Source organism: Macaca fascicularis, chromosome 11 (genome assembly GCF_037993035.2).
Source record: "Macaca fascicularis isolate 582-1 chromosome 11, T2T-MFA8v1.1".
NCBI lineage: Eukaryota > Metazoa > Chordata > Mammalia > Primates > Cercopithecidae > Macaca > Macaca fascicularis.
In genome coordinates this window covers 11,133,640-11,270,000 of record NC_088385.1, presented here as the reverse complement: position 1 = coordinate 11,270,000, position 136,361 = coordinate 11,133,640, and the positions used below count along the sequence as shown (strand labels likewise).

Genomic DNA, 136,361 nt, shown 5'->3' with positions numbered 1-136,361 from the left:
AAAGGAACTGCTCCAATTTGATCTTTAGTTCGTGGTGAGTTGTGGAGAGAGGGAAGTAAGGTTAGATCTCAGATTTGTAATGAGGCCCCTGGACTGTAAGCTTCACAAATGTTTCTGTTTGTTTGTTTGTTTTTCCATCCCACTTAGGTGGGAGAGGATGGCTAGAGTGGTCTGAATTGGATATTTCTCTTCTCCCATGTGGAAGGCTAGAGCCCACTAGAGTTGTATAATGCTTCTTCTAGGTCAGTTAGACTCTTAATAATGCCCCAGCAATTTAGGTCCTGGTTTACTATTTTCTTCTGAGGGCAGTTTCTTTCTTTTTAAGAAGAACACAGTGTACAATAAGAAAAAACAAGAAGAAGAAGAACGCAGTGCTCTGGCATGTTTTAAAACTATTCCTTTCTTTCTCCACCTATTGGAAGCATGAGAGGGTTTTTCTCTAGTATTTTCTGTGAGAACCTACTCAAGTTCCTGGAGGTAAATCTCACAAAATTGTAGGATCCTCATATGACTGGGTCCTGCTGGAGTTTTTAACTCTTAAAGTTGCCTGCACTGGGCCTCCAGCACCTCATCAATTATAGTCTGGCTTTTCCTCTCCCAACTCTGGCTCTCATGATAGTTTCTCTTCCTGAATCCCTGTATTTTCCCATCTGCCTCTTCAAACCGGGATGCAGCCATTTGCTGTTTCTTCACTGCTCTTGCATATCCTAGAAGAGTTGTTGATTTGTCAGTCTGTTCAACTTGTTCTTGTATTTAATCTGAAGTGGCAACTTCCAAGCTCCTTATAGGCAGAACTGGAGACTGCAAGTTTTTTCTCATTATGGTTTTGACTTAAATTTTCCAGATATTAGTGAAGTTGAGCAACTTTTTATATTCTTGTTGGCCACTTACATGTTATCTTTCAAGAAATGTCTATTCAATTTCTTTGCCCATTTTTTAATCAGGCTATTTGATTTTTGCTTATGAGTTATAAGAGTTCTTTGTATATTCTGGATATTAATCTCTTAGCAAATTTTAGAAATGAAAATCTTTTCTTCTATTCCACAGATTGCCTTTTCACTCGTTTTTTTTAGACGGAGTCTCACTCTGTCACCCAGGTCGGATTGCAATGGTGCCATCTTGGCTCACTGCAACCTCTGCTTCCCGTGTGCAAGCGATTCTCCTGCCTCAGCCTCCCAAGTAGCTGGAATTCCAAGGACATGCCACCACACCTGGCTCGTGTTTTGTATCTTTAGTAAAGATGGGGTTTCACCATGTTGGCCAGGCTGGTCTCGAACTCCTGACTTCAGGTGATCCGCCCACCTTGGCCTCCCAATGTGCTGGGATTACAGGCATGAGCCACTGCATCTGGCCTCTTTTCACTCTGTTGATTGTGTCCTTTGTTGCACAAAAGTTTTTAAGATTCATGTAGTCTCATTTATCTATTTTTGCTTTTATTGCCTGTGTTTTTAGTATCATACCCAATAAATCATTGTCAAGTCCAGTGTCATGAAGCTTTCCCTATATGTTTTCTTATAGGAATTTTATAAATTTAGGTTTTATGTTTAGGTCATTAATATATTTTGATTTAATGGTGTAAAATAAAGGCCCAACTTCATTCTTTTGCATGTAGAGATCCAGTTTTTTCAATACCAGTTGTTGAAGACACTGTTTTTCCCCACTGAGTGGTCTTGGTATCCTTGTCAAGGATCATTTGACCACATGCATGAAAATTTAATTTATAGGCTGTGTATTCTATTCAATTGGTCTATTTGTCTGTTTTTATGCCAGTACCGCACTACTTTGATTATCATAGATTTGTAATATGTTTTGAAATCAGGAAAAGTCTAATGTCCTCCAACTTGGTTCTTTTTCAAAATTGTTTTGACTATTCAGAGTACTTTGATATACCAAATGAATTTCAGGATTTATTTTTTTATTTCTCCAAAAGATCCCGTAAGGATTTTGATAAGGATTGCATTGACTCTGTAGGTCACTTTGGACATTAGAACAATGTAACAATCTTAAGTTATCTAATCCGTGAACACAGGATATCTTTCATTTATTAGTATCTGCTTTAATTTCATTCAGCAGCGTTTTATGGTTTTTGGTGTACAAGCTTCTCATCTCCTTGGTTAGGTTTATTCCTAAACTTTTTATTGTTTCGAGTGAAATTGTAAATGGGTTTGTTTTCTTAATTTCCTTTTTGGATTGTTCATTATTCATGTGTAGAAATGCAACTGATTTCTGTGTGTTGGTTTTGTACCTTGTAACTTTGCTTAATTCATTTATTAGTTCTAACAGATTTTATTGTGTATGGAATCATTAGAGTTTTCTATGTATACGATTTTGTCCTCTGTAAACAGAGATTATTTACTTCTTTTCCAATATGGATGCCTTTTATTTGTTTTTCTTGCTTAATTGTTCTGGGTATAATTTTCAGTTCTATGTTGAATAGAAGTAGTAAGAGTGGGCATCTTTGCCTTGTTTCTGATACTAGAGAAAAAGCTTTTAGTCTTTTATCCTTGTGTATGATGTTATCTGTGGGCGCTTTATAAATGGTCTTAATTGTGTTCATGGAATGGCCTTCTCTTCCCATTTTATTAAGTGTTTTAACAGGAAAGAGTGTTTAATCTTGTCAAATGATATTTCTCCACTGATTGGGATAATCGTGGTTTTTGTCCTTTATTCTGTTAATGTGTTATATACGTTACATTGTTTTGTTCTTTTCTTTTTTCTCTCTCTTTCTTTCCTTTCTTCCTTCCTTCCTTCCTTTCTCTCTCTCCTTCCTTTCTTTCTTTCTCTTTCTTTCTTTCTCTTTCTTTCTTTCTTTTTCTTTCTTTCTTTTCTTTCTTTCTTTCTTTCTTTCTTTCTTTCTTTCTTTCTTTCTTTCTTTCTCTCTCTCTCTCTTTCTCTCTTTCTCTCTTTCTTTCTTTCTTTCTTTCTTTCTTTCTTTCTTTCTTTCTTTCTCTCTCTCTCTCTCTCTCTCTCTCTCTCTCTCTCTTTCTTTCTTTCTTTCTTTCTTTCTTTCTTTCTTTCTTTCTTTCTTTCTTTCTTTCTTTCTTTCTTTCTTTCGAGACAGGGTCTCACTCTGTCACCCAGGCTGGAGTGGAATGGTGCTATCTTGACTCACTGCAGCCTCAGTCTCCTGAGCTCAAGCAATCCTCTCACCTCAGGCTCCCAAGTAACTGGGACTACAAGTATGTGCCACCACACCTGGCTAGTTTTTATATTTTTTTTATAGAGGTGAGGTTTTGCTGTGTTGCCCAGGCTGGTCTCGAACTCTTGAGCTCAAGCGATCTACCCACCTCCACCTCACAAAGGGCTGGGATTACAGGCATGAGTCATTGCACCCATAGATGGATTTTCATATGCTAAACTATCCTTGCATTCCTGAGTAAATCCCATTGGTTATCATATATGATTCTCTTAATATACTATTGAATTTGGTTTGCTAGTATTTCGTTGAGGATTTTTGCATTCAAATTCATCAGAGATATTGGTCTGTAGTTTTCTTTTCTTGCAGTGTCTTTGCCTAGCTTTGGTATTAGGGCAATTTTGACCTGCTATAAGGAATTTAGAAGCATTCTATCCTCTTGAATTCTATGAAGGAGTTTCAGGGAAACTGGTGTTAATTCTTTTGTAAATGTTTAGTAGAATTCTCCAGTGAAGCCACCTGGGATTTCTTTTTAGGGGGATTTTTGATTACTAATTCAATCTTCATACTAGTTATTGATCTTTTCAGATTTTTTATATCTACATGATTCAGTCTTGCTAGCTTGTATGTTTCTAGGAATTTGTACATTTCTTTTAGGTTATCCAATTTGTTGGCATGCAATTGTTCACAGTATTCTCATGATCTTTTTTTATTTCTGTGGTATCAATTGTAATATCTCTTTTTTCATTTCTGATTTTATTTATTTGCTTCTTCTCTTTTTTTAATCTAGCTAAGGGTTTATCAATTTTGTTGGTTTTTTGTCCATTATTTTTAGTTTTTATTTTGTTTATCACTGCTCTAATCTTTATTATTTCCCTTCTGCTAAATTTGAGTTTAGTTTGTTCTTATTTTTTGGTTTCCTAAGGTGCAAAGTTAGATCATTGATTGAGATATTTCTTCTTTTTTAGCTTACACATTTACAACTATAAAATTTCTTTATCATTGCTTTTGCTGCATCCCACAAGTTTTGGTATGTTGTGTTTTCAGTCTCATTTGTCCCAATGTATTTCCTAATTTCCATTGTGACTTGTTTTGTGACTCCATTGGTCATTTAAGAGTTGTTTAATTTCTAAGTATTTGTAGATTTTTCAGTTTCTCTTGTGTTAGTGATTTCTAGTTCACTGTATGGTGATTGGAAACGATACTTTCTATGATTTCAATGTTTTTGAATTTGTTAAGATGTGTTTTGTGACCTAACATGTGATGTATCCTGGAAAATGCTCCATGTGCACTCAAAATGAATGTATACCCTGGTGCTGTTGGTTGGAATGTTCTGTATGTGTCTATTGGGTCCAGTTGGTTTACAGTGTTGTTCAAGTCTTCTATTTCCTTATTAATGTTCTGTCTGGTTCTTCTATCAACTATTAAATGTAACTTATTGAAGTCTTCTACTACAATTGTGTTTCTGTGTTTTTCTCCTTTCAATTCTTTCAAAGCTTGATTTATATATTTAAGAGCTATTAGGTTTTGTGCATAAGTATTCATAATAGTAATATATTCATGGTGAATTGAATGTTTTTCATTATAGGATATCCTTCTTTGTCTCCTGTAAGTTTTTCATTTAAAGTCTCTTTGTTTGATATTATGTAGCCACTCTTGCTCTATTTTGGTTATTATTTGACCAGAATCTGATTTTTTCCATTTTTTCACTTTTAGCCTATATATGTCCTGATATTAAGACTTACTTTGTAATTTTCTTAATGGCTTTTTGTTAAAAAATAAAACACTTCACAAACTTGCATGTCATCGTTGCTCAAGGGTCACACAAATCTTCTCTGTCTTGTTCCAACTTTAGTTTGTGTACTGCTGAAGCAAGCACTGTCAATTTTTTTTGCGTGTCTTCTGACTTTTTTATCTCTCATTTTCTCTGCCTTCCTTTGTATTACATTGATTTTTTGGAGTGACATACTTTTATTCTTTTTGCATTTTCTTTTTTCCTGTATTCCATAGATATTTTCTTTTTGGTCGCCATGGTAATTATGTAAAGCATCTTAAAGTTATAATAGTCTATTTTAAACTGTTAACAACTTCAATCATATACAAACATTGTACTACATTGCAGCTTTGCCCCCCCAACACTTTATGTTATTGATGTCACAAGTTACATATTTATCTACTGTGTACCAGTTAACATGCAATTGTACCTATTTGTTGTACAGTTTTATCATTTAAAATCTATGCACCAAAATTAAGATAATACAGGTTACTCTACTTGCCCATGAATTTACCTTTGATTCTTCTTTTTGATCAAGTCTGCCATTGAACCTCTAATAAGCTTTTCAGTTCAGTTATTGTATTTTTCACTCCATAATTTCTATTTGGTTCTTTGTTATAGTGTTTCGTATATTTGTTAATAATCTCATTGTGTTGATGCACTATTTTTCTTATCTCCTTTGGTGGCATATCTGTCCCCTTGTTTAGTTTATTGAGTGTATTTATGACAATTTAAAAAATTCTTTGTCAAGCAGCTCTTAGATCTGTGTTGCTTTCGTTTTAGGACAGGTTTTATTTTGGTCTTTTGATTGGACCAATCTGTTTCTCTGTTTCTTTGTATGCCTTGTGAGATATAGATATAGATATCTATATAGAGATATCTATATCTGTCTATATCTATATCTATATCTGTATCTATATACACACACACACACACACATATACATTTTTTCTGGGTTTTGGGCTTTTGAAAAAACAACCACCTCTCTTAGCTTTACCAATCAACTCAGTTTGAGGTTCTGGGACCTTTGAAACCTTTTCTCATGTCTTACTTTTCTTGGTGTTGTCCTATAAAACTGCAACTCTAACATGCTGCTAGCCTTTGCTTTCAGTGCCTTCCACACTCTACTACCCGTCCCACCAGCACTGTGAGTCAGGGGAGACAGAAACCAGTTCCTCAGGCAGCCCTCAGACAAGCCCCAGCATGAGATGCATGGTCCACTTTTTCGTTTCCATCAGGAGAGAGAATCCCTTGTATGGGGTGGTTCCTCCCAGTTGCTTCACAATATAATGCATAAAGGTGGGACATGAATGGGCATGTCAAATGTCACAAATTTTTTCTATCCTTTTTTTGGGGGGGGAATCCTTTCTTGGTTTTATAATGGGCTGGTGCTTCAGCTTCTCTAGTAGTCTCTAGTGTTGCCACAGCAATAAGCCTGTGGGGAAGGCAGTCCCGTAATTTCCTATTCTGCTGTCTTGCTAATGTCATCCCTTCCTTTTTTCATTTTTAAGCCTAAAGTAGATTCTCTTAGCTCATGATTAACATTTGCTCACTTTTGTATCTTTACCTTCTTGCACAAAATTATCCTCTTAATCACTTCTTTTTGTGGTCACCTTCTGGCCTCCATTGTGGCTCTTCATTTTCAACAGTTACATTGTTTTTTTTTAACTGTATTTTCCTGTCCATCCCAATGCCCACTGCTAACCTGGCAAAGTTCAATGTCAAAAATAGGTAATCTAGTCAACAACTTGTCTTTATTGTTCCTTGAGCTGCTCAGTTATTACCTCTACTATTACTACATTATAAATCTTAGGATTACGTATAATCATTAATTCTTTGAATTTTTTAGGTTTCATATTATATTGTGTGTGTATGTGTGTGTGTGTGTTTTGTCAATTCTCTCTCTCTCACTATCTATATTTTCTAGTGATAAGATATTCATAAATTCTGATATGCTTTGCTGTAAAGTGTAATTTGCATAATTACATCATCAAGTGGATTCACTAGCATAAATAGAAAAAAATTATAGATCTGAATTTTCATGAGGGTTTTATATATGTGTGTGTATATATAGAGAGAGATAGAACATATATATTTATAGGCACATTATAATAATATGTAATATATATTACATATGTATATAAAATATATACACACATTAATAATTATATAACAAGGATCTGTTGTGATAGAAGAAAATTGTGCAGGTGATTGGTTGTTGCTCTGCATACTCTGTAACAAGCAAGATGATCCATCAACACGTTTCATGCCATGTATGGACAAGTGAAGACTCTTCTTTGGTTGATATTTCTAGCTAGTTTATACTTTTGCACTTTATAGGCTTTTGCAAGCATCTGTTTGAAGAGAACAGCTTACTGCAAATCAGTTATTTTTGGTACGGCCATTGTGGCTTCCTAGTAGACACAGTTATGATTCAGAACTTGAAGTTATACTTGAGTGCACTAAAACACTATCTTAATCCCCTAATTAGATCAGACTTCTAGTCACTCTATTGACCTTTCTAAGATACTCCCACTCTTTACATTTACTTGATGAATGTTTCTTTAAATGTGGTCCATGAACCACCTGAAATAATTTTTAGCACATTCTCCATTCTAGCTAACTGTACTTTGGGAAGAAAAAGGGGTTTATTGTCGCAAGAATCTGCATTATTAACAAGTTTTCAAGTTATTCTTATATATACTATAGTTTGAGATCTTTATACGCACTAAAGCTTTATATACTAAAGCTCGAGAATAATTCTATAAATATATCGAATTATTCCATGCAGATGACCCAGGATACACTTTCATAATTGTGGCAGACTCTGTGTATCCTAAAAATTTAGATAAGATGTATGGCAGAACCAAATACACTAGTACCAATAAAAAGACTGTTAGTTACCAAATAGTCAGATAGTTAAGAACATTTTAACTGACTCACTAAAGAGTGGATTGTGAAAGTCACACACACATCTCACTTCATAATTATCAGTGAGTTTTAAGAAATAAGTGTGTGCTCTCATGATAGACATATAATGAAAATTTTCTTCGATGGATAAACACTTTCTGTCTTCAGGGTTCAAACCCAGAAGACTGTTTCCATTGTCAAGTAATTTGAGCACCTGGTTTAATTCTGCTCCAATAATAGAAAGTGACTTTTAGGAAATCTCAGAGTTTGCTGTTTTTTTTTTTAACTTGTAATGTGAAAATGTCAGACTTGGAGACACTTAAAGTCTTTTTTAAAATATTTTATTTATTTATTTATTTATTTATTTATTTATGTATTTATTTATTTATTATACTTCAAGTTCTAGGGTACATGTGCACAACGTGCAGGTTTGTTACCTATGTATACATGTGGCATGTTGGTGTGCTGCACCCATCAACTCGTCACTTACATTAGGTATATCTCCTAATGCTATCCCTCCCTCATCCCCCCACCCCACGACAGGCCCCGGTGTGTGGTGGTCCCCACCCTGTGTCCAAGTGTTCTCATTTTTCAATTCCCACCTATGAGTGAGAACATGCACTATTTGGTTTTCTGCCCTTGCAATAGTTTGCTCAGAATGATGGTTTCCAGCTTCATCCATGTCCCTACTAAGGACATGAACTCATCCTTTTTTATGGCTGCATAGTATTCCATGCTGTATATGTGCCGCATTTTCCAAATCCAGTCTATCACTGATGGACATTTGGGTTGGTTCCAAGTCTTTGCTATTCTGAATAGTGCCACAATAAACATACGTGTGCATGTGACTTTATAGCAGCATGATTTATAATCCTTTGGGTGTATGCCCAGTAATGGGATGGCTGGGTCAAATGGTATTTTTAGTTCTAGATCCTTGAGGAATCACCACACTATCTTCCACAATGGTTGAACTAGTTTACAGTCCCACCAACAGTGTAAAAGCATTCCTATTTCTCCACATTGTCTCTAGCACCTGTTGTTTCCTGACTTTTTAATGATCACCATTCTAACTGGTGTGACTTGGTATCTCATTGTGGTTTTGATTTGCATTTCTCTGATGGCCTGTGATGATGAGCATTTTTTCATGGGTCTGTTGGCTACATAAATGTCTTCTTTTGCGAAGTGTCTGTTCATATCCTTTGCCCACTTTTGGATGGGGTTGTTTGATTTTTTCTTGTAAATTTGTTTAAGTTCTTTGTAGATTCTGGATATTAGCCCTTTGTCAGATGGGCTGTAAAAAGTTTCTCCCATTCTGTGGTTTGCCTGTTCACTCTGGTGGTAGTTTCTTTTGCTGTGCAGAAGCTCTTTAGTTTAATTAGATCCCATTTGTCAATTTTGGCTTTTGTTGCCATTGCTTTTGGTGTTTTAGTCATGAAGTCTTTGCCCATGCCTATGTCCTGAATGGTATTGCCTAGATGTTCTTCTAGGGTTTTTATGGTTTTAGGTCTAACATTTATCTAACATTTAAGTCTTTAATTCATCTTGAATTAATTTTTGTATAAGGTGTAAGGAAGAGATCTAGTTTCAGCTTTCTACATACGGCTAGCCAATTTTCCCAGCACCATTTGTTAAATAAGGAATCCTTTCCCCATTTCTTGTTTTTGTCAGGTTTGTCAAAGATCAGATGGTTGTAGATGTGTGATATTATTCCTGAGGGCTTTGTTCTGTTCCATTGGTCTATATCTCTGTTTTGGTACCAGTACCATGCAGTTTTGGTTACTGTAGCCTTATAATATAGTTTGAAGTCAGGTAGTGTGATGTCTCCTGCTTTGTTCTTTTGTCTTAGGATTGTCTTGGTAATGAGGGTTCTTTTTTGGTTCCATATGAACTTTAGGGTGGTTTTTTCCAATTCTGTGAAGAAAGTCATTGGTAGCTTGATGGGGATGGCATTGAATCTATAAATTACCTTGGGCAGTATGGCCATTTTCATGATATTGATTCTTCCAATCCATGAGCATGGAATGCTCTTCCATTTGTTTGTGTCCTTTTTTATTTCGTTGAGCAGTGGTTTGCATTTCTCCTTGAAGAGGTCCTTCACATCCCTTGTAAGTTGGATTCCTAGGTATTTTATTCTCCTTGAAGCAATTGTGAATGGGAGTTCTCTCATGATTTGGCTCTCTGTTTATCTATTATTGGTGTAGAGGAATGCTTGTGATTTTTGCACATTGATTTTGTATCCTGAGACTTTGCTGCAGTTGCTTATCAGCTTAAAGAGATTTTGGGCTGAGATGATGGGGTTTTCTAAACATACATCTGCAAACCAGTACAATTTGACTTTCTCTTTTCTTAATCGAATACTCTTTATTTCTTTCTCCTGCCTGATTGCCCTGGCCAGAACTTCCAACACTATGTTGAATAGGAGTGGTGAGAGAGGACATCCCTGTCTTGTGCCAGTTTTCAAAGGGAATGCTTCCAGTTTTTGATTTTGGCTGTGGGTCTGTCATAACCAGCTCTTATTATTTTGAGTTACGGCCCATCAATACCTAGTTTATTGAGAGTTTCTAGCATGAAGGGCTGTTGAATTTTGTGAAAGGCCTTTTCTTCATCTATTGAGATAAACATGTGGTTTTTATCTTTGGTTCTGTTTATATGATGGATTACATTGATTGATTTGCATATGTTGAACCAGGCTTGCATCCCAGGGATGAAGCCCACTTGATCATGGTGAATAAGCTTTTTGATGTGCTGCTGGATTCCATTTGCCAGTATTTTATTGAGGATTTTTACATTGATATTCATCAGGTATATTGGTCTAAAATTCTCTTTTTTTGTTGTGTCTCTGCCAGGCTTTGGTATCAGGAAGATGCTGGCCTCCTAAAATGAGTTAGGGAGGATTCCCTCTTTTTCTGTTGATTGGAACAGTTTCAAAAGGAATGGTACCAGCTCCTATTTGTACCTCTGGTAGAAAGTGGCTGTGAATCCGTCTGGTCCTGGAATTTTTTTGGTAGGTAGGCTATTAATTATTGCCTCAATTTCAGAGCCTGTTATTGGTCTATTCAGGGATTCAACTTCTTCTTGATTTAGTCTTGGGAGGGTGTATGTGTTAGGGAATGTAACCATTTCTTCTACATTTTCTAGTTAATTTGTGCAGAGGTATTTATAGCATTCTGTGATGGTAGTTTGTATTTCTGTGGGCTTAGTGGTGATATCCTCTTTATCATTTTTTATTGTGTCTATTTGATTCTTCTCTCTTTTCTTCTTTATTAGTCTTGCTAGTGGTCTATCTATTTTGTTGATCTTTTCAAAAAACCAGCTCCTTGATTCATTGATTTTTTTGAGGGGTTTTTCGTGTCTCTATCTCCAGTTCTGCTCTGATCTTAACGTTTCTTGTCCTCTGCTAACTTTTTAATGTGTTTGCTCTTGCTTCTCTGGTTCTTTCAATTGTGATGTTAGGGTGTCAATTTTAGATCTTTCCTGCTTTCTCTTGTGGGCATTTAGTGCTATAAAGTTCCCTCTACACACTGCTTTAAATGTGTCCCAGAGATTCTGGTATGTTGTGTCTTTGTTTTCATTGGTTTCCAAGAACATCTTTATTTCTGCCTTCATTTCGTTATGCACCCAGTAGTCACTCAGGAGTAGGTTGTTCAGTTTCCATGTAGTTGAGTGGTTTTGAGTAAGTTTCTTAATCCTGAGTTCTAGCTTAATTGCTCTGTGGTCTGAGAGACAGTTTGTTATGATTTCTGTTCTTTTACATTTGCTGAGGAGTACTTTACTTCCAATCACGTGGTCAATTTTGGAATAAGTGCGACGTGCTGAGCAGAATGTATATTCTGTTGATTTGGGGTGGAGAGTTCTGTAGATGTCTATTAGGTCTGCTTGGTGCACAACTGAGTTCAATTCCTGGATATCCCTGTTAACCTTCTGTCTCGTTGGTCTGTCTAATGTTGACAGTGGGGTGTTAAAATCTCCCATTATTATTGTATGGGAGTCTAAGTCTCTTTGCAGGTCTTTAAGCGTTTGCTTTATGAATCTGGGTGCTCCTGTATTGGGTACACATATATTTAGGATAGTTAACTCTTCTTGTTGAATTGATCCTTTTCCATTATGTAATGGCCTTCTTTGTCTCTTTTGATCTTTGTTGGTTTAAAGTCTGTTTTATCAGAGACTAGGATTGCAAGCCCTCCTTTTTTTTGTTTTCCATTTCCTTGGTATATCTTCCTCCATCCCTTTATTTTGAGCCTATGTGTGTCTCTGCACGTGAGATGGGTCTTCTGAATATAGCACACTGATGGGTCTTGATTCTTTATCCAATTTGCCAGTCTGTGTCTTTTAATTGGAGCATTCAGCCAATTTACATTTAAGGTTAATATTGTTATGTGTGAATTTGATCCTATCATTATGATGTTAGCTGGTTATTTTGCTCGTTAGTTGATGCAGTTTCTTCCTAGCATCAATGGGCTTTACAATTTGGCATGTTTTTGCAGTGGCTGGTACCACTTGTTCCTTTCCGTGTTTAGTATTTTCTTCAGGAGCTCTTATAAGGCAGGTCTGGTGGTGACAAAACCTCTCAGCATTTGTTTGTCTGTAAAGGATTTTATGTCTCCTTCACTTATGAAGCTTAGTTTGGCCGGATATGAAATTCTGGGTTCATATGAAATTCTTTTCATTAAGAATGTTGAATATTGGCCTCCACTCTCTTCTGGCTTGTAGAGTTTCTGCCATGAGATCTGCTGTTAGTCTGATGGGCTTCCCTTTGTGGGTAACCCAACCTTTCTTTCTTGTTGCCGTTAACATTTTTTCCTTCATTTCAGCTTTGGTGAATCAGACAGTTACGTGTCTTGGAGTTGCTCTTCTCAAGGAATATCTTTGTGGCATTCTCTGTATTTCCTAAATTTGAATGTTGGCCTGCCTTGCTAGGTCAGGGAAGTTCTCCTGGATAGTGTCCTGAAGAGTGTTTTTCAACTTAGTTCCATTCTCCCTGTCACTTTCAGGTACACCAATCAGACATAGATTTGGTCTTTTCACATAGTCCCATATTTCTTGGAGGCTTTGTTCATTTCTCTTTACTCTTTTTTCTCTAAACTTCTCTTTTGGCTTCATTTCATTCATTTGATCTTCAATCACTGTTACCCTTTCTTCCACTTGATCAAATCGGCTACTGAAGCTTGTGCATGCATCGTGTAGTTCTCGTACCATGGTTTTCAGCTCCATCGGGTCATTTAATGTCTTCTTTACACTGTTTATTCTAGTTAGCCATTCGTCTAAACTTTTTTCAAGGTTTTAGCTTCTTTGAGATTGGTTCGAATATCCTCCTTTAGCTCAGAGAAGTTTCTTATTACCAATCGTCTGAAGACTTCTTCTCTCAATTCGTCAAAGTCATTCTCCATCCAGCTTTGTTCCGTTGCTTGTGAGGAGATGCATTCCTTTGGAGGAGAAGAGGCACTCTCATTTTTAGAATTTTCAGCTTTTCTGCTCTGGTTTCTCTCCATCTTTGTGGTTTTATCTACCTTTGGTCTTTGATGATAGTGATGTACAGATGGGGTTTTGGTGTGGATGTCCTTTCTGTTTGTTAGTTTTCCTTCTAACATTCAGGACCCTCAGTTGCAGGTCTATTGCAGTTTGCTCGGGGTCCACTCCAAACCTCACCAGCTGAGGCTGCAGAATAGCAGGCAAATGTTGCTGCCTAATCCTTCCTCTGGAAGCTTTGTCTCATAGGGGCACCCGGCTGTATGAGGTGTCAGTCGGCCGCTAGTGGGAGATGTCTCCCAGTTAGGCCACTTGGGGGTCAGGGACCCACTAGAGGAGGCAGTCTGTTTGTTCTCAGATCTCATGCTCCATGCTGGGAGAATCACTACTCTCTTCAAAGCTGTCAGACAGGGACATTTAAGTCTGCAGAAGTTTCTGCTGCCTTTTGTTCAGCTATGCCCTGCCCCCAGAGGTGGAGTCTACAGAGGCAGGCAGGCCTCCTTGCTCTGCAGTGGGCTCCACCCAGTTCGAGTTCCTGGCAGCTGTGTTTACCTACTCAAGCCTCAGCCATGGCAGACACCCCTCCCTCAGCCTCGCTGCCACCTTGCAGTTTGATCTCAGGCTACTGTGCTAGCAGTCAGCGAGGCTCCGTGGGCATGGGAACCTCTGAGCCAAGTGCAGGATATAATCTCCTGGTGTGCCATTTGCTAAGACCATTGGAAAAGTGCAGTATTAGGGTGGGAGTGTCCTGATTTTCCAGGTACCATCTGTCATGGCTTCCCTTGGCTAGGAAAGGGAATTCCCTGACCCCTTGTGCTTCCCAGGTGAGGGGATGCCCCACCCGGCTCTGTGGACTGCATCCGCTGTCTGACAAGCCCCAGTGAGCTGAACCCAGTGCCTCAGTTGGAAATGCAGAAATCAGCTGTCTTCTGCATCACTCACGCTGGGAGCTCTAGACTGGAGCTGTTCTTATTCGGCCATCTTGGAACCTCCCCGCAACTGTCCTCCCTAATCTTTTAGTATGCAGATGGGTTCTCTACCTGGCCTGTGCCTTGTTGCCTGTTCCTTTACTCTACATATGATGACAAGAAAAGAAGATGGAGCCTCCATGTTGAACATGCCTGGCCCTCAGGTAGCTCTTTTCTATTGTCACAGTGGCTGGCATTCATCTGTACAAGCTTCCAGCTTGCTCATCTATGTCTGCATCTTGATTTCTCAGGCTGCTCTTCATTAGAAAAGATTTTTTTGGCTGCTTTTTGTTAAAATGGAAAATTCTGCCTATGATTCTGTTGTCCTTACTATCTGCCTAAATAATTTATTTCTGGCCGGGCGCAGTGGCTCAAGCCTGTAATCCCAGCACTTTGGGAGGCCGAGACGGGTGGATCACGAGGTCAGGAGATCAAGACCATCCTGGCTAACACGGTGAAACCCCCTCTCTACTAAAAAATACAAAAAACTAGCCGGGCGAGGTGGCGGGCGCCTGTAGTCCCAGCTAATGTAGTCCCAGCTACTCGGGAAGCTGAGGCAGGAGAATGGCGTGAACCCGGGAGGCGGAGCTTGCAGTGAGCTGAGATCCGGCCACTGCACTCCAGCCTGGGCAACAGAGTGAGACTCCATCTCAAAAATAATAATAATAATAATAACAATAATAATTTCTTTCTATGTCCTGTATCACTGGCTTTCCCCTACCTACCAAGTTGTTGTTAAAAACTGCTCTCTGAATGCTCTAAGAGACTGATTTGAGTTTTGAATAAAACTCTAGACTCCCACACAGCTGGCTCTGCATGAGTTACTCTTTCTCTATTGCAATTTCCCTGTCTTGATAAATTGGCTCTGTCTAAGCATTGGGCAAGGTGAACCTGTTGGGTGGTTACATTCTCACTGTTGTAATTTTTCAAAGGTGATTTCAGTCATGCCACCATCAGTGTAGGCCTCACCTGGGAGATTGTTAGAAATGTAGAATCCTGGACCCAGTGAATATGAATCTGCAGTTTTAAAAGATCTCCAGGTAATTCACAGATGCATTAAAGTTTTAGAACTACTGCTATAAGTGACATGGCTTCTTGATAAGTTATTTTCTGATTTTCAATCTGAAGTCCCCTGGGCTGCCTACCTGGATGTGTGGATAGGGGTTGAGGAAAGAGATGAACATTGGTGTTTCTCTTCAACAGTTTGAATTTGATGTTTGTTTGCACATTTCAATGTATTTGTATATTTTTAAAAATGGAGAAGTTATTCCCAGAGTGAAATTTTGTATTCACCTGGAAAATACATTTCAACTATCTGAGTTAATTTACCAACAGTTCCCAGAAGAGGGCGCTGCAATGCCTTTCTTTTTTTGTCCGTACCCGTGTGTACTGATGTCAGAAAGTAATTGGTAAAATGTTTAAATCCACCTTATTTCATTGGATGTACCAATACTTGTACTTGCTAAGTAGCTATTCTTTTCTTTACTTTGTAGATGAGTAGAGAGGAAGACTGAACTGTTTCCCAACTCCCAAATTCAGGCTTCTTTCAAAATCTACAGTACCACTGGGGACTGTTACACCAGGACACACAGAGGCGAAGAACTAAAGCAAAATACTGTTTGCTTCACAGTTTTGCCTAAGACTGGGCTTAATTCTTAAAAAGGTAGCTCTGCTCTTAGTTGAGCGGTCTGGCTAAACTCAAGTAGATTAAACCAATGTTTATTGTGTTGCTTTGCTAAGAGCCTTTTAGCTGCTTTCAACACAAAATGTTATCCATATTGCTTAGACTTTGCAAACGTAAATAAAATATTCTGTTATGTGTTTTGCAAGAATTTTGAGGGTGAGTTAATGTCAAGGTACCTCTGAACAATATTTTATACATGTATAGAATGAACAGGACTTCCTTGATGTTCCCCTCAACTTTACTAAACTTTAGACAGATTTCTTCCAGACTTATTGCTCCTTTACTTCTCTTTTCTTAGATTGTTTACTTTAGAAAACTTCCCGCTATAAATTCTTTCTCTTCTTATTTGAGATTTAAATTTTTCTCAAGCCTTTTATCACTTTTGCAACCCAGAAATAGCTTTCTCAAAGACCTGGGAGCCATTTCTTTGAAAAATAATCATCAAGAAAAACAGTTCCCTTATCTTCCCATCTCTGTGGGAGGGTAGTACTCTAACTTCCATATGTGCCAGTTAGCAAATACAGATGGTCTAATCATGTTGACCCACATTCCCCACTAACATTCTCCAGAACTTTTTCACTAGCATACTCCCGCCTTCGCAAACTCTCCTGTCTTTTGTTCAACAGATTTGAATACAGTCTCTCTTTCCTATTGGAACAAGCTTGACACCTATTGCAGCAATTTTGAATAAAGTCTTCTTTGCCTATTTAACTTTGTCCAATGCAATTTTTCTTTGAGAATAGCCTATTGAGATGCAAATACAGTAAGTTATTGTATTAGCTACTTGCATACTACTGGCATTCTTTATGGCTCATTATTAGAAAATAATAAGTGTAATTGAGGAATATGGATATTTTCCCTCTACACCTGAAACCACTGAAAAGTAATCCTATAGACAAAGTAGCCCCTGTTCAATGTTTTTCCCTTATATCTTCCTAAAATACATTATTCTACTGTTCTTCCTACTTCAAGGACCACAGTGTCTCATTTGCTGACTTTTCCTGTGTTTTCCTCTAACTGTGAAATTAAGATTTTATTCTTGGCTCACTTCACTTCTCTATTTACACAGGTACAGACATGTAGATTAACAGATCTCATTGTCACTTCCACAGTTACCCTTCTGCAAACCTGTTCCACCTAGCAGTCAGAGTTATCTTCGAAAATATAAAAATGTAAAAGTATCTTTTCTCTGCTTGAAGTCCTTCAATAGCTCTTTATTGCAGTTAGAGAAAAAATGATACTCAAATCCTTCTCACTGTTTTACAAGGTCCAGTACAATCTAGCGTCTTTATATGCCCTCAACCTCAACCTTCACCACTCATCCTTCTTCACTTCTGCCTCCACTGCCATGTTGATCATATTAGATCCACAAGAACTTCTTTCCATTCCTAGCACATGCCAGGTTCTCCTTCCTTAGGCCCTTTGCTCCTGCTGTTCCCAAGGGAAGGAATGCTCATTCCTCAGATCTATTTTGGTTATGACAGCTGAAAGCTTTTCCCCAAAGATCTGGAACAAAACATGGATGGCTACTCTCATCACTCTTATTCAACATAGTACTAGAAGCCCAGCCCAAGCAATTAGACAAGAAGAAAAAAATACAAAATAAATCTAAATTTTCTGTATTTCTAAATGTAGAAAGGAGGAAGTCAAATGTTCCTGTCTTCTGAAGACACAATCTTATATATAGAAAACTGGAAAGTCCACCAAAAACTCTCAGAAGGGATATAAGCACTTAGTAAATTTGCAAAATACAAAATTAAGACAGAAAAAATCTGTAATATTTATATACACACACAATATACTAGCTGAAAGCAAAATCAAGAAGGCAATCCCATCTGCAATAGCTACACACACAAAAAATCTAGGAATAAATTTAACCGAGGAAGTGAAAAATCTCTATGTTGTAGGAAAATCCAGGTTCTTGTCACATGACTAAGATAATTTAGGCATGAGGACGCATTGTAGGGTGAGTAGGGCAGAGTTTATTGGTTGAAAAAGAAAAAAAAATGGGAAACAGGGACTCTCAGCAAAGTGACAGTCCTGCTACGAAGTTTCCTGCTTTGCAGATTGACTCCTTTGCTACCACCCAGGAACAGGAGAGACTAGGCTCCTCCCCCTTGTAAAAAGCGCTAACGTCCCAGGGCTCCACCCCATCCTCCCAGTGCACAGGACGGCCAGAGGTTCTCAGGAGACCCTTTCTGAGGTGGCTATCTCATTCCCCACTCTGAAGTATATCTAACTGCCCTTAGAATAAGGATAAGGATAAAGGAAAAGACCAATCTTAACTGCTTCCTGCCGACGGGGGCGCTGTTTTGGGGAAAATGGCAGTCAGATCTCCCTCAAAGGCCTCTCTAAGGGTCCCTGGCAGAAGGTGCCATTGTCTGAGGCTCCAGTTGCATGACTGGAGTTTGATTGCCTGAAGGAGAGAAGAGACAAGCCAGGTTAATAGGAAACATGTATCAAAACGAAACAAGGGGGTGTGTGAAGACAGCTCAAAAATCCTGAGGCCTTTTACCAGTTTGCACCGGGAGACGGAGGGGGTGGGGGACAAAAGCTGAACTGGTAAGGAAACTTACTTTTTTGCGGGCCTGTCATGCTTCTGGGCCCCCTTCCCCTGAGCCCAATCCTAAGCCAACCAATCTAAGGTTTGGGAAATTAACTCTTCCCAGTTTGGAGGATGCATCTGAGGGGAGTGTCCCATAGTATGGAGACACAATTACTTCTCATTAAAGGGAGGACAGAGGAGGAAAAAGGAAAAAAGGAAGGTGTTTTTTCAAAGGAGTCCCAGGGGTTCAAGAGGCATTTGAAAGGGATACAGACTGAAGATGAATGGCTACTCATCTAGAAAGAGGGGAGTCAGTGCCTCTGATTCCTTTGTCTTCCTAGCAAATACACAGGATACATGAGGGAGGAAGAATGAGGTGTTCCTCTTTCTTTCCTCCATCCTTGTATCCCTGAGACTTGGTGACCATGACCAGTGGCCACGGGTGTTAAAGTGACTTTCACCCATGTTAACAGGGGGGCCTAAGAGGTGGGAGTATCCATTCTTACCCATGTATGCTCTATCTCCCCTTCTGTCAGTAGCCTTTGAATTCCCTAGACCTCATTTATGCCATGGATACTAGTCTAGCCTTTATCCACGAAACTGGAAGCTTGGCTTAATCAGCAGGAATCAGCCACACTCACCTGCATTATGCCTTTTAAGTTCCGTTATCATCTGTCTCTGGATCCCTCAGACCCAGTTTTCTTTCCTAGGGCTTTGACTCAAAGCTTGGAATTGAGTTTGGGACAAAAATGTGTCTTGGAGTGGGTTGCATGGGTTCCTTATCATAAACCAAATGCTAAGGTGAAGCTGTGGAATTGGGTCTTCTTCCAACAAGGGAGAGAAAGGGATGTCTAGTGACATGCCTAGAAAACTGGTGGCTATAGTTATGCTTCCTAAGATTTGGGTGCATGGTGCTTGGCTTTGATTAGCTCCCTCGGTCTTGCTCCCCCACTGCCCCCTCAAAAAATAACTACAACAACAACAAAAAAAACCCTGGTTGATGAGCAACCTATTTATTCCCATCACCTGGCAGGATTTGCAGGATTATTGCTCAGAACTAGAATACTGATCCAGATTTCTACATGACGCATCCCGTTTGTTCTTTCTGAGCTGCACACAGAGATCACTGGTTAGTTCACAGGAACAAGCAGGGTTAGTCTGAAAATGTAGGCAAAAACTGAAAAACAACTAATGAGTTTAGAATTTTAAGACAAATTTATGATAAATTTTGAAACATAATTACTCTCTCTCCAGTCCTTGTTTTTGTTAAAAACACAAATCACGATAGGACTGAGTTGTTTCCAAAATAGAATTTAGTCTTATACTTGGCCTGATTATTTGCATGAAGTGCAGCAAAAATAATCATTTCTACATAGGCCTTTTAGATTGGCTTTGATGGAATGCTGTTCCACAAGTAATCTCAAATAAAATACTTTAAAGCCAAACCCAGACATGGATTTGTATCTTCAAATACCTGTGAGTTGGGTAATCTCTTGCCTTAAGGTTCCAAGATAAACTTGGAGCTCCAGGGCCTGTTAGAAAGTGACGTTCTTTACTGATCATAGATTATGAACCTTGTACAGGAACTGCATAGACAAGGCTATATGAAATCAGTTTCCCCAAGGGCCTTTTTTTTTTTCTTCCTTGAGACAGACTCTTGCTCTTGTTGCCCAGGCTGGAGTGCAATGGCGCAATCTTGGTTCACCGCAACCGCTGCCTCCCGGCTTCAAGCGATTCTCCTACCTCAGCCTCCTGAGTAGCTAGGATTACAGGCATGCACCACCATGCATGGCAAATTTTGTATTTTTAGTGGAGATGGGGTTTCTCCATGTTTGTCAGGCTGGTCTCGAACTCCTGACCTCAGGTGATCTACCTACCTTGGCCTCCCAGAGTGCTGGGATTACAGGCGTGAGCCATCGCATCTGGCCTTCCCCAGTGGACTTTTATTGGCTCTGCAAGTTGAGCTTGACTCCTTAAAGAGAAGCATACCCATCCAATCAAAGCCTTGGTAAAACAGCCAGTTTTTTCAATTGCATCCTGTTGCAAAAGAAAATGGATTTTTATTTCACTGATGCAAACAAGTATATTGCCATAAGTTAAGAATACTCACAGATAGTTTCCAGATTCTACAGGAACCAGGCAGAGAGAAGCAAACATGGTCCAAATTTTGCTCACAGGCATATACCCTACTCAATTGTTAAAGGCTATGAATAGTTCAAAATATGTTTTCTTGACTCTAAAAAACAAAACAAGGATCAGAAATATCCAAGCAAAAGTGTAAAAGGTTGCTTCATTTTTTTGAGTTCACTCAGTTAACTCTTATTTTGCTTGATATTCATGAACATTTTAGCTCTTCATGAGTTCTGTATATTTTTCCTTTATTCCAATGTCACAATTCCCAAAGGTATCAGAAACCTGTATCTGAGAGCACTTCTAAAAGTTCTATAGCTTATTATAAACCATCTTATGAAAAAGATTAAAACAAGACAACAATTGTCTGTGAATAACAATATGTCCAGGGTAGTTACAGTTAGAAACACAGTTGACAAAGTTTGGTTATCTCTGTGGTTTACAATAACTTAACATAACAACCTTAATTATGATTGATAGCATATACTTTAGACATTAGACTTTTAAAAATTCCATACAATTTTTGGACGTATACTAGTATTTTTCACCAAAATATGACCTAAAGAAGATTGACTACCATTCTGGCAATCCCATGTACCTAAACATGTCACATAATCCTGTTTACCTTTCTTTTCTGAGCGCTTCAGGGGCCCTCTGAAGTATCTGAAAAGCCAGGTATCAGGAAAGACAATTTTGAAACTGAAGTTTGATTTTAGAAAGCCTGTTAAATATATTAGAGGCTTGAAATACTTGCTGTTATGAAATAGAATTCTGGATTACCATAAGCTATTTATTTTGCTGAAATAATGACTAAGAATTTTTTTAAAAGAAAAAACCTCGTATAACCCTTTTATACAAATTTTGCTGAAGAGCAGATTAGTGCCTTAAGGATACCTTGCTCTGCTTTTATTTCAATGCTCAATTTACAGAAAAATTATATAATAATTTTTGAATTTATTCAATATGTTCACACAGATAATTTTTTGCAAGATTAACTTTTATAATCGTTCCACCAGTTGTTTGAACTTTTAGCTTTATCTTATCTGATTTAAAACAAATCTTCGGCCGGGCGCGGTGGCTCAAGCCTGTAATCCCAGCACTTTGGGAGGCCGAGACGGGCGGATCACGAGGTCAGGAGATCGAGACCATCCTGGCTAACACGGTGAAACCCCATCTCTATTAAGAAATACAAAAAAAAAAAAAAATCTAGCCGGGCGAGGTGGCGGGCGCCTGTAGTCCCAGCTACTCGGGAGGCTGAGGCTGGGGAATGGCGTAAACCCGGGAGGCGGAGCTTGTAGTGAGCTGAGATCCGGCCACTGCACTCCAGCCTGGGTGACAGAGAGAGACTCCGTCTCAAAAAAATAAAAATAAAAATAAAAATAAAACAAATCTTCAACCCTTGGCAGGAATTTACATTTTTATGATTTCTTATAAACTTTTATTAAAACACATTTCACTGTTCTTACACACCTTGCATGTAAATCTATTTCCAATAGTCTCAATTGCATGCCATAATGGTAACTTTTAGCAATTTTTAACTTTAACGTAAAACCTGGTAAGTTGTTTTGATTATGTGCTAGGTGCAGCCAAGGTTTGACTCCTTCGAGCATAATTAAGGGCGTGTTTAGTTCCATATGTCCCCAGGCCTTACCAATTGTGAAGTCAGCAAATTGAAAAGTTCTCAAAAACCAAAAAAGCAGTTTATGACCTTAAAATATTTAGCCAACCTAGTATCTGACCTGCATAATGTGGTCCACCTATTTACATTCTGATGACATCTGCTTTTTACCAATAATCGTTAAGGCTGTTTTTATTTCTCCAAGATCAAAGTTACATGAACTGAAAGGTACCACAGCTTTTTATCTTCTCTTTTATAAAATATTTGATCCAAGTGCTTGTCTTCCTTTAGACAAAATTAATTAGAACTCTTTTTTTGGTATGAACATCACACACACAACACATATATAATTACACAGACAGGTAAAAGATAATCCAGTCCCCATAAGATCTTTCATTTGCCAATCTCCTAACTGGCTTATTGGCCTCTGGGTGTTTTTAATTTATGGGGTCCATGAGAAAAACAGAGGTCTCGCCCCTCTCATGCACACATTAAAAGTGGCAAAGCAAAATGCAGAAAAAATAATTCAGTTGACCAAGAAAAACCTTTTTCCAGCAAAAAAAGGTCCAAGAAAAGGGAAACCTAAAGGCCTTTTAAATATGACCCTAACTCGGATATCCACTTTTAATTAAGCTGAGCACTCCTTAAGAAAATCCTCTTAACTCCCTTATTATCTGAACTTAGCCACACCAAGTGGCAGTATTTCTGACTTTCAAACTCTGCTAAATGCTCAGAGAAAGGGAAATCCAAGGCAGTTCGTGGAGAGAAATGGAATCAACAAATAGCAAAAGGTCACGCAGATATGAAACCAGACAAGACTCATTCCCTAAGCCAGGATTGAATCCAAGCTACACAGAGGCTACACAAAAACCTTGCCAAGTGGTTACAGGCTTTGCTCCCCAGGATGTTAAACAAGATGGAGGTCCTCAGCAAATTTGCTATGGACCATACAGAAAGACATGCAAAGCAGACCAGATTGGCTACAGCTTAAGATCAACCTCACAAATCATCTCTCACAATTAAAACTCTACAGAGAACCCTCTGCTCAGTCCTGCAGCTGCCCACTGCCCTCCTACTGTCCACCATGGCCCTGCTGCACTCCGTCCGCGTCCTCTCCGGGATCGCCCGCCACCTTCCACCTGGGCCTCGCTGCTGCGGCCTCAGCCAGAGACAGTTCCTGATGGACCCATGTAGAAATGGGACCTCCAGATATCTTTCTGGGAGTCATTGAAGCCTTTAAGAGGGACAGCAATAGCAAAAAGATGAATCTGGGAGTTGATGCCTACCGGGATGATAACGGAAAACCTTATGTGCTGCCTAGCGTCCGCAAGGCAAAGGTCCAGATTACCACAAAAAGTTTGGACAGGGAATACCTGCCCACTGGGGGCCTGGCTGAATTTTGCAAGGCATCTGCTGAACTAGCCCTCGTGAGAACAGCGAAGTCTTGAAAAGTGGCCGGTTTGTCACTGGAACTGGAGCCTTAAGGATTGGAGCCAGTTTTCTGCAAAGATTTTTTAAGGTCATCTGAGAGGTCTTTCTGCCCAAACCAAGCTGGGAAAATCACACACCCGTCTTCAGGGACACTGGCATGCAGCTACAAGGTTATCAGTTTTATGACCCCAAGACTTGCGGTTTTGACTTCACAGGTGCTGTGAAGGACCTCTCAAAAATACCAGAGCAAAATGTTCTTCTTCTGCATGCCTGCACCCACAATTCCACAGGAGTGGACCCACATCCAGAACAGTGGAAGGAAATGCCAACATTGGTAAAGAAGAGGAATCTCTTTGCGTTCTTTGACATGGCCTACCAAGGCTTTACCGGTGGTGATGGTGATAAGGATGCCTGGACTGTGTGCCACTTCATCAAACAGGGCATTAATGTTTGTCTCTGCTGATCATATGCCAAGAACATGGGCTTATATGGTGAGTGTGTAGGAGCCTTCACTGTGATATGTGAAGATGAGGTGAAACCAAAAGGGTAGAGTCACAGTTGAAGATCTTGATCCGTCCCATGTATTCCAACCGTCCCCACAATGGGCCCAGATTGCTTCTACCATTCTTAACACCCCTGATTTGTGAAAACAATGGTTGCAAGAAGTGAAAGGCATGGCCGACTACATCATTAGCATGCGGACTCACCTGGTCTCCAACCTCAAGAAGGAGAGTTCCACCCACAACTGGCCACACATCACTGCCCAAATTGGCATGTTTTGTTTCACAGGGCTAAAGCCTGAACAGGTGGAGCAGCTGACCAAAGAGTTCTCCATCTATATGACAAAGGACGGCCGCATCTCTGTGGCAGGGGTCACCTCTGGCAATGTGGGCTACCTTGCTCATACCATTCACCAGGTCACCAAGTAATGTACCTGGTGCAAGGAAACAGATAGCCTTTCTATCTTCAGCCTCTGCTATTGGGAGCTTCACACAGAGGATGAGAGAGGTTGGATGGTGGTGAATGGATCATTTCCTTAAACCACAGTGTGTAACACTCAGCGATTGAGTGTTTATCGGAAAAGAACATGTAGTGACACAGGGCAGAGGGATCCGTGGCTGGCATCTGGAACATTGTGGCTCTAAACCAAACTCCCCACTGTCCTTTTATCTCCAACTTTTCTCAAAGAGTTTACATGTACAAGAAAGTCATCACACCAAAAAACCTGTCATTTATGCCACTGCAATATTTCAGAAGCTTTAACTGAAGCGTCATACAGTGTCAGGTTCCTCATGAGAAATAGCCACATTAGAGGCTTTGAGGGAAGACCTAGGTCTGTCATGAACACTTGGCCTCATGTCTGTCCTCCCATCATGGAGCAGCCTTGTCAATAGACTGCACTGCGGAAATTACGTTTTATGAAAACCAATGAGTCTGCTGCCACTACAGCAAGGAAAATAATGCAGTTTAAGTAAGAATGCTCTCTTTTCTCCCTTGCCATTGCTGTTCTTTTCCTTATTTACAAAGATTTTTAACTAATGCAGATTTTTATCTCATTCTACTGCTTGAATGACCATCAACCCCATCCTATTGGGATTTTTTTAAGAATCAACATAATTTTCTGCTGATGTCATACCCTCGCCTTTCTCAGCAAAGAATAATGGAGAGTAGGTAACTGTACTTTATCTCAGCATCCTCTTGAATGATTGTGTAGTCTTCTCTGGTTGTGATGTTGTCTCTGCCCAGTTGTACCTCCTCTGTTGAATGTGGTTGTGCAGTCACTCGTCTCACCCCCTGAGTCCAGTGGCACGAGGTGGTACCAGGAAAGAGGATATTCTAGGCTTTGTGTGCTGCCAGCTGGGTTCAGGCTTCACCCCCTGGAAACCATGTAGACTTATTGCAGCCTAGAGATTTGTGGAACTTCGAACTTGAGGGAGATGATTTAGGGTGTCTGGCAGAAGAAACTTCTGAGCATTGAAGCAGTCAAGAGGTGACTTGCGTGCTGTTAAAATATTCAGTTTTGAAAGGGAAACAGAGGATAAAGTTTAGAAAATTTTCAGCCTGATGATGTGATGAGAAAAAAAAAAACCAAAAAGACATTTTCTGTTTCTCCATCGTGCAGGAGATAGGTGGAATACCTCCTAGCATTCCATACCACTGTATGATTACTATGGTTAAAAATAATATGTAATATAGTTTCAAAAAGCTAGGAAGAAGATATTAAATGTTTCCAACATAAAGAAATGATAAATGTTTGAGATGATAGATATGCTAATTACCCTAATAGAATTATTGTACATCATATGTATCAAAATATCACTACATACTTTATGAATATGTAGTTACTATTTATCAATTAAGAAACAAAAGGAAAAAGAAGAAAAAATAAAACTGTAACTAATCCCAAGTTTAAGTATGAAATTGGATTTCCTATATTAAATGCCTACACCCACACTGTGAATGAATTTTATTTATATTAATATGTAAGGTTGTAATGTGACAAATGAGCTTATGAGGTTGCATTTATGACAATATTCTATTCACTGAAGAGAAAGAGTACCTCAGGTATTTCTATTTACCATTAAAACTAGAACTGATTTCAAAGATCTATATTCAAGAGAACAGAGAAAGAAATTTTAAGATAATTCCTGCAAGTTGAGGTTATTTGTTTCTAAATCTTACCCAAAATAATGCAAATGATGCCTTGTTTTCAAATTTTATTTTCACAAATCATCAATAACTATTTCCAACAAGTTATCCTGCAAATTTCATAATTATTCGTTATTATTTTACAAGCAGGTAATATGGGAATTTCAGATGTTTATGCACAGTTGGACTGTAGTTGACAAAATAACATTAAGATAACAAATTTTTAAATGCTGTACAATTTCTCATGACTCATACACACTCATGTCACAAGTGACCCACCACTGAGTCTGATGGTACCACACTTGTCTATTTCCTGTCCAACAAGGTGGATTCCCCAACTTGGTTATTAAGGAAATGTCAAGTTGCTATATGAGTGTTTAAATGCTTACTCTCAATGTCTGTGATATGGTTTGGCTGTATCCCCACCCACATCTCATCTTGAATTCTCACATGCTGTGGGAGGGACCCAGTGAAAGGTAATTGCATCATGGGGGCAGGTCTTTCCTGTGCTATTCTTGTGATAGTAAGTCTCATGAGGTTTGATGTTTACTATAAGGGGAAATTTTCCTGCACAAGCTCTCTCTGCTTGCTGCCATCCATGTAAGACGTGACTTGCTCCTCCTTGCCTTCTGCCATGATTGTGAGGCTTCCCCAGCCACATAGAACTGTAAGTCCAATTAAACCCCTTTATTTGTAAATTGCCCAGTCTTGGGTATGTCTTTATCAGCAGCATGAAAACAGACTAATAAAGTCTGTGTTTACCTCACTATTGACTCGTAACACATAGTTCATGAACTGCCACTGATCCATGATACACACTTTGAGTAATACCACTCTAAGGTAAAATAAGAGATAGATGTATTGTAACTGCTATGATTGAGGAGAGAGAGACCCTCTCATATTGTTTTATAGTCAGTACCAGTTTTAAGAAAAAAACAAGAAAGTAAAACCAAAGACAGGCAGCCGGGTGCCAGGCCCAAAACCAGGCCTGGGCCTGCCTGGCCTAAACCCAGTAGTTAAAAATCAACTCATAACCTAGAAACCAATATTATTCATAGATTCCAGGCATTGTATAGAGGAACACTGTGAAACTCCCTGCCCTGTTCTGTTTCCCTCTGACCACCGGTGCATGCAGCCCCTGTCACGTACCCCCTGCTTGCTGAAATCAATCACGACATTTTCACGTGAAATCTTTAGTGTTGTGAGCCCTCAAAAGGGACAGAAATTGTGCACTTGGTGAGCTCGGATTTTAAGGCAGTAGCTTGCGGATGCTCCCAGCTGAATAAAGCCCTTCCTTCTACAACTCGGTGTCTGAGAGGTTTTGTCTGCGGCTCGTCCTGCTACATGACGATGATGTTAGCAGAGGAACTGGGGATGTTACTATAGGCAGATCTAGAAAATCCAATAAAGGTTTTCTCATTTCAATTTTAAAAACTACATTTTTTACTGGTAGGTCCTTTTATTAACATGTCACCATCTAGCACTTCACATAATATATGACTCTTCACACAAATGTTTGCCATTTGTTTATTTAACTAGGTAATAATAAGGAGGAAAGATATGAGTAAGCATTTCTAACTGCAACAAACTTTTGCAAGTAATCGTTGTATTCAAAAGCCAAATAACTTACATTCTATGTGTGTGTCCTAAAAGAATTCTGGCTGTGTACTTATTTACATAACCTTTATTTATTGTCCTTTATATACAAAGGACAATAATGTGCAAGGTAGAACATTTCCTTTCTTCTGAGGACAGGGGAATTCTGAATGCAATTCCAGAAATTAACAGTCTTGTGCTTATGTATTAACTTTTTTTCATATATAATAGACATGAGCTTACATTTCATTTACTGTGATGATACGTATGAGAAACCTAGTCAAATTTAAGGCCCTGCAATCAGATCCTTTGATGCCTGTCTTTTAGAGTTTGAAAAAATAAAGAAAAAAAAATTTAAACCACCACGATGCACTCAAACTCACTCATTTTTCACAGACACTTTTCTTTATAAGGGTTACATTAGGATAGTTATAGCTATATAGTATTATTTTTATTATCTGTATGCATACATAGCAAAATATTTGTTACACAGCAACAAACTTAGATATTAACATCATATCTCCTTTTCCATACTTCCTCCGAGAGAGTTAAAAGGTGGAAGGACTTATTAAGGCACTACTTCTGAAATGTGATTGAGGCTGTTTCATTATCATGTAAGAAAATTCTAATCTTAATGTATCCTGTGGTGTAGAATATACACACACACACATATATATATATATATCAACAAATTATAAGTTAAATTGAAGGATGATTATAGGTTTCTATGTTACAGCTAAAAACAATCATAACACTGACAAAAAGTCATCTGCTTTTTAAAAATAATTAATACATATCATTTTAGAATAGTTTTAGGGTTGTGGAAAAATTGAGTGGCAAGTGTAGAATTCTCATTTATCACTTCTTCCTCCTGCACAATTTCCCTTATTAGTAACATCACCCATTAGTGTTGTGCCATTTGCCTTGATGAACAAATATTGATAATTATAAGTAAGTCCATCGTTTAGGGTTCCTTCTTTCTGTTGTACATTCTGTGGGTTTGACAAACGTATGAGATATATCTGAAGCAGCCTCGTTATCTGGGGTAAATACCAAGACCTTAGTCTCATGGCTCAAGGAGATCAAGGTCTCGGACACACACAGACAGAGTGAGTTTGGAGCAGGAGTTTAACAGGCAAAAGGAAAGAACAGGTTTCTGTTACAGAGAGGGATCGTAAGCAGATTGCCAAGTTGTAGTAAAAATGTCAGAGATTATAAATGGGCTCGTGAGGCGGGCGGGGAGGGAAGCTGGTGAGGAGGGGGCTTGTGAGGAGGGGATGTCTTGTCTTATCTTCCTAGGGCCCCAGGGTTTAGTTGGGAACAGGTGTGTTCTCTGTACAGAGCAGAATTTTTTATCATCTCTTATCTCATTCCGTGAGCACATAGGCCAACTCTCAGTCTGTTTCTTTGTCCTGCTTATCTGGTAGGAAAAGTTTCTGTGTCGATTCCCATACATCTTCTTGCAGCCCTAGGCATCTTGGTGCGCCTGAACAGAAAGGAATGTGCTTATTAAGGCCCACTGTTTTACTGGGGCCTGTGGTATAAGTGTGAAGCTTGGTGATTACCCAGGAGACTCCCCGCTGTCCACCTCAGTCCTTCTGTGTCCCAGCTGTCTTTTCTGTGTTTTACTGTCTGCTCTTTCAGGTCTCTTGTTATTAGAAAAAAAGTGATTTCTTTGAACTGCATGAGGTTAGAAAGGGAGCTACTTTTGAGCTGCTTTTTGTTAAAAGGAAAGTTTTCTACCGGGGATTTGCCTTACCCTGTCTACCCAAATAATTTGTTTCTGCCTCCTATAACATATCCACCATTTCACATAGGGTAGTTTCACTGCCTAAAAAGCCCCTGTGGCCCACGATGGGAATAGGCCCTGGGTCCAGGCCTCCGTTGGGTTCCCCCTAATTCCGGGGACAAGGGGATCCTCAAGACAGGGTAAGGGGTACACCAGACCCGGCCAGGCACTCCTAGCTGAAGGAGGGTCGCGTCCCTGCCAGAGGTGGAAAGAAAGTCCAGGAATCCCCTTCCTGTCTTTCTGGTTTGTCTCTGGGCTTCCTGCTCGGGTCACAAGCGCCACAACAGCGGGCGGCTGCGGTGAAACTGAAGGCGGAGGATCCAGCCCCAAGCAAATCTCCCGCCGGCGCGGGGGAGGTGGGGCCGGTGCTGGGCGCAGCCTCGCTTCCCGCCCACCCGGGGCTGCGGCGGGGACGCTTTCTCTGGAGGATGTGCGGAAACTTGAGGTTTGGAGCCCGTTGGACCGGAAAGGGGCTGCGTAGGTGGGTGCAGTGTGGGCGCGAGAGAGCCTAGAAACCTATGTAGGTGCGAATCCCGCAGCCCCAGTACTCCTCCCTCGGTGCTTCCCCGCCTTTTCTGCAGAGCCCCGCCCTGGAGTGAAGGAGGAGCCTTCTCCTGGAGCTCCGAAAAAAGCGGAAGGCGGCGGCTTCGCTTCGATTTACCCAGTGTGACCCCTCCAGGGCCTTCTCAGATGGGTGAGCATCCGCTCTGACCAGGCCATGAAAAGAAAAATCTGTCCGATGCCTCCCCACATGTCACAGGACTCTGACTTGCCTTTGTCGTCAGAGTTTGCAGAACTTTGGGGGACCTGAGAGGGGAGTGCCCCCTGGATGGGCCACGGCTGTCTGTGGCTTAAGGACTTTTGGAAAGGCGGAGAGAGGGAAACAGGGCGTCCTAGTGGCCTGCTTCAGGGCCACCCACAGGCCCTCCCCCAACCTGTCTCTGATCCGACTTGTTTTTCCAGGCTAGGTTGGAAACTTGTGGATGCTGTGACCTCAACAAGACTTGACATTTTATTTGGAAGATAGGCATCTATTTGCAACTGTCCTGAACCCCTATTTTCCTCCCACCTTTCTTGGGGAAACTTGTTTTTTAAGGAGGGGTGCCACTGTTTTTGTAACATGTTGCTCCTAGCTCTTAGCATTCCTGGTACTGTTGTAACCGTCCAATGGGTTCCCTTTGCTTGCTAGATAGAGCCGATTTATCAAGACAGGGGGATTACAGTGGAGAAAGAGAAATTAACGCAGAGCCGACTGTGCCGGACGGGAATTTTGTTATTACTCAAATCGGTCTTTTCAAATCTGTCTCCCGGAGCAGTGCATTCCAACATTCTTTAGATGTTACAAATGTACCTTTTGGCTAAGTTACATTCTTGCTAAGTTACGATTCTTATGAACTAAGCCCAAATGTTACATTCTTACTAACTAAGCCAAATGTTATATTCTAAAGAATGTTTACAAAACTGAAACTAAATATTTATTACCTGGTACAGTTGTGAAACTTGTTTTTTAAAATGCATCCTGTGGTTAAGTTTTACAGATCCTGAAACTGAGTACAATTTGACCAGTAATAATGCTTTATTTCTTTCTTTTTTTTTATACTTTAAGTTCTAGGGTACATGTGCACAACATGCAGGTTTGTTACATATGTATACATGTGCCATGTTGGTGTGCTGCACCCATTAACTTGTCATTTACATTAGGTATATCTCCTAATGCTATCCGTCCCCCTCCCCTTCCCCACAATAGGCCCCAGTGTGTGATGTTCCCCTTCCTGTGTCCAAGTGATCTCATTGTTCAATTCCCACCTATGAGTGAGAACATGAGGTATTTGGTTTTCTGTTCTTGCGATAGTTTGCTGAGAATGATGGTTTCCAGCTTCATTCATGTCCCTACAAAGGACATGAACTCATCCTTTTTTATGGCTGCATAGTATTCCATGGTGTATATGTGCCACATTTTCTTAATCCAGTCTGTCACTGATGGACATTTGGGTTGCTTCCAAGTCTTTGCTATTGTGAATAGTGCCACAATAAACATACATGTGCATGTGTCTTCATAGCAGCATGATTTATAATCCTTTGGGTATATACCGAGTAATGGGATCACAGGGTCAAATGGTATTTCTAGTGCTAGATGCTTAAGGAATCGCCACACTGTCTTCCACAATGGTTAAACTAGTTTACAGTCCCACCAACAGTGTAAAAGCGTTCCTATTTCCCCACATCTTCTCCAGCACCTATTGTTTCCTGACTTTTTAATGATCACCATTCTAACTGGTGTGAGATGGTATCTCATTGTGGTTTTGATTTGCATTTCTCTGATGGCCAGTGATGATGAGCATTTTTTCATGTGTCTGTTGGCTGTGTAAATGTCTTATTTTGAGAAGTGTCCGTTCATATCCTTTGCCCACTTTTTGGTGGGGTTGTTTTTGTTTCTTTTGTTGTTGTTGTTCTTGTTTTTGTAAATTTGTTTGAGTTCTTTGTAGGTTCTGGATATTAGCCCTTTGTTGGATGAGTAGTTTGCAAAAATTTTCTCCCATTCTGTAGATTGCCTGTTCACTCTGGTGGTAGTTTCTTTTGCTGTGCAGAAGCTCTTTAGTTTAATTAGATCCCATTTGTCAATTTTGACTTTTGGTGCCATTGCTTTTGGTGTTTTAGACATGAAATCCTTGCCCATGCCTATGTCCTGAATGGTATTACCTAGGTTTTCTTCTAGGGTTTTTATGGTTTTAGGTCTAACATTTAAGTCTCTAATCCATCTTGAATTAATTTTCATATAAGAAGTAAGGAAAGGATCCAGTTTCAGCTTTCTACTTATGGCTACCCAATTTTCCCAGCACCATCTATTAAATAGGGAATCCTTTCCCCCATTTCTTCTTTTTGTCAGGTTTGTCAAAGATCAGATGGCTGTATATGTGTGGTATTATTTCTGAGGGCTCTGTTCTGTTCCATTGGTCTATATCTCTGTTTTGGTACCAGTACCATGCTGTTTTGGTTACTGTAGCCTTTTAGTATAGTTTGAAGTCAGGTAGCGTGATGCCTCCAGCTTTGTTCTTTTGGCTTTGGATTGTCTTGGCAATACGGGCTCTTTTTTAGTTCCATATGAACTTTAAAGCAGTTTTTTCCAATTCTGTGAAGAAAGTCATTGGTAGCTTGATGGGGATGGCATTGAATCTATAAATTACCTTGGACAGTATGGCCATTTTCATGATATTGATTCTTCCTATCCATGAGCATGATGTATTGTTCCATTTGTTTCCATCCTTTTTTATTTCGTTGAGCAGTGGTTTACATTTCTCCTTGAATAGGTCCTTCACATCCCTTGTAAGTTGGATTCCTAGGTATCTGATACTCTTTGAAGCAATTGGGAGTTCATTCATGATTTGGCTCTCTGTTTGTCTGTTATTGGTGTATAGGAATGCTTGTGATTTTTGCACATTGATTTTGTATCCTGAGACTTTGCTGAAGTTTCTTATCAGCTTAAGGAGATTTTGAGCTGAGATGATGGGGTTTTCTAAATATATAATCATGTCATCTGCAAACAGGGACAATTTGACTTCTTCTTTTCCTAACTGAATACCCTTTATTTCTTTCTCTTGCCTGATTGCCCTGGCCAGAACTTCCAACACTATGTTGAATAGGAGTGGTGAGAGAGGGCATCCCTGTCTTTTACCAGTTTTCAAAAGGAATGTTTCCAGGTTTTGCCCTTTCAGTATGATATTGACTGTTGGTTTGTCATAAATAGCTCTCATTATTTTGAGATATGTTCCATCAATACCGAATTTATTGAGAGTTTTTAGCATGAAGAGCTGTTGAATTTTGTGAAAGGCCTTTTCTGCATCTATTGAGATAATCATGTGGTTTTTGTCTTTGGTTCTGTTTATATGCTGGATTACATTTATTGATTTGCATATGTTGAAGCAGCCTTGCATCCCAGGGATGAAGCCCACCTGATCATGGTGGATAAGCTTTTTGATGTGCTGCTGGATTCCATTTGCCAGTATTTTATTGAGGATTTTTGCGTTGATGTTCATCAGGGATATTGGTCTGAAATTCTCTTTTTCTGTTGTGTCTCTGCCAGGCTTTGGTATCAGGATGATGTTGGCTTCATAAAATGAGTTAGGGAGGATTCCCTCCTTTTCTATTGATAGGAGTAGTTTCAGAAGGAATGGTACCAGCTCCTCCTTGTACCTCTGGTAGAATTCAACTGTGAATGTGTCTGGTCCTGGACTTTTTTTGGTTGGTAGGCTATTAATTATTGCCTCAATTTCAGAGCCTGCTATTGGTCTATTCAGGGATTCAACTTCTTCCTGGTTTAGTCTTGGGAGAGTATATGTGTCCAGGAATTTATCTATTTCTTCTAGGTTTTCTAGTTTATTTGTGTAGAGGTATTTATGGTATTCTCTGATGGTTGTTTGTATTTCTGTGGGGTCAGTGATGATATCCCCTTTATCATTTTTTATTGCATCTATTTGATTCTTCTCTCTTTTCTTCTTTATTAGTTTTGCTAGTGGTCTATCAATTTTGTTGATCTTTTCAAAAAAACCAGCTCCTGAATTCATTGATTTTTTTGGAGGGTTTTTTGTGTCTCTATCTCTTTCAGTTCTGCTCTGATCTTAGTTGTTTCTTGCCTTCTGTTAGCTTTTGAATGTGTTTGCTCTTGCTTCTCTAGTTCTTTTAACTGTGATGTTAGGGTGTCAATTTTAGATCTTTCCTACTTTCTCTTGTGGGCTATAAAGTTCCCTCTACACACTGCTTTAAATGTGTCCCAGAGATTCTGGTATGTTGTATCTTTGTTCTCATCGGTTTCAAAGAACATCTTTATTTCTACCTTCATTTCGTGATGTATCCAGTAGTCATTCAGGAGCAGGTTGTTCAGTTTCCATGTAGTTGAGTGGTTTTGATTGAGTTTCTTAGTCCTGATTTCTAGTTTGATTGCACTGTGGTCTGAGAGACAGTTTGCTATAATTTCTGTTCTTTTACATTTGCTGAGGAGTGCTTTATTTCCAACTATGTGGTCAGTTTTGGAATAAGTGTGATGTGATGCTGAGAAGAATGTATATTCTGTTGATTTGGGGTGGAGTGTTCTGTAGATGTCTATTAGGTCCACTTGGTGCAGAGTTGAGTTCAATTCCTGGATATCTTTATTAACTTTCTGTCTTGTTGATCTGTCTAATGTTGACAGTGGGGTGTTAAAGTCTCACATTATTATTGTATGAAAGTCTAAGTCTCTTTGTAAGTCTCTAAGGACTTGCTTTATGAATCTGGGTGCTCCTGTATTGGGTGCATATATATTTAAGATAGTTAGCTCTTCCTGTTGAATTGATCCCTTTACCATTATGTAATGGCCTTCTTTGTCTCTTTTGATCTTTGATGGTTTAAAGTCTGTTTTATCAGAGACTAGGATTGCCACCCCTGCTTTTTTTTTTGTTCTCCATTTGCTTGGTAGATCTTCCTCCATCCCTTTATTTTGAGCCTATATGTGTCTCTACATGTGAGGTGGGTCTCCTGAATACAGCAAACTGATGTGTCTTAACTCTTTATCCAATTTGCCAATCTGTGTCTTTTAATGGGACCATTTAGTCCATTTACATTTAAGGTTAATATTATTATGTGTGAACTTGATCCTGTCATTATGATATTAGCTGGTTATTTTGCTCGTTAGTTGATGCAGATTCTTCTTAGCATCGATGGTCTTTACATTTTGGCATGTTTTTGCAATGACTGGTACCGTTTGTTCCTTTCCATGTTTAGTGCTTCCTTCAGGATCTCTTGTAGGGCAGGCCTGGTGGTGACAAAATCTCTAAGCATTTGCTTGTCTGTAAAGAATTTTATTTCTCCTTCACTTATGAAACTTAGTTTGGCTGGATATGAAATTCTGGGTTGAAAATTCTTTTATTTAAGAATGTTGAATATTGGCCCCCACTCTCTTCTGGCTTGTAGAGTTTCTGCTGAGAGATTTGCTGTTAGTCTGATGGGCTTCCCTTTGTGGGTAACCAGACCTTTCTTTCTGGCTACCCTTAACATTTTTTTCCTTCATTTCAACTTTGGTGAATCTGACAATTATGTGTCTTGGAGTTGCTCTTCTCGAGGAGTATCTTTGTGGCGTTCTCTGTATTTCCTGAATTTGAATGTTGGTCTGCCTTGCTAGGTTGGGGAAGTTCTCCTGGATAATATCCTGCAGAGTGTTTTCCAACTTGGTTCCATTCTCCCCATTACTTTCAGGCACACCAATCAGACATAGATTTTGTCTTTTCACATAATCCCTTATTTCTTGGAGGCTTTGTTCATTTCTTTTTACTCTTTTTTCTCTAAACTTTTCTTCTTGCTGCATTTCATTCATTTGATCTTCAATCACTGATACTCTTTCTTCCAGTTGATCGAGTCAGTTACTGAAACTTTTGCATTTGTCACATAGTTTTCGTGTCATGGTTTTCATCTCTATTAGTTCGTTTATGGACTTCTCTGCATTGTTTATTCTAGTTATCCATTCTTCCATTCTTTTTTCAAGGTTTTTAGTTTCTTTGCACTGGGTACGTAGTTCCTCCTTTAGCTCTGAGAAGTTTGATCGACTGAAGCTTTCTTCTCTCAGCTCATCAAAGTCATTATCCATCCAGCTTTGTTCTGTTGCTGGCGATGAGCTGCATTCCTTTAGAGGGGGAGATGCACTCTGATTTTTTGAATTTCCAGCTTTTCTGCACTATTTTTTCCCCATCTTTGTGGTTTTATCTGCCTTTGGTCTTTGATGATGGTGACATACTGATAGGGTTTTGGTGTGGGTGTCCTTTCTGTTTGTTAGTTTTCCTTCTAACAGTCAGGACCCACAGCTGCAGGTCTGTTGGAGTTTGCTTGAGGTCCACTCCAGCCCCTGTTTGCCTGGGTATCAGCAGCAGAGGCTGCAGAAGACAGAATATTGCTGATCAGCAAGTGTTGCTGTCTGATTCTTGCTCTGAAAGCTTCATCTCAGAGGTGTACCCAGCCGTGTGAGGTGTGAGGTGTGAGGTGTCAGTCTGCACCTCAGCTGAAAATGCAGAAATCACCCATCTTCTGTGTCACTCACACTGAGAGCTGGAGGCTGGAGCTATTCCTATTCGGCCATCCAATAATGCTTTATTTCTTTGTTCTTCTGAGAGATAATTCCTAATGTTGTTTTTCCAACTAGAAGTCTGAAGAGTATTGTGTTCAGTGTGTACTTTAAGAGTGATATGAATCTGCAGGAGTCAGGACACACTATTAGAAAGGTAGAAGAGAAGTAAGTGAGCAAGAGAGGGAAATGGAACAAGATGCATGTGGGAATATTGCTGTAGGACCTTTCCTTATTTCAGCTAAAAATGGGATTCTTTGTCCCACAGCCATGAAAATTCAGGCTCACAGATACTTTAAAGAGTGTATGAAGCAGAGTTTTATTGGGTGAAAAATGGGAAAAAGGGGGGAAACAGTTACTTTGGCAAGGCCAGAGTCCTTCCGCTGGAGTGCTTCCCACCTGGCCGTTTGGATCCCAGGTTCCACACATAAAAAAGAGGGGCCAGACTCAGGCTTCTCCCTGCTGCGAACCTTGTGAACTTCCCAAGGCTCCACCTCAGTGGGCAGGCTAGTTGGAGTTTCTCCAGGGACCCCTTCATGCCTGGCTGTCTCAGTATTAGCAGGAGGAACCAGAGATATAAAAAAGAAGAAGAGAAAGCAGGGACATTTAGAAGATGATTAAGAGAGGCAAATGGGAGATTTGGGGGAAATTTTAAGGGTTGAGTTACACATTACCCTAGTAACAACGAAAAAGAATTATGGAAGTCTTAGTATTCTGAACCTGTAAGACAATTTTGCATTAGTGTAGAACCAGAAAGAATAAAGGCTGATATTTTTATATGAGCCAAAATATCCGAACAATATTTACTGCTTAAGATCATCCAATCTTACCCATCTTTTCCACTGTCTAGAACTGAAGCTGAAGCTCCCTGTTATTCTTGTAGATGTATATTAAATGAACGAAAGTTGGCAGGGACTTTTAAAGTATTACAATTTATATTCAGTAAAATTCACTCTTTTGGTGTAGATTTCTACAGTAAACATATATATTCATGTAACTGCCGTAAAAGTCAAGATATAGAACCATACCCGCCCACTCCAAATTCCCTCATGTCCCTTTGTAGAATGTCTCTTCCTCTGCCCCTAGCCCTTGGCAACCACTGATCTCTTTTCTGTTCTTACACTTTTGCTTTTCCAGAATGTCACATCAATGAAATCCTGCAGCTGGCAACTGTAGAATCTGACTTCATTCACTTAACAATAATACATTTTCAAGTCATCTGTATTATAGTATGTATCATTTGTCAAAGAAAAACAAGATAGGGAGAAACTTTATTCAAAAGGACTGTTGCAATAGGAATAACACTGATTTCAAAAATATGTTAGTGGGCTGGCGCCGTGGCTCACGCCTGTAATCCCAGCAATTTGGGAGGCCGAGGTGGGTGGATCACGAGGTCAGGAGATTGAGACCATTCTGGCTAACATGGTGAAACCCCGTCTCTACTAAACAAAATACAAAAAATTAGCCGGGCATGGTGGTGGGCATCTGTGGTCCCAGGTACTCAGGAGGCTGAGGCAGGAGAATGGCGTGAACCCGGGAGGTGGAAGCTTGCAGTGAACTGAGATCATGTCTCTGCACTCCAGCATGGGCTACAGAGACTCTGTAAACAAAACAAAGCGAAACCAAAAAAACCCCCCAAAAAAACCAAAAAACAGCAACAACAACAAAAAACTTAGTGGTGTAGGAGAGAGCAAGGGGCAAAGTGGAGGCGTTTCAACAGGAAATGGTGCAATGTGGGCAGGTTAAGGCAGGATGTTTTTTGCAAGTCTGTGCTTTGGGGCCTTTAGGAAAACTTGCAGGCAAACACATGTAGGGCTTGTGAGGAGGAGAAAAACCAGACAAAAGTTTGGCCAGCTAACACACAGTAAGAAATTGACAATTGTGAATGTATGATCAAGTTTTTTCTTTTATTAGGGATGAGGAATAGTGGTTCACCTCTTCAGCAGCTGAAGCATATTGGAGCTGTTGCTAGTTTTTTGTGATAATGAATAAAACTGGTGTAAAATATTCCTTTCAGGTTTTTGAGTAAACACAAGTTTTCACTTCCCTTGTTTAAATACCTAGGGATAGGATGGCTAGGGCATGTGGGGAATTTACATTTACCATAACAAACTGCTTAACCGTTTTCCAAAATGCCCATAATATTTTGCATTTCCAGTGATGCTGCATGAAAATTCCAGTTGCATCCTGTCCATTCTCGCACTGCTATAAAGAAAGTGCCTGAGACTGAGTAATTTGTAAGAAAGGAGGTTTAATTGGCTCACCATTCCACAGGCTGGCCAGGAAGCATGATTCTGGCATCTGCTTAGCTTCTGGGGATGCCTCAGGAAACTTACACTTCATGGCAGAAGGCAAAGGGGGAGTCCATACTTCGCTTGGTCTGAGCAGGAGGAAGAGAGGAAGTGAGGGAGGGCACCACACAGTTTTCAACAACCAGATCTCACGAGGACTCACTCATCGCGACACAGTACCAAGGGGGAAATCTGCCCCTATGACCCAGTCACCTCCCACCACACCCCACCTGCAACACTGGAGATTACAATTCAACATAAGATTTGGGTGGGGACACAGATGCAAACCATATCACATCCCTTCCTCACCAGCAGTTGGTTGTTCCTTTTTTTCTTTTGTTTTCTTTGCCACTCTAATAACCATGTAGTAGTCACTCATTATGGTTTTAATTTGTATCTCTCAAATGGCTGGTTATTTCAAGCATGTTTTTATGCACTTATTTGCTATTCATATACCCTCTTTAATCAAGTATATCTCCAAATCGTTGACCCACTTTTTAATCTAGTTTTCATTTTCTTATTGTTGAGTTTTGAGTTCTTAATATATTCTAGATACAAGTTGCTTTTTAGAAAGCTGTTTTTTCTGCCTTTGCTTGTCTTTTTATTCCCTTTTCAGGGTTTTTTTTTTTTTTCTAGCAGACAATTTTAATTACGTTAAAGTTCAATTTATCAAGTTTTAAAATATTGATAATGCTTTTGGTGTTGTATCTAAGAAATTTTTGCCTGATTCAAGCTCACAAAAATTTTATTTTCCTCTTTCCTTCTAATAGTTTTAGTGTTTGAGGCTTCATATATGAGTCTAAGATTTATTCTGAGCTCATTTTCTTATAAGGTATTAGGTGTGAGTTGAGTTTCACTATTTTGCATTAAGACACTCAATTTTTCCAGCACTATGAGTTCAGAAAATATTACCCCTTACCTGCCTGATTACTTTCCACTTCTGTCAAATGTCAATTGACCATACATGTTTAGATTTGTTTCTGAAATTTTTTTCTGTTCCATTGATTTATATGTTTGTTCTTTTATCAAGATCATACTGTCTTTGTTTCTGTTACTTTGTAAATTATGAAAGCAGGTTCCCTGATTTCCAAATTTGGCCATTTTTTTTTCCTTCAAAATTGTTCAGCTGTTCTAGTTCTTTGATTTTTCTTATAATTTTAAAATTACCCGGCTTATTTCTACAAAAAATTCATACTGCAGTGTTTATCAGGATTGCACTGAATCTCTAAACCTGTTTGGGTATAATTGACATCCAGCAATATTGCATATTCCAGTCTATGAATATCTTATATCTCTCTGTTGATTCAAGTCTTTGATTTCTTTGTCACTTTGGTTTCCAGCTTCCATCATACTGATCCTAAACATATTTTGATAGATTTATTTGATATCTTTTGTGTTATTATAAATGGCAGTTTTTATATTTAAATTTCCACTTCATAATTATGAATATATGGAAATATAAGTGTTTTTTATATATGAACATAGCTAATCCTGTAGCTTTGCCAAATTCATTTATTCTCATAGCCATTTGGTAGATTCCTTAGAATTTTACATGCAGACAACTATGTTGTCTGCGAATAGCAATGCCTTTATTTCTTTCCAATCTGCATGACATTTATTTCTTTTTTCTTGCCTTTTTGCCCCTAATGGGACATCCAATAAAATGTTAAATTGGATTGGTGAGAGAGATCAGACATCCTTGCCTTGTTCCATGTCACTGGGGGAAAGCATTTATTCTTTCATCCTTAAGTTTGATGCTAGCTGTAGTTTTTCTGTAGATGCCCTTTATCAGGTTGAAGAAGGTTCTTCAATTTCTGATTTGTTGAGTCTTACTATCGTGGATGAATATTAAGTTTTTCACATCCTCTTGCAGCATTTATTCAGATGCTCGTATGTTGTCCCTTGTCTCATTCTGTCAATATGGTGAATTACATTGATTTATTTTCTGCTTCCCCTGTTGCTTCTAACCAGCTGCTTTACTATGGGGCTATATCTGGATTGTGTATGTTTCTTTTTCATCACAATTTCTACTCTTTTTCCAATAACTGGAAGATTCCCTGGGCATGGGAGGAATTCAGTTTTTAGCTCTAGCCCTCTTTGGGCCATTATTCTAATTTATGAACCAAGCCCTTTTGTGAAAGGAGTTGGCAGTAGGAGAATTGAAGTACATCTGATCTTAGTGTTGATTCTATGATGAAATTTTTCTCCCTAGGATATTCCTGAGATTGAGATTCTGATATTTGTATTTTACAGATAAAACTCTGCAAAGAAAATGTCTAGCACTTATGTCTGCAGTAACTCCTGCCAAGGTTTACTGTTGCTTGTTCATCATTGCAGTCCTCACTACAAGTGTGATTGTACTTTCTATTGTTTTGTCAGGTAAGTTACTTGTTCTCCAAACTGTACAATATTCTTCATATGTTTTTGTTGTCAATAAATATTTATTAAGCTCCATTATGTGCTTGTCACTGTGTGAAATGCTTGAATTACATCAACAAACAAAACACACACAAAAGAATTCCTACTCTTCAGAACTTATATTCCAGCAGAAAAACACAAGTAAAAATAAATAAGGGTGGAGGTACAATGGGTTGCAATAGACTGACAAAACCAAGCTTTCTTGGGAAGATGACATTTCAGCAACCTTTTGAAAGAGGTGGAGGAACCTATTCCAGACAGAGAACAAGTAGACCAAAAGCCTGAAGGAGGACTCTTCCTGGCTTATTTGAGGAAGAGGAAGGAGGCTGCTGTAGGTAAAGCAGAGTGAAGATGGAGAAGAAGAGTGGTACCATGGGGCATCAGGAACAGAGGAACCTTGAGAGTCCGTTAAAGACTTTGGCTTTTACCTTCAGTGCAATAGGGAGACTAGATGAGGGGAGTTGTATGAGAGGAATGTCATGATGTGACTTTCATTGTAGAATAATCATTTGATTGCTATATTGAGACTAGGTAGGGGAGGGTGGTCAGATTCTGGATATTTTGAAAGCTGAGCCAACAGTATTTTATATCAAATTGGATAAAAAGTCTTAGAAAGAGAAATGTCTAAGGTAAGCCTGTCTTTTCTTTTGAGCCTTGGCAAGAATGCATTTGCCATCCATTGATATGAGAAAGGCTATAGGTATAGGAATTCCACTTACGGAACTATTTCCTGACAAGTTCCTCTCAGAATTGTCATTTTTATTAAAAATAAAGTAAGATCTCTACTTGAAATGTTTTCAGGCAAATCATCTGGCCTTAAGAGCTGGTATCTTCTACTGAAGCAGATTGAGAATGCACGAAAGTACAGAGAACTGTATACATAAAATCATCTCGTGTATACAGAGGTAATAGGTCCTCAGCATTGCTTTGTCAAGAGGAAGAAGGGCTAATATGAGGGAGAATATGGAAAAATCATCTGTATGACCTGTGAAAGTACAGTACTATGGAAGTCGATGCTACAGAAATTGATTTCCTTGAAACCGTTAGGGTCAGTGTAAATTTCAGAAAGTCAAGAGTGCAGATATCCAGCTGGAAACCACTGGACTGATGATTGCTGTGCTTAGGATAAGGCACTTTGTGATGAGTTAGGAAAACAGCAATCAGATATGTACACCTCAAAACTGACCTCAGGAAAGTAAGCAGAAACAATAGATAAAAGGGGTGAAAACATTTATTTATTATGTTTCATTGTGATTGTCTCACTTTTAGCAAGAAAGGAAAAGCGAGTGGTAGAGTCACCTAAATACGCTGCTTGGCCAAAAAGCTGGGTTAGATTTAGGAGTAAATGTTTTTATTTTTCTGAAGACATAAGAAATTGGATATTGAATCAAACATTCTGTGTCTCATTAGAAGCCAGCCTTGCTCAGTTTGCAACTATGGAGGAACTGGTAAGACATATTTTTGGATCATGTTTTCTGTCAAATACTTAGCCCCCTGAGGCAGGTCGGCTACATAGGGTTAAAGCTAATATACTAGGAAGAATCCCATTCCAGGGGCATGAGATGTGTTTTTATGTCTAACATTCGTTGAGGGTGTGTTCTCTGCCTGGAACCCTGTGAGACATTTTAGATGTATTTCCTCATGTAATTCTCACGGTGAACCTCTAAGATGAGATGTATTGTTCTCATTCTATTAAGATGTAAGGTAATTATATAATTTGTCATCTAGATTAAGATATATAGGGTATTAAAAGTGATCATTAATACATTGGTGGAATGACAAGCATAAACTGGGAATTTCCCAATGAAACTGGGATATATGCTCACTTTAAATAAAGTAATTTAGGATCAGAGACATTAAATGACTTAAACTGAGAATTGGGAATTAGTCTCACTCCAGAGTTTATGCTGCTTAATTACACCATGCTGCCAGTCAAAAAGAGAAGGGATAGGGAAGAGAGACTCCAGAGTAACATGAAATAAAGGGATGCACAGTGTTACTTTCTGTTTTATTATAGAATTTCCTGAAAAGATACAAAGCCCCTTCCAACCATTGGATTGGCCTTAGAAGAGAATCATCCCATCACATTTGGAGATGGATGGACAACACGGAATATAATAACACGCATGTTTTGAGACTTCTCATCTTTCTGCTGTGTTTATATATGGTTATGTGTGTGAGTTGTGTTTATGAGATAAGAAATGTAGTATGATGGAAAACTTACTGCAATATGAGGTAAGAAGTCTAAACTCTTTTTATGCTCTTCCATTTATTAGCTGTGTCTTTGGGAAAGCTCTACCTAACTTTGATTTCAGTTGAAATCTTTAACATGACAGTGACATTTGACACAATTTCACGCTTTCATCCACTGATTTAAAACTGCTGAAATCCCTGCTTACAGCTGATGTACAACAAAGGTTCTACAATCATAGGAAGCCACTGAGGAGCTGATATCCACAAGGCTGTTAAGCCCACTCTTCCAGCTGTTGCATCCATTTACAATAGGAAAGCATCCAGGGAACTCATGGGAATCTGTCTCTCCTAAAATCTTATCACCAGAAGGAAACTAGTAACAGTTCCTTGGACTGTGAACATTTCAAAGGGGTATTTTGAATATAATCATTACATTACAGCAGATAAAATGTAGGAACCCAGTCATATCCATTAATCAACGCTAAGCCCTTTCAGGAATTTACTAGTGTTTTTTTTGTTTGTTTTTTTTGTTTGTTTTGTTTTGTTTTGTTTTGTTTTTAATTTTCACACATTTATAAAACAATTTGGGAGGAGACTGGAAATCATCTTGATGGAAGACCACCAATGGCAGCAGTTCATTTGGGTGCAGCAGCAAGCATCAGTTAAATACCTATCAACATATCTGGGCTTGGTGTGGATAAATGATAAGCTTGCGATTTTCAAGCAAGGACCTTGAGGACATAAAGGACGCTAAATACAGAAATGGTTTATATTACTATGAAGCAATATTAATGACAGACTTTTGCTTTTCTCTTATCCACATTAAAATATGGAGGGGGTACAGAAGATGATAGGCGAGGAACAAATGCAGGTGTCTCACTTATAAATATGTAATATTTTTGTGTTTGGATTTAGGCTTGCTATCAGAGGAGGTGGAGAATGTGCCTTCCTGAATGACAATGGAGTCAGAATCTTTATAGACAGAAAACGGATTTGTAGCAAGCCAAACAGTTATGTCTGCAGTTGCCAGTTATGTCCCCACTGGGATCCTACCTAGTAGAGCGTTGAGAAGAGGGCCACCATCCTCCAGAATCCAGAATGGTAGATTCATCAGCAGCTTCCACCATGCCCCTAGAAAAACTGCAAGGAACAGACCTGCACATGTATCCCCTAAATCTAAAATAAAAGTTGGAAAAAATGCAACTTTGATGTTAAGATGCACTGATACAAAATTTAAATTTTGGTCTCCTACATTAAAACAATATGAGTCTCTTAAAATATTGATTTGTTCTTAGTAAGATTACAAGAGGCTTTGATTTTTAATTCTGCAATGTTTCCTTAACAGCCATTCTCTGAATTACAGACTAATTCCTATTTCTGCCACATTCCTTCCTCAGAACTGTCCAGTCCTGGTTTGGGGTTTATCTTAAAGGTCTAGAAAGGCAACATTTTACTTCAGCGTAACTTGATTCTGTATTGTTGTTTTTTCTTAATGTGTCAAAATTGTTTTGTTACCAGGACTTCCTATGTTGTTACTAAACAAGTAACAACATATAATTTGATAAATGCAATAATTTGATAAATAATCCTTTGTGAACAAATATGGAAGCATTTACTTTTTCTCTCTACTTGATTCCTGCAAGTAGGAATATTCCCCTGATCAAGGCAACTGGCCTAGAAAACAAAGATTCTGTGTTTTACCAAGATAATTCCCAGTGCTTCATGGTGTCTTTATTAAACTTTGACTGCTTAGGGAAACTGAGCTTTAAAAGGGTTAAGGTTTTTACATCCATGTAACTTTCTGAGGTCTTTAGGTTGTCACTCTGATTAAATGAGTAGTATTCTTGGCAGTGACTTATGATCTGTTGAAGGAAGTATTTTAAGCTTTTTGACATCCTTGGCAGGTTTCTCTAGAATCCAAATCCTAAATTAAGCCTTTTGGCCTAACATTGACTGGGATTTTTCCAGGTGGGCCCCCTAGATATGCCCCCTCAAAAGGCATATCTTTCTTGTAGAGATATTAAATGATTAGGCTTCTTTGGTAAATACTACTGGAAGCATTGTCAAATAAGAAATGATAAGAAATGGTGTTTTACCTTTCTTTAAGCTATGTTTGTGTAAGTTCATCATTTATAGAAATGTGAAATTTTATGAGATTCCTAAAATACTGACATGCTGAGATACCTGTAATAATTGCAATTTTTTTGTGTTGGATGATTGTATGCCACAGAAATACTTAAATTTCCTTGTTAATTGATAACTTTAATCAGATCTTTACCTATGGCTGTTCTGGGTTTTTGTCATTCACAGTTATTATTTTAATTTCTTCTTTGGAAGCATTCGCAATCAGCTATAGTCCAAAATTGCTAATTAAGATCAAGCAAAACAAAATTAATTACATAAAATTAAGTCATAAGGATGTTTTTATGACTTCAATGTTTTATTTTCCAGAGCGAAGGAAATTTTCTGTCACAAGCTATCAATCATTTGCAATAATTTGATAAAGAATCCTTTGTGAACAAATATGGAAGCATTTACTTTTTCTCTCTACTTGATTCCTCCAAAATTCAGAAACGATTTGTGAATATTTTTATCTTGAGTTATGCAAGTTCAGTAAAAATCCACTCTGTCTTTATAAGCAGGATCCAATGGGGAATATTGGTTATATTGCTAAGGTTTGGCTTGAAATGTCATATTTAAGAATATGCATAGAGGCCAGGGGTGGTGGTTTACACCTGTAATCCCAGCATGTTGGCAGGCTGAGGTGGGTGGATCACTTGAGACTAGGAGTTTGAGATCAGCCTGGTCAAAATGGTGAAACCTCATCTCTACTAAAAACACAAAAATTACCCAGGCATTGTGGCACACACCGGTAGTCCCAGCTACTCGAGAGGCTGAGGCACAAGAATCGCTTGAACCCAGGAAGTGGGGTTGCAGTGAGTAGAAATCACACCACTGCACTCCAGCCTGGGTGACAGAGTGAGACTGTGTCTCAGGAAAAAAAAAAAAAAAAAGTGCGTAAAATGCCTTGCTTCATGAGTTCCCAGCTTCACAGGGAATGAGTAAAAATTGTCACTTTCTGGCAGGTTCAAAAACCTTGATTATAAGCAAAATCCAAAGGCTACTTTGGTTTTGTTTCCTAGCCTCAAGAGGTTCTAAAATCTAAGATCTCCTACATCATCAACAGGAGAGAAATGTTATGCTTCTAAGGAAAGCAAAGTTGCAACTGTTTTTAGATTTTAACCCTGTACATTGTCTTCAAGTCCTTGTTGTCTGCCTGTAGACTGAACTAGATCCTGGATTCTCCTAAGTTCCTCCAATATTAGATTATAACAGTCCTGATGGAGTCCCCCAACGCTCTTGTCTCGATCCTGACTAGGGATGCTCCAGGGTCATTCAGGTGACTCCCCCTTCTTAAAAATCTGACCAACTAGGGACATTAGATACCAGAATTGGGAACAAAGTAGATCCATGAGATACTATGGTCAGTAATGAGATCTTATTGGTCAGTGAATCTTTTTTTTTTTTTTTTTTTTTCAGATGGAGTCTCACTCTGTCTCACCCAGGGTGGAGAGCAGTGGCATGATCTCAGCTCACTACAACCTCCCATCTCCCGAGTTCAAGTGACTCTCCTGCCTCAGCCCCCCAATTAGCTGGGGTTAAAGGCATGTGCCACCACACCTGACTAATTTTTATATTTTTAGTAGAGACTGGATTTTGCCATGTGGGCCAGGCTGGCCTCTGGCCTGGAACTCCTGACCTCAGGTGATCCACCTGCCTTGGCCTCCCAAAGTGTTGAGATTACAGGCGTGAGCCACTGCACCTGGCCTGCTCAGTGACTTCTAATGCTTGCTGCTGTACCTGGATAAATACTTCCAGTCATATTTAAATGGGCTTAAAGTTGGCAAAATCTCTGAAGGAGACATCTTCAGAAAGTCTCCTAACGGAACTTAGTGGATAAAGTTTCCGATGTCCAGATATATTCAGCTGGTTTCCCCCTGGTATAGGATTTCTTCTGCGTTCTACCCTACACGTCTTATGATACCCCTCATATTTTGGCTAAGCATTTGACTCCTCTTTAAAATTGTTCTAACTGGTTTTTAACAGATGTCTACAAGAGATCCCCACCAGGATCCTGCCCACGCAATCCTTGAGACTTTAAACTCACTCCCTCTGGAAATAGGAACCAACTTAACCCAAGAGACTTTGGTTCAAATGTAACCAGTACTTTCCTGAATGCCTCTCCTAAGTAAATGGCTCTAGCTGCCCTATTGGCCACTGCAGTGCCACTAGGATTCCTACAAGCGATCAGATGGGCCCAGAGCAGGTAGCCAACTACTTCTTTGTTGGATGGAATGCAATGCTGTTTGCCAGCGGGTTTGAGCCAGTCCTTCAAGATGGATTCTGAGTGACTAACTGGACCTAAATTTAAATAGCACCCATTTGCTAACTAGATTTCATACAAATGCTCTGAGTTCCTGGAAAACCCACACTCCTTAACTTTGGGACTTTCGAGACTCACCTAAATCAATCAATCAAAGCTCACCTGTGTCAGCTAATCAGGGATCAGCTGTATTGACTAACAAAAACTAAGGGAGTTTCAAATTTTAACCATTCATTTGTGAAGAAGACATGATTGGGAGCCTGGATATGAACATTTGCATAAAATCTGAGCATTCTCTTTGTTCTCTGGAGCAAATAATGTTAAGTTGTTAACTCTCTATACCTTTCTTTAGAACTGGATGGAAACAACTCCACCTGAAATGCAGCCCTGATACCAGGGAACTCCTATAGCAAAACACTAAACAACTTTATTACTCTAACCAATGTTTATGTCCCTAATCAGCAAGAAGTAGTTAGAATGGTCATCATCCCTTTCCCTCAAGATTATGGAATGGACATAAAAAAGAAGGGGGTTTGTAACTGCACCGGACTAATCTGTTGTCAGAAAGGTGCTCCTGAGCCAGACCCCAAAAGACAGTTCTTGGATCTCCTGCAGGAAGGAATTCAAGGAAAGTCACAGAGTGTGGAGAGAATAGACAGTTGATCGAAAGCTACTAAGTTACAGCGTAGGGCATCCTCCAAAAGCAAGAGGAGGAATGTGCTGTCTTTGTTTTAAACTCTTCTTTTATAGGGGTTTTATCTATGTTAAAGCTAAGCTATGTCTACATGTGGGTAGGCTGTCAGTATGACAAAATTTAGTACTTTGTTGATATAAAGAAACTTACCCTTGTCATCTTAGTGCATAAGTACATCAAAGTATGACTCTAGCTATCTTAAAAGCATGTATCATTATGTGATATTGGGACATCTGGACATTCTGTTGTCATAGGAGTTTGTCCTTGCAGCATTACTAAATCACTTCCTTAGCTGTAAACATCTTATAACCGTAGGTCATGACTGGCAAGGAACATGCCTTGCTAGTTTTTTGATGGAGCTGATTTTAAAATAGTGTCACTCTGGCTTTCCTATGTTCCTGCTTTCCTAACAAATCTGGTTCAACTTTTTTTTTTTTTTTTTTGATTCAATATAATGTTTTTTTCCCATGCTACCTCATTTACAGCCTATAGATATGGTTGGTCTATGTGTTTCCTTGTTCAGCTATGATTCTTACTTTTTTCAATCACACATGCTTTACGGGGGCTTCCACTACCATGAGCCATATTTTCTATGTTACCAGCAACATGTTTGGGTTTGTTTTTTGTTTTGTTTTTATTTCAAATTTTACTTTAGATTTAGGAAGTACTTGTGCAGGTTTGTTAACAGGGGTATATTGCATGACCCTGAGCTTACAATACCAACGAGCCCATCACTCAGGTAGTGAGCATAATATCCAATAGGTAGTTTTTCAGAACTTGCCTTATCTTCCCTCTCTCCCTGCTCTAGTAATTCCAAGCCTATTTTTCCCATTTTTATGTCCACGTGTTCCCAGCATTTAGCTCCCACTTATAGGTGAGAATATGTGGCATTTGCTTTTCTGTGCCTGCATTAATTTACTTAGGATGATGGCTTCCAGCTGCATCTTTTGTTGCAAAGGACATGACTTTGTTCTTTTTTATGGCTGTGTAGTATTCCATGGTGTATATGTACCACATTTTCTTTATCCAATTCACTGTTGATAGGCATCTACATTGATTCCACGTCTTGGCTATTGTGAACAGTGCAGCAATAAACGTGCATGGTTCAACTTTTATGGTAACAAAGTTGTGAGTTGTTCTTCCGTCGTCATGGACCGTCAGGTCATGTAACCTGAGCATGGGCAGGTGAAACAAGTATGCAACCACAGGGAAACCTAATCTCTCAGACTGAGGTACAGGCACCGAATGAATAAGTGGACACAGGATGGCAAGATCCAGGATCCAACTGGATAGAACCCTGGCATCACTTCATGGCAGGATGCAGTCAGATCATGCCTCCCAGCATCACCTCATTGCAAGATCCAATCAGATTATTCCTCACTACCCTGTGCTTATAAAACCTGACCCAACTCCCAGTTGGGGCAGGCACTGCTTTGGGAGCTTTGTCCAGTGTTCTCTTGACTTTCTGTAAGTGATAAAATCTCCTTGCTAAATCCTCCCTGGCTGTGGTCATTGGGTTGATACCTGACAAGTGACTGAACCCACCTGCTGTGTGGGTAACATTTAGAACATATTTTCCATGTCTTTATTTTCCTTGACTCTCTGCATTAGTGTCTGTGCACCAGATAAAACAACTTCCTCTCCAGTCTTCACAGGCAGGTCTCATACAGGAGAACACCTTTGCCAATCAGTCCAGACAGAGGTTCTGGGTGCCACTGAAACCTTCATGGTAGTTGAAACCACAATGTTTGTTCTTAATGGTCCTCGGGCATCTAGAGTACGCCAGGTCCTTTCAGTGCTCTCAGTGACGTGAGATAAAATCCAGTTCCTCAGGTAGCAGCCAGAATAACTGGGGTGCTAGTTATTTGGTCTGTGTCCTTTGCTTTTCAGAGAGAAGCTGGAAGCTGGGCTTGATCACTCTGCACTGAGCCAAAGTGGGGAGCAGGGGGAAGTACCCACATGCTTATTAAAAACTGCTCTGAAAATATTTGGAGTACCAGGGCTGTAACAATTATTATTTTAAAAACAACTGCTGTTTTGTTTTGTGTAGCCCCAGAGTAGTTTAGCAGATGCTGGGCCCTGTCAGCTCAGCAAAACAGGGAAATTAGAAACCAGTCCCTCTGGTAGTCTCTAGAGAAGTTGTGATACCAGATACGTGGTCCAAACCCTTCACTCCTCAGGGATAGGCTAAGAGATGGGAGTTCCTTCCCGATCATATGGCATTGTATTAGGGCTAGGGATTATGATCAGTGTGTGAAAGTTTTTTCCTACCAGTTTTGATGTGGATAGTTTAACACTCACCTAGGGTGCAGGAGTGGCTAATCAGTTTCTGGATTTCCAGTGATGAGAATTTGCCTGTGTGTTGCTGTCGAATTGATGTGTCCAGGATGATGAAGGAGAGTTTAGGGCCTTCTATTCTGCCGTCTTGTGACTCTGACAGTTTCTTTCAATGTTAAACTATCATACGATCTAGTTACTACATTGGTAGACATTTCTCTCACACAAATGACAACTTATATTTACACGAAAGCCTGTATATAAAATGTTCATAACAGCTTTATTCATAATAGTCAAAACTTGTGAACATATGTCTCACAGTGGGTGAATAATGAAGTAAACTCTGTTACAGGCATACAATGGAATACTACTCAGCAATAAAAAGGAACGGGCTATTGATACATACCACAACTTCCTTGAATCTCAAAGTACTTAGGCTAAGTAAGAAAAACCAATTACTGAAGATCACATTCTGTATGATTGAATTTATATAACATTCTTGAAATGACAAAATTGTACAGATAGAGAATGAGGGTTATGGATGGGTGAGTGGAGAAGAAGGGGTAGAATGGAGAAAGGGTGGTGTGGATCTCTGTGGTGATGGAAGAGTTTTGTTCCCTCATTGTATCAATGGCATTATCTTAGTTGTGATATTATAGTGTAGTTTTTTAGATGTTACCATTGGGAGAAACTGAGCAAAGAAGATGTGGGATCTTTCTGTAATATTTCTTACAACTGCATGTGAATCTACAACTAGCTCAAAATAAAAAGTTTAATTATAAGATAAAAGCTACATGAAATGAAGCAAAAAATAATTCACCCTTTTCATGCACACAGAGTCAGAGACTGTGACATAATTTGCAGGATCTAGTGCAGAATACAAATGTAAAACATCTGGTTCAAAAATTATTAATAATTTTGAGACTTTGATGATAAAGCATTAAACCACCTATGGAGCGCTTTAAGCATGATGAACTGTGCTACCACACAGATTGCACATTCACATATCTAGTCCTGCAAATGGAATGAGTTTTGCCCATGATCCATTCACCATTGCCTCTTTGGCTCAGTGAATTTTCTTCTTCAGGAGGGTAATTTTCTCTTCTTTCTCTGCTAAGCTGTTTAACAGTAGTTGCCCTGCCTAATGGGCTTCATCCATTTCTCTCAGATTGTTTTCATGATGCACTAGGATGAAGCACGCCCTTTCTCCTAGTCTTGAGGAAACATCGATATTCAGAATATTTAAATCCAGGCACTGACCAATCAGAAGAGTTTCTGGCCAATGTTCCACACTTGAGGGAAATGACATTATCTGAACCCTGAAGAAAAAGGTTGTAGATATTCTCCAGATCAAAGCATCGCCAGGAAGATTTTAGTTGTTGAAGTTCGTAATATTTCCTAAAGCAGGTATGAATTACTAGTAACTTAACAGGTATATTAACTGATGAAGTTTTCATTTCTCAGAACAAACCAGTCAAGGAAGGTGCTATTATACTCCTTTTATTCATAGAGATCTTGAGGCTGACAGAGTTTAATCAATATACTATAATTATTGTGTAATAATAAATTACCATAAACGAGGGGTGCTATGATCTCAATATTTGTGTCTCCCACTCCCAAACTCACACGTTGAAATCCTGACTCTCAAGGTGATGGCATTAGCAGATAAAAGCTTTGGGAGGTGATTAGGTCGTGAGGGTAGAACACTGATGAATGGGATTAGTGCCCTTACAAAAGGGACCCACCAAAGTTCCCTTGTTCCTTCCACTATGTGAGGACACATCTAGAAGGTGCCATCAATGAACCAGAAAGTAGGCCCTCACCAGGCACCAAATCTGCCAGCGTTCTGATCTTGGACTTCCAGCCTCCTGAACTGTGAGAAATAAATTTCTGTTGTTTGTAAGTTACCCATTTTATGGTATTTTGTTATAGGCCACATGAACTAAAACAAGTGGATTAAAAACAACACAAATTACTATCTTACTGTCTAGAAATGAGAGATTCAAAATGGCTAAAGTCAGGGTGAAACTGATAGGGCTGCGTTTCTTTTGGAGGCTCTAGGGAAGAAGCTGTTTCCTTGCCTTTGTCAGCTTCCAGAGGCCACCTGTATTCCTTAGCTTATGGTCCCTTGCTACAGCTTTAAAGCCAGCAGCACAGCGTCTTCAAATCTCTCTCTGACAGTGACATTCCTGCCTTCCCCTAATAAAGACCCATGTGATTAAATTAGGCCCATCTGGATTATCCTCTGTCTTTAGACCCTTAACCACATCTGCAAAACGTCTTTTGTCATGTAAAATAACATCCTTACCTCAAGGTTTTGGGAATTAGCTTATTAATGTCTTTAGGGGGTCATTATTCTGCTTTCCACAAACATTTAAAATTAACTATCAGGCTACAAAAGTCATAAATGAATTGAGCTTGTTTGCCCCAAAGGCTGTGTTCTTTTTTCTTTTTTTTTTTTGAGACGGACTCACTGTCGCCCAGGCTGGAGTGCAGTGGCACAATCTCGGCTCACTGCAACCTCCACCTCCTGTGTTCAAGCGATTCTCCTGCCTCAGCCTCCCAAGTAGCTGGGATTACAGGTGCGCACCACCAGGTCCAGCTAGTTTTTGTATCTTTAGTAGAGACAGGGTTTTGCCATGTTGGCCAGGCTGGTCTCCAACTCCTGACCTGAGGTGATCCACCTGCCTCGGCCTCCCAAAGTGCTGGGGTTACAGGTGTGAGCCACCACGCCCTGCCAGTTGTGTTCTTTTACATCATAATACACTGCCTTTTATATCCCTCACTTATTCAATATCATTACCATCCATCATGCTGTCACAAACACAGAAACCCAAGAAAAGTGGGATACAGGTCATTGAGAATAAATAATTTTTATAAACTTTTGTTCTTTCTTGTAACTTTTTATCAGTCGGCTATTCTAATGAAGCAAAATCTGATAATATATTGCTTTTATACTACTCAGTTGAGACATTCACATCTATTGAGGAGCAATGGGTACTTTGAAGGGGGTTTTTTCTTTCCTTTCATATCCGGTCAATTAGTCATCAATTTCCGCCTTCTAATATAGATACCACTAAAAAATTATATTTTGAAAAAAGAAATTTATTTTCTAAATGAAATTAAAATTACTCTGTATGTGTACTTCTTTTCCTCACACTGGAATTCTCTAGGGACCGTGTAAATGCACATCACTGTATCTTATGTTGGTATCAGTTATTTAACACAAGGTTGCATAAGAAAGTAAGCATGATGCTATGGCTTAGAAGTCATGAGATTCACATAGTTCAATATAAAGCTTCTGTGATAACTGGAGAGTTATTTTGACACATTTCTCCTTTCATAATTTATGCACCAGCCATCTCAGATTTCAGGTGTTTTCCCAACTCTGTGATATATTCTCTTCGCTCTGGGCCTAACTAAAGAAACGAGAAGACTTCCTTCAACTGGAAGACTTCTTCCTCTACCTCAAATGCCTCACTTTATTTTTTAAGTTAATTAATTAATTAATTAATTAATTTTTTCTTTCTTTGAGATGGAGTCTTGCTGTGTTGCCCAGGCTGGAGTGCAGTGGCACGATCTCGGCTCACTGCAAGCTCCGCTTCCTGGTTTCACGCCATTCTCCTGCCTCAGCCTCCTGAGTAGCTGGGACTACAGGCACCCACCACGGCACCCAGCTAATTTTTTGTATTTTAGTAGAGACTGGGTTTCACCGTGTCAGCCAGGATGTATTTATTTATTTATTTGAGACAGAGTCTCACTCTGTTGCCCAGGTGGTGTAACCTTGGCTCACTGAAACCTCGGCCTCTAGGGTTCAAGCAATTCTCCTGCCTCAACCTCCCAAGTAGCTGGGATTACAGGTGCAAGCCACCATGCCCAGGTAATTTTTGTATTTTTAGTAAAGATAGGATTTCACCATGTTGGTCAGGCTGATCTTGAACTCCTGACCTCAGGTGATCCACCCACCTTGGCCTCCCAGAGTGCTGAGATTACAGGTGTGAGCCACCATGCCTGGCCTAAATGCCTCACTTTATTTAACTAACTCCAGCTCATTTGATTGGTACTTTCTTGGGAAAACTTCTTCTGGGTTAAGTGCCCTCATTAACTGCTCTCCTAATAAATTATTCTACTGCCATTCACATCTTGTTACAATAAGTCATGCATACCTACTTATTTTTCAGTTCCCTTAAAGGAAGGGACATTACACTCAAAGTCCACCTGGCATGCTGGCTGAAGGGCATGAAGTTTGAAAATATTTGTTAAATGATTATGGACATCTTTAGGACTTCATGAACTTACTTTCAGTTTAGTTTCTACAAAAGGAGAAACTTACAGCAATGTAGAAACAAGAGATTGATATGAATAAATTATGTGACTAACTCACAGATAATATGTCATTTGATATTTGACCTTTAAAGTAGTTTTCATATCAGATCTTTCGGTTATGGGTTCTATAGCTTACTGTGAACTTAGACATATTAGTTAGTCCCTCACCCAAGATCATCTGAAAAATAAAGGTAATATCAGCCTCATTAGTTAGTTATGCCAATTAAATAAGAACACATGTTTAAACCTCATATTAATGTGTATGGAGCATAGTAAGTAGTAATAAGCTGGAGTTTTATGTTGTCATGCCAGGCTAATAACAGTAAAAGTAATAGTAGTTTCACTGGAAGGTTCAAGATTAGTGTAGAAATTCCAAGATGATGTGAAATTTATCAGGGTTTACCTTCTGTCCCCTTTAAGCTAACAATGAAATCATAAAACGACGTGAAAGGGAAAAGCCTGCCAGTTCATATCCACTTCTGTGTATGATCATATAACTGGAGAGACGTCAAACTCATGCTGAGAACAACTAGAAGGCTAGAGTTGAAGAAAAAGGATTTCATTAAGATTATTAGAAAGTGTTCAAGGCAACTGGAGGGGGAACAAAGATTCTGGAAAGGGGCCACGGGGAAGTGAGTCAGCATTCCAGGAGCCACCCTTCTCTTAGGGGCATCTTGGCAGTGGGTCAGATGCTGAGATTCTGGGGAGAAGGCAGTGGATACCAGGCATTTTTTGCAGGGACAGAAAAATCTCTTCCTAAAGCACTTGAAGGGCCAAAATCCCAAAGAGGAGAGAGGGCCAAAGAAATGAGAAAAATTTTTCTCTCAAGCAATTTTCAAATTGTTAAATTTCACAGGTTAGGAAGAACAGTGTGAAAAACAGACTTCAACTTTTGGCAATCACATGTTGTTTAGGAGACAAAACCAAATTCAACTTCCAACAAAGAGAAGCAGCTTTGATCAAAAGCAGGTTCTCAGATGGAATTACTAGAAGGCTTTATCATAGGTCCTAGGAAAAACTAGAAAGGATGAAATACTAAAGAAAAAGATAGATGGAATCTTACAGAAACTGGAACTCAGCCCTAACTCAACTTCGTTTCTATTCGATTAAGGCAATAGCTGTCCAATCTGGAACTTATTTCTCACAGGTAAGGGGGTGACTACTGTATAGAATTCAAAAAACAGGTAAAATCAATTTATGTTGTCAGAGTTAAGACAGAGATTATATTTGGGGTAACGAGCGTTGCAGGACGTGAGTAGGGCACATAGGATGTTGGTATTGTTTTATGTGGTTTTAAGATATACTTCATTTAGGTACTTGTTACATGTTGTATTTGTAATGAATGTGTTTAGTTGTATGCTTATGATTTGTGCACATTACTATAAACTATATTTTAGTAAAAAGTGCCCTTACCAGCATTTATATACAAGAAATCAATACATCTGACAAGAAGCTCCTGCTGCTAAAGAGCCTCTGTGCTCCTGGATTATTCCACAGGGAGCACGGAAGCTGCACACCGTTCAGGCCCATTTTTGAAACGTTGTTGTAGCAGCCATAGCAGCAACTTCCCAAAATATCTTGCAGAAATTGAAAACAAGATAATTTTTGAATGAACATAAACTCTTGGGAATGAATTTTAATTTGAGTTGTAGGCCGGGCTCGGTGGCTCAAGCCTGTAATCCCAGCACTTTGGGAGGCCGAGACGGGTGGATCACGAGGTCAGGAGATTGAGACCATCCTGGCTAACACGGTGAAACCCCGTGTCTACTAAGAAATACAAAAAACTAGCCGGGCGAGGTGGCGGGCGCCTGTAGTCCCAGCTACTCGGGAGGCTGAGGCCGGAGAATGGTGTGAACCCGGGAGGCGGAGCTTGCAGTGAGCTGAGATCCGGCCACTGCACTCCAGCCCGGGCAACAAAGCAAGACTCCGTCTCAAAAAAAAAAAAAAAGAAAAAAAAGAAAATTGCTGTTGTCTTTACTCACCTAACATTCATTTCCTCTGAGAGTCAACTCCTTCCTTTCAATACATTCTTATTTTCTATCATGATATTGCTTTGTACCACATAAAATACAATTATACTTTTTTCACAGTCAAAAAATTTTAAGTTATCAAGCATTAGTTTCTTTTGTAACCAAAATACTGTTGGAGAAGTAGCTTCAACTTTTTTTCTTTTAAATTCTTACAAACACCAGTTTATTCTGTTGTGATGAGCTGATTTTTGAAATAATTTGTGTTTCATTTGTTCCTCTAGCTACATTTAATTTAAAGGCTTGAAATTCTGAGTTACTGGGGCAGTTACACACTGACATATTTTAGTAGTTGGGCTTTTCTTGGTTTCGTTTTGTTTCGAATCATTCTTGGGGTTGAAAACAGACTGTGGTTTAGATCACTCATGGTAACTGGAAGCAAAATGCATGACAGTAACAATGTGGAGAAAGACATTGCACCATCCGAATTGCCTGCAAATCCAGGTAAAAAGCTGGGATGTAGAGTAAACGTGAGGACTGGAATGGGAAGGTAGCGGTAGTGATGGGCTCACACAGGTAAGGTACTGATCCAGTAAGAAGTTTTCAAGGATAAGAGATGGAATGTGGGAGTCTATAAATTGGCTTATAATTCATGTGAAATATGCATATATTTATATTCACAGTTGTAACAACTAAGGAGAGGGAACAATGAAACATGTAAGACAATGAGATAAGGTTAAGTTTATGATTGAAAATAAAAATAGTGAATTTCACTAAAAAAAAAACTACAAACTCTAAAGTGTTACTCAGATACAAGATACTATCATTATTACATAGGTAGAAAACCTACCATGGAAGCTCATAAGAGAGAAAAGGTAGAAAATAGTCTGTAAAGGACATTTACAAATCAACAAAGTAAACAAAGGTTGAAGTAAAAACTTAGGGCATTCTAATGTAATTATGTTAGATTGGATGCACTGGAACTATATAGAGAGAGAGCTTTATATGATGATTTATATGATGACTTAGTAAGTGAAAAGCTTTATATGATGATTTAGTAAGTGGAAAAAAAAAGTCTTTTGCCACAGTTAGAGAAAATCAAGGTTTTATAACTTAGGACTTAAAAGTTTGGAGTTTTTTTCCTCCCATCTTAAAAGGTAATCAATTTAAAGAAAAGGTAATTCAGAGGGGGAAAAAGATGAACTCTAAATGTTGTTAAATGACTTAATTTGTTTCTTCACTCATTGGGTATTTTGAGCATTTTATACCAACTGCTTTGAAGTATTTGTCAGATAGTTCCAACATCTCTGTCATTTCCCTCCTTGGCTTGTACTGTCTTTCCCCACTGAAGTTTACATTTTCATGGTTCTTCATATGCTGTGTAATATTGGACTGTAATTTGAACTTTTGAATAAATATTTAGTTAGACTGGATCTTATTTAAATTTTGGAGAATATTGATACTATTGTTTTAGCAAGCAATCACACTGGTGGGATGAAGACAATCTGTGGGATCTGGTTCCAATGTCAGTTCCATTCTGAAAGCCTTTGTAGAGCTTTTCAGGTATATGCCTCAACCCGGGGTGAAACTGGCAACTGCGCAATGCTCTATTCATTAGCTCGGGTCTTAACATCTTTAGTATGCCAATTAGAAACACATCTAGGCATGCATAAGTTGAGGGGCAGGTGAATCCAGGAGTTTATAAATAATGTTCATGGATCTCTTTCTAACGTTTCTCCCTCTTCACCATCTGACCAGTACTTTCAGGTTCCCAGGGGCTTCTCCTTTCCATCCTCCATGAAACGCGGGGCTCCTTTTATTCTGATGAACCATACACTTCTGCAGTCATTTCTGCATCTTTAAACTCATGTGGCAGAAGGACAGCGAGAAAGAAGAAAAAAAAAGCAAGAGGTTTGGCCCCACTCTCATGGAGCCACAACTCTACTGAATGGAGAGGACTGACTTTTCTTTTCTTTTTATTTCTGAGACGGAGTCTCGCTCTGTCTCCCAGGCTGGAGTGCAGTGGCCGGATCTCAGCTCACTGCAAGCTCCGCCTCCCGGGTTCACGCCACTCTCCTGCCTCAGCCTCCCGAGTAGCTGGGACTACAGGCGCCCGCCACCTCCCCTGGCTAATCTTTTGTATTTTTAGTAGAGACGGGGTTTCATCGTGTTAGCCAGGATGGTCTCCATCTCCTGACCTCGTGATCCGCCTGTCTCGGCCTCCCAAAGTGCTGGGATTACAGGCGTGGGCCACCGCGCCTGGCTGAGGATTGATCTTTCTCAAGGTTTTGGCTATTGCATGTTGCTGTAGTTTCCACTACCATCATCAGATTGCCTGAGGTTTGAGGCACATGGCAGTGTAGACAAGAGAGAGGGAGAAAAAATAAATGTGGTGTTTTCAAACTCTATTTGAGGTAGGAGTTTGCTTTTTTGTTCCTCAAACCATACCTCTAGTGCTTCTCCTGGAGCCCTCTATTTTTATGCTGACAGATGCTCAATTCCATGTTTCTGGCTGTATTAAGTTCAGGGCAGTGATGTTAGAGGAGGGAAATTTAAATTCACCACTGGTTTGATGGCTCTTTAAATTTGGATATTCTTGTAAGATCTGCTGCTAGTATATCCTTTTTCCTTTTGCTCTTTTTTTGGTTTAAAGACCATATTTTTAGAGCCATTTTGGGATCACAGCAAAATTGTGAGAAAGATAGTTTTTTTGTTGTTGTTTGTTTTTCATTTTCTCCTTGTTGCCACACATACATGGACTCTGTCTTAGCCTGTTTTGTGCTGCTATTACAGAATACCCAAGACTGGGTAATTTATAATGAACAAAATCTATTGGCTCATAGTTCTGGAGGCTGGAAAGTTCAAGACTGAGAGACACATCTGGTGAGGGCCTTTTTGCTCCATCATCCCATGGCAGAATTTGGAAGGGCAAGAGAGCACATGCATAAGAAAGAGAGAGAGCAAGAGGCACCAAACTTGCTTTGATAACAAATCCACTTTCGTGATAGTAAACCCACTCCCATTATAAGGACATCATGGCCTGATTCCCTCCCTGGCTCTTTCAAGTACTCCAATCAGTGGTAGGTTCAGTCTTTTTACATAGTCCTGTAGTTCTTGGAGGTTTTGTTCATTCCTTTTCATTCTTTTTTCTCTAGTCTTGTCTGTCTGCCTTATTTCAGCAAGATAGTCTTTAAGCTCTGGTATTTTCTCTTCTGCTTGGTCAATTTGGCTATTGATACTTGTGTTTGCATCATGATGTTCTCGTGCTGTGTTTTTCAGCTCCATCAGGTCATTTATGCTCTCGCTAAACCGGTTATTCTGGTTAACAGCTCCTGTAATCTTTTATCATGCTTCTTAGCTTCTTTGCATTGGGTTAGAACATAATGCTGTAGCTCGGAGAAATTCATTATTACCTACTTTCTGAAGCCTACCTCTGTCAGTTCATCCATCTCAGCTTCAGCCTCGTTCTATGCCCTCGCTGGAGAAGTGTCGCGATCATTTGGAAGAGAAGAGGCATTCTGGCTTTTGGAATTTTCAGGGTTTTTGCATTGTTTTTTTCCTCATCTTTGTGGATTTATCCACCTTTGATCTTTGAGGCTGATGACCTTTGAATGGGGTTTTTGTGGAGTCTTTTTTGTTGATGTTGTCTTTGTTACTTTCTGTTGGTTTGTTTATCTTCTAACAGTCAGCCTTTCTGCTGCAGATCTGCTGCAGTTTACTGGGGAGCCACTCCAGACCCCGTTCACCTGGGTATCACCAGTGGAGGCTGCAGAACAGCAGATCGCTGCCTGCTTCTTCCTTCGGAAGTTTCGCCCCTGAGGGACACTGGCCTGATGCCAGCCGCAACGCTTCTGTATGAGGTGTCTGGTGACCCTTGTTGGGAAGTCTCACCCAGTCAGGAGGCACAGGATCAAGGACCCGCTTATGTAGAGAGTCTGATGTTCCCTTAGCAGAGCTGGTGTGCTGTACTGGGGGAATCCCACTCACCCGGTTCATCTGGTCTCTTCAGAGTCAGCAGGAAAGATTAAGTCTGCTGAATCTGAAACTGCCTCTCCCCTCAGGTACTCTGACTCAGGGAGATGAGAGTTCTGTCTGTAAGCCCCTGACTGGAGCTGCTGGAATGCTTGCAGGAATGGCCCGCCTGGTGAGGAGGGATGGCTCAGGGTCCCACCTAAAGAGGCAGTCTGGCCACAACCTGCCACAGCACTTTGCTGCACTGTGGGAAATTTGGCCCAGTCCAAACCTCTCAGGCTCCTTTGCACTGTCAGGGGCAAACCGCCAACTACTGGTGGTCACCCCTCCCGGCAGGAACTTGGTCATTCCAGGCATACTCCAGACTACTCTGCTGGCAGCGGGGATCTCAAGTCAGTGGGTCTTAGCTTGCAGGGATCCACAGGAGTAGAACCCATTGATTGAGACTGCTGGGCTCTCCTCCTTGGCTTCGGCCCCCTTTCCATGGGACTGGATGGTTCTCCTGCCTCACTGGAGTTCCACGAACCACTGGAGCATGTAAAAACTCCCGCAGCTCAGGGCCTGCCTAAACAGCCACCAATGGGAGTGGCTGTCATTGGTTTGCCCAAGTTTGTGCTTGAGACCCAGGGCCCTGGTGGTGTAGGCTCATGAGGGAATCTTCTGATCTGCAGATTGCAAAAATCTGTGGGAGAAGCATAGTACCCCTGGTGGGTAGGACAGACCCTCCCCACTTCCCTTACCTCAGGGAGGCAGGTCTCCCCGCCCTGGGCAACTCCTGGGTGAAGTCACACCCCACCTGCTTTCTCCTTGCTTTCTGTGGGTTGCACCAGCTGCCCAATGAGATGAACTTGGTACCTCAGATGGAGATGCAGAATTCACCTGCCTTCCACATTCATCTCACTGGGAGCTTCAGACCAGAGCTGTTTCTATTTGGCCATTTTGGCCCCTCCCGTCAAGTATGTTTTCTTTTGTAAGAAACTGCCAAAGTGGCTGTAGCATTTAGCTTTCTTACCAGTAATGCATGAGACTTCCGGTTGCTCCACATCCTTGCCAGCATTTGATATTGTTAGTGTTTTAATGTAACACTTAAGTAATATGTAATGATATCTCATTGTTTTAACTTGCAATTCTCAAAGGACATATGATATTAATAATTTGTCTTCTCATTATTTTGATTATGTCTTTTGCAGATCAAAAGTTTTTAGTTTTAATGAAGTCCAGTTTATCAGTTCTTTCTTTCATGGATTGTGCCTTTGGTATGATATCTAAAAAGTCATCACCATACCCAAAGTTATCTAGGCTTTCTCTTATGTTATCTTCTATGAGTTTTACAGTTTTGTGTTTTACATTTAGGGCTATGATACATTTTGATTTATTTTTGGGAAAGAGGCAAAATCTGGGCCTAGATTCATTTATTTGTATGTGGGTGTCTAGTTGTTCAGCATCATTTGTTGAAAAGACTATCTTTTCTTAATTGTATTGCTTTTGCTCTTTTATCAAAGATCAGTTGACTATATTTATCTGGGTCTATTTATTTTTAGTCTACTTCTCTGCTTTCTATCCTTTTTCATTAATATATTTGTCTTTTTTTTTTTTTAAGAGTCGGAGTCTTGCTCTGTCGCCCAGGCTGGAGTGCAGTAGCGCGACCTCGGCTCACTGCAAGCTAAGCTCTGCCTCCTGGGTTCACACCATTCTCCTGCCTCAGCCTCCCAAGTAGGTGGGACTACAGATGCCCACCACTACCCCCAGCTAATTTTTGTATTTTTAGTAGAGACGAGGTTTCACCATGTTAGCCAGGATGGTCTCAATCTCCTGACCTCGTGATCTGCCTGCCTCGGCCTCCCAAAGTGCTGGGATTACAGGAGTGAACCACCACGCCCGGCCTTATTTGTCTATTCTTTAACAAATACCACATTGTCTTGATTACTGTAGCTTCAGAGTAAATCATGAAGTCAGGTAGTATCAGTTGTTTAACTTTGCTCATCTCCTTCAATAATGTGTTTGCTTTTCTGGGTCTTTTGCTTATCTATACAAACTTTAGAATCAGTTTGTTGATATTTGCACAATAACTTGCTGAGATTATTACTATCATTGCATTTAATCTGTAGATTAAGCTGGGAAGAATTGATATCTTGGCAATGTCGAGTCTTTCTCTCCATGAACACAAAATACTTCTCCATTTATTTAGTTCTACTTTGATTTCATTCATCAGTTTGTAGTTTTCCACATATAGATTTTGTACATATTTTGTTAGATTTATACCTAAGTATTTTATTTCTTGAATGCTAATGTGTATGGCACTGTGTTCTCACATAAAAGTCTGTTTGTTTCTGGCATATAGAAAAGTGATTGACTTTTGTAGATTAGCCATGCATTCTACAACCTTACATATCAATAACCTTGCATATCAGTTCCCAGAATTTTCAATTCTTCAGGATTTTCTACATGGATGATTATGTCATCTGCAGAGAAATACAGTTTTATTTCTTACTTTCTCATCTGTGTACCTTTTATTTCCTTTATTTCCTTTTCTTGTCTTACTGTGCTATCTAGCACTTCCAGAACAATGTCGTGAAGCATTGGTGAGAGGGACATCTTTGCCTTGTTCTCGATCTTAATGGGAAAAATTCAGGTTTCTCACCATACTTGAGGATGTTAGGTGTAGATTATTGTAGATATTCTTTATTAAGGTGAAGAAGTTCTTCCCTATTTCTAGTTTACTGAGAGTTTTTGTCACAAATCCATGTTGAATTTTGTTTACTGAGAGTTTTTATCACAAATGGCTATTGAATTTTGTTAAATTTTTTCGTATATATTGATATAATCAAGTGAATTTTTTAGCTTGTTAATGTTATGGATAACAATTGATTTTTGAATGCTGAACTTGCCTTAAATAGCTGAAATAAATTTCACTTCATCACAGTGTATAATTCTTTTTATACATCATTGGATTGGATTTGCTAAAGTTTTGTTGAGGTTTTGCATCTATGTTCATGGGGTATAGTGGCCCATAGTTTTCTTTTCCTGTAATGTCTTAATCTGATTTTCCTATTAGGATAAAGCTGGCCTCATAGAATGAGTTAAGAAGTGTCTCTCTGCTCTGACTTGTAAAACAAATTATAGAGAATTGGTATAATTTTTTCCTTAAATGTTTGGTTGAATTCACCAGCAAGTCCATCTTGACATGGTGCTTTCTGTTTTGGAAGGTCTTCTGTATATAACTTCTGTAATAAATGTAAACATATTTAGGTCATCTATTTCTCCATGTATGAGTTTAGAGAAATTATGTCTCTCAAGTGACTGATCCTCTGTGTGGACATAGAACTGTCCATTTTAGCATCCATGGGATCTGTAGTAATAGCTACTTATTTATTTCTGATACGGGTAATTTGTGTCCTTCCTCTTTTCTTCTTAATCACCCTGGCTAGAGCCTTATGCATTATTTTTAATCTTTCAAAACCTAGTTTTGGTTGTGATAACTTTTTCTATTAATGTCCCATTTTTTATTTTTGCTCTAATTATTTCTTTTCTTCTGTTTACTTTGTACCTGATTTGCTCTTCTATTTCTAGTTTCCTAAGGTATAAACTTAGCTAATTAATTTTAGATCTTTATTTTTTTCTAATAGATGCATTCAATGCTATCAATTTCTCTTTAAACAATGCTTTTACTGTATCCCACAAGTTTTGTTAAGCTGTATTTTCATTTTCATTTAGTTGAAATATTTTAAAATTTCTATTGTGATTTCTTCCTTGACCCATATGTTGTTTAGAAACATATTGTTTAATCACCACATGTTTATGGAGATGAGTGGGATTTAAAACTTTTCTTTGTTATTGACTCTAATTTATTTACATTGTGGTCTGTATGATTTCTATTTTGTTAAATTTGCTACGGTATGTTTTACAGCCCAGAAGGTGGTCTATTATGGTGACTATTCCATGTAATCTTGAGAGTGTATATTCTGCTGTTGTTGCACAAAGTAGTCTATAGATGTCAATTATATTCAGTTGATTGATGGTGTTGCTGAGTTCACCTAAGTTCTACTGATTTTCTCCCTGCCGGATCTGTGCATTTCTTTCTTTCTTTCTTTTTATTTTTTCTATTTTGTTGTTTTTGAGACAGAGTCTCGCTCTGTCACCCAGGCTAGAGTGCAGTAGTGCAGTCTCATCTCATTTCAACCACTGCTTCCCGGGTTCAAGCAATCCTCCCCCCTCAGTCTCCTGAGTAACTGGGAATACCAGCACATACCACCACACTTGGCTCATTTTTGTCTTTTTGTAGAGACAGAGTTTTACCACATTGCCCAGGTTGGTCTTGAACTCCTGAGATCAAATAATCCAGTCTTTTTGGCATCCCAAGGTGCTGAGATTACAGGCATGAGCCACTGTACCCTGCTGGATCTGTGCATTTCCAATAGAGTGTTGTTGAAATCACCAACTAGGAAAATTAATTCATTGATTTCTCCTTGCAGTTCTATTAATTTTTGCCTCATGTAGTTAAATACTCTCTTGTTAGGTGCATGCACATTTAGGTTTGTTATGTGGAAACATAACATAGTTTCTTGGAAAACTAATTCTTATACCATTATGCAATAATTTTCATCATTCCTGATAAATTTCCTTGCTTTGAGGTTTGTTCTGTTTGAAATTTGTATAGCTTCTCCTGCTTTCTTTTGTTTGTACCAGTATGATATATATACATATATATATATTTACAATCCATTTACTTTTAGTTTTTATATTTAAAGTGCATTTCCTGCAGATATCATGTAGTTTAATCTCTGATTTTTAACTGGTGCATTTAGATCATTGATATTAAACTGATTATTAACATAGGTGGATTAAATATCTACCATATTTCTTTCTGTTTTCTATTTTTTGCCTTTGTTCTTTGTTTCTATTTCGTTTTTCACTCTCTTCAGAGACAGAGTCTCATTCTGTTCATTAGGCTGGAGAGTGATGGTGTAATTATAGCTCCCTGTACCCTTGAAATCCTAGGCCCAAGTGATTCTCCCACCTAAGCCCTGAGTACCTGGTATTACAGGCATATGCCACAAAGCCTGGCTAATTTTTATTTAATTTTTGTAGAGAGAGAGTCTTGCTACGTCTCCCAGTCTGGTCTTGAACTTCTGGCCTCAAATGATCCTCCTGCCTCAGTGTCCGAAAGGGTTGGGATTATAAGTGTAAGCTACCACACCCAGCCTTGTCTTCCATTTTTTTCCCTGTATGTTTAGTTTTTAACTTAGCATTTATAAAGTTCTATTTTTTTCTCATTCTTGGTATATCAATTATACTTTAAAAAATGTGATTTTAGGCCAGGCGTGGTGGCTCAAGCCTGTAATCCCAGCCCTTTGGGAGGCCGAGACGAGCAGATCACGAGGTCAGAAGATCGAGACCATCCTGGCTAACACGGTGAAACCCTGTCTCTACTAAAGAATACAAAAAACTAGCCAGGCGAGGTGGTGGGCACCTGTAGTCCCAGCTACTCGGGAGGCTGAGGCAGGAGAATGGCGTGAACCTGGGAGGCAGAGCTTGCAGTGAGCTGAGATCCAGCCACTGCACTCCAGCCCGGGTGACAGAGCGAGACTCCGTCTCAAAAAAAAATGTGATTTTAGTGGTTACCCTAGTGTTTGCAATATACACTCACAACTAACATAAGTTTGCTTTCAAATAATACTATACCATTTCACAGGTACTGTGAGTATCTTCTAATAAAAAAATCCTAATTCCCTGCTTTTATCCCATGGGTCATTTCTGTTATTTATTTTATTTACATATAAGAATACATAAGCATATAAATCTATATATATAAGCACACATATTTAATATATTGGTACTATTATTATTTTGAACAAATTGTCATTTGTTAGATCAATTAAGAATAAGAAAAATAAATAGTTTTATTTTACCTTCACTTATTTTTTATATACTTCCTTTTTCATATAATTTATGTTTCTAACCTGTATAATTCTCTTTCCATTTAAAATAATTGCATTTACCTTTTTTGTTTTTTGATATAAGACAGGTCTACTGGCAACAAGTTATCTCAGTGTTTGTCTAAAATAGTATTTGTTTGTCATTCATTTTGAAGAATTTTTTAGGCTAAAGAATTCTAAGTTAATAAGGTTTTTTTCTCTTAATACTTTAAATATTTGTTTCCACCGTCTTCTTACTTGCATGGTTTTTGAGGAGAATGTAAAAGTCATTTTTATCTTTGTTTCTCTACATGTAGAATTTATTTTCCTCTGGATTCTCTTATGATTTCTTAAATATTTTATAAAGGGGGTACAGGGACATATGTGAACTCTATATTTTTCATTCAGTATTTCTGTCAACTTAAACTGCTAAAAACTAAAATCTGTTGATTAAGACAAATATCTTGGGAAACATCAGTGTAAAGCTTGCTAATGTCTCTAGTGTTGCGGGGAATGTTAGAGAAAAATACGCCTCTTTAGCTAAGGACAAATCTAGATAAATTAACTAGAAGTGTGAATTGTATACAAGAGATTCTGTCAGAACAGGGTTCCAATAATAAACTTTATAAGAGGTTTTAGATAACCTAAGACATTTTGAAATATAACACAGATACAGGAAATTATACAATACAAATATGTAGCTTGATTAATTATTGTAAGATAAACACCTTTGTTGACTCCTGATATGGCCTAGCTGTGTCTTCACCCAAATCTCATCTTGAATTGTAGTTCTCATAATCCCCACTTGTCATGGGAGGGACCCAATGGGAGATAACTGAATCATGGAGGTGGTTACCCTTCATGCTGTTCTCGTGATAGTGAGTGAGTTTTCGTGAGATCTGATGGTTTTATAAGGGGCTTTTACCCCTTTGTTAGGCACTTCTCTCTCCTGCTGCCACGTGAAGAAAAACATGTTTGCTTCTTCTTCCATCATTATTGTAAGTTTCCTGAGGCCTCCCCAGCCATGCAGAACTGTGAGTCAATTAAACTTTCCTTTTAAATTATCCAGTCTCGGGCAGTTCTTCATAGCAGTGAGGATGGACTAATACAACTACTAACATTGTCTGAGAAAGATCCTTGTTATGTGGCTCAGAGACCTTCTATGTATTCTGAACTATTCACTCTCCTATCCTTCCAAGAATAACACTAATTTGACCTCTACCATAATCACTTTATCATTTCAGTTTTGCCTTTTTTCCTCCAAAACAATGCCTTTTAAGTCTATTTTAATCAATAGATCTCCTCTTAATATCATTTAAAAATATTTCTTTACATTTTTAGACAGGAATCAGAATAACTTGCTATGTTGAATTTCCAACGATTTGGATGTTGATTTCATTCCTGTGGTTTAGTTGACATGAATCTCTCCAATTGAAAGGGTAACCTGAATATGGTAGCTGGAAAGTTAAAATCAATTCTTTTAACTTTTGAAAATGATTACACTGTAGAGATAGAATAGTAAGTTCATAAGATGACAGGTCATTTGCATCCTCTAGTGAAAAGGGAAGGAATTAAATAAAAATAACATTTTGATGGTTAATGTTTCTGGCAGTATTATGTATGTATTTAATTGCTAAAATGTTTTTCAATAATTTTTTCCAGGTTATCGGCATTCAAAAGAGCATTCTGGTAAAGCTACCTTAATTTGGCCTTTATTTTTCTTAATCATGTTTCTGACAATCATAGTGTGTGGAATGGTTGTTGCTTTAAGTGGTAAGTGAACTGTAATCTTCATTCATCTAGAGAGAATTATACTTGTAAAAAGAAGAGAAAGAATCTAAATAATTTTACTATTCTTTACAGCTTTTAATATATTGTCTCACTAATTGAGTTAAACTCCAATAGCTTTTTAAGTGGCATCAAAAATTTTAATTATGTAAATAGGGTTCACACTATTCCAAGTTTAGTGAAATGATCAGAATCTTCAGAAGGTAGAAGACAGACCACTATTCCTTAAGAATACTGATGCAAAAATTTTAAAAAATAGTAAACTGAAAAATAGTCCCTTATCCAATCTAGGGACATAGTTAATTTTACCTCCACAACAGCCTTGTTTCATGAAAAATAGCAAAACAGATGGTTTAAAGTATACAAAACTACTAAGTGGCTATAACATCACAGGCAGCCTGGTCTTTCTTCCTAGCTGTTTGAGCATGTTCTGGCCCTTGTTTTTTTTAGCATATGTAGCCCATCTCCCTAGAAAACAAACTCCTTTTAGTGATTGTACCCTAAAAGCAATTTAGCTATAAAAATTATCTTGTACCTCAAAACATGCTTGCATTGCATCTAATATAAACCAAGCTGAGACATAGAAAACTACAAAAACACTTTCCCCAAACCTCATGCCACTCTACGTATCAACCTAAAATCTACCCCCATTATTGGATTCTGAAGTAATTTCAGAGAGACCCTTCAAATACTGCTTACATAACTTAGAGTCAGCAATACTTGGAACACTCCATGTTCTAGATAATTCCTATTCATTTGCGAATCTTTTGCTTATTATCTTTTGCCATTTTGAAACCACAGATACATTATAACACTTTATACATTTATGAAGCAAAAATAATTTTTTTATTTCAGAGACTTAAGTCAACTAATTATAACTATTTAAGAAAGAAAAAATTGGAAGGAGACAATTTTTGTGGTCTGTAGATACCTCAATATTAATCAAGGGAATGTATTCTAAAATATAATTTAAATTTATAGCCTATTTTTTTTACAGTAAGCATATGAAATTGACACTTATGATTGTTTTCCTTTATTATCCATTATGTGTTTCTCTTCCTTTCAGCTAGCACTTTGACTGGAAATGATTTCTTGTGTGGAGCCAATAGCTGGAGCCATCTTTTAATCTGGTCATTTTCTTTCTTTCTTTTTTTAAATGTGTTATTATTTATTACTTTGTATCATTTTTATGTTTTATTTAACATTTAGATTGTTAGTTAACTATTCAGATATGGTATTTCCCCATTTAGATCAAGTTTTTTTTTTTTTTTTTTTTTTTTTTTGAGACGGAGTCTCGCTCTGTCGCCCAAGCTGGAGTGCAGTGGCCGGATCTCAGCTCACTGCAAGCTCCGCCGCCCAAGTTTACGCCATTCTCCTGCCTCAGCCTCCCGAGTAGCTGGGACTACAGGCGCCTGCCACCTCGCCCGGCTAGTTTTTTGTATTTTTTAGTAGAGACGGGGTTTCACCGTGTTAGCCAGGATGGTCTTGATCTCCTGACCTTGTGATCCGGCCATCTCGGCCTCCCAAAGTGCTGGGATTACAGGCTTGAGCCACCGCGCCCGGCCTAGATCAAGTTATTAAGATTGGCTTTAGTTATAAAAATTCCTAATAGAGCTTTGCAGTTATAGCTCTGGTCCCTGACTTTTTTTTTTTTTTTTTTTTTAATTATACCTTAAGTTCTGGGATAAATGTGTAGAACCTGCAGGTTTGTTACATAGGTATACACGTGCCATGGTGGTTTGATGCACCCATAAGCCTGTCATCTATATTAGGTATTTCTCCTAATGCTATCCTTCCTGTTCCCCCCAACCCTCAACAGCCCCAGTGTGTGATGTTCCCCTCCCTGCATCCATGTGTTCTCATTGTTCACCTCCCACATGTGAGTGAGAACCTGCAGTGTTTGGTTTTCTGTTCCTGTGTTAGTTTGATGAGAATGATGGTTTCCAGTTTCATTAGTCTCCCTGCAAAGAATATGAACTCATTCTTCTTTATGGCTGCATAGTATTCCATGGTATATATGTGCTATATTTTCTTCATCCAGTCTATCACTGATCAGCATTTGGATTGGTTCCAAGTCTTTGCTATTGTGAATAGTGCTGCAGTAAACATACATGAGCATGTGTCTTTATAGTAGAATAATTTATAATCTTTTGACTATATGCTCAGTAATGGGATTGCTGGGTCAAATGGTATTTCTGGTTCTAGATCCTTGCAGAATCGCCATGCTGTCTTCCACAATGGTTGAGCTAATTTACACTCCCATCAACAGTGTAAAAGTGTTGCTATTTCTCTGCATCCTCTTCAGCATCTGTTGTTTCCTGACTTTTAAATGATTGTCATTGTAACTGGCCTAAGATGGTATCTCATTGTGGTTTTGATTTGAATTTCTTTAATGATCAGTAATGATGAGCTTTTTATCATGTATTTGTTGGCCACATATATGTATTCTTTTGTGAAGTCTCTGTTCATATGTTTTGCCCATTTTTTGATGGAGTTTTTTGTTTTTTTCTTGTAAATTTAAGTTCCTTGTAGATTCTAGATATTAGCCCTTTGTCAAATGGATAGATTACAAAATTTTTTGATAATTTTTTTTTTTTTTTTTTTTTTTGTTTGCTGTGCAGAAGCTCTTTAGTTAAATTAGATCGCATTTGTCAATTTTGGCTTTTGTTGCCATTGCTTTTGGTGTTTTAGACATGAAGTCCTTGCCCATGCCTATGTCCTGAATGGTGTTGCCTAGGTTTTCTTCTAGGGGTTTTATGGTGTTAGGTCTAACATTTAAGTCTTTAATCCATCTTGAATTAATTTTTGTAAAAGGTATAAGGAAGGGATCCAGTTTCAGCTTTCTACATATGGCTAGCCAGTTTTCCCAGCACCATTTATTAAATAGGGAATCCTTTCCCAATGGCTTGTTTTTGTCAGGTTTGTCAAAGATCAGATGGTTGTAGATGTGTGGTGTTATTTCTGAGGCCTCTATTATGTTCCATTGGTCAATATATCTGTTTTGGTACCAGTACCATGCTGTTTTGATTACTGTAGCCTTGCAGTATAGTTTGAAGTCAGGTAGCATGATGCCTCCAGCTTTGTTTTTTTGCTTAGGATTGTCTTAGTATACAGGCTCTTTTTGGGTTCCATATGAAATTTAAAGTAGTTTTTTTTTTTTTTTTTTTTAATTCTGTGAAGAAAGTCGATGATAGCTTGATGGGAATAGCAATGAATCTATAGATTACTTTGGGCTGTATGACCATTTTAATAATATTGATTCTTCCTATCCATGAGCACGGAATGATTTTCCATTTGTTTGTGTCATCTCTTATTTCCTTGAGCAGTGGTTTGTAGTTCTCCTTGAAGAGGTCCTTCACATCTCTTGTAGGTTGTATTCTTAGGTATTTTATTCTTTTAGTAGTGATTGTGAATGAAAGTTCACTCATGATTTGGCTCTTTGTTTGTCTGTTATTGGGGTATAGCAATGCTTGTGATTTTTGCACATTGATTTTGTATCCTGAGAATTTGCTGAAGTTGCTTATCAGCTTAAGAAGTTTTGGGGATGAGGCAATGGGGTTTTCTAAATATGCAATTATGTCATCTACAAACAGAGACAATTTGACTTCCTTTCTTCCTATTGAATACATTTTATCTCTTTCTTTTACCTGATTGCCCTGACCAGAACTTCCAATACTATGTTGAATAGGAGTGGTGAGAGAGGGCATTCTTGCCTTGTGCCAGTTTACAAAGGGAATGCTTCCAGCTTTTGGCCACTCAGTATGATATTCGCTATGAGTTTGTCATAAATAGCTCTTATTATTTTTAGATATGGTCTATCAATACCTAGTCTATTGAGTGTTTTTTGCATGAAGGGATGTTGAATTTTATAAAAGGCCTTTTCTGTATCTATTAAGATAATCATGTGGTTTTTGTCATTTGTTCTGTTTATGTAATGGATTACTTTATTAATTTACATATATTGAACTAGCCTTTCATCCCAGGGATGAAGCTGACTTGATTGTGGTGGATAAGCTTTTTGACATGCTGCTGGATTCAGTTGGCCAGTTTTTTATTGAGGATTTTTGCATTGATGTTCATCAGGAATATTGGTCTAAAATTATCTTTTTTTGGTTGTATCTCTGCTAGGTTTTGGTATCAGGATGATGCTGGTCTCATATAATGAGTTAGGGAGAATTTTCTCTTTTTCTATTGTTTGGAATAATTTCAGAAGGAATGGTACCAGCTCCTGTTCACACCTCTGGTAGAATTTGGCTCTGAATCTGTCTGGACCTGGGCTTTTTTTGGTTGGGTAGGCTATTAATTACTGCCTCAATTTTGGAACATGTTATTGGTCTATTCAGGAATTCAATTTCTTCCTTGTTTAGTCTTGGGAGGGCGTATGTGTCCAGGAATTTATCCATTTCTTCTTTGCCTGGGTATTGCTAGCAAAAGCTGCAGAAAAGCAAAGATTGCTACCTGCTCCTTCCTTTGGAAGCTTCATCCCAGAGGGGCACCCACCAGATGCCAGCTGAACTCTCCTGTATGAGGTGCCTATCAACCCCTGGTAGGAGGTATCTCCCAGTCAGGAGGCATGGGGGTCAGGGACCCGCTTGAGAAGGCAGTCTTTCCCTTAGAAAAGCTCGAGCTCTGTGCTGGGAGATCCATGGCTCTTTTCAGAGGTGGCTGGCAGGAACATTTAAGTCTGCTGAAGCCACAACCACAGCCACCCTTTCCCCCAGGTGCTCTGTCCCAGGGAGATAAGAGTTTTATCTATAAGCCCCTGACTGGGGCTGCTGCCTTTCTTTCAGAGACGTCTTGCCCAGAGAGAAGGAATCTAAAGAGGCAGTCTGGCTGCAGTAGCTTTGCTGCACTGTGGTGGGCTCTGCCCAGTCCAAACTTCCCCGTGGGCTTTGTTTACACTGTGAGGAGAAAACTGCCTACTCAAGCCTCAGTAATGGCGGATGCTCCTCCCCTCACCAAACTTGAGCATCCGGGGTCCACTTCAGACTGCTGTGCTGGCAGCAAGAATTTCTAGTCAGCGGACCTTAGCTTGCTGGGCTCTGTGGGGGTTGGAACCACTGAGCAAGACCACTTGGCTCCCTGGCTTCAGCCCCTTTTCCAGTAGAGTGAATGGTTCTGTCTCAGTGGGTTCCAGGCACCGGTGGGGCATTGAAAAAAAACTCCTGCAGCTAGCTTAGTGACTGCCCAAACAGCTGCCCAGTTTTGTGCTTGAAAACCAGGGTTCTCGTGGTGTAGGCACTCTAGGGAATCTCCTGGTCTGTGGGTTGCAAAAAACCATGGGAAAAATATAGCATCTGGGCCAGATAGCACCTTCCCTCACAGCACAGTCCCTCATGGCTTCTCTTGGCTAGGGGAGGGAGCTCCCCCACCCCTTGTGCTTCCTGGGTGAAGCAACGCCCCATCCTGCTTCTGCTTGCCCTCTGTGGGCTGTACGCACTGTGTAACCAGTCCCAGTGAGATGATCCAGGTACCTCAGTTGGAAATACAAAAATCACCTGCCTTCTGTATCGGTCTCACTGGGAGCTACAGACCAGAGCTGTTCCTAATCAACCATCTTGCCCTCTCTGGTCTGGTCATTTTCTTTAAACTGGTTGATACAGGAGCAGTGATAGCACAACAAAGATGCACAGATTTGGGGAAAGTCATCCTGCCTTATGGTCTGGTTCAAGGAATTACATTGTAATAGTTATAATTTGGTACCTAGTTTGTGATACCAAACCAGGTACAATACATGTTTGCCTGGTGTTATGATTTGACATTCAGATTACACAAGTTATTATTCATAACCAAGCATGATTTCTCATCTCATAAGAGCCAAATCCAAGGATAGTGATGCCAATTGGTAGTAATGATTCTATGAATACCCAGCATTCTGATCTATCATAGACACTTTCAGAACTGTTGAGTTGAAGCGAGAAGGGAATCATATAACAGAAGATGAACAGTCAGCTACTAGGTCCTCAGTGACAACTATCTGGAGAAACATTCATTGCTTTAGATCCCACGTGAAGAGAGCATTTCTCCTGATTATATAAGAAGTGGGTCAGAAAAGCCTGTCCATGAGGTATTGCTGCCTTCAAACTGTAGAAAACCTCACTAAATCTCCTTAGTGGAAGGAAGCTCACTGTACAACAACTTATTTCATATTTATGATAGTATTTAGACATATACGAGGCCTTTTCACATCAAGAAACCTTATTCACATGAGGTGTCTATGTCCTGCCCTTCATTTTACTAAGTCATCTAGAGCAGCAGTCCCCAACCTTTTTGGCACAAGGGACCAGTTTTGTGAAAGACAACGTTTTCATAGACTGGGCTCAAAGAATGGTTTGGGGATAATTTAAGTGCATTTCTTTTATTGTGCCCTTTATTTCCATTATTATTACATTGTGTAATAATATATAGTAAAATAATTATACAACTCAACATAATGTAGAATCAGTGGGAGCCCTGAGCTTGTTTTTCTGAAAGTAGATGCTACCATCTGTGAGTGATGGGAGACAGTAACAGATCATCAGGCATTAGATTCTCACCAGGAGCCCACAACCTAGATTCCTCACATGAGCAGTTCCCAATAGGGTTTTCACTCCTATGAGAATCCAGTGCCACTGCTGATCTGACAGGAGGAGGAGCTCAGGAGGTAATGAGTGATGGGGAGTGGCTGTAAATACAGATGAAGCTTCACTCATTCATTCACTGCTTACCTCCTACTGTACGGCCTGCTTCCTGACTTACCATGGACCAGTACTGATCCATGGCCTAGGGGTTGGGGACCCCTGATCTAGAGCACGTGGAGAACTATCTGTTCTCCAAAGCTGATCAAATGCTATCATTAATGTATCTAATATTTTAAGAAAGGTTGACACTGTTGAGAGCCAAATAGATACATGGCCCAGAGCAAGGTTAAGTAATTCCTTTTTCAGCTCACCCCCTGCTGAAGGCATGAGTTTGCATCTCAGTTTTGCCATTTGCTATGTAATGTATACAATTATATTTAGCATCATATTTCTCATTTGAAAAATGAAAATAATACATTTAATACTTAATGAGAGTGTCAGAGAGTATATTAGCACTTGGTAATTTATACAATACGATATAAAAGTATAAATTTTTATTTTATTTTATTTTTAAAATTTTATTTATTTTTATTTTATTTTCAGCAATAAGAGCTAACTGCCATCAAAACCCATCAGTATGTCTTCAAGCTGCATGCCCAGAAAGCTGGATTGGTTTTCAAAGAAAGTGTTTCTATTTTTCTGATGACACCAAGAACTGGACATCAAGTCAGAGGTTTTGTGACTCACAAGATGCTGCTCTTGCTCAGGTTGAAAGCTTCCAGGAACTGGTAAGAAAATAGTTCTGGTCAGAATCAAAGATTCAGGCCTACAAGGATATTTTTTCCTGTGAAATTATCTAAGAGGTAGGTTTAGACATCTGCCTTATATTGATTTTTTTTTTTTTTTTTGGGTATAAGAAAAGAGTAACCTAGCATGTATTACATTTTACAGTGAACCATCTAAAATTACCTTAACACTCCTGGCAGGAACAGGCCCAGAAGGCAAGCAAGCCAGAGGCTTCTTTGACTGTGCAAATAAGGATTAGAAAAGTACTGGTAAAAACACCATTTTAAATGTGTAAGAAGTTAGCAACATTGTTTCAAAATAAATCAAACAAGGCCAGGAGCAGCAACACATGCCTGGAACCCCAGGACTTTGGGAGGCCAAGGTGGGTGGATCACTTGAGGTCAGGAGTTCGAGACCAGCCTGGCCAACATAGTGAAACCCCATCTCAACTAAAAAATACAAAAATTAGCTGGGCATGGTGGCACACGCCTTCCAGCTACTCAGGAGGCTAAGGCAGGAGAATTGCTTGAACCTGGGAGGTGGAGGCTGCATTTAGCCAAGATCATGCTACTGTACTCTAGTCTAGGCGACAGAGTGAGACTCTGTCTCAAAAAAATAATAAAGTAAAAACAGTAAGTCAAGCAAGAATGATGTCAGAGAGGATGGTAGACTAAAAAGCTACAGAAATCTGTTCCTCCACTAAGAAAACTATTAAACTGTCAAAAACTGTCTGAAGTAGCTATTTTGGAATTCTTGAGTCTAGTTAAACACTGGAAGCATCAAGGGAAGAGTTTGATAAAAAGGATGACAAATTTTGGTTAATGCCAGTGAATTTCCACGTTTCTACTCAATAATAACTATTTTCCACACCCCATTATTGCAGGGAGCCATGGGAACTGCTGCCCATGTTCCTGTAATGAATTCCTGCTGCCAGGGTGGACAATAAGAATCTTTTTCTCCAAATATCAGGGTTATTGCTGATTTCTGCCTTTGAATGCTGAGGGGCAGACACAGAAGTAGGCTATCATTGCGTCAATCCTCATCAGCTGAAGTGGCTTCCAAAGGATTTAAATAAATAGTATGTGTTTTTCCTCGATTTGGGAAGCAGGCATTTAAGACAATTTTTGTTAAATAACTGGCTGACTGCAGAGATAACAGAACAGAGATTTCAATGACCATGCACAACAGTGAATAAAAATAGTTGGGAAAAATCATGACCAAATGACTCTGAACCACAACAACCAAGATTCGACAATCCCTGAAAAGCAAAAGAATTAAGTTACCAGAGTTACCACAACATAGTACTCATAATGTCCACTTCTAAAAAAAAAAAAACACACACACACAAGACATACAAAGTAAAGTATGATTCATTCACAGGAAAAAAAAGTAATCTGACAGAAACTATCCCTGAAGAGGCCCAGATATTAAAAATATGGGTCAAGAATGTTAAATCAGCAGTCTTAGGTATAACCAATGAGCTAAAGGAAACTAGACAAAAAGCTAAAGGAAACCCAAAACATAATAAATGAACAAAATTAGAATATCGATATAAAGGTAGAAATTGTAAAAAAGAACCAAGCAAAAATTCCAGAGCTGAAAAGTACAATGACTGAAATTTTAAAATAATTTTAAAAATTCACTGAAGAAGTTCAACAGCAGATTTGAGAAGTAAGAGATCAGAAAACTTGAAACTAAGACAACTGAAACAATTCAGACCAAGAAAAACAAAGAAAAAGAATGAAGACAAATAAACAGATTCTAAGAAACCTGTAGGACATGAGCAAACATACCAAGATACGCACTGTAGAAATCCAAGAAAGAGAAGAGAAAGAGAAGCAGAAAAATACACTTAAAGAAATAATGAACAACACTTTCCAAAATCTGGGGAAATACATAAATATATACATCCAAGAGGCTCAATGAACTCCAAAAGGGTAAACTTAGAGAGATCTACATTGAGACAAATTATAGTCAAGTTGACAAAATCCAAAGAGAGAATTTGAAAGCAGCAAGAATGAAACAACTCATCATTTACATAAGACCCTGAATAAAATTAATAGCTAATTTTATCTGAGAAACCATGGAGATCAGAAGGCAGTGGAATGGCATATTTATTTATTTATTTATTTATTTTTATTTTTTATTTATTTATTTTTTGAGACGGAGTCTCGCTGTGTCTCCCAGGCTGGAGTGCAGTGGCGTGATCTCGGCTCACTGCAAGCTCCGCCTCCCGGGTTCACGCCATTCTCCCGCCTCAGCCTCCCAAGTAGCTGAGACTACAGGCGCCCACCACCACGCCCGGCTAGTTTTTTTTTTTTTGTATTTTTAGTAGAGACGGGGTTTCACCATGTTAGCCAGGATAGTCTCGATCTCCTGACCTCGTGATCCACCCTCCTCGGCCTCCCAAAGTGCTGGGATTACAGGCTTGAGCCACCGCGCCCGGCCAGAATGGCATATTTAAATGTCTGAAAGAAAAAATAAAACTGCCAACCATGCATTCTATATATAGCAAAGCTGTCCTTCAAGAATGAAGGAAAAAATAACACATTTTCAGATAACCAATAATTAAGGGATTTTATTACCAGTAGACATGTGCTACAAAAAATACTAAAGGAAACCTTTGAGGCTGAACTGAAAGGACACTAGAAAGCAATTCAGAACCCCCAAAATAAAGAATATTCATAAAGGTAACAATAGAGGTAAATATAAAACCCAGAATTACTGTATATGTCATATAATTTATAACTTCTCCTATTTATAGCTTTCTATATTTCTATTTATATATAATTTCGTAGGCAAATGAATAAAAATTATAAATCTATGAGAGTGGTCATATAATGTATAAAGATGCAATCTGTGACAATCTTATGAAGCAGGAGGGATGAAGACATATAGGATCAAAATGTTTGCATAGTTATTGAAGCTATGTTGATATTATGAAATTATATTGTTACAAGTTCAAGATGCTAATTATAATTCTCAAGGTAACCACTAATAAAATTACTAAAAATATACAGAAAAGAAAAAAAAAGGAAAACAATACACTATAAAAAATCAATTAAATACAAAAAATGTCAGTAACAGACAACTTGAGAAATAAAGACGTATAAGATATGGAGAAAACACATGATTAAATGCCAAAAGTAAACCTTGTTTCAGTAATCACATTAAATAAAAAAGGATGAACCCATCCTATTAAAGGGCCGAGACTGACAAGTTGGCTAAAAACCAAAATAAATTAAAAAGAAAAACAAGACTCATCTATATGCTGTCTACAAGAGAGTTGCCTTAGATACAGGGACACAAAGAAGTTGAAAGTAAAAGGACTTAAAAAGATATTCCATACAAGCAGTAGTAACCAAAATAGTGTTGAGTGGCAATATTTTTGTCAGACAAAATAAACTAAGGTAAAAAATTTTACAAGAGACAAAGAAGGGCATTATGCATTGATAAAAATTTTGACATAGCAAAGTAATTATCAGTCATAAAATATATGTACTTACTAACACAGCCCCAAAATATATGAAGCGATAATTGCTATAATTTAAGGGAGAAACAAACGGTTCTATGAAAAGTTGGAGAATGAAATATTCCACTTTCAATATGAGATTAAACAACTAGACAGAATATCAATAAGGAAATTGAAAATTTGAACAACACTATAAACCAATTATCCCTAATGGGCATATACAGAATAACCTACCCAGCAAGAGCAGAATACTCATTCTTCTCAAGTGCACATGGAACATTCTTCAAAATAGACCATATGTTAGACCACAAAACCTAAAAAAATTAATACATTTGAAAAGTTTGAAGTCATAAAAAGAATCTTTTGCAGTTACAATGGAATGAAGTTAGAAATCGATAACTAGAAAAACCGGAAAAGTCACACATATGTAGAAATTTTAAAACCCACTCTTAAACAGCCAGTGGTCAAAGAAGAAATCACAAGGGACTCTAGAAAATACCTTGAGACAAATGAAGTAAAAATACAAATAGCACATTGATGGTATACAGCAAACATAGTTCTAAGAGGGAAATTTATAGCTGTGAACAGATAACTAAAAAGGAAGAAAGGTCTCAAATCGATAGCCTAACTGTACACTCTAAGGAACTAAAAAAAGTAAAGCAAAAATAAAAGTCATCTTTATGATTTGGAAGAGTAAAAGATTTACCTAAGAAGTCCCTAAATTTACTACTAATAAACGAAATTGTTTATATATTTAATTGCATTAAAATTCAGAACTTGTAATCATAAAAAGGACAGTACATGCTGACAAGCAAACACAGCAAAGGAAACCAGCCTACACTGCTGCTGTGAGGATAATTTGGTACACTTACATTAGTTTGGGGTCATTTCCTTCTTTCTTTTTGAGACAGAATCTCACTCTATTGCCCAGGCTGCAGTGCAGTGGTATGATCTTGACTCACCACAACTTTTGTCTCCCAGGTTCAAATGATTCTCACACCTCAGCCTCCCAGATAGCTGGGATTATAGGTGTGTGTCATCATGCCCAGCTAATTTTTGTATTTTTTTAATAGAGAGGGGGCTTCACCATGTTGGCCAAGGCTAGTCTCAAACTCTTGGCCTCAGGTGATCCGCCCACCTCGGCCTCCTAAAGTACTGGGATTGCAGGAGCCTGGCCTAGTGTCATTTCTTAAAGTTGACAAAAAGCATATCCTGGGGCCTAAAAATTCTATTCTAGGACAAGTGACAAGAATGTCATAGCAGCATACATTCCAAACTTGATAAAACCCTGTTGTCAACCAATAGTATAATAGATAAATTGGGGAAGAGTCATACAAAGGAGTACTATACAGAAACAAAAGTAACCAAATTATCAACAATTTGTCTCAGTTTTAAATTATCTTCTTTTGATATGTATAATATAGCATACCTATTCTGCGTGTGTTACTAAACAATACAAAATAAAAACGAAGAAAATTATGAGTAGTTAAGAATATAGCATAGCAGCAACATTTCTGGGAGAGGATGGGTTATGTTAGATTAATGACTATCATCTCTGTGTTTTCTGAAAGAATTTCCTGTTGAGATATAAAGGCCCCTCGGATCACTGGATTGGGCTGAGCAGAGAGCAAGGCCAGCCATGGAAATGGATAAATGGTACTGAATGGACAAGACAGTAAGTTCTGAAAAATCTGGCAGTAATATTTGTATTTGAATTTACTTTGCATTAAATCTAAAGTATTCTCTGGTTACATGCTTTAAAATTTCTCATTTTAAGATTAATCATAAAAGAAGATGGTGCCAACTTGTATGTTGCAAAGGTTTCACAAGTTCCTTGAATGAATCCAACACCTGTCATGGTGAGGTAGACTGACTGTGAACTTGGCTCCAGGCTTCTCTATGTCATTTTCAAACACTTTCATTTCGAGCAAACCCTACAGTATCTTTAAGTCTGTTCCTGACCTCCACAACAAAATTAAATTGTACTTGTCCTCCTGATTTCACAGGGTTGATGTGAGGAACAGAGGTTTTGATGTATCAGAGAAAGATTATGAGTGACAGCAATTATACCTATTATTTAAAATAAGATGATAGTTTTAAAATTTGTAAATGGGTAAAGTTTGGCACTAGAAAATTTAATCTCAGTTGTGTATTTATAGGATCTTTAGATTACTAAAAATATTTGAGATAATGCTGGAAAAATTGGATTCACACAATTTCACTCAACGTTTGTCTGAGAGATGAGACAGTTTTGAAAAACTACTTTCTTATAATACATTCATCAATATTGGAAATATAACTTTATTTAATAAGAAGAGCCCCAGACTTGACATTGGCAGGTTTGAAATGAGTATTTTTCTCATTAGCTTTTGACCTTGGATAGGATGGTAAGTTTTAGAAATCAGAGAACACGTACATTTATACATTGCTGTATCTACACTGCCCAGTACATTGTGACTGCTTTATGAATATCTAGAATTAACTTTTATTTCCTATTTTACAATATGGAAGTAGTAAATTTTCTCTACCTAATTCTCAAAATTTTTTTTTGTTTGTTTGTATTTTTGAGAGACAGGGTTTCACTCTGTTACCCAGGGTGGAATGCAGTAGTGCCATCATAGCTCACTGCAGCCTTGACTTCCCTGGCTCAAGTGAGCCTCTCACCTCAGCCTCTTGAGTAGCTGGAACTACATATGTGTGCCACCTTGCTTGGCTTTTTTTTTTTTTTTCCAGAGATGGGGTCTCACTATGTTGCCTGGGATGATCTTGAACTCCTAAGCTCAAGCAATCCTCCCATCTCGGCCTCCCAAAATGTTGGAATTACTGGTGTGAGCCACCATGCCTGGCCTCTCAAAATATTTTATGGATCAAATATATTGTTAACTAACCAGTTGTTGGAAACTGCTCATCACTTAAAGAAATGTGAAATATTATATGATTAAGGTCTAGCGTGTTTCAACAGTTAGCAAATCATATCATAGATGATAGTGATTCCAATGAGCAAAGAGGAGAAATTTATAATCCAAATGCTGACCTAAAATATCTGTGCCAAGTCATCTAAACTCAGCTAAATAGCACTGCAGTTCCAGTACTAAAACAGGGAAGTCGGAGGAATAAAATCAAGCATGGTTTTTAGATATAGCTGCTGAGTCTTCAGTTATTTAAGGAAGCAAAATGTTGGGAAATGGTGTAAAAGAAAACAGGTATCAGACTTCTCCCATTAGCCAGCTAAGGCTTTGGATGTACTGGAAAGAATATTACGCTTACAGACATGAAATAGGTTTGATTCAGGACTTTGCACTATTCCAGTAGTTGATTTATAACATCTCCTGCTAAGCAAAGCCCACTGACTAATTAGTCACCGCGACACAAGGAAAAACAACATTATTTTTAGAGGTTGAATTAATGTTAGTTTTCTCACTTTCTCATCTTTTTTCTCTCTGCTTTTGAAGACATGTTCAGTGACACACTGATTCTGCTTCTTCTCTTGCAGGTTTCCTATCCTGGGAGCAGGAGAGTATGCCTATTTGAATGACAAAGGTGCCAGTAGTGCCAGGTACTACACAGAGAGGAAGTGGATTTGTTCTAAACCAGATACATATGTCCAGATGGTACAGCAAAGCCCCAACTAATCTTTAGAAGCACATTGGAACTGATAACCCCATTTTCCCATTTTAGAATGAGCAACGAATTTATTTTTTTAAATTGTATTTATTTTTTGTTGTTGTTGAGATGGAGTCTCACTCTGTCACCCAGGCTGGAATCCAATGTCACTATTTCGGCTCACTGCAAGCTCTGTCTCCTGAGTTCACGCCATTCTCCTGCCTCAGCCTCCTGAGTACCTGGGACTACAGGTGTCCACCATCATGCCTTGCTAATTTTTTGTATTTTTAGTAGAGACAGGTTTCATCGTCTTAGCCAGGATGGTCTTGATCTCCTGACCTCGTGATCCACTGCCTCGGACTCCCAAAGTGCTGGGATTACAGGCGTGAGCCACTGCACCTGGCAAGAATTTATTTCTTATACTAACAGGTATATGAAAATGTACTCAATGTCACTAATAACTGGGAAAATACAAATAAAAATCATAAAATATTATGGAATAAAATGTGATGTTCTGATACATGTGTGCACTATGGAATGATTAAATCAAACTAATTAACATTTCATCATCTCACATACTTATCATATTCTGTGCTGAGAACATTTGAGATTTATTCTCTTGGCAATTTGGAAAGATCCAATACGCTATTATTAACTATAGTCACTATGCTGTGCAATAAATCTCAAAAGCTTGTTCCTCTTAACTGAAACCTACTACCCTGTGACATGTGGGGAACATCTCTCTGTTCCCCACCCCCAGTCCCTAATGGTTGAATACGCAATGGGGAAAAAATAGTTTTTTCAATGAATGGTGGTGGGAAAATTGTATATGCACAGGCAGAAGAATAAAATTGGACCCCTATCTCATACCATATGTAAAAACCAACTGAAAACCGATTAAAGACTTTAAACTGTAAAACTACTAAAAGAAAACACGGGGGAAAGCTTCAAAACGTTGATCTGGGCAATAATTTTTGGATTTGTGCAGCAACAGTGAAAATCAACAAATGAAATTGCATAAAATAAAAAAAGTTTCTGCACAGCAAAGGAAACAATTAATGAAGTAAAGAGACAACTTACAGATTGGGAGAAGATATTTCCAAACTATTGTTGGGGCTCAGAAACGGATACCCTAAAATACAGTGATTTGACAGGTGGAACCAAAGAAGCCTCAAGGTGTCTGTGACCTCCTCCTCAACCCCTGTTTCTTAATCCTCTGTTTTCCCAGAGCACAGAAGGAAGTTGTTCTCTGAAGTTCCTTTATCTGCTTCAAGTTCAGACTCACCAAATAAGAAAACAGCTACTTCTGGTGCCTTCCATGGGTTTTCATTAACTGAAGTCACATTGCAGGAAAAAGAATGAAGTCTCTTAACACACCTGGATAGATTTTTCTCACAAACCATTGTCTTCTCTGCAAGCCCAATAGACTTTGTCCCAGGCCATTCGTGTGATCTTCACCCCATTAAGTTCTCCCCAAATTATTTACTATTCTCCTAAAATCATCCACACCTCTCCATCTCCCTTTCCTCTAAGAACAAGGGTATTTCACCATCTACACCCTATTGCTTGGTGGGGTGATGACTTTGTGATTCTCTCCATGCATTTTTACAGATTTGTTTGCCATTTATCCTATTAATCTACCTCTGTCAATTGATGTTTAGCAAAACTTCAGAGGGGGAGAAGTTTTACTTTGGGTCCTAACTGTATATTCAACAAGGGGTTAATATTCAAACTATATAAGGAACTCGAACAACTCAAAGCAAGAAAATAAATAAACCTGATTTAAAAATGGGCAAAGCACCCAAATAGACCTTTCTCAAAATAGGAAATACAAATGGCCTAATGCTACAGAAAAAAAAAAAATAAACCTCAATATCACTAATCATTTAGAGAAATGGAAATTAAAACCACAATTAGATAGCACCTCATACCTTTTAGAATGTTTGCATTCTCACCCATTCTGTTCTGAGGGAAAAATTATGTTTCATATTATCTTTTCAAATGCAAGAATCTGTTCATTCGGTTTCTCTTTTAAATCTTTCTCCAATGTAATTGCTTTGTTTGCAATTCAGTGTTTCCATATTAAGATGTCTAGGTGAAGACTAGGGATTAGGTAACTCCAGATGATACAGTAACTGGTGATCTGAAACCCCAGGTGGTTACTATCTTTGAGGTTCAAGGCCGTTGGTTGCCTAGATTTACACATTACTGTTCTCAGCAGAGCAGCTTAATAATGACCTTAACATTCAGAGTGGGAACAAATTCAGGCCTGAGATATTTCTCTGCAATGATTGGCAGCCCTTAGAGAAATTCCCATACCTTCAGCTTTGCCTTTAATGCAGAATTTTGAAAAATTTAAAAAGCTATATCTGGATTAATTTGGTTTGGTGGAAAGATCCCAGGGATGCTTTCCATGGGTAGTGTTCCCAGATTTAGCAAAAAAAATAGAGTATAACTAGGGTTATATTTAAATTTCAGATAAACTGCAAATCATCTTCTATGTAGTATATTCCATATTATATTTGGGACATACTGACAAAAGTTCTTTGCTTGGGAAAACTTTAGTCAGCCTTCTAAATCTTTGGCTAGTCCCATGTGTGGATTTCCTTATAAAATTCAGTTTTAGCAAATGAACTATCACTCTGGATATCTGATCAGGTTCCTCGTCCACCATCCTCCAGGTGATGCCTTTTCACTCTGACCTGTCTCCTGCAAGAATCCTGTTGGGTTACTTTAGCCAGAGTCCCCCTTATGCCTGATGTTCCTGTTAGCAATTTTCCATCCACTGACTCCCACACTGGTCCTTGGCTATAAACTTCCACTTAACCATGTTGTATTTTGAGTTGGCCCAATATCTCTCCCTCCCTCACTGCAAAACCTCATTGCAGTGGTCCCTTTACCTATCCCGATGGTCCTAAATAAAGCCTTGCTAACAGTGCTTTAATAAGTATCATTGAATATTTTTAAAAAATAATATACTACAGAAAACCTTTTATCTGAAATTCATTTTTTTTCTTTTTTTTTTTTTTTGAGTTGGAGTCTTGCTCTGTCACCCAGGCTGGAGTGCAGTGGCACGATCTGGGCTTGCTGCAGCCACCGTGTGCTGGCTTCAAGCGACTCTTCTGCCTCAGCCTCCCGAGTAGCTGGGCCTACAAGCGCGTGCCACCACACCCAGCTAATTAATTTCTTTTTTTTTTTTTTTTTTTGTATTTTTAGTAAGGATGGGTTTCACCATGTTGGTCAGGATGGTTTTGATCTCCTGACCTCATGATCTGCCCACTTTGGGCTCCTAAAGTGCTGGGATTACAGGTGTGAGCCACCATGCCCGACCTGAAATTTAAATTTAAGTACACGACCTGTATTTTGTCTGGCAATGCTACCTGAAAACTGGTTTTACTCCCCTCATTCCTGGTCACCAATAATCAGGCCCTCATTTTGTCTCTTTTTGTTTAAATTTTGGAAACTGGGAGAAAAAAAACTCCAATAGACATCATTCCAGCCTTTAGTATCAGTAGGTGGCGCTGTGGAATACTGCCGTATTGCTGCTGGGCCTCCTATCAGGCTGGATCAGGAAAGCCATGTAAGCTTGGGGTAAATCCTTCAGCTCTTTTCCCTAGAGCACCAAATTATGTGATGCACAAAGCCTAGTACATATTAAGTACTAAGCACATTAAAACATTTGTTTTCCCTTTTTTATATGATTATCATTTAATTTTAAACAAATATAATTTGTTACATCTAAATATAATGTATTATATATTATATAAAATAATACACAGTGCATAACAATTGTATATTTATAAACTCTAATCCCAAATCTGCGAATTTGTTCTATATTCTGGAAGTATATAACCTAGGAGTGTTCTATAAGTACTTCTCCCTTTTCATTGGAATACACAATTTAATCAGCTGTAAAAAAAAAAGTCTTTTTTTTCTCATCAATAAATGAATTTTACTCAGGATTATCTCCAGCTGCTTAGCTGCAGCTGAATAAATTCCACAAGACTACAGTTCACTGTCAGTTGCACAATACCAGGAATGGGGGAAGAGTTGGAATTTGAGCCCAGATGCTGGCAGCACCTGGGTCTAGGGTCAAACAGGGGCACCCCGAAGGCTATGACCTTTCTGTCATATTTGGCTTAAAAACCAAGCAATGGCAATAAAGCATTATTTGTGTTGCTTCATATTTTCTAATTCTTAAAATCCATTTTCTCTAATTTATATCCCAAATAGAGAAACAGCTTTGCCCAAGCATTGGCTAGTATTTTTCAAGACTTGAAGACAACAAACAACAACAACAAACAAAGCAAAAATATTCACAGATACAAGCAGATACAAGAGGCTCCTAATTCTCTCTTCAGCATTAACATACCAAGGTCATAGTTCGGAAATTACTACCCAGAACGTTTTATTATTACATAATAACCACTTTTTAAAATTAACATAGAGTGATGAAAAAGGGTTTGCTTTAAAACAACTATTTCAGTAAGACTGCTTCATATAAAATATTGGGCAAGACATTCTAATTTTTTTATAATTTTTAAGAGTGCATTTCAAACAGTGCTATGGTATTACTGGATGCTTGGGATGAGGTTGGAGCCAACATTTCTCATTGCTGATTTCTATACCACTAAATATTTCCCTCAGTTGGCAAGTTATCGGCATATTTTGTGACTTTTAATTATTCTTAATGGAAAGACACTTCTGTATACACTGGAAATCTCAGAAAATTTCTTTTTTCCTTAAGCTTAATTAAAATGTTTGCTTTTCAGTAAAATTTGAAGCTTGAGTAATGTTCATGCCTGCTTTTCATTGAAGTAGAATGAAAAGGTTGTACAATAAAATATTATTTTCATGAAATTACTTCTAGTATAATTCTGAGTAAATACTCTGAAAGGCAGCGAACTGCAAATATATTACAGCTATCTCTCATTCTTCAGGGTGGGTCTCAATTATGCGAAAGATGATTGGCTTTCTGTTTTACGTAACAGTCAGTTTGAAAACACTTTAAAACTGTCAAGTGAAGTGTGATGGCTAATTTTACATGTCATCTTGACGGAGATAAGGTATACTCAGCAGGGAAAGCATTATCTCTGGATGTGTCTATGAGGGCTTTTCTGGAAGAGATTGGTGTTGGAATCACTAAGCTGTGTAAAGATGATCTACCTTCACCAATGTTGGCAGGCATCATCCAATTCATGCAGTCCCTGCCCAAACAGAGCAAAAAGTCAGGAAGGGTAAATTCATTCTCTTCTAAACCTAGGGCATTCATTTCTTCCTACTCTCAGACATTGGAGTTCCCCAGTTTCCCAGACCTTTGGCCTTACACTGAGAATTCTGCTTTGTTTGACTTAGGCATATTTTAATAATACTTCACGTGTTAGTCATGAAGACATTCCCTGGTTCTAAGGCTTTGGACTCAGACTGGATTACAACACTGGCTTTCCTCGTTCTCTAGCTTGCAGAAGAGAATACTAGGAAGCTTGTACTTCCTACACAAATAAGAAGAGGAAACAAACTATCTGGTTTATAACTATGTAACCAACCACAATTCACAAAGATTGCATAATTTCCTTGGCAGGAGGCCAAGATCTAAAGCCCAATATGATTGTGCTCCTCTTATCAGTTTTCTGTAAACACAAGAGTATAGAACTAAAATAGAGCTTTGTTAAAATAACGTTGATTCATTTGTACCAAATATCAGATCACAGAAAAAAACATGGTTTTATAAAATATGAGCTCTGTCACATTGGCTTATGAGAAAATTAGGCTGTTTTTTCCAAATAACAAAAAGCCGCACGCAGCAAGCTGCCAGTGCTCCTGCAACACTTCTAACCAGAAAGCCTTATCTGACTTTTATGAAGTTCAGTATAATGCCCAAACTGCATATTTCAAACTCCTGCCATCAGATTCACCTGAGAAGACAAAAGATACATTGCCTCTGAACCTACAGTCCCAGAGCGCCCGACGTGAACTTGCTTACATCCAAGGCGGAGCAGCTTCTTATGTAGTGAATTCCCAAAGCATTGCTGAAATTATGAACAGTGCCCTGCTTCATACTGACAAGTGAAACCTTTATCTCTGATTGCCCAAAAATGTCTAATGAAGCTATAGCATCACTACAAGTTGGAATAGACACTTAATCCAGATTAAAAAGATATAGATAAAAATGAACTGAGTTCAAAGTCAAAAGATAAGAATAAATATGCCCCCCTCGCTCCAAAAAAAGATCCTGACTAAATCCTTGGCAATGATATTAGAGATTCCTCGCAAAACTCCAAGGAATAAAACAAGAAACCATAAAGACAGGTAGAGATCCACACATTATAGTAAATCCCCCTTCCAACACTGTTTCTGATAGGGAAGTTAATGGTGAAACGACCCCTGCTGGCTGAGAACTGCAAATTCAGCAGGGCATATTTGAGAAGCTCTAAATGGACACAGTTTCTGAAATGCCTTTTCAGTCCCAAAGTTGATTCCAAGCTTCAGGCTGAGGTCCCAAAAAGGAAAACCAGGTCTGAGGGATCCAAGGACAGGCAACAGACACAGCATAAATGGGCAGAACTAATTTATGCCAATTGAAACCTCCACCCCATGGAAGGAGGCCATGCTTCGTGGCATAAACAGGCCCAGGGAACTCAAAGTTTGCCAACAGCAGGGAGAAAAGTAGACGTAGGTGAGGGCAGCTAATTCCTAGTCTCCAGATTTTCTCTACTTCATAGGTACCTACTGCATTGGCACCTATGTCACTTGCCAAGGTCACTGGGGCTTAGGGACAAGAGGTGGAAAGTGAAGGGGGACACTCACTTTCTCTCTCCATTACACCCTGAGTATTCGCTGAAAGAAGACAATGATGGACTCCTCTATTCCCTGTCTTTCAGAATGGGCAACCAGTTCTCTTCACCACCTCCAACTTATACTCCTCTGGAGTGTATCCTGCAGTTGGGACTGTTCTGACCCTCATAATCTGGAGGAAAAACACCTCATAGCCCTATGCACAAAGGTATGGCCAAATTGTGATTTACAGGAAGGATTGAGTTGGCCTCAGGAAGGAATCATTCATTTCAATACCACTTGGCAGTTGGAAGTTTTCTGCAGACATGAGGACAGATGCTCTGAGGCCACATATATGCAGGCTTTCTCTACCTTGCAAGGCAATCCAGACCTTTGCTAAGGATAGATCCAGCCCTCGTGTTTGCCATCTCAGGGAAGGCTGCAAGGGGCAAGCCTAGAGAATTAAAGATAGGAGTCCCAGAGGCACCTCCAACAGAGGAGCCAGCTCCCTTTAGCCCTGCTCTTCCAGGTCCACCCCAACCTCCCTATCCAGCTTCAGCCTCTCACTTGCCCCCTCCTAGAAATCCTCACCCTAAACAAGCCCCAGTCTCACTCCTGCCCCTCCAACAGATGCCCAGTGAATTTGAGCCCAGTAAGGTCAAGGTCTCCTTCTTCCTACAAATTAAGGAGGATATTGACAAGTTTTCAGATGATCCTTATAGATACATAGAGGGTCTCCAGAATCTCACCCTAATATTTGAACTCCCTTGAAAAGACGATATGTTACTTTTGAATCAGACCCTGATGGACACTGAGAAACAATCCACTCTGCAGGCAGCAGAGAGATTTAGGAATGAGCTTTGTATCCCATATAGCATCAGGGAAGGGGATGAATATTATCCAACTGGAAGAGAAGCAGTACCGGTGAATGACCCTAAATGGCATCCCGATGATGAGATGGAAGACTGGAGGAGGACACACTTTCAGGTATGCATAATGGAAGGCTAGTATAAATTTATTACTCAGGCAGCGCCTGATATCAGGAGGAAGTTGCAGAAATGAGCCCTGGGACCAGATAGTACATTAGAGAACCTCCTGAAAGTGGCTACCTCGGTCTTTAATAATAGAGACAGGGAGGCCCAGGAAGGAGAGAGCAAATACACAAAAGAAGCAAAAGCTTTAAAGGCCACGATGCAACCCGACAAACCCTAGAATTCCCAGGATACACCTGTTAGTTGCTAAAGATGTGGCAAGAGCAGTTACCTCTCTTCTAAAGTTTATTTGCCCCTGTACAAGGTTTCCTTTCTTTCAACAGTGTGAAACAGCTTGGGGTACAATGTTATTGTTAGTATATTTTTCTTCTTATCTCTGTAATATTTGGCACTAAATTCTTTCCTTTAATAATATACATGTTTAACCCTTGCATACTTAACCTTATAAAACTTGTGTTTTCTCTCATGCCCAGAAGTCATCAAACTTCATATGTTCAGGCAACCAGAGCATCAGATGATGGTTCCGCTTTACTAGGAATCCCTAGGTAGACCTCTCGGAAGCCTCTGACAGCCATTTACCCCAAAACAATGCCCCCTGTCAGCAGGAAGCAGCTAAGACCAGTCATTGTCCATATTCTAATGGCAGTTAGATACACCTCTTCAGAGAGGGGAAATAATATGGGAGTGCTCGGAAAGAGAGAACGTGGTCCCTTTAAATGATATGGAAGAGGGGAAGAGAAGTGCTGGGTAGAGGAGGGTGTGGACCCTGGCTAGGGCTCCACACCCATGGACCTAATTGAGGACAGGCATTTCCTGCCCAAATGTTGCAATTCCCAAGACCACCCTGACCTGTCATGCCCCTATCTTGTGCCTATAAAAACCTGAGACCCTAGCAAGGCAGACACAGAAGCAACTGGACATTGAGAGGAGCACATCAGCGCAGGAACACACAGGCGGAGGTACACATAGGTAGCTGGACATTGATAGAAGCACATCAGCGGAGGAACACACAGGCGGAGGAACACATAGGTAGCTGGACATTGAGAGGAACACATCAGCGGAGGAACACACAGGCAGAGGAACACATAGGTTGCTGGAAATTGAGAGGAACACACTGGCAGGCACCAGCATGCTGGTAGGCCACTGACTGACAGAACAATGCAGAGTGTGGCTGGGGTAGCTGGAGGAGAGCCTGGGCCGCTAAGCAGCCTGACTCCAGGGGAAAACCATCTACCTCTCCCACCCTTCTACCTCTCCCATCTGCTGGGAGCTATTTCCACTCAATAAAACCTTGCACTCATTCTCCAAGCCCACATGTAATCTGATTCTTCTGGTATACCAAGACAAGAACCTCAGGATACAGAAAGCCCACTGTCCTTGTGATAAGGCAGGCGTCTAATTGAGTTGACTAACACAAGGCACCTAGAGCAGCTAAACGAAAAGAACAAAACTAGAAGAGAACACTGTAACACATGACTACTGGGGCTTCAGCTGCAAACATTCACCCCTAGACGGTTCTGTGGGATTGGCGCCCCACAGCCTGCCCGCCTGTAAGCTCCCCTAGAGGTTTGAGCAGTGGGGCACTGAAGAAGCCAGCCACACCCCTATCTCACACCCTGTAAGGGGATAAGAGAACTTTTCCCTTTTCACATTCAAGCCAGAACTGTTAAGAGAAACAATGGGTAATTTCCTGGCTTAATCTGGGTTCTAGAAAAGGTTGGTGTTCTGTTTCTACCTTCAGAATTGCGTTGGCTACTTAATCTAAAAGCTTTGGTCAAACGAGCTGATTGTGGAGTTAACTGCTCTTCATTAAAGCTACTTAGAGCTTTTCCACTTCATATAAGAAACCCACCTATTGGGTATTATACTCAATTATACCTGGATGACAAAGTAATGTGTACATCAAACTCCTATGACATGCAATTTACCCATGTAGCCAACCTGCACATGTACCCTTGGAACCTAAAATAAAAGTTGGGAAAAAAATGTTTAAACCACACATTTTATGTGATGATAATGTTAATTAATTACAGATGTTTGATAACTTGAGCATCAAATGCCTAATTATATATTTTTTCTTCTTAAAAGTAATATGAAAACATCAAAGATCTGGAAACTGGAAAATAGAAGACAAATGTAAAATTTGATCAAAACATAAGTACTATGGCTATTTCTTGACATTCATATACATATTTTATATAGGCTTTAATTACCTAGCTAAAACAAATTAATAATGTTGATTTTAATTTTTTTGTTAGTGACTATTTTCTTGAAATGAGGAGAAAATGATTTCCCTTTGGTATCAACATTGAGACCATAAGCAAGAAATTATAATTAGGAATTTGAAGGGCTTTCTTCAGTCAAACAATTAGGATATAGCCTCAAGCAAACTCAAACTTTTTTTCTATAAAAAAGTTAAAGGTAATTTATTTGATCGTTATGAAAGAGAAAAATAAATGAACAGAAAAGGAGGGTAGCCTGGTGAGAAAGTAAGAATAAATATAAAATTTGACTGGTGGTCAATGAATATTTTCTAGGGAAAAAGGAATCTCGACCAAGGAATTACATAATCACAATTTCATTTGTAAGTCTTTTCATACATGGAAACTGAGGGATTTGTACATTGAGGCAGAGCAAGATTGTCTCAGTTCTTTTTTATTTTGGTTGATGACAGGAAGAGAATTTACAGCAAAGGAGAATCTGTACTTTTGTTTTTTATGATGGTATTTCAGTGTGAATCAATACAGTTACATTTTATGTGTTTCTGAGTCTTATTTTTTAGTTTGCATAAGTTAGAATCCCTGAGCAAAAAACAACACTTCTATATCTTCACACGGATGGGCCAGATTCTTGCTGTGGGTATCTGTAACCCATAGCCCCTGGGTTTTTGGGTACACACAGTGAAAAAGTAGCCCTTTGTAACTGTTGCTCCTTGAATTCTTACTGTTTTAAAAAAGTTCCAGGAAGAAACTGAGCCCAAGAGATTGGATCCAGAGATATCTGAGTTGGAGACAAACTGTAGCTAACTCATTGTTACCACAATAAAAGCCATCCCAGGGAGGGGCTTACTTGCTATTTTCTATGCATGCAATGTATATGGAAGCATGATCAGTGACTGAACTTGTGCTCCCTTTACTCCATCTCTGCATACAATGACTCAGCTCATCAGCCCAATAAAAGCCTGGTTTTCGCTTTTGTTCGCGGTGGCACTGCTTTGGGAACTATTACCGATGCCCTCCTTATTTGCGGCAAGTAATGAAATCTTTAGGTTAAATCTTTCTTGGTTTTGGTCCTTGGACTCTCTGTCACTTGCCAAGCCACTGAACCAACATGTTGTGTAGGTAACATATCCTGTTCAGTTGAAATCAATCATCCCTTAATGTGAGAAGCAAACACCACTCCTGACGTCTAGGAAACAGCATAGTACTAACAGCTAGCCTTTGATGTTACTAGGTTCTGATGTGGCAGTCACAGTTAGACCTTGGGGTTTTCCTGCTGAATATGAGGAATATCACAGAGCACAACGTCAGCCAAGGTCATTCTGTGACAGTAATAAAGTGATGCAAAGAACACTTCTTAAAAACAAAAACAAAACAAAAATCAAGACCATCTCATAATTGTATCTAACCACAACAAAACAGTCATGAAACCCACAAAAATGCCAAATGCCATCTCCTGTCTCATGATCTCTATCCCTGCTAACATGACTGATGCTGCTTTTTTTTTTTTTTTTTTACAAATTACAGCTATAGTCTCACTTTATTTTTAATTGCCTTAAGATGCATTGAGTTAAATATGGTTAACTGTTCAAAAACCAATTAGTTGAATTTCTTGTATTCATCTGGAGGAAATCTGTTATTTTTATTCTACATCAGCACTGTCCAATCAACTATCTGAAGTGATGAAAATGTTCTATATCAGTGCACCCAAAACTGTAGCCATTAGCTACATGTGGCTATTGAACAATTTAAATGTGGCTAGATTTTTGGTTGTATTTAATTGTAATGAATTTAAATTTATATAGCCACTTGTGATTGATTGGCACAGACATTGCTGCACTGAACAAAGGAGGATAAATGTGTCAATAAAGACAAAGACAAAAGAGTATATTTGGACGAAAGGGTCAGTAGTCTCCTTGCTTCTGAGCCTCTAGAGCCCTTCATGTTTATTGAGTGAAGGAGATAGGGAGAAGGAGGTGGTTGTCAGTCAGCTGCTTGACTTAGTACAGGCCTGCATGACTGCATTCTTTGAACAGTAGTCGCCAGATGTTCCAGCAGATAACCTCAAGGAGCACGGTGCCAGGGAGTGACTGCCTTGAGCACCGTGGAGTGACTGCCCTCAGCATACCTTCTGGCAGCAGGAGCAGAAGTGAGTTTCCCCACGTTCTGCATTCCTGATCAACAGTTTGCTATTTGATCATACAGCCTCCAGTGGAATGCTGAGTCTGTCATGACCCTTAGGTTTTTGGCTTCCTACAATTGATGGCTACTATATGGGGCCGAGTAACTCTGTAGGTCTGGTTTGGATCTAGTCATTACAGCACTTAGAGAACAATTGTTTCATGATAAAATTCCTTATCAGGATTGGGGTGGCAAAAGCAATACAAACTTCAAAATGAGCTCTTGATTACTGCTTGTGAAAAGTTGGTACATTTATAGATTATAGACATTAATCAGATATTTGTTTGCTATGATTACACAAATTAGCACCTACTCACAGCATAAGTCAAGGATTGATTTCAAAAGACCTGATGCTTTGGAAATCAGTTAGAAGAAATCGTGTTGGGGATGCAGTAAATTAGTAAAAAATTAGATACCATGTCTGTAAAGTGCCCAGCAGGCTGGCAGATACTTGGTAGACACTCAAATCTACAAATCTATCTATAAATAAACAGTAGCTTCAAAAAGCAAGCAAGCAAACAGACAAACAAACAAAAACAAAACTAAAACAAAAAACAAAAAATCTGTGCTTCTACTCACCCCTAGGACCAAACTAGAAGCCCAGAGTTTGGTTGGTCTATTTGGATTTTGGAGAACACAGGCTCTACAGCTGGCCTGCTCCTTTCCATAAGACTACCTGAAAGAAATCAGTGTACAAGTGGGAACCTAAACAAAGGCGGGTCTTATCTAAATTGCAAAAACAGGTAGCTTTCTCAATGCCTGTGGACCTTTATCATCTCAACTCAAATAGGATTTTAGAAGTGTCTGTCACTCCCACGAATGCAGACCGGAGCTTATGGCAACAGCTCCTAAGTGCCTCCCAGTGGTTACCTTGGGGATTTCGGACCAGAAAATTTCTGAATGGGACCACCTAGCACACACCATTTGGGAGACAATCATTAGCTGCTATTGGGTATTAACTGAGACTGACTTAATGACTAAAAGACATAAAGTAATCATGAAATCTGAGATAGCTGTAATGTCTTGGGCGATGTCAGAGAAAGGGTCTAACAAGGAAGGCAGTGCTCAGAAGGGCTTGACAATAAAATGGAAATGTACACAGGAGCATGCAAGCAGGGGGAACGCAAGGAGGCACCCCCCATATTCATGAACAGGTGGCCTCCTTTCCCCCAGGACTGACTTTGGAAGCATCTGAGTTGCTGCTGAAACCTATTGCCATGTAGACATGTGCCCTATGAGCAACTCTTAGTCAACTAATAAAGATCTGCTTGGGTTAGGCATGGCAGCTCCAATGTGAATGGATGGTTTCCTGTTGGAAACTTACCACACATTAAGGCCAATGGATGGAAAGACTATGAAGAACATTAAGAATGAATCGCCCTAATGTGCTGAATTTCATGCTGTTTTTCTAGCAGTAAAGAAGTGAACAATAATAAAACTCCTATGTTTAGATTTTTACTAACTCATAGGCGGTAGCCAGTGGCCTGGCCCTATAGTCAGGTAGGTGGGTGATGGGAAACTGGACCCTTAAAGCATGTTCATAAGGGATGCCACCCTATGGAAATGACTCTGGGAATTTAGGAGTGCATGAAAGTGGGACATGTCAATGTCCATCATAACAACACTCATTCAGGTGCGGAAGGTGATTGGAAGCATCAAGTAGATCTTTTGGTGTGCAGCCTTGAGGTGGCCACTTATATCTATAAAATGATTGGAAAGGGTGAAGGGACTGTAGCAATTTAGAGATGGGCCAGATCTGGACATTCGTATTGCACTCTCTAAGGCAGAAAATGCCAACAAGAATTGCTCTGCTTGCCAACATGGGAGATAGAGACTTCCGGTGGCTGTAGAGAAGATTCCAGGGTGTGTGTGTATGTGTGGGGAGTCTCCAATATCGCTGGACCAATGCCAGTAGCCCCAAGGAGCTCTAAATAATTTCCAACTGGAATAGATACTCTGGACTGAGCTTTCATACCAAAATATTAAGCTTGCTCGCTCTTTCTTTTTCTTTCTTCCTCTTCCTTTCCTTTCCTTTCCTTTCCTTTCCTTTCCTTCCTCCCCTTCCCTTCCCTTCCCTCCCCTTCCCTCCCCTCCCCTCCCCTCCCTTCCCTTCCCTTCCCTAACAGAGTGTCACTCTGTCACCAGGCTGGAGTGCAGTGGCACGATCTTGGCTCACTGCATCCTCTGCTTCCCGGCTTCAAGCAATTCTCCTGCGTCAGCCTCCTGTGAGTAGCTGAGATTACAGGTGCGCACCACCACGTTCTGCTAATTTTTGTATTTTTAGTAGAGATGGGGTTTCACCATGTTGGCCAGGATGGTCTCGATTTCTTGACCTCATGATCCACCTGCCTCAGCCTCCCAAAGTGCTGGGATTACAGGCATGAGCCATCGGGCCCAGCCCCAGGTATTAAGCTTTCATAGTAGATGTAACTGGTAGATGCAAGTGCTTGAAATACTATTAAATGATTGCAACAAAATATACTGTACCAATTTGAGCTGTTCAGTTACACTTTTTCAGACCACCGGACACATTTTACAGCTTGTAGTATTCAACGGTGGGCAAAGACATACCATGTCAAATGGACACAACATGTTGCATATCATCCTCAGGTAATAGTTTATTAGAGAATTGAAATGAGTAGTAAGAACATTTGTTAAGATCAGGGGAGATAAAGGCATGAAGCTCTGGCCTTCACGCCTTCATGATTGCATGCTGTCACTCAACATGAGGGCGTCTAGGAGAGAGACCCCACTGGATAGATTCCTCTGTCTTTCTGAATGATTTCTGGAAGAAACAGTGGAGGAAGGTGCTGGTTTAACTGTGTAATTCTTCCCAACATAATCTCAACTCTCTGTTTGTCTACCTAATACAGTGGTTCCAGAAACAGAAATGCAAACTGCAGATTCCTGAAGCAGAAATTATTCCTAAGCAGAAACTGTAACTATAACCTTATTATTATTATTACTTTTTTTTTTTTGAGACAGAGTCTCGCTCTGTCAGCCCGGCTGGAGTGCAGTGGCACGATTATAGCTAACTGTAACCTCTAACTCCTGGGTTCAAATGGTCTGTCTGCCTCAGTCTCTAGAGTAGCTGGCACTGCAGGAGCGCACCACCATGCTCCGCTAATTTTTAATTTTTATTTTGTAGAGACGGGGTTTTGCCATGTTCCCCAGGCTGGTCTTGAACTCCTGGGCTCGAGCCTCACCTCCCACCTGGGTCTCCCGGAGCGCTGAGATTACCGGCGTGAGCCACCGCGCCCGGCTGAACGCTTTTGTTTAATGGCGCCATCTTCTGGAAAGAGCCTGCACTGTTTGGCTTTGTTACCCGACAGACACAACAGGTGCAAGGACAGGCTTGGCAAGTCCCTAGAAGTATCTGGAAAATTTCCAGGGATTTGGCCCAGAGGTAAAACCATTGTTAACCGCATTGTGAGGGGACCGAGGAGGAGGAAGTTCTGGTCCTCTGGGCTTCTCCTTTCTTTGTTACCCGGCACCTGCCTCCCCTTACCCTTATAGGGAAATTTTATTCTCTGGAAATTCTCGGGCTCCTGTGGTCAATGTGTCCAGTCTAGCAGTTTATTTTGTAGTGCAAGGCCCTATGTTAGACCTTCTCCCTTGTCTGCTGCCATCTGGTCTTACTTAGCCATAGAAATGTAACCGTCTCCGTCTAAAAAGGAAATTCTCTAGCCCAGGCTGCTTAGCTTTGGATTTGGAGTGAGTATGGATCTTTTCCCCAGTGCTTGCACTTTCCTATCCATACCGGATTTTCCTAAAGAGCCCTTGGGAGGTCTCTAACATTTTAGGCTGTCCCAGCTGCCTTTCTAGTAGCGGCAGGTGGTGCTCTTTTGACATTTTCTTGTCCCGAGACTTACAGAATCCTGAGACGTCAACCACGCAAGATCCAACTATCTCAAAGAGGATGGATGGAGTCTTCCTTCTAGGCCATTATCTTACTGTGGATACTTTACCCTGGAATTCTTGAGTGACCCTATAGGGGCCATCATCCAGCCCACTCTGACCACAGAGCTCCTGGCCTGCTGAATTTGGCTAAAGGGCCTGCTTAACTTCATGTTCCCCTCTCCTGAGTCCTCTATCTTTGCTCCTGGGTGCAACCAGCAGGGTGACGGGTCATTTAACCCTTTGGGTCATTTAACCCTTCTTACAGCCAAAATGTCCAGCCTTTCAGAGTGATAATAACCCTGGGCCAACACATGCATACAAACATTGGCTTCCCAGTGCCCTAGGTTCTGTCTCCTCTGCAAAGGGAGGCTCAGTTGGCCCTCGTAATACTCAATTAGACTTGATGGATACAGATTTTGGCACGGAAGGAGGTTCTAGAGAAGCAGAGTCTTCAAGATGAACATTCTGAATTGATTGTCAGGTTTCTGGAATCAGTTCTCTAATATGTTAGATTTGATTGCATGAGTGACTCCGTTTCCAGTGTAAAGACGGCACTGGTGCTCTATGGTGTATGTGGCAGTAGAGTTAGGTAAAACATCACCACCGAATCCTCCCAATCAAATGCCTATAAAACACAAGGTTCTGGGTGATTATGTATTTTATGCCTTAGAACATTTTAGTGAAACTGAGGAGTACAGTGAGATGAGCTACTTGTTGCTAACTGCACTGGAAAAACTGGGGGAAGGAAACAATGACCTTAGGACTTTGAATTCCCAGCTCAAGCTCTGTTCAAATAGTCTGAAAACTTTGATGTCTTCCCTGAAGGAAATCTTTATTTTCCATAGCCGCAGGGCTTAGAGCTCTGAAAAACAAAACCCAACCAACCCCAAAACAACAACAAAAATCAAAACCAAACAAAACAAACCATATTCTTATTTTGCAAGTGCATAAATTGTAATGATCCCATTACAATATAAATGGAGTACCTAACCTTGCAGGATTTCTTCTGTTAAAGTGGTAGCATTTATGGAAAAAAAGGGATCCCGAAAATTAGAATGGGAATGTATGGAAATAGCCAAACCAAGCTAGAGACATCAAAACTCTAAATTCCGCTGAGTCGTTTCTGCCAGTAGAGGTCGCCCTTCCACCATTGCCTGTAGAAATTAACAGGCAATTTCCTCCCTTGACCGAAGAATCTGTAATGCCCTTCCTTGGATAGAACAATTCTAGGTCTAGCTAACAGAAGTCTAATTTGAATCACCAGCACAGAGTCACAACTCCAGAATCAATTTCCAGACTTGAATCAGTTTCCAGACCCAGAACCCCTTCAATTAAGTGAGGACGGCTAAGTCTGCAGAGGAAGGATTCTGTTAAGCTGGCTAAATGTATACAACTCAATCTTTCACTGACTCTTCCTCAAAGAGACATGTGACCACGCACCTGGGTGACTCCTAAGTCTGTCAGTCACAGACTGGGTGATTGTGCATTGGAATAAAAGAAAATAATCAGACTTTGAGGGGGTTACTGGACACTGGCTCAGAATTAACACTAATAGCAGAAGACCGAAAACATCACTGCCTTCCACAAGTGAGAGTAGGAATCTGGCAGATTCCCCACATTAACTGAATGACCTGTGATGTTAGAGTGATTATGATAGAACAGACCAAGTGGAAGCCACTAGAACTGTTTCTACTAAGGAAAATAAATCAAAGCAATACCACATTTTTGGAAAGACTACTGAGATTAGTACCACCATCAAATATTTAAAGTAGGGGTGGTAATTACTAATAAATCCTCACGCCACCCACCTATTTGGACTGTGCAAAAAAGAGATGGATTTTGGAGAATGACGGTGGACCATTGTAAATTTCACCTGGTAGTGACTCCAGTTGCAGCTGCTGTTCCAGATATAGTTTCAATCTTTGAGCAAATTAACCCTACTGGATAAGCATCTCCTGATCTGGCAAATACGTTTTTCTTAATATCTGTTAGCAGATACCACCAGAAGCAGTGTGCTTTCACTGGAAAAGTCCAGCAATACACCTTCACTGTCCTACCTCAGACACAGATCAACGCTCTACTCATATGTCATAATTTACTCCACAGGGAGTTTGATCATTTTTCATTTCCACAAGACATCACACTGGTCTATTATATTGATGATACTGGACCTGGTGATTGGACCTCGTGATTAAGAATTAGTGACTACTCTATTGACGAGACATTTGCAAGCCAGGGAGTGGGAAATTAATCTGACAAAATTTCAGGGAACTTACTTCTCAGTAAAAAATTTGAGGGTCTAATTGTGTGAGGAATGTCAAGATATCCATTCTATGGCGAAGGACAAATTATTGCATCTGGCCCCACCTACAACCAAAACAGAGGCCCAATGTCTAGTGGGCCTCTTGGGTTCTAGAGGCAAGATACGCTCTATGTCAGCACCAAATATGTGGCCCCATTTTTCCCGTAGCTAGTTTTCAAAGTTCTAGGAATCAAGGGGTGAAAACATCAGTGGCCCACACACTTTTATCTCTAGTGATCCACTAGAAAAAATGTTCTTTTCGTTCCTATGACCTTGTGCTCTGCTGGTCTAGTGGTCTGAGTTCCAAAGAGGATAATTCTTCCACCATGGTCACAATAATAGTTCCTTTGAACAAGAAGTGAAGACTGCCACTTGGCCACTTTGGGTTGCTCATGCCTTTGAATCAACAGGCCAAGAAAGGAGTTACTGTACTGACTGGTGTGGGTGATACAGATTCTAAGGGAAAACTGGACTTCTAATATACATTGGAAGTGAGGAAGAGTGTGTCTAGAATACAGGAGATCCCTTGGGGGCATCTTTTAATATTTAATACTACCATGTTCTGTAATTAAGGTCATTGGAAAATCACAATTCAATTCAGGATGGTCCAGACCCTTCAGGAGTGAATGTTTGTGTTACTCCATTAGGCAAAGAAGCACAGCTAGCTGAGATGCTTGCTGAGGGCAAAGGAAATACGGAATGCATATTGATGGAAGGTATTAATAAGTACCAACTATGATTAAGTAACTGTTGCAGAAATGAGGACTATAATTGTTGTATTTCTTTCTTATTTTGCTATGCATATATTATTTATATGTAAAGTCTATACAAAATATATTTTTGTGTGTATATATACAAAGAATATATACATATATAAAAATATATGTATATGTATATATGTATATTCAAGTAATATACATATATATTATTTACCTGTTGATATATGGTATATAGAGAGAGCACAAGTTTTTTTGTTTTCCTCTCTTTCTTATCCTTTTATCATTTAAGATAAGATGTATTAATAACAGTGAACTTTACATGTATACCTGCCATCTGCCAGATTCCTACTCTCACTAGTGGAATACAGTGAAATTTTCAGTCACCCAGATACATGGCCATATGTCTCTTTGAAGAAGGGTGGATGAAAGATTTAGCTATTTAATGTTACATCTCAATATTTCAGTTACATGATTACCAAGAAGAGTGAATGTTACACAAAGACTTTGCATCCTTTTTTTGAGGAAAGGTTTTGCATATTCTTAGTTGCATGCAAGATAGTTGTGTCATTTTAGGCAGAATTATGCCTTTGTTATCATCTTTATTTGGAGATTAAGTATGGTTTAAGGAGATTATATATTAGTATCAGATGGACAACATGTGGACTGTGATGATTTGTTTTACATGTGGACTTGGCTAGGTTTCAGTACAGTCATTCAATCACACACCAGTCTAGATGTTGCTGTGAAGGTATTTTGTAGATATAGTTAACAGCTACAAATAAGTTTACTGTATGTAAAGATCATTCCTAATAATGTAGGCGGATCTTATCCAATCAGTTGAAAGTCCTGAGGTTTTCTGGGGAAGGAGAAATTCCACCGTAGACTGAAGCATCAACTCCTATCAGAGTTTCCAATCTGTCCTTCCTATGGCATGCCCTGTGATTTGGGATTTGCCTAGGCAGCCCTCACAATTGTGTAAATCAATTCCTTGCAATCATCATTCAATCAATCAATCAATCAATCACTCAATCAATCAAACAATCTCTCTTCCTTTCTCTAGCTCTCGTTCACAAATTTTTGGTTTTTTACTCCTCTACCTTCAGCATCCACTCTCCCAGCTGACACTCCAGAGGTCCAGTTACCATCTCCACCATCTCAGCTCCACTGCTGAGCTCTCTCCAGTTCTGGCCTTTATTCCATCTTCTTGTTCTGACCTCTCTTTGGAGGACTTTCATCATTGGTTCCGATCTTGGCTCTGATTCTCCCTTATCATCTTAGTTTTTCTCATTTTCTCATGACGTCACATTGGGTCCTGTTCCTGCAGCACTCCTTACTGACATCATTGGCCTCCTCTCTGCCATCAGAGGCCCCTCTGACATTGGCCTGCACATTTTCACTACTTTTTTCCCTCCTGCCCACAAATTGCCTTGTATCTTCTGCCTTCAAAGACTTTCTGGCCCCTGGGTTCCACTCATCCGTCATGTGTTCTTGGCTCACCTTCACAGTTGACTTGCTTATCTTGGTTACCTGGGCCTTCTCTGCCATGAGTCCTTGCTCCCCACATCTCCTTTCTGGCTCATTCTCACCACTGTGGTTCTGCCTCCCCAGCCCTTTGCATGACTGTATTTTATGTTCTTGTGGGACTGTCTTCTGCCCTCACAACTTGCCTTTTCCATGCTTTTCCTGGAGCAAGCAGGCCCAGGATCCTGTTCCTATATCTGTGTCTCACTCTGTCTTGGGACACCTTCTCTCATGATATTGTCTTCTCGCCAAACTTGGTCATCTTCATTTATCCCACTGATTCATATTTCTTTTATCTGCTATCACCAGTCACTCTTCCTCATCCTCCTTAGACTTCACTGTGTCTCTGACTAACACTAACTCTGACTCAGACAGGGCATGGCAACTTGATGAACACTGTCCCAGAGAGTTTACCTCCAGATGATTCTATTTATTGGTCTTGAATTTCCCAATAACCTGGAAATTGACTGTCTATTTCAGCCATCTCCTGGTGGCTGGTGGCTGCCAAGAACTTGTCCCATCCCTCTTGCTCAAACTGGGATATCAAGCAGAGCTTTCTTCTCTTCATCAGAGGCCTCTTCCTGAGAAGACCCCAGAGGCAGACATATGGATGCCTGTAGCCTCTATCTCCTCAGCACTGAAGTCTAGGAACTTCTATATGCATATGTCAACAAAGATTGGATTTCTAGATTTGAGAAGAGAAAGAAAATAATGAGATATCATTCCCAAAACATTTGAGGCAAAACCACTGAATGGATTATTATGGGACCATCCTAGAATCACTTGCTAGACTCCATCTTGGAATCACATGAGAAGTAAACCACAACTCCCATGTCCTTGTGTGAGCTGGATGCAAACCAGAGCACTGACACATCTCTAGCAGGGTCTGAATCCTAAGAACTTGGTGAACCATTAGCAGCATGAACGATGTCAAGTATTGTTGTGTCCATCCCTCTACCCGGCGAGTCCTGGATGATTATTATTCCTGGAAGTATTTCTGTGTTTTAAAATAGCTTAGTTTGAAAATCAGTGAAACAAAACTGGGCGCGGTGGCTCACGCCTGTAATCCTAGCACTTTGGGAGGCGGAGGCGGGCGGATCACGAGGTCAGGAGATTGAGACCATCCTGGCTAACACGGTGAAACCCCGTCTCTACTAAACATGCAAAAACTTAGCCAGGCGTGGTGGCACTCATGTAATGATGATGGGCGTAACGAGCAGAAACCCCGTAGCAGATCCAGATAATTATGTCAAAGAGACCACCTGTTGCATATATTCTAAGACAAGTTTTCCCCCAGTGCTAATGTTTTGGAATTGGAAACGTCTTATCAATGACTTGCAGTAGTTTAATGGGCAACTTTATTTTTGCTTTCTAATTGATATTAATCTTACACCTTATAATTGAAAGGACCTTAGATGCAATAAAATAAGTAAATATTTATCTTGCTTAAGCTTGTTTTGCTTCTCAGTCACCTACAGCTGAATTCACTTAGCATATTAAGTGCTATAGCTATTTGCTGGAAAATAGTAATTAGGCATACAAGTGAGATAATAGCTTTCCTGCATGAATTACCTTTGTACTATGTTAAAAACAACCAGTTGACTATATTTGCCTGCGTCTATTTTGAGCCTATCTTTCCAGTTTCACTCATGTATATATCTCTACTTTGACAGTTCTACCTGATCTTAACGAACTTAGCTTTATAGTAAGACCTGAAATTGAATAGTGTAAGTCTTCCATTCTGCTTGCTTTGGGTTTAGCTTGCTCTTCTTTTTCTGTTTTTTTTTTTTTTTTTTTTTTTCCCTTTAAGTAGATGCTTGGATTATAAATTCTACATTATCTCCTTTTCAAATATAAGCATTCAATATTATACATTTCCCTCTAAACTCTGCTTAAGCTAAAATCCATTAGTTTTGATACTTTATGTTGTTATTTTTATTTTTTTATTTTTATTTTATTTATTATTTTTGAGACGGAGTCTCACTCTGTCGCCCAGGCTGGAGTGCAGTGGTGCGATCTCCGTTCACTGCAAGCTCTGCTGTCTCCCGCATTCATGCCATTCTCCTGCCTTAGCCTCCCGAGAAGCTGGGACTACAGGCACCCGCCACCACGCCTGGCTAATTTTTTTGTATTTTTAATAGAAACGGGGTTTCACCGTGTTTGCCAGGATGGTCTCGATCTCCTGACCTCGTGATTCGCCCGCCTCAGCCTCCCAAAGTGCTGGGATTACAGGCATGAGCCACCGCGCCCGGCCTATATTGTTATTTTTATACAACTCAGAATACATTTTTAAAATTTCCCCTGATTCTTCCTCTTTGGCCTATATATTATTTAAAAGTCTGTTGCTTAATTTCTAAATATTTAGGCACTTTCTTTCTTTTATTAATTTCTAGTTTATTATGATTTGAGATATACATTTTATATATCTATATTTTCCATATTTGTAAATATCAGATTTTTATGTCCCCAGATATGATCCACATGAACATTTCATGTGCACTTGAAAAGAATGTATAATCCCTGTTGTTGTACAGAGTTTCCAATAATGTCAATTAAATCCAGTTGGTTGAGAGTGTTGTTTAGTTCTTCTGTTTCCTTACTATTTTTTCTTTTTGTCTATTAGTTTAATTAGTTACTTAAAGAGGTGTTTACGTCTCCAGCTATAATTGTGAATTTGTCCATTTTCCCTTTCAGTTCTGCAGTCTTTACCTTGGTGCATGCACATTTATAATTGACCCTTGCTATGGGCCGTGGGGCCCAGAGAGTGGAATATTATGGGCTGGATTGTTCTACTCCAAAATTCATATTTTGAAGTCCTAAACCCTCAGTATCTCAGAATGTGACTGTATTTGGAGACACAACCTTTAAAGATGTCATTTACTTACAGTGAGGCCATTGGGGTGGGCCCTAATCCAATCTGACAACGTCCTTACAAGAAGATATTTACATAGACATCAGAGATGTACAGACATTGAAAAGATGCCATTTGAAGGTACAGCAAAAAGGTGATCATCTGAAAACCAAGGAGAGATGTCTCAGAAGAAACCAAACCTGCCAACAATCTCGATCTTGGACTTCTAGGCTTTAGCTGTGAAAAATAAGTTTCTGTTGCTTCAGCTACCTAGTCTGTGATACTTTATTGAAACAGCCCTAGCATATTAATACAACTCCTTTATCATTATGTAATGCCCCTCTTTATTCTCAGGAGTGTCTTGGGCATTTTTGTATGTGTGTCTTTTCATATACCTCTTACTTGTTTGTTGAAAGTTGTACATCTTCATCTCGTCTAGGACAGTGGGAATTGAATTAAAATGCTTTTGTACTTGGAAGTGAGCACACAGGTCCTTCTCCTAGGTGTTTAATGTGGGGTTTGAGTTAATCATTAAGAGTTGGAGCCAGGTGCAGTGGCTCAAGCCTGTAATATAGCAACTGTTCATGACGCTGCCGTGGGAGGAACCCTTGAGTCCAGGAGTTTGAGAACAGCCTAGGCGGGGCATGGTGGCTCACGCTTGTAATCCCAGTACTTTGGGAGGCCGAGGTGGGCAGATCACAAGGTCAGGAGATTGAGACCATCCTGGCTAACACGGTGAAACCCCAACTCTACTAAAAATACAAAAAATTAGCCGGGCGTGCTGGCAGGTGTCTGTAGTCCCAGCGACTCGGGAGGCTGAGGCAGGAGAACGGCGTGAACCGGGGAGGCAGAGCTTGCAATGAGCTGAGATCGCGCCACTGCACTACGGCCTGGGTGACAGAGCAAGACTCTGTCTCAAAAAAGAAAAAAAAAAAAAAAAAAGGAGCAAAAAAGAGAACAGCCTGGGCAACATAACTAGATGCCCATCTCTAAATAAATAAATAAGCAGAGTGTGGTGGTGCATGGCCTTCTGGAGGCTGGGAGGGTGGATCCCTTAAGCCCAGGAGTTCAAGTGGGCTATAATCATATGACTGCAGTCAGCCTGGGTGAGACACAGTGAGATCCCGTCTCTAAAAATACAACCAAACTAAAAAGAGTTGGTTTGGGTTTGTGATTTGTTCTTGCTGTGATTATCCTCATTGTTTCACACACTTTAGATTCCTATAATGATAGCTGGTGTTTAATCTGGAGATTTGTTTGCCAGAAAAATATCTTCTTCATCCTGGGCATTTTACTTTCCATTTGCGCAGTGCCTTGGAGAAGATTACTTGGCACATTCTGATTTCTCTTCTTTTTCTCTTCCAGCAGCATTCTCTTTCACTCCTTTTCTGAAAATGCTATCTTGGTAGTACAAGGCAGTGAGTGGAAGGGAAGATTGCTGTTCTCACTGGAATTCAGTCTTATGCACTGAGTGAGTGCCTGTAATGTTAGTACCTGGCCTGCTCAGATCTCTGCCCCTACCCTGGATATAGTCGTTGGTCCAGTGTGTATTCCTGCCCCTCTTACAAGAGTAGATTTTGTGTTTTGGCTCTTTCTCCCACCTGCAATGCTGTTCCCCCAGTTCCCGAAGCACAGAGATGTTTGTTGCCCTTCTCCCCAGCACACACAGTAGGTCTTTTATTTTATTGTGTAGATAGCAGACAGGGGAGAAGGTGCTCTGTGGAATTTCATGCCATCTCTGTATTTTTTTTTTTTTTTTTTTAGATGGAGTTTCACTCTTGTTGCCCAGGCTGGAGTGCAATGGCTGAGATCTTGGCTCACTGCCACCTCCGCCTCCCGGGTTCAAGCAATTCTCCTGCCTCAGCCTCCCGAGTAGCTGGGATTACAGGCATGCACCACCATGCCAGGCTAATTTTGTATTTTTTAGTAGAGACGGGGTTTCTCCATGTCAGTCAGGCTGGTCTCGAACTCACAACCTCAGGTTATCTGACCACCTCGGCCCCCCAAGTGCTGAGATTACAGGTATGAGCCACCTTGTCCAGCCGCCACCTCTGTATTATCACTGTTTTCTCTCTCCAGGTCTGCATCACAATGGATACGAAGAATTTCTGCTTCTTTCTCATCATTTCTGTGAGAGTCTGGTGGAGTTTGTAGAGAAATAGCCTGGGCGAGGTGGTGGGATTCTCTAATCTCTGCAGACCCCAGGAGCTTCACACTGTTCTGCCACCCTACACTTAGCCCTAATCCATCTTTCAATTATCCTGGCTGAATTCTTACTGGAATCTGGTGTTGGATTTCTCTATCCTAAATAAGTGAGATGTGTCTCCTCTCTCTCGCATGTGCCTATCACCATAGATTTTGGCCAGTTGGTTGTTCTACAAAGTTCATTCTTCAATGGATTTGAAAAATACTGAGAAGTTAATTTGGCTATTTTCCATTATACAAGGGGTAGCAGCATTTCTCTGAGATATCTGCAGCATGGAAGTGAAAGCCATACATCTCCCTTACTTCTTTTTATGCCTCTTTCCCTGCCTCTCTGCCCTCCTTCTCCTTTTTCCTACATACTTCTTATTTTATTTGCCACATGATGACACTTGGATACCCTGGATGGACTAATAATCCTTTTTTTTTTTTTTTTTTTTTTTTTTTTTTGCCATTTTAACTTTAACTTACTTGAGAACTTGAGAATAATTGCTAGAAAATGATTTTATATTTCTTGGAGTAAATGTTCTTGTAACCTTTTATCTGTTTTTCACTTTTTTTGGGGGGAAGGTGTTTAGAAAGGGACATGCTTATGCATAAATCATACACTAATTCCTTTTAGATTCTTTTTTTTTTTTTTTGAGACGGAGTCTTGCTCTGTCGCCCAGGCTGGGGTGCAGTGGCCGGATCTCAGCTCACTGCAAGCTCCACCTCCCGGGTTTACGCCATTCTCCTGCCTCAGCCTCCTGAGTAGCTGGGACTACAGGCGCCAGCCACCTCGCCCGGCTAGTTTTTTGTATTTTTTAGTAGAGATGGGGTTTCACCGTGTTAGCCAGGATGGTCTCGATCTCCTGACCTCGTGATCCACCCGTCTCGGCCTCCCAAAGTGCTGGGATTACAGGCTTGAGCCACCGCGCCCGGCCTCCTTTTAGATTCTTGTTTATTCTTGAAAGGGAACAGTTGGGTCTGACTCATATATTTACTTAGGAATGATGTGAAGAGGTAAAGCTTAAACTGGAGGAGGTAAGTTTCTGTTAAAATGTGTTGTCTTAGACCACCATTCTCCTAAATCTGGTTTATTGTTTGCTGAGAGACATGTTTTTCTACATTTTCACATTTTTCCTTTTGATTGTGAGCAGGAGATATATGAGATTCTTTTTTTTTTTTTTTTTGAGACGGAGTCTCGCTCTGTTGCCCAAGCTGGAGTGCAGTGGCCGGATCTCGGCTCACTGCAAGCTCCGCCTCCCGGGTTCACGCCATTCTCCTGCCTCAGCATCCGGAGTGGCTGGGACTACAGACGCCGCCACCTCGCCCGGCTAGTTTTTTGTATTTTTAGTAGAGACGGGGTTTCACTGTGGTCTCGATCTCCTGACCTTGTGATCCGCCTGCCTCGGCCTCCCAAAGTGCTGGGATTACAGGCGTGAGCCAGATATATGAGATTCTTAGTGAAGTCATTCATTGTGCAATGGCTCCATGCTATTATTTATTGTTGATTCCTTCGAGAACACTCTTTTTAGATGCTTTTTAGTTACTCCCTGCTTCCTCTTTCTTGCTCTTTAAAATTGAGCTCTAGAAGAACGAAGGTCTCTTATCAATTGCTAATTCCATTCTTGATTTGGCTCATAGTTTGCTGCGCCTGACAGAGTCTTGTAGTTTGACATTTGGGGTAATGCTAGTTTCACTGAAGATATTAATAGGTTACTTCTCTTTTAGTTTTTCTTGGTGTGGATTTCTGTGAAACTCAGGAGGGACTTTTTCCCTCAGATGTCTCAACAGCTGCCCTTTTCTAAGTTCTGTCAGATGACCGATGTTCAACCAGGTTTGTAAAGCACTGCTAGCTATCGGGTTTGCAGAAACTGAGCTGTTGGCGTAGCTTGTGATTCTAACATACTGAGTCCCATGCTGAGAACTCTTATTTAAGATTGCAATTTAACATACACGTTGACCTTATCACTGAGAAGGTTTAAAGTAGTGTCCAACCTCCATTCAGCAAAACTTCAATTTAAATTAAGGCAGAGTTAGCTAAATGTTAGCTATCCTCTGGAAATACTAAATCTAAGTAAGAGATACTGTTCTGCCTTCCCTTTCTCAAAGCATCATCCTTAATTTCAGCTGCCATGATATCTGGCTGTAGCCTTTATGAGCGTTGCAATAAACATGGGTGCTAAAAGCATATATTCAATCTCTTAAATTTTAAAATGAATCTGCTAAGAAGCGAGGGTCCTTTGGAGACAAGAACTTAGGTATAAAATATAAGATGAATGTCCACTCCTCCTAGCCAAGGGAAAAAAAAATAAAATAACCTCGAAGGTAATCATGTAATTCAACAATTCATTCAACTAATATTTTCATAGTTAATAGAACATGAAGTTGAAACTTTTTTTACATACTTTCGCCAAGTTTGTAGCACAAAAAATTCACTGCCAATGTGGGGGATGCTGTCATCTCTAAATGTCAAATCTCACCATAGCAGTAATGTCTTGAATCACCATGAGATATGAATTTTTCGTGGCATAGTCATTTTGACTTTCGTTCCAAGATTTCTTAGTTTCAGCAATCCAGTGACATTTTCCCTTATGCACCTTTCCAGTCTTTGGCAGGACATGATTTAAGGACAGTAGCAAAGTTGAAAGAAACTGGGAGAAAGAAAGATAAGCAATTAAAAGAAATGTAAAACTGTATCCTAATGATGTATACTAATTGCAGGGTCTCAAATTTGGTTATATTATGTGCTAAGCTTTCTTTGAAAAAAGTATGTGCTTTGTTCCAAGGTACATTTGAAAAAAAATTAAAAGAATTGAAGTCATGTGTATATTCATTAATTCATTCACTCATCCATCCTTTTTCCCTTTAATTTATTCTTTTAAAAATATATCATGTTTTGGCCAGGCACGGTGGCTCATGCCTGTAATCCCAGCACTCTGGGAGGCCAAAGCAGGCAGATCACAAGGTCAGGAGATCGAGACCATCCTGGCTAACGCGGTGAAACCCCGTCTCTACTAAAAATACAAAAAGTCAGCCGGGCGTGGTGGTGAGTGCCTGTAGTCCCAGCTACTCAGGAGGCTTGAGGTAGGAGAAGGGTGTGAACCCAGGAGATGGAGCTTGCAGTGAGCCGAGATTGCACCACTGCACTCCAGCCTGGGTGACAGAGCGAGACTCCCTCTCAAAAATATATATATGTATGTATTTTTTAAAAATACACATATATATAATGTTTTCTGTAAGCTAGGAAATGCACCAGACACTAGGATAAAACAATGAACATCCAAGCTTCAAGGAACTAAAACTTTAAAGGAAAAATCGAAATTAAAAATTTTAATTAGTTGTCCACTAGCACATCAGAAATGTTGGGAGTTTATATCACACTAGAATAGTTACTCACAGGCAAAATTTGTGCTATAGATGGTCCCCCACAATCAAATAGATTCATCTCTACTATCACACAAAAGGATCTTGACATCTAAAAATGTGCTCTTAACAGCTAGTTCTAATTTATAATATTTCCCAGCAAATTTAGATGATGATACAGGGTATTCTAGATATACCAATAATTTAGTATTCCTGTAAATAAATATTCTTTACACAGACAGACACACACACACACACACACACACACATACACGACCTGAAGTCATTGAAAGTAAACAAAGCCAGACAGATCCTGGAGGGGGGATGACACTTCAAAGAAGGTATGGCAGGGCAAAAGTTTATCATTTTTACAATTGTTAGCCTTAGGCCAATTTTAGTCCCCTGTAGAGTGCGTAAAACATCATTAATAAACCTGCAGCCTTTCTAACCTGAATAACCGGAGAACAGAGTTAGAAGAAACCGCAGATGCTGAAAATGAAGAATCAATTCCATAAAATCAAAAACATAAAGGGGGTGCTCTAACTTGTGTGTATACTTTTTCCCCAAAATCTCTGACTGATGCAAGCACAAGCCAGGTTACAGTAAGAACAAGAGAACTGGACTGAGATTTGACCTGCTGCCCCAAAGATAGAGATTTAAATTTAAGTCCAACTACACCAGTTGCTTGCTAAGGAAGGAAAATTGGCCAGGTGCAATGGCTCATGTCTGTAATCCTAACACTTTGGGAGGCTGAGGCAAGCAGATTGCTTGAGGCAGTTTGAGACCAATCTGGCCAACACTGCAAAATCCCTTCTCTACAAAAGACACAAAAAAGTAGCCAGTCACGGTGGCATGTGCCTGTAACCCCAGCTACTCGGAAGGCTGAGGCAAGATACTTGCTTGAGTCTGGGAGGCAAAGGTTGCAGTGAGCCCAGATCATGTCACTGTACCCCAACCCTGGTGACAGAGCAACTCCATTAGAAAAAAACCAAAAAAACAAAAAAACAAAAAAAACAAGAAAGAAAGGAAAGTCAACACTTTCACTTTTTTTGGAGAAATATATGAGAAAACAGAGACTTCTCAATATAATTTTTACAGTGTACAGTATATAATCTCAAATGCCTTACATGAAAAACCAGAAAAATATGACCAATTCTAAAGGAAAAGGACAATCAGTGCAGCCCAGTATAAGGATGATGCAGAAATTAGAAGTACCAGGCAAATATTTTTAAGCAGCTATTGTAACTGTGCTTAATGACATAATAGAAAATACGCTTGCAAATAATGAAAAAATAGGATACCTCAGCAAAGAAGGACAGTAGGAAAAAAGAGCCAAATGAAATTTAGGATGAGAAATATAGTAAAATATTTTACATAAAAACCGTCTCTGGATATACTTAAAAGCAAGATTTAACAGGAAAACAAGTTATCGAACTTGAAACTGTCCAATATGAAGAAAAATGTTGGAAAATTTTTAGAACCTCAAGGACTTGTGGAATAATGTTAAAACACATGACATCCATAGAATTGAAGTCCCAAAACTCAAGAGAAGAGAAAGAAGAAGGCAAAACAGGTTGAAGATATAATTGATTTTTTTTTCCAAATTGCTTAAATCTATAAATTTACACATTCAAGAACTTCAGCAAAGCCTAAGCAGGGTAAATATTAAGAAATGTATATGTATGAATAAGACAGTCAAACTCCTTAAAAGACAAAAATAAAAATCTTGAAGACAGTTTTTGCACATTACCTGCAGGAAAACAATTATGCAAAAATCCTTCATCATCCTCATTATAAACTATAGGGGCTAGAATACAGTAAAAAATATCTTTAAATTGTCAAAGGAAAAAGTAACTGTCAACGAAGTATTCTATATCCAGTGAAAAATCTTCCAAAAATTGTGGGAAATTTAAGGCATTTTCAGAAAATGCAAAGAACCCCTTGACAGCAGATAATCACTATAGCTAATGTTAAAAGAAGTTTTCAGGCTGATGGGCAATGTTTCTAAATGAAAACTTGAATATTCAAGGAAGAACATAAAAAATGGCAGACATCTGGATAAGCATAAAAGTATAAGATATACAACATATCTTCAAAAGGCATTTGGTCTTGCTTACAAGTTAAGTTCATACCGTTGCCCAGCTTACAAAGTTCTTTCTCAGACTGATGTAATGTACCTAAATCAAACCCTTTCTGAATAAGTGTATAATTATGGTGAAAGGTAGAGCAACTATGTAGCTGAAAAATTTTAGGACATATTTAACGAAAACTATAAAAACTACATTTTCACTTCTCTGATAGACTAGATAGCTGGAAGCAGTGTTTCTCAAATATTTTTATATCATAGAATATAAAAAATGATTTCTAAAGTAGAACAAGATAGCTAAATAATAGTTTATTTATAGTCTGTCAAATAGCAACTTTGTTTTGTATAGTTCAGGAACTTTAAGGCATACAAACGTGTTAGGGCATGCAAAGAAACAACTTTAGGAGAAGCAACACTTCTCCTAAAGAAACAATGTCTCAATTGTTTCTCAGTTGAGAAACAATCCTCAGTTGTTTCTTTGAAGATGTTTTCGCTACGGGACAATTATAACCTGAAATAATTAGGTTAAACATATTGCTTTCCTTGTAAGAAATGAGGAAATCGCTAATGGAAGGCACTTAGCTAGAAGCAGAATGGGGAGCAGCATTTGGTAAATGAGTTCAAAGGGCAAGGTGGCCCTTCACAGTAATAATCTATATATTGGTGCTGGGATTCTAAGAACAAGCTCTTGGTTACTGAAAGGTGATGGAAGAAATCAATGAGATTTTCATCAGTCTGAAACCTTAAAAAGGGCCTCAAGACATCCAAATCATTAGCTACACTCTGCCCTCTTAAAGGTGAAAATGCAATTAATCTCTGGAAGAAATCATCCTTAATTTTTCCTTATGAATCCCATTATTGAGGTCAACCAATTTTAAAAAATCATCAAACACTTCAGGAAACAAGCCAACATATCAATAGGAAATCCAAAGAATGAATTTGGTCACCAAGGACTTTAGATATTTGAATAATCCTATGTATTATGAAAAATAATGTTTAAATCATTTTAAGAAATAAAAGAAATAAAAACTGATCACATAACAAAAAAAATCAAAAGTCAGTAAGTTTGAAAATACATCCCTAGAATCAAAAACTCTTATCATTGAAATTAAAAACTCAGTGAATGAGAGCAGATTAGGCACAGGAAAAGGGATAATTAGTGAATTTAAAGATATATCTGAAAATATTGCTAAGAATTCAGCACAAATTGACAGGGGCAAAGGTGAAGTTAGGTGAAATGGAGGATAGAAAGCAGAGACCCATTGCACATCTAATTTGAGTCCCAGAAAGAAAACAAAGAGAAAGTAGAGAAAGAATTTGGAATGATGGTTGAATACATCAACTATGTTTTACTTTAGATATTTTAAGTCTATTTTGCTATTTTAAGATCAAACACATTTAGATTTGATGTACTTTCCTAATCAATTGAAAGTAGAACCTTAGGAGAGGTACCTCATCCATCTATAACAATAGAATAAGGGTAAGAAAACAGATTTGGAAGCATTTAAAGCCAGAGCTTTATTTATTATCTCCCTGTGTCACAGATATAAGGACTACAAGAAAGTGCTTTTGCTTTGGGGATAATGTCTCACAAAGTTAAGAAAAATATTAACTTATGTTGTATGACATAGTCTTTAGATTGTGATTGAGGGGGCTTGGGAGCATCAAAATCCAATTTAAAGTCTTAATGAATCCTCAGAATTTGATTCTAGGTTATAATTTGGACATGATGAATAAGTTATTCTAATATAATTGTTGTGAAAAGATATATAATGTTTCAATACAGAATTAAAATGTAAATTAAAATATTAAAATCAAATAATCTAAGAAAATATAAAGGCCATCTAATGACTTTTAAAATATGCAAATACATTCATATGAAAGAGCAAAAGAAAGACTAACAAAATTACCATTTAAAATTCTAAATATGTAATAACACTAAAAAATTGAAAAACCATCTGCAATGACCATGAATTTTAAGCGAAAGAAATTTTAACCCTAACCTGTACTTGCACATACCCCAATAAAAAAATAAAATACAGTTATTTCAATGAAATACTTTTAAATTCATTTAAAACTTATGGTATAAGCTCATTTGTCTCATTTTGCCTTGTCCGTTTACATATTCATATTTTTATCATAATTGTAATGAGTCCATTAAAAGCAATGATCTAAACCATCGGTCTATTGTGATAGAGAAGTTTCTCTTCTATTCAGATATTGTCAAAGAAAATCAGGGCTACTGTTCATGCTTGGTTACTCAGGAATTTGGCAATACAAAATAACATTACCTATTGACGTGATTGTTCCAGATTTGTTTTCTCCAGTACAGTTTTTCTCTCTGGGCTCATTATACAATTTAGTATTGGATAATGAATAGTATGTCACGCAGTGTTGAACTAGGCAACTAATGAAAGAAGAAACATGTTTTTCCAATTAGATGCAAAGCCCAGAACCTTTAGTTTGTAGTTACTCCATGAAGTCCAATAATACGGAAATTCCATATCAAAAGTTAAATGATTAAAAATTTAAGAGAAAGGCGGGGCGCAGTGGTTCACGCCTGTAATCCCAGCACTTTGGGAGGCCGAGGCGGGTGGATCACGAGGTCAGGAGATCGAGACCATCCTGGCAAACACGGTGAAACCCCGTCTCTACTAAAAATACAAAAAATTAGCTGGGCTTGGTGGTGGGCACCTGTGGTCCCAGCTACTCGGGAGGCTGAGACAGGAGAATGGTGTGAACCCGCCAAGTGGAGCTTGCAGTGAGCGGAGATCCTGCCACTGCACTCCAGCCTTGGGGACAGAGCAAGACTCCGTCTCAAAAAAAAAAAAAAAAAAAAATTAAGAGAAAAACATAACTACTTTTTCCAAGATTTAGAGTCTCCTTTGCACTCTTATTAACCTTAGCAATGTTAACTTTAAAAGAATTGGAAAAATATGACCAGAAGAATAAGCACCTGAATTTTTTCCTGAAACTGTCATAATTACTTTAATAAGCACAAAATGTTCAGCTCTGGATATGACTCATATTTAGATCATTTGTGTTTAGTGAGTTCTTGGTGATTATATCAGGTGTCACCTGGTTGATGTTTTGTATGTTTTGGCTTTGGCTAATGATTTGTTCCTTTGAGATTCTGCATATAAATGCTGCATGTATGAGATAGAGTTAGCCCAGAGTAGTTTTTTTCTGCAATGAAGAAAATATTTGTCTTTCTGCTGGCCATTTAACTGAAATTATCTTTGATAATTTATAGTCTCACAGCAATGTATATTAGGTTACTAGTATTGACCATCTAAAACCACATAAACATATCTGAAAGTAATAAAAGTAAATATTTAATAGTGCTTGCCATTTGCCAGGCATTAACACAAGATACCATATTCACAATATATTTAATTCATTTAATGTATTAAATATATAATCTCTAATTCTTATGTTGATACAGAGTACTTTTAATCCTTCAACATATATACGTCATAATATAGTGTATCCAATGCAAGAATTTTATTAGTGATGCAGCTGGGGTTTGAAAACAGGTCCTGGGTCTCTAGAATATCCATGAACAATGTTGCATTCTAGAGAAACTTTTTAAGAAGATGTTTTGTCTTTGAAATCTATGAGTAACATCAATTTTAGTAGCAAAAAAATCTGTTTTGCTAAAAAAACTATTTTAGTAACGTAATATTTTAAAACTATTTAGTAAGGTAATTCTATTACCTTAACATAATGAAAAGAAGTAGAGTAGGGATTTTTAATGCTAATTATTTTTGCTCCCCCTACCCCCATTTTATAGCCCTAATTAGTCTATTGGCTAGTTACATTAAAGTAGTTAAACCACTTATCTCTCTGGGCTTCAGACTGCCCATCTAAACTAGACTTTGCTGATTTCTGGAGTCCCTTCTAGTTCTAAAGTTCTACAACTCTGCTTATTTACTTGTAATAGATAATGCCGTTCATAACTTACTAACATAATTCTCTACGATTCAGTCACAGAGACGCTGCATTGACCCTTTCTAGGGTTTAGTTTAATCTGGAAGTCTGAATTACTTGGAATGTATATCATCTGTATATTATCTCTGTTCTGTAGATATTTGTAAAGAACTTTTCCCCAAGCATTTATTCAACAAAACATTAAAATAATTGCCATATGAATAATTGGGCTATATTTGGCTATGTCCAAAGTACATTAGTATAAATTTATAATGCTCAATTGAATTGATTTATTGTAGAAAAATTTCTCACCTGTTGCCACAAGATTGATGATGCTTAGGAGTAGTTAATATAAATAAGCATACAGAAATACAAGTCATAATTTAATTTGCTTTCTTCTGAACATGCTTTCAGAGACATCTGTGTATATCCCAATATCAGACTGCACTAGGAAATTCACTGCATGATCTTGATCATAAAATAAACAACTAATCTTGGCATCACTTCTCTTTTATCATTGAGATGAATTTATTATATTTTATCACATGGTGAAATTCTATAGAAAATCTCTAATTTTAGTTGTGTATGAAATTTTACACTTTTTGTGAAGTCGTATCATATTTTTAGGAACCATTTAAATAGGAAACACAGTTACAACAAGTTATGAGAAAAATAATACCTTGAGATGAACAAATAATATTAGTAATTACTTACCCAAAATATTCAGTACGATTACTGTTACCAGAAGGATAATATTATTGCACATCCAACGTCAAGGACAATTCCATGGTGGTGAGAATCTACAAAATTGCATAGATTTCCCTAGTAAACCCAGCAGGTAGTTCCTTAGATGGTAAGAGATAGGAGAGGACCAAATAAACTTTCTCACCTATCATGTTCCTGAGTTACTTTCCTTTGAAATATGTAGACCCAGCTTCTTCTTCTTCTTTTTTTTTTTTTTTCAACACAAAGCACACATATGCGTGTGTTCTCTGGTTTGAATAAATATGATTTTTTCCTTGTGGATTCACTGTATACATTTCCCAGTATTGATCTTACTTATGATCACTGTCTGTGTCTCTGCCTTTTTTTTTTTTTTTTTTTTTTTTTTTTTTTTCAGACGGAGGAGTCTGCAAGATCTCCGCTCACTGTAAGCTCCGCCTCCCGAGTTCAGCCATTCTCCTGCTTCAGCCTCTGGAGTAGCCGGGACTACAGGCGCCCACCACCAGGTCCGGCTAATTTTTTTGTATTTTTAGTAGAGATAGGGTTTCACCGTGTTAGCCAGGATGGTCTCGATCTCCTGACCTCGTGATCTGTCCACCTCGGACTCCCAAAGTGCTGGGATTATAGGTGTGAGCCACTGTGCCTGGCCTCTCTGGGTTTTTGAAAACAGGTCCTGGGTCTCTAGAATATCCATGAACAATGTTGCATTCTAGAGAAACTTTTTAAGAAGATGTTTTGTCTGTGGAAACATCAGACTGTGGAACTCTCAAGATTCTCTAATAAGCTTATTGACAACCCCACTAATTTGAGTTGATCTTTTCTGTTTCTCCGCTTACATAATGTATCCATTTCCTGTGATAGATCATTGTAATTCCACAAAATCATACATTTAAACATAAAAGAAATGTTAGCGATTATTTTAACACAATACCCATGTGTTAAAATGGATATATTCAAGTTCACAGTCACACAGTTACTTGAGAGCAGAGCTGATATCTAACCTCAGTTCTCTTGACTACCAGACTAGTGCTGCCTTCGGTATCCACACTTCTCATTGCATTTGAAGTACTCAAAAGATAATAAATAAACCAAATAAAAGAAGTTGTACATTTAACTTTAAGCTGAAAGTTTAAAACAACAGTCTCTGGTACATACAATTTACAGTACATTGTTTCCACTAGATACGTGACATAAACACACAATACACTGAGAAAGTACTGAAAAGTACTGAAAATAGCTGATATTGAAATATAATCATATCAAGACTGATTAAGTGGAATGTTTATTTGGTAGATTATTATTGAGTGCATTGTTTCATGTTCTAGTTATTATTGTTATTAATTAAAACATCTTTAATAAGAATTTATTAATTTTGAAAACATCAAAAGAAGTCCACATATTTTCACTCATCAGACAAAACAGTCAAAATTGTAGGAGTCAAGTCAGTCACAGAAAGAATGTGGTGATATCACTCTACGTTTCCTTTTTTTTTTTCCTTTCTTTTCTTTTTTTTTTTTTTCCTTTCTTTTCTTTTTTTTTTGACAGGCTTTTGTTCTGTTGCCCAGGCTAGAGTGCAGTGGCATGATCATGGCTCACTGCAGCCTCCACATCCCAGGTTCAAGCAATCTTACTGCCTCAGCCTCCTGAGTAGCTGTGACTACAGGCACGTGTCACTGTGTTCATTTTTAAAATTTTGGGTAGGCATGAGGTCTCTCTGTGTTGCCCAGGCTGGTCTCAATCTCATGGGCTCAAGCGATCCTCCTGCCTCGGCATCCCAAAGTGTTGGGATTACAGGCGTGAGCCATTGTGCCTGGCCACTACACATGTTACTAATATGAAGAACTGAAATTATGGACCCCTCAATTTAGGAGAATAAAATTGTAGATTTCATAAAAAGACTAACATAAAAGATATTGATCACTCTTTTAGGCCTCCAAAGTAAGATTTAAGCCAAGCATAAATTTCTGGGATATTCTTAGTTCAAGCACAACCTCTCACTGATGTCCTGCTAAGCTTCCTGGTGACATTCCCTTATGCTTTGTATCTTGGAGAACCAATGAACATTCATCGTCAAATGAGATTCATTTATTTATTCAACCATTTATAAATTATTTTACTTATCAAGCATCTGTTAATTTCCTGCTCTATATTTGGTACTGTGTGAGGTGCTAGAAACACAAAGATTCATAGATTAGGTAGAAAGATTCAGCATTTTTCAGCCTCTGAAATGGCAAGAAATATGATAACCTTTAGGAGCAAAGTAAAGGCCAGTAGCCACAGCAAAATCAGAGAAAGTTAGGAAGTTAGAAGACATCAGGAACGATTGTGTAGGACTCTGTATGTAAGATAACAAAAATCTAATCTACCCAACGACTCTTTCCCTCGATGATGATGTGCCACGTGAGAACAAAAGTTGCATTTATCTAACACCACACATACACAGCACAAGAACAATATGATATGTGACTTCTGGTCATAAGCATGACTATAGGTAGGTAATTTCATCTTCATATAGTTCGTTTTCTCATTTTTAACATTATAAGATTGAACTAGATCACATTAAAAGATGTCGTCCCCAAATCCCTAAACTGGGAAGAAGAACAAGGTTTTATTTATAAAAGTTCAAACCATAAACAGAAAGGCAATTAAACCCTGGAATGCAGAATCAAAACTATTGGTTTTCTTGCTTAAACTGAGTAAAATAACCTCTAGAAAAAAGAAACTAATTGCAGGATATTTTTGAAGCACAGGGGAATGAGACTGCAGTTGTAGTCCATGTTATTTTTCAAATTATGTTTCACTATTTCATAGGAAATGAAAGCACCTAAGCTGGAAGAAAAGAAAGTAAGTTAGCCTCTGCTGGGCAAAATAGAGAGGTAAGGTTTAAAACAAGAAACAAGATGCTTTTATGACCAGAAAAGGGCACACACTGGATTCATTTGATAAATATAAACTTTTGAAAATATAAAGAAGAAATACATTCCTTGGAAATACGGACAAACAAAATATCAGATTCATTCCACAAGGGCAAATGCAAAGGAGGAACCTTAAATTATTTAAAACACCTATATAAACTCTATGATACAAAAATTCTTACCCTAGAGCAGAGAATGGAACTGTAACATGACAAAGAAATTTCCTTAATACTTCAGGGAATAGAAAAGACACTGGCTATGGAAATCTATAATTTTTGAGGGGGTTTTGTGATGAAGGCACCATGTTAAGTTGAGGCATATGCTTATCTCCTCTGGTTCCAGAAATATTCAATTACCTAGTCATTAATTCTAGCCTTTATAAAATTAAATCTAACATTTCATGTTTTCTTAAGTTAGTTTAACATTTTTATCCTATTGATATTGTAAAAGAATAAATAACAATGTGAGTAAATTGCCACAGGTATTTTTCCCAGTGGAGATGAATTTATCGTATTATGTTAAAAGGACAGATTTGATTGAGAGTGAGCAAAGCTGTAGAGCAGAAAGGGGTGATCCCGCTAGAAGTTGCTGTGTGAATATAAACATTCATCACAAGAAATCAAGAAATAGAAAGGCTGCGAAAACAGAGGCAAAGTTCTACATATTAAAATCAAAGTTACAATTTATTTTATGAACCAGACATTTTGCTTCATTAAAAACATTCACTCTTATTCTTAACATTCAATGAATTTTGCTTTGAATCTAGTCTCCTATTTTCAGTTTGGCAAATAGAGACACAGGATAGAAATAAAGGAGATTACTAGTAAAATTTTAATTCTAAAAGGCACCCTAAATCCAGCTTACCAGATCTCTGAAGTGGAGACGGGAGTTCTAATGGGGAAGTCCTGACAGTTTTGATGTCAGCATAGACTACATCTCCAGCCAGCGCATAGACCAAAAAGAGACAGAAGCCCACAAATGATGTCCCACTGAAGGAACGGTCATATTTCTGCAAAGAAACTTCTGGTAAGTTAAGTAAATTGAGATGACAGATTTCCTTCTGCTCCCCAAGTGGGTGGTGGACTTCCTCCATGAATAAATGACAAAACCAATGTGTTCAGTCTTACTAATCAGGGTAGCAGATTTCCTGAATACTTGTATGACATGAAAGAAATTACTAACCATAGAGTAGGTTCTTGTTTTTCAGTTAGTTTTCTGCCTAAACTTGAAATGCTTTTAACTTTTATTAATACCACAGAAGATAGCTCATCATTTTCTTCTATAGGCCACTTCCTCTTTTAGTTCAGGCCTATATTCTCTGGCAGAAACTCTGAGTATCCAGCATCTTCTCCAAAGTAGGATAACTGTTTGGGAAACAGAACAAGAAAAAGAAGAGATTTTATTATGAAAGTCACAGAAAGCGGCACTAGGTCTTTTATCCTCCTCTCGAAATGCATTGTATATCTAGATAGTACCTTAAATATTCTGAAAGCTATTTGCTTTCCTGTATGCTTTATAATATTAACATTAAACTGAGGTAAAACATGAATTATGCAGAGGACTTCTGAACTAAAAAATATATATTTAAGAAACAGAAATAACTCTGTTAAAATAATTCAAGATAATGGCATAAAAGAAAAAAAAACTAATTTTAAAATGAGGTGTTCAGAAATTTACCGTTGAATACAACACAGCAAACATAGATTTTATCTCCTATTTCTTCTAAAATTCCACCAAAATTGTATTAAGTGAATAAAAATTTGTAAGTCTAAAACAATAACACAGAAAGGCTCAGGGTTCTATTAGTTGATGAAAAATTTCAATGAATTCCTGGAAAATGGAGAGTAGATGGAGATGTGATCATTGATGAAGAAGTAAAATGAGAGAAAAATGCAGCCAAAACCATACAGAGGGAAATAATGGAGGAGAGCCTAGCCACCTGTGAAACCGTCATAGGACATAGAACTCAGAAATGTCAGATATGAAAAATGGCAGGATCCAGTAGCTTATGACCAGTAGATTAACTGGAAATCTGCATATGGAAAATCTGGTTTACTCCATACCCACTCAAGTGCTTTCTACAGAATTAATCTAAACTGCAATCACCTCATCCCTACCCCTCATCCAAGAAATTTAACTTAGGTTAATTAAATAACTAGAGAACAGATCCTGGCTTTGTGGCATTTAGGGATTCCTCAGTATAAAGACCAGCTTCTGACCCTGGATGAGGCTTGAGCACTGACCTCTGTCTCTTAAGACTGCCATGACACTGCCATGACACTCTCCCTTTTCTGGGCTGTTTTAACTGTTTGTATGTGACTAGACAATACCTACTACATTTTGATCTCCATTTTATACATGAAAAACTGACTTTTAGAGGTTTTATTATCTGCAGGTGGTTGCATAACCAGTACTTTTTTTTTTTTGAGGTGGGGTCTCGTTCTGTTGCCCAGGCTGGAGTGCAGGGGCGTGATCTCAGCTCACTGCAAGCTCCGCCTCTCGGGTTCACTCCATTCTCCTGCCTCAGCCTCCCGAGTAGCTGGGACTACAGGTGCCCGCCACCACGCCTGGCTAATATTTTGTATTTTTAGTAGAGACTGGATTTCACCATGGTTTCGATCTCCTGATCTCGTGATCTGCCCGCCTCTGCCTCCCAAAGGTATAACTAGTACATTTTAAGAGTGATAACTGAGTTCTAAATCCATGCCGTAGTTCAGTTATGCAGTCTAGATTTTGAGGGTAAGACTCACATTTTATTATTTTTATTTTCATAGCTTAGTTTTGTGTGAAACATAACAGTCACTCAGTAATTATATGTTGAATTACCAAATCAGTTATGCTATGCTGAATGTTATAATTAGGCTACAAGAGTTTTCCAGAATGAGAATAATCATTTTTCACTAAAAAGTAGACTTTTATTCATATGAAAAATATGACTGATGGGCCATGGCTCATGCCTGTAATCCCAGCACTTTGGGAGGCCAAGACGGGCGGATCATGAAGTCAGGAGCTCAAGACCAGCCTGGCCAACATAGTGAAATCCCGTCTCTGCTAAAAATATAAAAAATTAGTCGGGTGTGGTGGCACAGGCCTGTAATCCCAGCTACTCGGGAGGCTGAGGCAGAAGAATGGCTTGAACTCAGGAGGCAGAGGTTGCAGTGAGCTTAGATCGAGCCATTGCACTCCAGCCCTGGAGACAGTGCAAGACTCCGTCACCAAAAAAAAAAAAAAAAGAAAGAAAGAAAAAGAAGTATGACTGATGATCTAGTTGTATAAAAGTAAAAAAAATTACTAGCATGTAGAGTGTTAAAAAATTAGGATAAGTATGTCAGTTTCTGCCATAAAAAACGCAGCTAGGATTCATCAGATCAATTTTGGGAATACTGCAAACTGAGTAATACTAATTTTTTCAGTCCATAAATACAGAATCTCTCCTTTATTTAGATATTCCTTAATCTATTTCAAAGATGGTTTGCATTGTACACAGAATGACTCTTACACTTCTGTTATTAAACTTATTCTTTATTTTCTTATTTTTGATGTTATTGTAAACAAAGATTTTTCTAAATTTCATTTTCGGATTTTTCATTGCTAGTCTGTAAAAGCACTATTAATATTTTATATTGATCTGTATCCTGTAATCTTGCTGAACTTGTTTATTACCTCTAATTTTTATTGTTGTTGTGAATGTTTTAGGACGACATGATATGCAAGATCATGTTATCTGTAAATAAAGACTGTTTCACTTCTTCCTTTCCTATTTGAGTCTGTTTTCTCTTTTTCTTGTTTTATTGCCTTGGTAAGAAACTCCAGCATAATGTTGAATAGAAGAGGTGAAAGCAGATCCACTCCATCATTTTCACCAATATCATCCCCAGGTTGGGTTATCAAGGACTGGCTTTTCAGTATCAGGGCAACGAGTCCTTGTTATGTACAGTGTGAAGACTTAGTCAATGAATTTAAAATCACTAAAGTTTATATTTACACAGTTCTCTTATTTTAGACGGAGTCTCCCTCTGTCGCCCAGGCTGGAGTGCAGGGGCATGGTCTTGGCTCACTGCAAGCCCCGCCTCCCGGGTTCACGCCATTCTCCTGCCTCCGCCTCCCAAGTAGCTGGGACTACAGGCGTCCGCCACCATGCCGGGCTAATTTTTTGTATTTTTAGTAGAGACAGGGTTTCACCGTGTTAGCCAGGGTGGTCTCGATCTCCTGACCTCGTGATCCGCCTGCCTCGGCCTCCCAAAGTGCTGGGATTACAGGCGTGAGCCACCGTGCCTGGCCTACACATGTTATTTTTTTTAACAAAGGTTATCCTATTATATTTTCTCACTGTGTTAGAAGTGCTTAAATTAAACTTTAAATGTATATTGATGGACCACAAGTCATATCCAAGTCTGACACAATAATTTATCCAAGACAGACACATAATTTTGAGATCCTGGAGGTGAATAATAAAGACAGTAAGTGCATAGAAGTATATTTCTCTTAATGGAGAGGCTTCATGTTTATTTATGTGTATGTTTTCAGTAGTGGTTTGTGTCGTTAAATTTTTGGAAAGGAAGGTTTTTTTATATTTAGTTTGAAAAGAAGAATGTGCTTACATAGCCAATACCTAAATGCAATTATAAAAGTGTTTTAACATCTTTGCATGCTTGTTTCTTCTTTTGTGTCACTTCATGGTATTTTTAAAAAATTTCCACAGTTACTTGTTATAGTTCATATTTTCTGCTTCTTGGCATGTTGGATAATTCCTGATTAGATGCTGGATATTATGGTTTATGTTTACAGATGCCTTGACGTTGTGGTTTTTGTATAAAGCATGTTATATTGGTAGTCTTCATGTAAAGACTATCAGGCAGTTAACTTACCTTACGTGGAGATACGTTTCATAATTTCGAAACCTGTTTTTAATTTTTGCTAGGTTATGAGCTAATCTTACCTCCTCTTCAGGGACAGTTTATTTCTGCTACCAAGGTCTGATCTCTCTGAAAGACCCTGGTGATCACTGATGACAGCACAAGAAGAGATTAAGTGTTAATAGCATTAAAATGTCAAAGATGCAGAACAGACAGTACAGTGTACTAAATAATGACATTTTGGGGGAGGCTAAGAAAAAGGAACTTTTGCAGTTACAAAAAGAGGAAATATGTTCTAAAATAAAGAGCAAACTATTAGCTTAAAAGAAATCAGTAACTTCAAATACAGATTAAAAAATTTGAGGTTTACACAAAAGTGGAGGTACCAGTATTCTCTAGCTAGTAAATGATGTCAAAGGTAACTCAGAGTCATTTAGTTGTAAGCACACGAATTTGCTTAAGAGAGTTTTGTTAACAAAGACAAGATGCATGAGAGAGAGCAAAAGAGAGAGAATAGTTTTCAGTAATTTGGCTGGAAAGAGTTGTATTGTTCTTATGTACCCGAAGTATAGTTGGACTGAATACAAAAGTTGAGATCTGTTATCAGATTTCCTCTGAATTTTAGTTGCACTTTCTGCCAGATGACATAATTATTAAAAAACACAATACAATTTTGATTTCTGATCCTGTGTCTGAGGCTCAATTTTTCTATCTGGAGACTTTCAGGATCTTGTATTTATTCCTAGAATTCTTAAATTCTGCAGTGATGTGTCTTTTAAGTCTGTTTTTATTCTTTCCATTGGGCATTCAATGTGAAGCTTTAAACAGGAAACTCACACCCTTAGCTTCTGAGACTTCTTTTTTATACTTATTTCCTATTTTTCCTCATATCTTTATTCTAATGTCTTTTTTCTAGCATTCCTGTTAGTGAAACCCTAGTGCTCTTGGGCTGATATTCTACTATCATTATACTTTTTATTTTACCTCTTCCTTTTTAGTATTTATCGTCTAGGAAATTTCTCAAGTTTTTCCTCCACCCATTTTATAGAATTTGTTTTTCTAATTTATTTTCTTATAATTTTGATTTTCAAGGATTATTTCTTGTTGTCAAATGATCTTTTTTATAGTTTACTTTTTGTTTAAGTGATATAGTATTTTCTTTCCCCACTCCTGAGATTATGAATTATAAGAATATTTTCAATCTTTCTTTTATATTTACCATCAATTCTAATTTGAACTTCATCTTATGTGTACTTGTTTTTGTTTTGATCTCTACTTTTTTTTTTTTTTTTTTTAGATGGAGTCCTGCTCTGTTGCCCAGGCTGGAGTGCAGTGGCACGATCTCTGCAACCTCCGCCTCCCAGGTTCAAGTCAAGTGATTCTCCTGCCTCAGTCTCCCAAGTAGCTGGGATTACAGGCATGTGCCACCACACCCAGCTAATTTCTTTATATGTTTAGTGGAGACGGAGTTTCACCATGTTGGCCAGACTGGTCTCGAACTCCTGGCCTCAAGTGATCTGCCTGCCTCAGCCTCCCAAAGTGCTGGGATTCAGGCATGAGCCATCGGGCCCAGCCTGATCTCTACTTTTATTGGAGACTTTTCTAAATATCTAGTAGTCCTTAGGTGTCTAACAGTATGCAAGACTGAGGTATTAAATAAGCAAAGGGAATTTCTGTGTCTGGGATCAGTGGACATCACTGGATGTTCAGGCAGAAATTATTTATTTCTTCTTAATCTCAATGTTTGTAGGTCTTTATTATTAAGCAGGTCAGTTTTTTCAAAGAAAAATTCTCCAATTTTCTTCTTGGGTGCCTTAAGTCTGATTGTCAAGGATATTGAGGTCAATTAGGAGATGGGTCAAAGCATCTCTCTGCTATTCAGAATTTCAATTAATTCCTCTGTCTTTAATAAAGCACTTTCCTCCCTTAGCCTTGCCTAGAAACTCCCACCCTGAATTCAGCCTCCTTTTGGTTCAGTAATGACAGGCAATACACTTCCAATCTTCAGTAGACATACAGGGTTGCAGTTTGGTTGTTCAAGGTGTTCCTTGTATATATTTTCTACTAATTCTCCAGTTTTTCCCCATATTGAGCCCATACTATATTAGTTTTCTCTTGCTAAATAACAAATTACCTTAAGCTTTGTGGTTTAAAACAATGCACATTGGTTATCTCATAATTTCTGTATGCCAGGAGTCTAGGCATGGCTTGGGTAGGTGCTGTGCTTCCGACACTCACAAGGCTGCAGTGAAGGTGTTGGCTGTGGCTCTCATCTCATCCGAGGCTCGTCTGGGGAAGGATCTGCTTCTAGGTTCACATGGTTGCTGGCAGCATTCCCTTCCTTGTGGGCCATCAACTGAGGGCCTGAGTTTCTTGGTGGCTGCCAGCCAGAGGTAGCCCTCAGTTTCTTGCTGTAAGGACTTTCCCAACATGGCACCTTGCTTTCTCAAAGCCAGCCATGGAGAGAGTCCCCTCTGGCAGACAGTTATTATAATCTCAGGTACATAACATTACATTCATGTAATCATGCATATACCATTACCTTCTGTATTTTATTGCTTAGAGGCAAATTACAAGTGCTATCCACACTCAAGGAGAAGAGATCACACCAGGGCTTGAAGACCAGAACACAGGGATGATGGGAGCCACCACAGAGTCTGTGGTGCACAGGGTCTCTGATGCTTTAGCATCCAGGGACCTATGCCTAAGTTACTCAACATATTCCAAACCTTGTAGACATTTCTCATCTATGCCTAGTTGCTCCCAATCATTTTTATTCTATTGAATGTTTTTATTAATATCGTTTTTACAGAGATTTGAGAGAAAGCAGAAACAAATACATCTGTTGAATGTTACCTGAAAGTACCCTATTGAATTTTTAGGTAGACTTTGTAAGTTTGAAAATTAAAACAAAAAACTTCACATCTATGAGAAAAAAAATCAGATATATTACTTTTTAACACTTTATTTAATTTTCTTAATGAGCAACCTAATTTAGAATATTAATCAATTAGTTTTCTTTTCTTTTCTTTTTTTTTTGAGACGGAGTCTCGCTCTGTCGCCCAGGCTGGAGTGCAGTGGCCGGATCTCAGCTCACTGCAAGCTCCGCCTCCCGGGTTTACGCCATTCTCCTGCCTCAGCCTCCGGAGTAGCTGGGACTACGGGCACCCGCCACCACGCCCGGCTAGTTTTTTGTATTTTTTTTAGTAGACACGGGGTTTCACCTCGTTAGCCAGGATAGTCTTGATCTTCTGACCTCGTGATCCACCCGTCTCGGCCTCCCAAAGTGCTGGGATTACAGGCTTGAGCCACCGCTCCTAGCCAATCAATTAGTTTTCAAGCCCACTTCATATATATATATATATATATATATATATATATATGCCAAAAAGTTTCCATCTCAGAGAAACATTGGGTTGGATTTGTATTCATAGATTAATTTTTATGAAATTTCATACAAAATTTATAAGATTTATATTGAATTTGTATTAATTTATGTGAAAATATTCATATGAAAGTAATTCATACTAATAAATATAGTTTGATGATTTGATTAGCTAAAAGTTAACATTGACTAAGAACATTGTGTGTTTCAGGTATTAGTTCATTTAAGTCTTCTGGTATCACAACCATAGGAGCTAGGTACCTTTATTATCCCTAGTCGCTGATGAGGAAAACAAGGTAATTCACTCAAAGTCACACAGAAGGATAGGAGTTGAGCAGAAATTTGAAACCAGATTACTTGACACCAAAGCCTATCAACTCAATAGTTAAACTATATTGCTTTCCCTGGAACTGGAAGTCGAGATTAAAAATGGTGTCCTCCCTTCAGGGAGCTGATTTTCTAGTATGTCAATAAGTAAGTAATTTACTGACAATTTATATACAAAACAAAAATGCCCCAACAGAGCACGCATGAGGTTTTACTGCAGCCCACAGGTGCATCAGAGAGGAAGTGCCACTTGAAATAAGATGTTACATTGAAATAAATAAACATTTAGTTTTACTAAGAAACAGAGATGATGAATCAGTGGTCTAACCACACTGAAATGGGCGGTGAAGAAGCATTTTCAGGTTTTGCAGCAATTTGTGTTAGGCTGTTTTCTCTTTGTCATTCCAGGGTTTAAAAAAACTTCATACAAATGGAATCACACAATCTTGTGATCATTTATGTTTGGCTTCTTTGCTTAACAGTAGGTTTCTGATATTTGTGTTTTTGCATATATAACGAGTATAGTGCTTCTTGTATGGATGCTGCAACATTTATCTATTTTATAGTTGATGGATATCTGATTCCAATTCAGGGCTATTATGAATAAAACTGCTACGAATATTTATTCCTTTCTTTGGGTGCCCATACATGTTTGTTTCTATTAACGAGTGAGCGGAATTCCTGGTTCACAGAGTATGCTGATGCACAGCTTTAGTAGAGACTACCAAATTAAGATGGTTATCAATTTGAACTTCCGCCAGAAGTTTATGAGCATGTCAGTTGATCTAAATTCTCACCAACCTCTGGTATTCTCAGATTTTACTTTTTTAATTTCTTTAAAAATTTTAGATATTCTAGTTGGTGTGTACTGACTCCTTTAAGTTTACTCATTTCTCTGATGACGAATTTGAGTGTTTTGATAAGGCTTTTTTTTTTGCCATTTTGGTGTCCTTTTTCTGTGAAATTACTTCTGTAGTCTTTTTCTCACTTAAACATTTGTTGTCACCTGTTTTTTCAAATTGATTCATGAGTTTGAAAACTCTCACTCTCCCAGTCTTGGCCGAGAGACTTTGCGTGCACGTAGGAGCACATCCTGGATCCTCAGCAGGCAGGCAGCTCGCTGTGCTGTTCCTTCACTTCCTGCACAGGCTGAGCTTCAAGGTCAGCCAGAGGTGAGAGCTTAGGTTCTTCTCAGGTAACTCCTGAACCTGTATACAGCCCTGTACATTCACACTGCCCTGTGCTTGTGTACGACCTTCAAGATTCCAATAAATATGTTGGAGATTTTGAAGCCTACTATAGACATCTCATCTCCAGTTTTTTGTTTTTTTTTTTAAGTTTTCATCAGTTCTTTGTCTCAGTTTTTATTATATTGCTGCCTTGGGAAGTTAAACAATTATCCCTGGTGTTTTTGACAAACACCCTCAGAAATTATGGAAAGAGTAGATGAATTTAAATAGTCCGGAGGTGAGTAGGCAAGTTTCAGCAGCAGTGCAAGCTGGAAGAAAAGGAGGCGTTCTGCCAGTAGGGGGCCAGTGTGATTGAAGTTGCCATAAACTTGAACAGAAATGAAACCAGGCATTCAGCTTTAAGTACATATATAATTTGAGACAGAGTCTCTCTCTGTCGCCCAGGCTGGAGTGCAGTGGCAGGATCTCGGCTCACTGCAACCTCTCCCTGCCACGTTGAAGTGATTCTCTTGCCTCAGCCTCCTGAGCATCTGGGATTACAAGCGCCCGCCACCACGCCCGGCTAATTTTTGTATTTTTAGCAGAGAGGAGGTTTCACCATGTTGGCCAGGTTGGTCTCAAACTCCTGATCTCAGGTGATCCACTCAAACTCCTGATCTCAGGTGATCCACTCAAACTCCTGATCTCAGGTGATCCACTCAAACTCCTGATCTCAGGTGATCCACTCAAACTCCTGATCTCAGGTGATCCACTCAAACTCCTGATCTCAGGTGATCCACTCAAACTCCTGATCTCAGGTGATCCACTTGGCCTCCCGAAGTGCTGGGATTACAGGCATGAGCCACCATTCCCGTCCAACGTCCTATATTTTTATGTGTCAAAATATGTCATGTTTTTCCAAACTGCCAGATTGCCTGGGTATGAAGCCTAGATCTGAAATTTAAAGCCTTCTGGTAAAGCAATTATTTGTGACTTGGTTTTGTTACATATTAAATGAGATATTAGATCTAAGTCACAGGGCTGTTTTGGAGATTACATGAATTATATATAAAACATTTAGCGTCTAGCATATAGAAACACTATAGAGATGTTGGTTATAATTATTGTCATATTTTAATCATCCTTATTGTAATTACCACCATCTGGTACACATTTTCATTACTTTTATTATTTTGGTGCTTTGGATAATACAAGGAGCAAGAGTGCTAAAACTTAGCAAAGTAGTGTGGGTTGAAGACCACATCATATAGAACCAGCTATAAACCAACAGGATGTGACCAGTGGAGCAGACCAGAGCAACAGTTAAGAGAGAGGATTAATAAGCAACAAACAAGTTTTTAAGTACTCTCTGAGAATTCTTAGGATTATTCAGAAAAATATATTTTTAAAGGCAGAATGAGACTTCAAGTTATTTTATTTGGCTATTACGAAAAATATGGATAATCCATTGCTAGGCAATACCAACCCTCTTTCCACTGAGGACAATTTGAAAGGCTGGACAAAATGTTTCAAATTGCTATTTTAATTTAATTTAATTTAATTTAATTTAATTTTTTAGACAGCATCTCACTCTGTTACCCAGGCTCAAGTACAGTGGTGCAGTCACAGCTCACTGCAGCCTCAAACTCCTGGGCTCAAGCAATCCTCCCACCTTGGCCTCCCAAAGTGCTGGGATTACAGGCACAAGCCACTGCACTCAGCCTCAAACCATCATAAAGGCATCAATGAAATTATATGCTATTGAAAAATAAAGCAATACAAATCCAAGAGAAAACTGAAACCCAGAAATAAGAGCTGCTTTTCCAACAGAAAATCTTACAGATAGAAAATTTAAAAATTTTTAAAGATACTATTTTTTTATATTGCTGCAGTAACAAATTACCACGAATTTAGCAGCTTAAAACAACACATGATTGTCTTGCAGTTTATATGGCTCAGAAGTCCAGGCACAGTACTACTCAGTTGGTTTTCTGTTTAGGGTCCTATAAGGCCAAATTCAAGGACCTGTTTTTTTTTCCTGGAAGCTCTGGGGGGAAAAATCTGCTTTTAAGCTTGAAATAGTTTGGATGTTTGTCCTCTCCAAATCTCATGTTGAAATGTAACGCCAGTGCTGGAAAGGAGACTGGTGGGATGTCTTTGGGTCATGAGGAAGATCCCTCATGGATGGCATAGTGCTATCCTCTTGGTAATAAATGAGATCTCACTGTGAGTTCAGGCAAGATCTGGTAAGAGCATGTGGCACTTTGCCCCCAGCTCTCTTCACATGGTGGCTCCCCATTACCTTCTGCCATGATTGTAAGGTTCCTGAGGCCTCACCAGGAGCAAATGCTGGAGTCATGATTGTGTGGCCTGCAGAACCATGAGCCAATTAAACCTCTTTCCTTTATGAATTACCCTTCCTCACGTCTTCCTTCCTTCCTCCCTTTTCTTCCTTCCTTCCTTCCTTCCTTCCTTCCTTCCTCCCTCCCTCCCTCTTTCCTTCCTTCCTTCCTCTCTTATTTCCTTCCTTCCTTCCTTCCTTCCTTCCTTCCTTCCTTCCTCCCTCCCTCCCTCTTTCCTTCCTTCCTTCCTCTCTTATTTCCTTCCTTCCTTCCTTCCTTCCTTCCTTCCTTCCTTCCTTCCTTCCTTCCTTCCTCCCTCCCTCCCTCCCTCCCTCCCTCCCTCTTTCCTTCCTTCCTTCTCTTCCTTCTTTTTCTTTCTTTCTTCTTTTTTGACAGCATCCTCAGTCTGTTGCCCTGGCTCTAGTGCAGTGGCAACCCCAGCCCAATGCAGCCTCTACCTCCCAGGCTCAGGTGGTCCTTCCACCTCAAACTCCTAAGTATCTGGGATGATAGGCGCATGCACCATGCCCAGCTAATTTTTGTATTTTTAGTAGAGACTTGGTTTTATCATGCTGTCCAGCTGGTCTCGAACTCCTGAGCTTAAGGGATCCACCCACCTCAGCCTCCCAAAGTCCTAGGATAACAGGCGTGATCCACTGCACCTGGACAGGGAATTCTTTATAACAATGCAAAAAGAGTGTAATACAAAGGTTATTCAGGTTGTTGGCAAAACCAGTTTATTCGACTATAGTGCTCAAGTTTCCTTTTCTTCTTGGCTGAGGACTGAGAGCCTCCCTTCTTAAGGTCAACAGTCATTGTATTATTGATTTGTTGTCTAGATACATGACAGGTAGGTAGGTAGGTAGATAGATAGATAGATGATGGGGGTGGGGACAGACAGATTCCTTTATCAATTACACGTGTTAGAATGTCTTGCACTCTGTGACGACTTGTCCTTCTGTCCATGATATCTTTTGAAAACTAGAAGTCCGTAATTTTAAGTTTACAATGTGCACATTTTTGTTTGTTTCAAGTTATTGAAAAGTATATGTAAAATAAGGAGAAAATAAGGTGAGCTTCAGGTCTCAGAACCTAGAAATTTGGAAGTAAGTCAATTTGTGGTAACATAGTTCTTTAGCATATACGAAGCACTTTTACATGCATTATTTTAATTACATTTTATACTTGGCAATAAAAATATTGAGAAATATGGATGGGGTGCAGTATTATCAAGGGTTAGGTTTCACTTTTCTAGATTAAGTTATTTCCTTTATAACTAGAAAAAATATAAAAAGTAGTGTTGAGAGAGTGGTGACTACCGTATCTTTCCACTACAGAAATCAAGAATCATCATCCACACACACACAAGCCACTTGAGTGTAAAAATTTTGAAAAATTTTATTGTTAATTGACAAATTATAATTGTATATATTTGTGGGGTATAATGTAATGTTATTTGTACACAGTGTGGAATGATTAAATCAAGCTAATTACCATATCCCTATAATTATGTGAAACGTGCAGCTGACGTATTCCCCTTTCCAAAGGAAGAAATTGAAATTATGTTGAAAAAGCAACGCAAAACGCGGATAACTGATGGTTTTATTTTACATATATTTATGTAACTATTCAACATGAATATAGCCTACAGAGCCTACAGAGTTAAAATTTTGATGATTAGCTAAAGGTTTGAATATGGGAGTATATCTTTAATATGCTTCCATCGCACCCTACATTTTTCCTATTATAACCTTCATCACACCGTATTAATTCATCTTCTTGCTTGTTTTCCAAACAGACCGTGAATTCCACAAAGTCAGTTGCCATGCGGAATTTGCTCAGTATTTTAACTCTGGTGTCCATCATAGCAGCAGGTGCTTGCCAAATGAAATTTTAAAAAGGTTTTCCGAAAACAAACACAAATAAGATATATTACGTAGAAATAGACATGTCTTGTAGAAACGTTGCTTTATGCCAATACTGGAAATGTGAAGACATTGTGTTTCTAGTTATAATAATCATCATGAGTGTTTAATACATGCCTACGGTGTACTAGGGAGCCAGATAATGTTTTAAGTTTGTTTTCATGTACTAACTAATTTAATATCTAGCTAATTTTAGCTGAATTTTGAACGAGTTCTGATAAAATAGCTAGTCAGTCCGCGCGTGGCAGAGATGAAACTAGGGCGGTCT

General features: G+C 38.9%; 3 protein-coding genes, 1 long non-coding RNA gene, 1 other non-coding gene and 1 pseudogene across 14 annotated transcripts; 3 read left to right on the top strand and 3 right to left on the bottom strand.

Moving 5' to 3' along the window:
• Window positions 1-4,908: 4,908 nt before the first annotated feature.
• On the bottom strand, window positions 4,909-5,015 carry LOC123567741 (U6 spliceosomal RNA). The gene has a single exon (XR_006690848.1). It is a non-coding gene; the product is annotated as a U6 spliceosomal RNA (small nuclear RNA).
• An 18,192-nt stretch (window positions 5,016-23,207) lies between these two features.
• LOC107126640 (aspartate aminotransferase, mitochondrial-like) lies at window positions 23,208-24,591 on the top strand (annotated as a pseudogene).
• A 5,487-nt stretch (window positions 24,592-30,078) lies between these two features.
• Window positions 30,079-43,724, top strand: LOC102140360 (C-type lectin domain family 2 member H-like). 3 transcript variants are annotated; one of them, XM_065523715.2, is made up of 4 exons: window positions 30,079-30,141; window positions 30,278-30,390; window positions 41,325-41,450; window positions 43,507-43,674. In XM_065523715.2, exons 1-4 carry the CDS (start codon window positions 30,125-30,127, stop codon window positions 43,554-43,556), a joined length of 306 nt encoding a protein of 101 aa, XP_065379787.1. In that variant the 5' UTR covers window positions 30,079-30,124; the 3' UTR covers window positions 43,557-43,674. The 3 variants fall into 3 exon arrangements, 2 of the variants coding, with proteins under 2 accessions (XP_065379787.1, XP_065379786.1); XM_065523714.2 differs by having other exon boundaries at window positions 30,079-30,177; XR_012419972.1 differs by lacking the exon at window positions 30,278-30,390 and having other exon boundaries at window positions 30,079-30,177; window positions 43,507-43,724.
• LOC123567452 (uncharacterized) lies at window positions 37,075-96,272 on the bottom strand. The gene is made up of 3 exons (XR_006690388.3): window positions 96,172-96,272; window positions 39,045-39,160; window positions 37,075-37,324 (listed from the first exon to the last, which is right to left on the bottom strand). It is a non-coding gene; the product is annotated as an uncharacterized lncRNA (long non-coding RNA).
• Window positions 57,747-83,944, top strand: CLEC2D (C-type lectin domain family 2 member D). Of its 8 annotated transcripts, none has more exons than XM_074006245.1 (6): window positions 57,747-57,834; window positions 68,154-68,215; window positions 68,880-68,990; window positions 76,169-76,353; window positions 81,395-81,498; window positions 83,317-83,944. In XM_074006245.1, the coding sequence occupies exons 3-6, from the start codon at window positions 68,945-68,947 to the stop codon at window positions 83,453-83,455; spliced, it is 474 nt and encodes a 157-aa protein (XP_073862346.1). In that variant the 5' UTR covers window positions 57,747-57,834; window positions 68,154-68,215; window positions 68,880-68,944; the 3' UTR covers window positions 83,456-83,944. The 8 variants fall into 8 exon arrangements, with proteins under 8 accessions (XP_073862346.1, XP_073862348.1, XP_015285847.3 ...); XM_074006247.1 differs by having other exon boundaries at window positions 68,154-68,251; window positions 68,880-68,906; XM_015430361.4 differs by having other exon boundaries at window positions 68,154-68,251.
• Window positions 96,273-106,487: 10,215 nt separating the features above from the next.
• Window positions 106,488-123,282, bottom strand: CLECL1 (C-type lectin-like domain family 1). Its single transcript, XM_065523711.2, is given in 5 exon segments — window positions 106,488-107,047; window positions 111,553-111,672; window positions 111,674-111,723; window positions 122,954-123,116; window positions 123,119-123,282. Coding segments are annotated over 5 exon segments (573 nt in total). The 5' UTR covers window positions 123,275-123,282; the 3' UTR covers window positions 106,488-106,963.
• Window positions 123,283-136,361: the final 13,079 nt, after the last annotated feature.

Excerpts from the sequence above, each read along its gene's own strand:
- LOC102140360 (XM_065523714.2), top strand. The coding sequence starts at position 30,125 with ATGTGCGGAAACTTGAGGTTTGGAGCCCGTTGGACCGGAAAGGGGCTG. Across the intron at positions 30,178-30,277 it reads ACCGGAAAGGGGCTGCGTAG|AGCCCCGCCCTGGAGTGAAG; the intron begins GTGGGTGCAGTG and ends CCTTTTCTGCAG. Across the intron at positions 30,391-41,324 it reads TCCAGGGCCTTCTCAGATGG|ATAAAACTCTGCAAAGAAAA; the intron begins GTGAGCATCCGC and ends TGTATTTTACAG.
- CLEC2D (XM_015430360.4), top strand. The coding sequence starts at position 57,756 with ATGGTAACTGGAAGCAAAATGCATGACAGTAACAATGTGGAGAAAGAC. Across the intron at positions 68,991-76,168 it reads AATGGTTGTTGCTTTAAGTG|CAATAAGAGCTAACTGCCAT; the intron begins GTAAGTGAACTG and ends TTTTATTTTCAG. Across the intron at positions 76,354-81,394 it reads TTGAAAGCTTCCAGGAACTG|AATTTCCTGTTGAGATATAA; the intron begins GTAAGAAAATAG and ends GTTTTCTGAAAG.